Raw genomic sequence first — 128962 nt, 5'->3', positions numbered from 1 at the left:
CTGTATTTTAACAATTTAGGGTTAGAAAACAAAGTTAGAAAATGATACTTTAATAAAATCTCTTAGCTTTCAATCTTATTCCCTTAAATTGCTTTGGGAGCTACTTTACTGTTGATTTATAATAATGCTGACTATAAAGCCACTTCAACTGTAGACAAAATGAGAAACTAGTGTAATGCTGTATGACAATGAATTGTAACTTTTGCTACATAACTCTGTGAAGTAATTTTGATATGGCTAGTCTGAACTCTTCCCTTTGCAAGCCAATGTGCAGTTGGAGGATGCTTCTGCAAGTTTAAAATAAGTTTGTAGTTGCGATTAATTACACTCTAAATACCCAGAATGGATGTTTACCAAGTGATTGACACAAATGTACAGTATTACCAAAGATGACTCATGTAATTTGAATTACTTACTGAATGCTTGTTTGAGAGACATGAAACAAAGGCTGTTCAGATTACTCTGCCACACTATCATACTCCACAAATCACAAGCAGTTTTGTTTTACTTATATTAAAAGTGACTTCCAGTAAGTTCTTTTTACGTGCATCTATCCTGACCAGTGGTTATTTCGTTCTTGCGTAAACCCCAGGTGACAGTGTGCGTGTAGCCTTTGCTTCTCTTGTGTTCTCTCGCTGGTCTGACATCAAACATCTGCTGAAAGTGAGAGTTTGTGCCTTCACCCACATACACCTCTAAGGTTATTTGTTCCAAGCGCCTTGGTCATGTGGGCAGCTTAAAGATTTCTTTTCTCCTAAAAACAACTTTGCAAACAATTTCCCAGTGAGAAATGTTTTATAATGGTGTAACACAGTGTGGTGCAGGGCCTGTTTGAAGTGAAAGGTTTGTCAAGGAAGCTGAGACCATTATTTCCAGTGTCATATATGGACTTTGGTCGATGTCCAAGATACTCCAGGAAACTAGGAATGTGCAGTGGTTTTTGATGAAGAGAGAGGAGGAACATTTGTTTCTATCTCAAAGGAAAACTTGCAGTGTCAAAGAACTTAGTGCTGTGGAACTATCATTTTTTTTTCTTGAAATATGTGTGATTGTTGTTTTGGTTTGTGTTTTGTTCCAGTAAGTTAGCAGGCTGTCTACATGATGTTCACTTGACATTTATATATGAACAGGAGCTCCTAGTGCTTACAACAGCTTTAAAATTTCATCTAGAAAATCCTTAACTATAGGACCTGCTAGCTGGAATGTGCTGTGATACATTAATTCAATAACATAGAGTAGTTAAAGATCAAATTTTCATTCCTGGACAAAGTGGAATGAAACAGAGCTGGTTCCTGTGAAACTGGCTTTGAGTTCTGGATGTTTCATTCAGGCCCTGGGACTTTGGCCTCCATCAAGTCTGAACTCAAAATGAGTTTTATACAAACCGAGTCTGAAACCACTGGAATATGACACCTCACTCAGGACACCTCCAGAGCGGTGAGCATCCAAGTTTTGAGAACAATCCTAGATGTTGAAGTTCCTTTTATTAAAGTTTTACTAGAAGCAAAGAAGTAATGAGTAAGTTAAAAAAGTATCTTCTGCTGTTATTTATTGTTTAGCTAAACAGTTTCTATATGAGTTTGTTTTATGGTCCAGAGTATCCTACGTAGTACCAAACATTGATTTCTTCCTTTCTTCAAATAATGCACTTGGAGAATTTTAAGCACTATAAGAGCCTAAAACCTTGTGTTTGTTAGCTTGTCCTCAGGTGTGCAGAATTAAAGATTTGAACAGTCAAACTAAAGCTTTAAAATAGCAAGTGTACTTTCATCTCATGGCCATAATAATCCATACTTTTAAGCTATTTGACATGTGGAATAATCTTGATTCTCCTTCCCACCCCTGCCATCCCAAGCACTCCTCCAAAATAAAGCCCCCAGCTCTAGGAAGATGATAAAATAGGACCAGTATCAAACTGGTCAGAAAGAGATAGTTTGCAGAAGGGACTGGAACAATATGGAAAAGTCCCTTGAGTGCTTTGGCTATTGTATAGTATAAAAGCTGAAACAACTCTTGGATTTCATACAGCTCTGGTGTGAATTACCTATAGTTTATGCATTGATACAGATTTGTTATTACAGTACTAAACACTGGTTATCATTCCTGGATGAGAAAAATAAATTAAAAACAAGAGGGAAGGACACCAATGTTTTGCGAATCAGGAAAAACAGATGCTCGTTCTGTATTGTGGGTTTTCAGGATACTAACTGGAGTTGATGTTGGTAATAAAAATAGCGTTTGTGTTTGAGGGATTTTATGTGCTTTTGGAAAGGATAAAATACAAGGTATGTTACTGGAGATCTGAGAAAACAAGCAAACGAAAACCAACAGCCAAATACTCATCTAAATATTAGCTAGATGGATAAAATAATTTGTTTCTCTTGTGTGATGGATGCCTCTTAAAAAAGGGAATTTGGATTCACTTTGCATTTGGGTTTGATTTTTTTTTCTTAATATTTAAATGCAGTCGGGTTGTATATTAAGTATTCTTCATATCAGTGCTCTGTTCAAGTGCTATTCTTGTAAATGTGAAAACTCTCTCTGTGTTAATGTTCTCTAACTTGAGAAAATACAAATCCATTACATTCTACTTTTAAATAAAAATAAAGTAGAAGAAAAACTTAAAACGGATTTATAGCTGAGCAGGTCAATGCTGACCACAGATGTTTTTTGAGCTAGGGTGAGGTCAGGGTGTATTATTTTCTTAACTCCATTTGAAAACCAGTTTGTGTTGCATCATGTTGCCTCAATGCTCAAGTGCCATTTACAGCTGATCAAAGTGGAGTTGCCTTTCACCCAAATCCTCGGTGCTGGCAGCACTGACACTCTGCGAGCTTAACCCTTTTGCCTCAGTGCTCCTTCTGTCCCTTAAAATAGGGGAACAGTCACCTAGTAATGCAGTATTTTGTTTAGTTTATATCATCCCTAGACACTAACTGATGTCTCTAGAAGGACCGAACTGTTAATGATACTTGATAGCTACGGGATTGGTGATGGACTGATGTGCTTAGGTCAATGTTCAGCACAGACTGAAAGGAATTGATTCTAATATCAGTATACTGATGAAATAGCTCTGAAAAATTCTTATAATAATTCATTTCACTTGAAATTATTATCTTGCTCTACTGACAAAGGAGATGTATCACCATATTTATCGGTACCATTCCTGGAATAGAGGCCAAAACCTGTCAGATGTTTGACACTGACTGACTTTATTATCGTTGCACAGTTGTAACTTGAGATTATCTCTGACTGCAGGGTTAAATACTGAGATACAGTATATTGTCTTGATGTTTTAAATAAAAACCTTCTGTAGTTAAGTCAATTATTTAAAAACAAAACCAAAAACAAACCAAAAAGTTGCTTAGTCGATGCCATATCAGTTTTTAAATTATTGTATTTATTTGTTTGGTCTTCTCCTGAAAATGTCAATTTGTTCTGAGAAACAGCTTTTTAGAGTTGTGCTCGTGACAGGTCGCTTAAAGTCTGGGATCAGGTGGGAGTGCCACCCAACCGAATTCACTCCGGGCCCCCATAACAAACTTCCCAGTGATTCCTGCTGCCCTCAGGTGATGCGGGGATGGGGAGGTCAGCCCAGGGGCTCCCCGGAGCTGGCAGCCCCGTGACGGGGTGCTGCGGGTTCTCTCTCACCCCCGTTCAGGCTGCAGTGTTTGCAAACTGCTCGAGAGACCTTTGAGTCGCTGCAGCCGGGATCCTGAACTGGTTCTGCTAAGGATGGCCACAGATCTCTCTCATCTACAAGTTCTGCTGTGGGAACCCCTGCCCTACAGTAAGCTTATCTTAGTTCCAGATGTAGCTTAAGAAATTGTGTGTTGTACAGCTGTGCCAGGAGTCCCCATGGAACAATGCTGCTCCGTGCCCGTGGTCCCTTGAGACATGGGTAGGGAGGAAAATGCAACCAGCTGTTCTCTACCCAGCTGTAACCAGGAGTATTTCAGCGAAAAAAAAGCATCTTCACTGTGCAGACAGGGAAATGTATTTCTTCGTGATTACTTCTCTGCTTATAGTCAGTAACAAATAATGTCAAGGTGGACTAATTGCATTATTGGATAGATATTTAGTCTTTTAAATCCAAAGCAGCAATGACCTGTCTGAAGACGTGCTGAGGTAAGAGGCCTTCTGAAGGATGTTATTCCTTTTTAAAGATAGAATAAGAGAAAACATGTAGTTTTGCTTAGGAAAAGCAGCACACGATGAGGCTGGGATGAAGCAGAATTTCAGAGCAGAGGTGAGACCCAGGAACGCCAGCTCCAGACAGGGAGTGGAGGCAGGTGCCCTACAGACACTGCTAGAGCCCCCTCTCGCAGGAGCTTTTCCAACTGTGAAATTGCAACGTTAATGCTTCATTACCATCTGTTCCTTTCAGACATGTTGAGGTGATTAATTTGTCTTCTTAAGCCCCTTGAAAATGAGAGCAGTCTATTAGTGTTAAGTAATACTGTTAATTGGCAAGAGAGAAGGAGGCAGCATGTGGGTTTATGAGTTAGAAATAAATTCTAATCAACTCCTATGGTACCAGTTAAATAACTTGGTGGGACTTGCTGCATCAGTCACTTGTGTCTTCCCCTTTCAGGGGGCTTTAGGATTGTAAGGGTGAAGTGAGTTTTCATTTCTAAGTTTTATTTTTTTCTTCCATTCAGAACCGTGGATCTGAAATGAAGAACACGAAGTCCCTATTGAGCTTCTTTCCAAAGCCTTGTTATTTACACCAGTCACAATATCCAGCTGACGCTCTGCAGACAGGGAGAATCTGATGCAAAGAGCCCTGGGCTGCAGTGTGTCCAGGGCATCCAGGGCATCCTGCTCTCCCGCCCTTCTCTGCAGGGGCAGATCTAGAGAGCCACATGGTTTGTAGAGATGAAGAGACAGGTAAGCCTTGTGGGTCATGTGTTGGTCAGTGAGAATTTTGTTCCTTTTCTTGCTCAAAAAGAAACTTGCAGCCAAAAATTCTGCCCCATATAAAAATGCACGTGCTCCTTCTTCACCTCTGCAAGCTGGAATGAATGCATGTATTTTCTGTGGGGCAGCACCCCTGCCCTGGGCAAAGCCAGGGCTGCGGAGTCTTTTCTTCCTCCCAGAGCTTCGTCACAAGACCAAGTATACAGTCATTTGTGGATCTTACTGCTGGTCTGCATCAGTGAAGGGAATGGCATGTATCCTTTGCCCTGGTCACTCGGGTGTCCAGCTTCCATCTTCCTCAAGCTGCAGAAGTGCTGGGTCTTGAGCTGACAGCCATCACATGCACAAGGACCAATGTGTTCAGATAGCAGAGTACTAAGCTGTAGCTTGTAAGTCTTTAGAAGCATTAATCCTGTCTAATATGCAACCTAAACAGATGTCATCTATCTTATTATCAGCCTTTCAATATACTATAGGCTACACCACTCAGATGACATGTGAAAGAAGCTTAGAAAACAAAGGGGGGAAACACAAGCGAGGAAATGACGCTGCAGATCCCCATCCCGTTCCAGCTGCCTCCTGCTTGCCTATGGGCAGAAAAGACAACTCCGGCAACCATAGGCGACTCAGCAGAGTAATGGAGGAGAGATTTTGTCCCCTGTGGTGTTGAAAGTAGTGTAACACAAGGAATCTGGGTCAAGAGCTTTTGCAAGCTTTTGCTGAGCAGGATTACATCTCCTGGCTCCGCCTGGCACTCAGGCTGGTGTGCAGCCTGACAGTAGAGACCTGCTCTTCCCCCCCTGCATTTTCTGGTTTCTGCTCTGCTCCTATAATTTTATTGCGAAGCAGAGTTGTGGTCACAGCTTCCTACACAGTGAACCTTGCTGAAACATCCTTTGTTTGTGCTTTCCAGAGCACAGCTGCTGACAGGCGGCTCTTTGCAGTGCACAAAGTGCACAGAAGCATCCAGGCCTGGATGCTGCGATCCGATCTGTGCAGCACTGCCCTGACAGCAGCGGCAGGAGCTGGAGCTTCTGCTCCTTCCCCTGCCACAGACACAACACCCTCTGTAATGACACATGATAAGAAGTCAGTCCTTTCATCTCCTCCGGTTGCTTTTTGCGATGCTTGTAGATAATTTTGCTTACCCTGACACTGGCTGTAGTGCAAGCTGCTTCACCCCGGATTGGGACTGAGCAGAAATTCTGGCATGTAGGGAAGTGAAATGCTGTCTTGTGTTCACATTGTCTTGAAAACCCTACAAATGCCGCTGTCTCAGAGAATCCAGTTTTAGGAAAGCCTGTATGTTAATTTGAATGAATGGTGTCATGGGTTATGTTGTAATTTCTTCCTTGTTTTCACAGTCATCTGTGTTTGCTAAATGTTATGCTTTTTACAGCATCAGCCGCGCTCTGACAGTAGAATCAAGGGTTAATTTAACGCCATGCTGCTGTAGCTGCTTTCTTAAAAAGGATCTTGGAAAAAGATGAGACAAGTGTTTCCGAGAAAGCAGAAGAGACCTGTTTTGATTGCGCGATGCCTGTTGTTAAATAACCCAGTTCTCCACTTAAAGGAGAACAATCCCTAAAGCCATAACATAGCATAGGTGTCAGATAAAACAGCCCTTATGCTTTAATGCCTTTATACGAAAAAACTTACCTCTATTTGGGATACTAAATTTGGAGGGTCTTACCCCGTGCTAGACACCTTTTGCACCTTTCTAGCATCACAGAAGCCAAGTCTTTTCTGATGAAGACAATTAATAATAACCTTTCTTAGTCTAAGCTCATCTCCTCAATCCTGCTGCAACAAACAGGAGGTAGTGAACAATCTGGAGAACTACATTATGTAGGATCAAGTGCTGTTTTGTTGTTTGTTTTCTAATTAAAATGCAAAGTGAGTCCCTGGAAATAAATAGTTTCTCAGAGACAACATCTTGAAACCAACTCACACTTAGTTTCATGCCCAGTTATTGAACACTGAGGTTGTCTCCCTTAGCCTGCATCTGAGCTGTCTGCCAAGGCGCCAAATGCAAAGGGGCTGCCCTGTCCCAAAAACCCGTCACTTGCAGGTTGAGAGGTATGGGGGCTTTAATCTCCAAATCCAGCTCTTCTCATGCACGTGTAGAGCTCACCACTAAAATATCAGAGACCTATGGTGAGCTCTACACTTGCACGGGAAACTTTTTCACTGACGTTTTGTTTTCTTAAATTTACAGCATTTTTAACATCCCAAGAGTACCAGGCAGTTATTAAAACATGACTGTGTGGTGTATGCAGAACCTGACTAAGGATTAGTTAAACATTTATCTTCTTCCTCAATATTTCAAGTTGTAGGAGCCATTGAGTCTAGGATCTATGAACCACTGTTGGGATGTGACTTTGCCTATTTAATGTATTTCTCTGTGTGTTGTAGACTGGCCAGAAAACTGTGGCAGAGGATTTTTTCAGCCAAACACCACAGGGAGAATTATATCAGACACTGAAGCTAAGTCACACTCCTGGCCTTGGCGAGTCTCCTCACAGGTATGCACAGCCCTCATGGCAATTTTTCAGTGACATGAGCATCACTGTCTTGGAAGAGGCTGCTGATGAAGTCAGTTAACGCTCTTACTGACAACACTTTGCGTTGGCATGTTTTTGCACAGCTATTGAGTCGTTCCTGCTGCTGTTGACACGTGGTCAAGCCTATTGTAACCCACAAAATATGGATGGACATTCCTCTCATTTGTAAGGCAGGTGTGAGCTGCAGCACCTGTCTGTCATACCTGAACAGAGTGTGCTTTCGCCTTCATAGCTGGGAAGACATTTAATTTCTGGCCATCACAGAATCTGTGTCTGCAAAATGATACATGAAGTGGTTGCTGTTTGAGATGCGTCTACCAGCTGAAGCTTTGGAGAGTTTCAGGAGGGAAAAATGAATAACAACAACAGGAAAAGAAAGGCAGGAAAAAAATAGTAGGGATTGAAATGGCTATATCTGTGGTTTTGTTTTAGAGAATGTTTGGGACCCTTAGGAAAATCTACTTGCCCAGGCATCTGTCACACAAAAGATGCTGTGTTGACAAATGTCTGAATGTTTGGGTATGTGCTTAACAACATGTGTGTGCATGGGGTGTGGAGTCCCACTGCCTTCACTGCATATGTGGTGAAGTAGTGCATTAATAAAGGCATTTCCCTCTACAGTTGTTAATAACCCCTATTGCAGAAGATAAAGCATTTCTGTTATCACAAGTTAGTCTGTTCCTTTTCCTTGTCCCTCTGCTCACGGGTGACACTTCTTTGATTAAATCTTCTGTCATTACTTTTTGCGCTGATAGGTTTGGACCACAGCAAATAAGAGATTTGTTCGTTCTGTGGCAGGACTCTTATTCACAAACACTGGGTTCTCACTGCAGCCCACTGCTTCCAGAAATAAGTTCTGCCTTTGGTTAGACTTCTTGGGGAATCTACAGAAAACCTTTCTGGAGACCTGTTTGAAGGAAAGATGTGTGTAGAGTTAGGTGTATTCTGTACTTCTGTTTCGTGTGAAGTGGGATAGACTGTATGTAGGATAGACAAATAGACAGGAAACAAAAAATTAGCAAAACCAGAAACACTTAAACTAGAGGAAGAAAAATGCTAAGAGTGGGGTGCAGGAAAAGTTTATTAAAACATCTGGGTAAGTCTGTATATGAAACCATTTATGTGAGAGTTCAAAAATCTTTAGTTTATCTCTGGCATTGGAGTACCGCAATACAAAAAGCAAAGATTCAAGGCACCTAAATACAGCACAGACAGCTGTGAAAATGCCCTGCAGGGAACTGAAGCCCGGGACTGAGCTGGGCTCCTTGGGCAGCTGGCGGCTGCGGGGTTGGCTTTGGGCCGCGGGCAGGATGGGCTGGGAGGAAGGGCTGGGGCAGACCTGGGGCGCAGCTGCAGGAGCCAGCGCCAGGCCATGGCCTGCCCGGAAGGGGACCAAGGACAGACGTCAGACAGGACGTCAGGGAGGGAGGGAGCGAGGGCTGCGCGCCCGGGCTGGCAGGGACACAGAGAGAACAGCCTGCTTCCAGTGATGGAGATGGTGGTTCCCCTGGGAGCTGCATGGTTTTTCCTGACACCCACGATGACAACTCTTCTGTAATTTCATACTCTGGGACCATTGCTGTGTCTGAGAGGAGCTGCTGTCAGCTTGTTAGTCTCCCTTGTCATCTGGCTTCACCCCCAGCTGTGCTGTGTTTGCTGTGCTGCTGTCAGTGCGCTGCATGTCTTTGTTTCCCTTCTAAAAGGCAGCAATGTGCTCCTCAACAGTGTGGCAGAGCTGCAGAACAGGGGACATACATTATGGGGTGTTAAACATAGAAGTTAACATGACTGTTTATCTTCAACTGAATTATCGCAGTTATTGAAAGAGGAATGGTCTAAACAGAAACCAGAATCATTCTTTAAGACCATGTGCATAAAGCCATAAAATTTTCTGTAAAATTATTGAAGCAGAGAACATTCCTCAAGGTCTTTGTGTTTTGGGTGGTGCAGAGTAGCACAGTTTGTCAGGCTATCATCTGAGAACTGCAGGAAAAGCTTCCACTTCTGTATCGAGGCTTCTGTTTCAAGGGGCTGTGGAGGGATGAATCCCACCCTGCCCTTTACTCTCACACCACAGCCCAGCAAGGAAGAATCTTTGAGTCTACAAAGAGGGTCATTAAGCGCTTTTGCTGAACCAAGGCAAAGTCAAGTGACGGGCTTTATGGTGCAGGACTACACGCATGACTCCCATTTGGCAAGCAGCAGTAATAAATTTTGGGTCTGGGAGCACATGCAGTGTCATTTACCTACCAAGGGAAAAGTTGCATGCATCAGTCCTCATTTTAACTGTCCCCGATGTGTATGTAGATCCCTTTCACACATCCAAAATGTTTCTCTTCGTACTTTGGTTGGACACTTACTGTCAATACTGATACACAGTTTTAACCATCACTGAATAACAACACATAAGCCTCCATCTTCACTACTGTTTGAACACGAGGAGATCATCTTGTTTGTTTTTCCATAAAATCACATCTCTACCCAACCTTTTGACCTTATTTTAGCAGACTATCAATTTGACCTTTGCTTAGGCTGACGCCTTTTAAAATTTCATTTTTTGATCCATTGTGTTGGTTTGGGTAAAAGGGCACATCTGGTGTGGCTAAGAGTATGTGCACCGCCATCAGTGGCGGGAGTAAAGAGCCCATTAAAAACATGCACATGGTTCCTCTGAAATTCTTTTAGGGGTGAGATACAAGATGCACCCGGTTGGCAAATCCTATTATGAAAGCCCAACCTTACCCACAAGGAATCCGCACAGTGTGTACCGCATGAAGCACATCTACCAGTATGAATGGCTCTGCAAAAGCCTTGGAGCAGTCTGGACTATGACATTGCCTAAGCCGAGCCTGCGGAAGGCACCAGAGCAAACGGCTGTGTGGGCTCTGCCGGCCCCGGGGGCAGCTCCTCACCCGGACAGCCCTGCTGGGAAACCGGGGGGGGGACACACAACTGCGTGGGCGCTGCTGCTTTGCAAGGTCACACGGGTCTGCGTTATTTTCTCTCAAGTCGAAATACACGGAGCAGGACGATGCAGCACCGGCTGTGTCTCCTACATGTTCAGATAAGCCCAGCACCTGCCGTGCAGGCTCCGGGGGTAACACCACACCCGGGATGAGGCGGCTGACTCCTCTTTTCTCTCATGTCAAAGTGAGATTCTCCCGGCTCGTCCCCCCGCCCGTCCCCCCGCCCGTCCCCCGGCTCGTCCCCCCGCTCGTCCCCCCGCCCTGCCGCGGGTCCCCGCACCGCCCGCTCCGCCGCGCCGCCAGGGGGCGGGCGGGCAGCGCGGGCGGCGCTCTCGCGAGAGCGGCCGTTGTTGGCCGGGCGGCTGCGGCGGCGCTGGGTGCGGGGCAGGGCGCGGAGCACAGATCGGTAAGCGCGGCCTGGCTGCGGGCCCGGGGGCGCTGCGGCCGCGGGCCCGGCACCGGGGTGCCCCGGGGGTCGGGGTAAGCTGGGGGCCGGGGACCCCGCGGGCCGGCGGCGGTTGCGCGCAGTGCGTGGGCGGACACGCGTTCCCTTGCGGGGGGCTGGCGGTGCGTTAATCGGTGTGAGGGGTCTCTGGGCAGTGCCGATGTCGCCGCCCGGTTTGGGCTGATTTAGGAGGAATGCGGCTCCTGCGCTTTAGGAGGCGGCGAGGCCACGTTTCCGCGCAGGGCGTGCGGGCGGGCGCGCAAAGCCGGCGGGCGCCGCAGGGCCCGCGCTGCCCGCACCGCCCGCACCGCGGGGTGCAGCCGCCGCCGCGGGGCCCGACCGAGCCGCTCCGCCGTACGTGAGGTGCCCTGGGGGTGGGCAGGCCCGGCGCCCCGCTTTGGATGCGGCCCAGGAGTAATCAGCTGCAGGTCGCTCAGGCGGCGCGGCTTGGGTCGAGCGTGGCCGGGCGGGTCGGTCAGGAAATCCGAGTTCTGTGGTACGGGGCTAACACTGATCCAGCTGGAAGGTATGGGAGTTTTCTGTTGATCTCGGGTTTTATTCTTATGCCCGTGAGAAGCTGAGCTGTTGGTACCCCTAAAGTCTTTCACACCGTAATTGAAGAGTCAAAAAGCAACAGCTGCGCTTTTCGAAGGTTGCACATGCAGTGTCAGCCGGGGTTAGGAGCGATCAGGGGCCGTGCACCGCGATTACTGCACGTTTGGAAACCTCTGTTGATAGGTAATGGGAACGTGGTTTGAGCCAGAGCGTGCAGGGATTTTGTTAGCCATTCTTTCACCTTTAAAACTGGTACTTGTGGCTGGGACTAAAGGGAAAGGCTGACAAAAGAACAGGATTGTCTTCTGCTGGGGTTTTAGGTAAGGTATGCAGATACAGGAAGGGAAAAAAAGCTGGTGATCACTTAAATATCCTTCATAACTCTGCAAGTGCATAATATAGTACTGATGGATATTCAGAGTGTGGCAGCACTATCTCTGCAGCCATGTGCTTCAAGCATAGTGAGGGATTTGCTAGTTGTTTTCCAAAGGGTTTTAAATGCAAAAGTCTGGAAGATGGTGGTGTTGTAGTGTAAAATCTGCGTTAAGACAACAGCGTGTCCTTTCCACTCTGGGGTATCTGCTTTGGTGTTATGTGTAATAATGGCATAATGATTTCAGGTCTTCATATTTAGATATTTTGTGATTTTACTTATATGTCTGCTATGCTCTACTTAAAAATATATTTACAATCGATGGAATGAAATTATGATGAGACATCTTGTCTCAGCTGCACTGGTGACTTGCGACTCTTTGGAGCCCAGGTCTTGTGAAGATGCCTCAGTATGTGCCCTTTGTGTACTGACTGGGCTCTTCCAGGGCTGAAAAGGCAGGTGTGTGTGCTCAGGTCTGTAGTGCAGATCGAATATAGTGCAGGCAGGTAAAAAACTACCTGAATTTTAGAAAATGTATTACCTGAAACTTTATTATTCCTTGAGATGTTAATTTCACTTTCACACTCAGAACTGTGAGAGGTCAATTTTGCTCTGTGTAGCCTGTGACTTGCAAGATGTTGCAGCATATACTTGTTTAGGAATAAAATAGCCCCCCCAGCAGAAGCTCCACACAGGTATTGGCTTGTCATGTTGGTGCTGTACTGTACTGTATGAAATGCTTGTTATGCTTGGCTGTAGATGGAAATTTCTGAGATTCATCGTGTGTACTTACAGTACTTCACTCCCTGACCACAACTCCTACGTACCTAATTTGGGATACTTACTTAAAAGGAACCACTGTTTTTTGGTGGGGTCAGATGGAAATGAAGAGGGATTTCAGTTCAAACAAGCCAGCTGGCTCAAAACCACATGAAGACAGGTCAGAGAGACCTTTGGAACAGCCTTGTCCTGCCAATTGAAAGAAATCCTTCCACATTTATAAATAGAGTCAGTTCGACGTGAGGTTTTGTTCCTTTCAGAAGCTTTTCCCCAGGAAAGGCTCAGCTCAGCCATCTTTTTGAGGTTATTCCACACCCCTTGGAAATGGCAAACAATGATCTTCCCAAGCAGCAGCAGGGGTGGTTGTGCTGAAAGTGAAAAGCTGGTAAAACCAGTTTTTTGCTGGCCTGCTAGCAGATTGCTAGGCTAGGAAGGGTTTTCTCCTTCTCTGCTCCCCACTCATGTGATATTTAATTAAACTCTAAGACCAAAAAGAAGAAGGTTTTTGTTCAGCAGTTTCTGATCTACAAGTAAGAGAAGACTCTGGGAAGTAACACCTTGGGGTAGAGGCAGGCAGCCTGTTTGGAGACCAGGGATTGTATAGAGCCCTGGGAACGGTAATAAGTGCTGTGTCCAGGAGTTCCGGCTGCAGCGTTTTTGCAGCGACAATCCTCCAGTGAGGCTTTTGGGTGTTAACACAAACAGCCAAAAATCTTTCAGTAGAGATGGGTGGTTATTTTGCAGTTGGGAACAAAAAATATTATCTTCCTGCCTCATTTGGGCAGTTCCTTTAGTTTCACAGCTGTAAGTTTTTTACTGAGTATGTACTTTCCTCATCTGCTTGTGAAATTGTAGAAGCAAGAGTGGAGGTGATAAAAATTGTGTGTGTGTCATTTCAGTCCTTCCAGGAGTCAACTGCATCTGAGGGGTTTATTATCAGAAGGATTTCTGGCACTTCATACACACAGTGCTGGGCTGGCGAGCCTCTTGGTGCTGGGGTTTGCCTGTGGCCGGGGATGGAAGGTTTAATTGGGCTGCTGTGTGGGCTCACAACCCCTTTGGCCCTTGTTGCTGTGGAAGACATGCGTGCTGAACACTTAGGGTGTGCTTTCTCGTGTTTATTACATGAAAAAGGCACATTGCCACACTTCTGAAGTTGCTAGAAATAGTGGTTTTGTTGCAGAACTTTCTGGGGTTGTGGTTTAAATTGCCAGCGGGATGCTAGAAGGCATTCGGTATTTTAGCCGGGAGGAGAGCAGGGCTGGGTCTCGGCCGCTTCTCCTCGCCGGGCAGGGGTGCGGTGGTCGGTGCCTTGGCCTGGTCCCCGCCCAGCAGATCGGCTGGTGCCCCGGCGAGCGGGGCGGCGCCTGCGGGGCGGGCCGGGCTGGCCCCCGCGATAAGGCGCGGGCGGAGGGGCCGGCGGGCCGGGCTGCGCCGCGCCGGGGGCTCGGACGCGTCCGCATCCGGCAGCCGAGCCAGCCGGGGTTCGGAGCGGAATTTGCTGCGGCACCGAGAGCGGGTGCGCGTGACTGTGTGAAAGCGTTTTGCAGTCCGTGCTTCTGCGGAATAGAAGGTTGGAAATGGAAACAGCTTTATAAGCGGGACACTGCTGAATTGCTGCCTTCGCCCGGAAAGTAAGTGGTGAGGATGCCGTGGGTGGCGGTGCAGCCCGGGATGCAGGATACCCGTGGTGGGAGAGCGCCCTGTGGCTGCAAACGGTTTGATGACACGGAAATTGCCAAAAATGGTGATTCCGTATTGCAGCCGTGTATCCTGCTGCAGAAGTTAACTGTGTGTTGTTACTGTTGAGCATATGATCTAGGATATTTTAGAGCATGGGACCTGAAAATGTCCTAAGTTCCTAGTGCTATTTGGTGATAACTGGGAGGTGAGACCAGTTATTTTTGGTAGAGGCTTGCAGAAAACTGGAAAGATGGATGAATTGACTCTCGTCCTCAACTGTAATGTCATATTTTTGCAAATTTTTGACAAAGCGTAAGAACAGCCATTTGACAAGAGCTGGCTGGAGGAAAGTAGCATTCATTCTCACCGTATGCATTTTGGAGAGAAGCTCTTGTAATCAAATGAAAAAACAGAAAAGCAACAAATGCAAGTATTTTCAGAGCTCATTAGGGGAGCATGTGTAAGTTTCTTAAATTTTACTGTGCCAATAGGAAGTTGCTAATGCAAAGTGAGAAAAAGTAGCATTTCTTCAAGCATTGAGCCCAATTCCCTAGTGGCATAAATACACATAAATAGTGGCATAAATACACATAAATAGTGGCATAAATACACATAAATAGCAATGCAGCATACTTTAGACTTGGCATTTGTAGGTATATGGCTTAACATAATTTTCACAAAATTCTTTCGTTATCTACTGTGCAAGCAAACATGGCAATTACATTTAGCCTTTCAGACTTTGACTTGGTTGTTATGTAACAGTATGATGCATGACATCATAAAGAACAAAATTAATTTTTTTGTTTACTTTTGAGTATGCAACAGCTTTTAATATATTTAATATTTTCTGGGCTGGGTATATCTCTGCCTTTGCATTAATACTTTTAGATTACATCTGAGAGCTAGTTCTCTCACTTATGTTTTCCTGTAGGTTGTATATGAGAGAGTTGACAAACAAGATAAAATCTAAGGGGTGTTGCGAAGAGAAAGTTTAGCTTTTGTTAAACATCACTAGCAAGGTGAAAATCACAACACCTTATAGGACTGAACCTTTGCATCAATTAGAGTATGCAAATACAAGGACAAAATGGCATTTATAGCACTGAATGGAGAATGATGTATTTTGGAGCTGTGCACCGTAATTTGGTGCAGGATAAACATAAGCTTAAAAAATAAATTCAAGTTCTCTTTTCTAGTAGTTGTGCTCTGCACTTCTTAGGAGATGAGACGTTGTGACACGGATGCGATTGAGCTGCATGGAGGGGTTTGGTGTGGCTTCTACGCCACGTGTCGTGGCTGGGGCACCTGAGCACGGGGAGTCTGTGGTGTGGGGGAACCCAGGGGCATGCAGCCTCTTGTGCTGCCTCACAGCAAACCTTGCGTTTTCTGTCAGCTTCCGCTTGCGAAACGCTTGTAGTCCTCTGCTCTCTGAAATACACAACTCATATATCTGGTGGGACTTGGCTGTAGAAGGATTTTTGGGTTGCAGTTTACATGGTCATGGGGCTTGGAAATTGCAGACTAAATAGCTGCTCAATAACACAAGCTCTGTGGTTGTCCTGTCATATTCAAAATACTATTTTCAGTTCTCTCTAAAGGAGTGGTAAAATCTGTGAAATATTTAGCTTGGTACATGTGTATGGTTTAACTAATTCTGCTGGGAATTTCCATAGCTGTCATTGCTGAAGACTTGTTTTAAATAGAATGTTTACTATGAATCTTTCGTTAGCTTTCAGGAATCGCACCAAACAGAAGAATCCAAACTCTTCAGTAACAAAATACCTACTGTTTAGAAAAAATGCTTATATTGATACTTACCATTTTTACTAAAAATCCATAGTTAGCTTTTTTCCCTTACTTGCCAGAATCCTTACCGGCTTAACTTCTGTAGACATTTTGTATCTGAGCACCTTTTACTTGACGATATGCTGAAACTGAGTAAGTAAGCATGGCTTTGACCACAACAAAAATAATGGGCAGCTGCTATAAGTTTGGGCCTTTGCAGTTTACTAAAGAGTGATCTGTGTATCAACTTTTTCAGTTAAGCAAACTGTATTAGAATTTTCTCATTTTTGGGAGCCAGCTCATTTACCTGCAGCTGAAAAAAGGGTGACTGAACCATTTCTAGCCCCTTGCCAGGCCATTCTCCCCCAGCTCTGGCAGAGCTGCCAAACCTTGCCCAAATCAGCCCTCAGCTGCTGGAGCTTGCTGGCCAGACATGAAAGTCAGAGGAAGGTGAATGGCAGGGCGGATTGCCTAAGCTGCTGCGGTTCAAGCTGTTGTCACATATCTGTTGGTTTTCCTGTGATTGTGCAAACTGCAGGGGCTGAGGCACTTGAGACACCAGTGTTGCTCCAGGAGAAAACTTTGCATTTAGAAAACTTGCATCCGTGTAGGGTCTTAGGGTTTTTTCTCTTTTGTTCACCTTTATTATTGAGTAAAGCAGATGGTTCTTCATGTGATGCACTTCCTCTTCCATTAAAGAGGAATAGAAACTATTAAGAATTTTTTTTTCCTTGTGTTTAGGAACACTTCAAGAATGAGTCCACCACAAGATAGAAATAGAAATTCCTGCAGCAGTGAGTCTCTGGCAAAGTGCCTTCAAGCAAAGAAGGACTTGGAAGCAGCTCTGTCTGGGATTGTCAAAGCTGAACAACAGATTAAAGAGAACTGGCGGGAGGTAATTTTTAATTATTTTTTTAAAAATTAATAACTAACATCACTTTAATGACAGTTTTCATTATTCAGAGTACTTTCTATTATGATGGTGGTCTGAAATTTTCCTAGAGACTTGCAAGCATCTTGCTGTGTAATTTGGTCATGCTCTTCATAAAGGTATTCCTGTATTACTAGCTTAGGCATGCAGAATTTACTGAAGCTGTTGGTTGAAACTTCAGAATAGAGAGAGATTGCAAATAATGTCTTTTGATACTTCTTTAAAGGTAGCCTTGGAACTTTTACTAACTGGAGTCATGTAGCACTGCGGGTGACTGTGGTTAGTTTTTGAGAAATAAATTGCTCCAAAAAGACCACTTTGACAAATATGTTGTCATCAGTGTGGCATATACTTGTTCATACTGTTTGGCAGATGTTCTAGGAATGGTACATGTTACCTTACAGGTGAAAGCGAAGATTCACAGCCACATCAGCCGGCACCTGGAGTGCCTGCGCAGCCGCGAGGTCTGGCTGTTTGAGCAGGTTGATCTCATCCAGCAGCTGAAGGAGGAGGCCTTGCAGCAGCAGGCGCAGCAGCTCTACTGGGTAAGATCTCCTTGTAAATTGTTGCACTGGCATTTTTAAGTAAACTTTGTCCTTGCAAGGATGTTCTCAGTTGTAATCTTAGAAGCCAAAACAATAACATGTGTTTTGTCTTCCATGCAGTATTTGGGACAGTTCAGTTGCCTTATTCATCAGCTGGAACGATCCTATAGTAACGAACTAGCAAACCAGATTTCTGTTTGCCTGGAGAGGTAAGTGTATTTTATGATGCAAGTTGAGACAGTTGGGATTTATTTTTACTTAGGAATTCATTCTGATATTTGATTCTAATAGAACTTAGAGTAGATGTAACTCACTGTTTCTACATTTTTAATGGTTCCTAGAAATAAGATCTTGATAGCAGTCTGAGATATAATTCCTCTCATCTTTTTTACCATAGATTGAAAAAACCAGGACTATAATGAGAAGGAGAGGTACTTATTTGTGCAGATTAATTCAAATATTAGTTGTTGATGGCAATTTATGTAAGAAGGAGAAACTTGCGTTTTACTGGCTATTTATTCTATTGGTTTGTGGATAGGCATCTCTTTATGCAAGCATTAAATGTTTGTTACCTAATTAGTGCCAAGTTGGCTTGGAAGCCTTTTATGAAACAATGAACTGATTGCCAAAACATGACAGATGAAGAAGATAGTAATTTTTTAATTTTTCTTTTTCTTTTTTTTCTTTACTCTTTCAGACTGGGAAATCTTACTCTTAAACCAGAGGAGTCTTCCATCCTGAATTTTGAGGCTGACACATCTTATCTTCGCCAGGCTATTACCTCATTTGGTTCAATTAAAACGATGGTAAGCAGAGACAGAGGGAATGATGATTGTATTCTTACTGTATTCCAGAAACTGAAAATTAATGTTATGGTTTTCTTTAGATGTCATTCATAGATGACATTCTGTGATAGAAATATCTTGGAATTCTTTTGTAAGCAGCATATCTTTTGCATTATTGGAGAAAATTCTCTTGAAGAGGACTGGAGGTGGCATTTTTATAGTGAATCTTTCTGTGTTCTGTTTTTACGTGTCAAGAAAATTGTTTGCCACAAAGAACTGAGCAGTTGTAACTGTGCTCTCCTTCAGCTTAATTCATTGTAGAAACTGGACAAAACTGAGATTTAAATGAACTTTGCTTTCCTTACAGCAAACCTCAGAGAGAGAGAATACTTCTCCCTGGTTCCCAGGGCAGAACTGTGCCCTAATAAACTGTGAACAGGTAGGATTAGGACTTGCATTGGTAAATATTTAATTGTATGAAAGGGAAAAGGAGAACTCACACAAAATGTTAGCTTGCTTGAGTAATGGCTTCTCTTGGTTTGTTAAGATGTTGGAGGAGTCAGTAACAGTTGCTGTGACGAGGGTTAGTGATCTTATGTTCTAGCTGCTCCAGGGACAGACATGCAATATCAGAGTGTGAAAGTGAATTTGGAGTGTGACTGTTGGTCAGAATTTTCTAACTGAATATTCCTTCTTGTCAAGTCAGGGCTTAGAACTGTGTTCAGCTCTGCACAGAAACAGCATCAGTGAGTGAGGGTAGCAGATCAGTAACAAGAGTTCTGGTGAGAAGGAGGGTTGTGGCTGGGCTACATGTATCAAAACTGTGTGTTGTAGAACTTGTCGCTTCCCTTTCTTGTCATTTGCTCTATGAAGAGTCTGAGATCAAAGAATAATCTATCAGTGCAGAGGCTTAAAGTCATATAGGTGATTGGGGAGTTACTTGTTCCTTAATTATAAGGGAATGTTTTTTCTTTTAGTTCAGAAATACTGATGCATGTTGAATGCCTGTTTTGATGTTCACCATAGATCACCCAGCAATTAGACTTTCTCATGACCAAGAACATTCTTTCTCAGCAGAAAACCTTGTGTGGGACAGTGGAGGCCTCACTTGCTGACTGGTTGCTTGGAAGCAAACCTGTGGGTGTTTGCCAAGCTCCGTATGTTCCCAGCACCAACCTTGAAGAATGGGTTACACAAAAGTGTGTGTCAGAGCCCAGCCAGGTAAGCCTTTTATGCACTAAGCTGGTTTTTAGTAAAGGGGAAAACACAGTATCTGATTGCAGGCGGAATATGGTGGGAATTCTCTTAATTCTGCCTCAGTGTTCAACTACTGCTTTTGCACTGTCAGAATGCTTCAAATTGTAACTGTGCAAAGTTACTGAACATTGTCTTTTAGTGTTAATAGATGCATTCCAATGTGTCTTTACTAGGATTTAAATTCTTCCAAAGTCTGTTATTTTGAGCAAGCCTGGGGAAATCTGAAAAATCTGGAAAACTGGCTCCTGCAGAATCAACAGCGTGATGTTGCTGGGAAGACAGAGTCCCCTGGTCGCAGGGACTCTGCCGCTACTTTCAACTCATCGTTTTCCACTATGGAAAGGGTAGAGGAATTGGAATCCCTTGGACAAGAAGAGATGGATCTTTCTGACTGGCTGCTTACTCCTGACACAGAAAATGGAAGTAGTGCTTCAGATGAGAAATGGAAGTATGAATTTAAGCCTTTTAGGGAAGAATTTAATATGAATGATTGGCTCCTCAAATCTGAAACATGCACCAGTTGTTGTGGCAGCCAGATCAAAAGTGTGGAAATTGAGAACCTGGGAAATCTGAAGTGCCTGAATGAGCATCTTGATGGAAAGAAGTCACCCACTACACCTGCTGTAAATGCTTGGCTTCTTCAGCATCCGCAAGCCCCGCTGAAAGTGGAGGATGTGTGCAAAGCTAACGAGCTGTGTGCCAGCTTTTCAGAATGCGTGTGTGATGAAAACTGTGGAAAAGAGGCTCTGTGTAAATGGCTTCTGAAGAAAGATGGGAAGGATAAAAATGGAGTTCCAGTCAGCCAGAAAGATGTACCAAACCCTGAGCATGAGAAGGCCAACTCTGCTGCCAATACCTGGCTTAAGCCCGCACAGCAGCTCACAGGGGAACCCATTAGTGCAGAGAAAGCAGATTATTCAGCAGAGATCGCAGAACCCTTGAAAGTGTTGCTGGAAAGGCCTCTGACAAGCTGGCTAGCCAAAGCAGAGAGTGCAGAAGAAAAGGCGAGTAGGGAAAAAGCAGATAATAATTTCAAGACTCCTTTCCTAGACCTCTTGGCTCCATTCCACCTCCCCTTGAACGTAAACAGTTGGGTGTTGGCTTCAAACAACGTAGAAAATGCTCACCCACCTCCAGTGGAAGATAAATGGCTTCTACGCAAGAAAGCACAAGTGAGCATAAGTTTTTGTTACTGCTGTGTCTTAAGCCAATGTGCCATGTTTGTTGTTTTATTGAATTTAATGCCCGCTTTCTCTTCCAAATTCATAGCTCTTTTGGATAATACTGACTGACAAATTTTAGGCTTCCTAGCTCTTTTAGTGTTTTTGGTAATTAGTTACTTAAGTAGATGAGGACAGTGTTTAACACAAAACAACTTACTGTGTGTTACTAAATGAAGAAAGTGTTAATCTCGGAGAGTCAGAAGTCAGTTTTGTTTTCTTTTGCAACACTTGACAGCATTTGAATGTATTTATATTTGGAGATCAGTAATTAAGGTGACTTGTCTTTCAGGACTTCGGCCTTCCTACAGTTTGCGACCTTTTTGCCTGTATGAAACTCAATGGAGATAAAGAAAAATGGCTGTATCAGACTCCTCTACAGGTAGGATGCACAGAATGTATTGGAACAGCTGAACCTAAACATAACTCGGGGGTACAGAATACAGACACTGTCAGCTGTTGTCTACAGAGTTCTCCAAACATAATGCACAGCATTGTGATTTCCTCCCCATATACATTTCTAACAGCGTAGACCATTCCACTTCTTCATCTTCCTCCTCTTTTGATCACAAGCCGGGGAGGAATTACTAATGTTCTTGATCAAATCACTCTTCAACTGATTGACACTTGGTAACATCTTGGTAACTTCTGTTGTAACCAGAATGTGCAGTTAATGTTTAAATTTCCAGGCAGCTTCTTTCTTATCTCGGTAATGTAGTTACAGCTGACCTCATGTTTTTCCTTTCTGCCAAGATAACTCTTTATCATTGTTTTTGAAATTCATGAAAAAAATCCTTAGCGGGTGTACTTCAAACCCTGAAAGGCAAGATACTCAGTTCTAGGAAGTATTTTAGTATGATTTTTTTTTTCCCCCAGGGTGTCTTATACATGTTTATTTCCAGAAGTGTTGCTGTTTATCAGAGACTAACCCCATTTTAAATTTGTTTAGATGTGAAGAACTGGAAGCAGCGAAATCATCCCTTTCCTGCTGATCAATCACACATCACGCTGAGTGACCGCAGCCAGCTGAATTCTTGTGTTTTGTGTTTGGCCATCTGCTTTTTCTTCTAAAAATATAACAAAAAAGATTACTCATATAACAGAGTTATGGTGCAGAAGATGCCTTTTTGTTATGATTAATTCTGAAACGTAAACCCACTGAGCATAAGCAATCTGATACTATAGAGGTGTTAGTAAATTCGTATGTTATGGGAGTACATAAATCTTCTTTAATGGGCTGTCACTTGAAGTATGTTGAAGCCAGTGCAAGTATAAAGCAAAATCTCTCTGGTGCTATGAAGTGTCCACCTTTGGCAGTGACTTCAGAAGTGTTGCCATTCCTTTCAGCTGCTACACCTTTGTCATGAGTTGGGTTCCAGCTTCCTGGGATTGCAAGATAACTTAGGCTGTAGTTGGAAGCAATTTCTTTTAATGAGCAGTTGCTTACGTTAAACGTTTCATCTGCATCTTGTATTGGTGTGTTTCCCAGCCGAGTATGTATACTCCAGATTTTGAAAGAGATGTGAATTTATGGGACCCGACACGTGACAGGAGAATTGGTAACTTGGTGTTGAAAGAAAACTTTTCTTGCAAATTTCTGAGGCGGTCAGAGAACAGGGTAGAATGTTAATTTTTATGCATCAGTAGATCAGATCCTACTATGTCCCCAGCATTTAGTAACAATTTGAATTTCACTGAAAAAGCTGTAAGATTAAATGTGTACATTTCTGCTAGTTTTAGATAACTCATAACGAACTTTTATTGACAAAACCACTGCAAAGCAGGCATCTTAGCCACATAATACTTAAAGGTAATATTGGGGAGTTCGATGCCTTCTCATCAGATTGACGTCATGCTGTTTAGTTGGGAAACACTAACTTGGCAAACTGCGTGGCTCTCATTGATCCATTTTAAAGATATTTAAGCTGTGGATTTTCATGTTGTTATGCATATGAAAGTGGGGTCGAGTAACTCTGATCTGTGTAGCTGTGCGCATAATAAGAGCAATTGCTCTTCAGCTATTTAGCATTTTGAGCCCATAGGAAGGACTGCGGAGATGTTAGATGGAAATGCGGATCACACCTGTCAGCTTGCATGAAAAACTGTGAAGTTATGTAGCTTCTGGTGCAGCTTCTAGTCACTTAACAAATTGTTCTTCATGACAATTAAAAACAGCCTCCCTTCTCCCCATCCCTGCAGCCTGCCTGGGAATAAAGGTGACTTCAGTTCTTCACAACCCTGTAGAAATGATTAACAAGAACCACCTTGGTATCTCTTTGCAGTGGGAACACATTCCTGTCTGATAGAACATTTGTTTGAAAGTAAGTTTTTAGTCAGAGAGGGACATTGCCGATCTGAAACCAGTCCCTGGAACGGCTTAACATCAGTGGACCCCTTGAGGCTTTTGTACTTCCAGAGTTGAGGCTTTTTGCTGGAAGCAAAGAGATGTGTTTGAAGTTCACTTTCCCCTTCAAACGTGTCCTTGTTGCTGCATGGGAAGGCTGCACTGTGACTAACTCCAATAATAGTCTAATTTGATTAGCAGTTAAACTTCAAGAAGGTGAGTGACGAGCAGCCCACCTCTTACAATTAATTCCTTGTAGTCATTGTGTGCTACTTTGTCAGTTCATTATGAGCCTCTTAAAACTGGGGGGGTCTGTATTCCTTTACTTACTCAACCAACTTGTTATCACTAATTGATATTTATGTAAAACATTGATTAGTCTTTTCCATTAAAAAATAATTGCAACCAAAGGGTGTGGTACGTCTCCTTTGTAAGACGGTGAAGGAAAAATGCTGAGGCAGGCATTGCTTCTGTGCAAATTAACTGAAATGCTTTGTGGTCACGTAATGTATGTATTGGTGAAAGTCTGGAGCTTTATGGCCTGTTTCAGCAGGAGACTCTCCCCAGGCCGTGTACCTGCCTGCCGAAGGCCTGTTCCAGCCCTGCCCTGAGCGCCGCAGCCTGTGGAGGAGCAGGGAAAGGCCTGGTGGCCGTCAGTCACTGGTGACAGCAGCGGTGCAGACGAGGCTGGTCGGTCAAGATGGCCAACTGCCATTTCCCCTCCTAGACACACATGGAGGCTGGGGACATCCCCTACACAGATGAGTCACTGCTGGAGGGCGCAGTGGCAGCAGAGGTGTCCCTTCCCTGCAAGTACAACACCTACCCAGGGCAGGGCAGCTCGTGGGGTACCAGACCACCCCAGCTCCCCATCACACCTACGGTGCTGCAGGGGTGGTGACAGCACGCACAGGACAGGGACAGAGGGCTGACAGAGCGGGGAGAGACAGCCGAGGGGAACACAAGACCAGTATTACTGATGCTGTAAAAGGACCAAAAAGGCTGTAGTACACCCTTCGGCGTTACTGCGGTGCCTGGCATTCAACAGTACAGACCAAAACACAGAGATTATACAAAGCTCCATTTAAAACACAGATTTCCTACCTAGGATTTATTAAAGCACAGGGGTAACCTGTTAAAGCATAAAAATGGATGTCCCCTCCTTCTTTTCCTGTCCCAGGTTAGGTCAGAGGAAACAAGCTATGAACAAGCTGGACCATTTTTTCTGCCCTAGTATCTATTTCCCTCCTGTTTTCAGAATCAGCTTCTGCTGCACTGAGGAAGCTGGAGATTCCTACCACATGACTAGTAATTTTGTCAAGAATTTCCCCCAACTGTTAAGAAAAGTCACCTGCTGACAGGGAATGGTGAAATTGCCTTTCTCCGTTCCAAAGACTACACAAAAGCAGCTTTACAAGATTCAAAAAAGCTTTTATGACACTGGTTACCTCAGCGTCCCTCACCTGCTGCCACAGCATGGAAAGCTGTCTCAGCACTATCAGCAAAACTAGATGCCATGACTGGCACTGCAAAACAAAACTGCTCTGCAAGATGGCCAAGGTCTCTGTGCTCACATTTATGTAACACTGCATGGCAGGACCAGAACTTGCTTACCAAATCCTGTTTGCAATGTGATTTTACTTCCTTTTATTCCTACTGAACTTGAATATACTTTTGGTCACAGCTTTAAGTAGTAACTTTATAATGATTGTTCACCATTTAATTGTGAATCCTAAGTCTTGATACAAAACATTATGAAGATGTTCTCTATGTTCCATACTTAAATTCACCTCCCTTACTGCTGCCTCTGTGCTGGTTATTTCACAGCTCAAGCTATGGATCACTCCATATACAGAGGTTATGAACCAAAGCTTTTAATAACCCTAGAAACACAGCTATTTCAGAACACTGCACTCAGCTCTGTCCCCAAGACACGTGATTCAAGAAACCCGAGGTTACTGCAGACCAGATAACATGCTAAGTTGCCTCAAGAGATGGCCTAGCCTTAAAGTTGGGCCAACTTTGAACTTACAAAAGCTTGTTCCTACATTACCTCCAGTGCACCTAAAGGAGGAAAGACATTTGTTAAGCTCCACAGCTTTCCCGCTTCACTTAGGGGCAGATTGCTCCTGGTTCACATTTCAGTCCTGAAAAAGTCTCTAGCAAAACTAAAGACACATTGCTAAGTTTCTGACACTTAAAAAGCAACCCTGCCCCACCATCAGCCCCCAAACTGACCGTCAGTCCTTTGTCCAACACTGTCAAGTGTGTAGGAGTGTAAATCCTACTAACAGTGACCAAGAAACATGGGTGGGGAGGAGCTCACCAACACAAATGGGAGAGGAGAAGCAGCTCAGGAAGAAAGTGCACACGTTTTCCTGATGTCCCACCCAACAGCACTGAACAGCTGGTGCCTGTGTCACCTGCAGCCAGAGAGCAGGACAGTTTCTTTGGTGGCATGGTGCTCAAATGCTAGAAGGTCCCGCTCTGACATCACAACAGTAACACACAGCCCACTGAAAGGCAGTGGAGCGGAAAGCTTAACCAGAAACTTCATTTACAAAGCAGGTGAGAAAAGACCGGTTTTCTTTATGCTACATCTTGTTGAGTGCTGGCATAAAGCACCTACTTTGACTGGGTATCCAAGCAAAGCTAATTGAGTTCAACTGTGAAGGCTCGTTAACTAGCACATTTGCTCTATAAAAAGCTTGTCTTAGAGGTCACCTCTTCGTGAAGAGGCTTCTCAACAGCTGAACTGCTTCTTGGGGGAAGGTAAGAACAACTTTGTACTACTTTTTTGTTGTTTCTGTTTTTTTGAGTGCAACACAGTTATCAGGAGTGGTTTCAGTAGGGAGAGCTCAAGTAAACTCTTATTTTGCATTAAGTTGTCTGCTGAGAAGTAAGTTTCTTGTCTTTCCCTTGCTCTGCCTTCACACTGTCTCAGACCTGTTTAATTGTTTATAGATACTATTTAAAAACTGAAGGAATAAGCTGTTATACAATAACTCTAGTTACTAAAATAATTCACAACTTACTGATAATTTATCTGTAAACAATGCGTTGTACATGGTTTAACACTGGAGAAGGTGTAGGCTCATCACACCTCTTCAGTCTGCCAAGAACCTACAAATATTACTTGAGGGAAAAAGCTTGTCACTGATTAAAAATCTGGTAGTAAGCAATGAGAGGAGTTTTTATACTCCTTCGTTTCTAACTGTTGGCTAAACAAGTTCTGAGATCCTGGAGCACCCAAGTGTTTTGATAATCTAATTGCAGCTGTTCTCCAACAGCAACTGTACCTCATCAAGAAACATCCAGTTCCTTATTAGAGTAAATAAGGGAGCAGAGTCAAGCCCTGGTCTGCCTCACCATCACCTCGCATCAGGAGACAATCAGCCTGTTAGTTCACTTCCCCCCACCCACTATCTCCCCCGTGATTTTATCACATCGGTCCTTCAAAACAAAACTGTAAATAAGAGGCACTGGATGTGGCACTTCTTTGTCTTAACAGGAGCAGCAAAGCACAGAAACAGCACCGCATAAGTACCACCCTTTTTATTAATGATGATGTCCCTTTTTACAGCTTACCCTGTGCTGCCAGAATGCCCAGCCTTGCCCTGTGCCAGCTGCTGCGTGAGGCTCCCGCTGGCTCCAGCTGCCCAGGTGCCGCACGCAGACAGCCTGCGGTGACTTGCTCTACGGACACGGGTTCATTGCATGGCGCTACCGTTGCAGTACCCGCAACCCAAGGAACCTGGCAGCGCAGCACGTTCCGCTGCGGGAGTGGGGTGTGCCTCGCAGCTCTGGCCCAGGGCTAGCTGGTGAGCGTGTCAGGGAAACTATCTCGGTGGCCACTCAGCTTGCTTGCAGGTCCAACAAATACTGCTGCCTCTCCAGTGACTGTCTGGCGGGAAGGAAAGGGCCAGTCCAGCTACACGATGTCATGAGGTTCCTTTTAGTACAGTTTCCTTCGGTTTCACACTAATTGTAAATAAAATAGGAAGGGGCACCAGATAGATCTTGCAACTGGTTTGATGGTGACTATGCAAGCATGTCCTCCATCCAGCGCTGGCTGCCCTGCTCAGAGGGACTGCCGGGCTATGGAGCCCTTCATGTGCTCCCAGTTGTTATAGAGAGCGTAGATCCCGGTCAGTGTCAGACCTGCAATACCACCTCGTGCTACCCCACGCAGTCCACCTGAAAAAGAGAAACATTAAAACCCATTAAAATTACATCCGAGGACATGGTCAGCTACAGTAACTTCCAAGAACCTGTTCAAATGCAGAGGAATCCCAATGAAACACAGTTTTTATTTTCTGAATGAATTTTCAGAAAGGGAATGTGCACTAATTGTGTACATCCCTCAAAGCTACTGCCAGGCTCAAGAAAGGTCATTCCTGATCCTGACACTAATTCTGCTGGTTTGACTTCTTAAACCTTACCATTACTGCCTGCATGAACCACTACCGAACACTCAAAGCAAAGACAGCTTTTCCCAAGTCCTACTTTACCTATTGCACCTGTCCTCAACACAGGTCTTTACAGACAGATGCGACCTCTTCCTGCTTCAAGGGCTCTTCCATTTAGGATTTCAGAAGAGGAATAATAATCACATTTGTCAGTTATGGTAACGAGGTTTGGGGGAGAAAGAGCAGGAGGGAAATAAATGAACACAACATAAACTGATGTGGACATAGCCTTGGGTACCAGAGATTCAAGAGGGCTGTCATGTAGAACATATCACTGCCTTTGTGCCTTCGGAATTTAAAAAGTAGATGAAAGGGATCAACCGGAAAGGATTTACTAGGGCATACACTAAACAACTTCCTTTATTCTTACTACTATTAATCTTCAAAACTATTATCCTGCAATGGTAAAAAATTAGTCACATAGGTGATTTTAAAAAATATATATTTTTTAAAATTTTAACTGCTCAAGACTTGAAGCTTCTGCAAGTTGTGAAGGTAAAAATATAGGGCAAGTTTGGCTAATACCAGGAGCCAGCACACCTGGCTGGAGCCAGGAGTCAGCATCACAACAGTAAACATACTGTGAACTCCATTCCACCCACACGAGGGTTGTGGTGTACAGGGGCAGCAGTGACTTCTTGTTGCTTTTACTGAACAGCAGAAGGTTTCTGTTCCTCAGCAGTAGCAAGTGCCTTAGTAAAGCTCCCAGAGCACACTATAAATGCACAGGCACATCTGAGAGCATGACTCTCAACACTAGGAAAACTGCTCTGAATTAGATTCTGCAAAGTTTATCAATCCTAGCCAAAGCAAGTTAGATAATGTGTACAGTGTAGAGAACAAGGCCAGTTTTCACTTACAGCTAGATAAAACCTGCCTGCTTTATTAGTAAAACCGACAGTGGAATTCAGATTCCTCAAACTTGAAAAGAAAAGCATCTCAGTAATCAGTGATTTTTTTTTTTCCCTTCCCATTATGGGCCATAAAGCTTTCCCTCAGAATCACATCTGGCCTTGTAGTGGGGCAAGAGGCTGTTGGCGTCAGCTAGACTGAGACTGCATCACCAGTGCTGCAAGATCAAATGGGTTTTACTGGAGTTGTTAAAGCTCCTCACATAGCCCAGGCACGTACTGAAACCAAGAAGCTGCAGAAGTGATAGCAGAAGTTGGACTTGGTACTGCAGTCCATACCTAGCCATAGTTTCTAGAAATTTCATTGCCAGACCAGCTGTGACAATCCAAGGGTTTTGTCGGAGCTAAGCCTGAGTTCACTGCTGAGAACTCCACAGCTCGAAGGAAAGCCATACTGATTATGCACCTACATGCCTAAATCAGGATTTAGCAATGCAAATATAAACTTCAGGATGAATTATCAAAGATAGGACTTGTTGCACAAACAGCTTTTCAAATGAAGGGGTTGCAGCTGGGTACACAGAACTAACCATATGCAAGCAGCTTCTGGCAAAAAGCCACAGGTGAAATTTAAAGGACACTTTGTGCAAAACAAGTATTTGAGATAATCTGTAAAAATATTAACTCCTTGTTACTTCTGGGAAAATGAATAAAACATTAGAGAGGTCGATGCTGTTTATATTAGGAAGCATTTTTTAACAGAAGAAACCCCCAAAGAGTTCTCCTAATTGTTCTGGTGTACAGAGAAATGCACAAAATGTGGAACATCCTCATAGAATGGAACACAGTACAGAGCTAGGGCTGTTCCTGCAGACTCTTCCTTCAGCCCCTAGCTTCAATTCCCCTCCTTTCCCCTTAAACTCTTATTCTTCCTATGGAAGAAAGGTGGGCTGAAGGCTGACGAAGCCTGGCTCCAGACTGTGGGCAGTCAGGACTGTAAAAGAAAGGTATCTTATCTTAAGCTGGGTAGCTGAGCTACTTTCTAGCATCCTGCCAATGTGGACAAGATGCTGCTAAGATGTACTGCTCAGAATGCAAATGTTGTTACTGTTTTCCTGTGCTGAGGTCAGTCAGGTGAGGACGGCAGGTCTGAGTCAATCACCGGGCCTACAGCACTCTGTAGGTCTTGCAGACAACCTGGGGACTTTGCTGAAGAAGATATTTCAATGGAAGTCGGTTTCACAAACCAGAATTAAACTTACAGAGTCGGTATACGTGCACAACTGAGTGAGTTTGGAAAAAATCCAGCAAGAAAACATGTAAGAAATGTTTCTTACAAAGTTTCCTATGACTCTGCTGCAAAATTTTATCAGTAATTTGTTTTGTAGCAGTTGCACTTGATTTCTGAAACTATCTGCAGTAATTACAAAAAAAGGGAGAGAAAAAAACCTTCCCTAAGTGGTTAGATTTGCATTTGGGTAAATCCCTCCAGGTCTGTGGCAGACATCAAACAGTGAGGCACTGCAGAGTGCAGCCTGGTTGCTGGGCAGGAGATGTTAAGCCCTCTGAGAAGATTACCTTGCTAGGAAGAAAAATTCTCCACTCCCATCCCAGCTGTGTTGGCAAGATAGAACACATTCCCACCCCTCCTCTGCAATCGCTCTCTGCAAGCCTCTGATACAAAGTCTGACTTGACAAACTCTGTTAGAAACGTGGTTATAAGCCCCTAATCTTGCATGTCTGAGCAAGATAAAGTTCCAGCTGACAGACATTTCTGAAAGCAGGTATTTTGAGACCAGGCAACTTGCACAATAGTTGAGAAGCTGCCGTGGGTTTCCAAAGATATATCTGATGCTCTTTAAGGGAGAATTTAGTTCTCTGTTTGGCTTTAGCCGCTGCATCCTTTCACCATACAGCACTGTCTCTCTTCTGTGCATTTACAATAGGTTTCAGAGTACTTAATGACATCCAGCATCCTAATAGCACAGCTTGGCATTTCTTCATGGCATGATCCACTCACACTGAATTTTACTCATATAGCGGGTCAAATAATTATCTATATAGCATAACATGAGGGCAAAATCTTCCATTTGGAACCTTACTGTCTCTGTTTTCAGAATGTGCTACTCCACTACCCTGGAATAGTTCCTGAGATGTTTAAAGTATGAACTATCCAACAGCAAATATTAGAAATACATTAACTGAAAACCCAGACCCACATATTTATGTCAAATGAAGTATAATAGTTAAGTTGTAATTAGCTTTCTGTCTTTCAGTCTCCCTCAGATCTTCAGAATGCAGTTTCTCTTCACTTAGGGCTTTTAGGAACAAAAATATTTTAAAACGGTATAAAGGGTCTGACTTTTCAAATGTACAAGACAACCTCGGTTTTGCTCCAAATTCAGCACAGCAGTAGCTGACTAGACCCTCTGAACCATTAGGCAGACATTTGTTTGAACATCTGTGGGTGGTCCTATGTCCACAGAAAATTCAAACAGCTTCCTCCTGCTGCTCCATGGGGGTCATTGTATGAAATCTTGCAAGTGTGGGCAAAGTACATGGGTACAGAAATTACAGAGGAAACTGCTAAACTTTGCTTTAGAAACAAGATACATTCCAGAAAAGCATGTTCCACTTTCATACTGCTGCAGCTAAGATAGGATTGCGGTTAAAATATAGAAACAGCAAAGCAGCAAAGCCTGAAACAGGGAAAATTTCCTGTAGTTACTGTGGTGTGAACGCTAAATTAAAAAAAAAAAAAAAGGAATTTACAATTTAATTTACAAGTTCAGAAGCTTCAAAGCTGTTGAAATTACTTTGCAAACGTTATTAAAATACCCTGTTTTCTCACTGGATGAAAGCACAGAGCCTGACTGACAGGAAACTAGTTCAGCTACTGTAAATGGCAGCAAGAACCCTGCAAATCCCACAGCACTGAGAACTTGGTTCACTGTTTCTGCTTGGCAGAGCTGGGCAGAAGGCTGCACTGCTTTCAGTGGCCATGCGTATTCTTAGACATTAGGCCTCAGTAACAAAGAAACACCCAATAAGCTATTACCTGCAGCACCTGCCTGTAGTTTGCCTTCTTATTTCAGACCTGAAACAAAATTCCTTCACTAAATACCATTTGTTTAATAGTCTTATAGACCTGTCACATTAAAAGCAGGTTTTAACAGAGGTTCTTAATTTCTAAAACGCCTGACGGCTCTGAACTTCAAAGTTCAGAAGCAAACCCTTTACTTGCTTTTCTCCAAATAAAGCAGAATATCAGGATATCCCAGGGCCATACCTGCAGCACTCTGTAAGCTCCTCTTTCTCCCTCCCCACCAAACACAAACAAGCAAAAAACCCTGTCTGGCCCAAAGGAAAACACAGATGGAGCCCAAAGGGAGGAGGCTTTTGTAGCTCCAGTAGTTAGTTAACACAACTGCCCTGAACTCCTACCCACTGAATCTCACTAAACTGATCTTTAGCTCTGGCCAGAGTTTACTGCTAGCAATAAAACATTTAGCCCTTCTTAGTTAATTCATAATGTATTGACTTTTCAGGGCTGTTTTGTGAGGTTTTAAAATGACAACTACTCCCTTCTCTTCAGATGCAGAGTTTTACACCAAATTATGTAACATCTCTTGTGCAAAAGGCATGAGACGCTCTATCTAGTATCAGGTTCCCACTGCACAGAAGTACAGTAAACAGATAATTTGTCCACAGCATTAGTTTGTTTTCCCTAACCTCAAGGGAGGAAAAAAAATTATCTAAGAAAAAGAACATCTACAACCTGTGTAACCCTCAGATAAGAGGTAAAGGTTATTTAACTTTTTTTGCTTACTGAAGTCTCCGACAGGAATTTCAATGAGAAATTAATGGCTGTTACAGAGTCAGAACAAAGTCCCACCTAGCTCAGTATATTTTTCCCGAGTGATCAATCCTGTGTGTTTGAGGAGTGTGAGATCCTCAGCCAGCTGTACCTTTGTGACATGGTGACTGGAACCATGTGTGTTCTCATGGTGGGAGGGAATGATGGTGACATAGTGCACAGTGACAATCATCTCTTTGATTTCTGCTACTTTCAGAGACCAATACAACGATGAGAAAACAAATTAAAGATGTTTGATTTAGAAAAGAGGTTGAAAATGCACGCAAGAGGGCTAAATATTTGTTTACGGTATGTTAGTACTTCTGCTTAGTAACATCTATCAGAAGAAAAAAACCCCAGACCCTGGCATAACAAACCTCAATTTCTGCCTTTGCTTGAAGAATAAAGAATAGGATCTTACTTAACGGAAAAAGCCATCCTCATGGACTTAGGGTACCAGATGCCCTTAAAGCAAAACTCTAACAGGATTGACTAAGTTGCAACAACATTTCTACTACAAAAAACACTGCTAAAGGAACACAATGGGTTTTCTGTCATCCATCACTTAATTTCTACCCAGAACATCCAGTTTAAGTTGTGAGCTCAAAATGCAGCTTCCATGAAATTGCACGTCTAGTGTAACAAGTTAGTACTGTACTCTCACTGCTACATTTGGGCTAAAATCCAGTAAGTAAACAAATGTGAAAAGTAGAGATCACTTTGGTCAAAGGGATCAACTAGTGTCCTGGTTCCAAGTCCCTCAAATTAGCTTTACTTTCCAAATCAATTCAACATCTGTTAATCTAAGCCACCCAGTATGCCGACACGGGTTACAGCTAACATTCGGTTTATAATGTCAAATTAACAGATTCTGACTCACTCCCTGCAAGACCTTCAGAAGTTTTGGGGACTTAACCACTTTAGTCACTTGCAATGGGGAACTTCCAGTGGCCAACGCCACTTCCAGTGAACACAGGAGGGCTGAACTTACACACTGCTCACTTGCAGAACTTTTAACCTTCTGACACGTGAGCTGTGCTAAGCAGCCTTGCACAAAACTGTCCACAATCTAACGGCTCTAAACCATGGGTATTCTGGAAAGCCTTTTGTTGTTTAACTGACAGCATTTTGGTAATGATTAACACCTCTGCAAGGACAAATTGTGAAAACTGGGACCAGTTTGGGACAACAAATCTTGCCTTCAAAAAGTCTTCACGCTATTTTTTTTCCCTATCCACTTGTTCCCCTCAGCAAAGGCTTAATTTGTTTCAGAAATTCAGTCTAGGCTTTGTAGTGTACCCAAGAGTATTTTTCAGTGCAGTGGAGTTGCTGATGAATCCTCCATCAGTGCTGTGTTTGAAAATAAATCAGAAAATAGTAATAAAAAGCCTGCCATACTTTATGCAGTTCCTTTTAAAATATGTTCCATATCTCTTTACAGAACAGGAATGATGGAAGTGGGAAATCAGAGTGTTTGAACACCAATGCCTCCAACTCTGGATCCACCCTTTGTGGATTACGGAAAAGCCTTGATTTAAGACTACCGTTCATATGCACAACACACTTGAAATAGGATACTGTAATGAACACAGACTTACTACGTTCACCTCAACCAGAGCTACTATTAGTTCAGTAGATCTTATGTTACAAAAGTCCCACTGTGCTCTGGTAAGAAAATTCTTTGGAGTGTCAGACGACTGCACATGTGACTGAGCAGTTATCCGTGCTTGCACTGTGCCAAAAGAGAGATTACATGTAATGCAAGCTCTCTATTTCTGAAAGGTAAAGGGGAAGCTTCTGCTCTAGTGTAAGATGTCAGTTTTCATTCTTAGTGATAACTTCCTACAGAAAGCATTAGATTTCTGTATTGCTACCCTATCTAGCTGTTGTTGGCAATCTGGCATATCACTCATGAAATCCCAAATAGTTGATTACAAGAGAGCTATGTGTGCTTGTGCAAGTGCACAAGCTAGTATGTATGAAGGCTGCTCAAGCCAATTATGTCTAGTTTCAATTAATCTAGGCCAACAAGAAGATAAGGTCTCTCAAGCTGTTTTGCCCCATATCTAAAGCTGGCCTTCAGGAACGCTTCTAAGATGCTGAGGCTCCGTTAAGTATGCAAAAGTACGTAGGTTAATTCTAGAATTATCTCCTCACTAAAGTACAGGTAAATCATATAGCCAAACCTTTATCAAGGTACTTAAATTTTATACTTTTTTCCTATGGTAATGTCAATCTGTGGTACCCAGTAGTCCTCTAAAAATTATAATCCCTCCAATTGCTGAGCTTGGAATATGTGTTATCAGGCGTTTTGCTGATAAAGGTCAGACCCTCTCTTCTGCGAACAATTCAGTATGCGTCAGCAAACGAACCTGAAACGCACGCCGTTCACCAGTAACATTGTTTGTTGGTTTTGACCACTATGCAAAGACTAGAGTCCTACCACAAGACAACAGTTTCACAAACAGCTAATAGCCCTAACAGTAATAACCCTATATATTAGTTTCTTTCTGCATACTTGAATGACATGAATTTGTAAAACTGGTTTACCAAAATCTTTCATCTTAAGGAAAAAAAAAAGGATCCACGTTAAATTTTCATTCCTGATTTTCACTGTCTTGAGAGTGTATTTTTTTAATTAACCTTCATTTGGAAATTTATTTTGCCTTACACTCTATTTAGGATTGTACTGGATAAATACCACTGTTTCATTTATACTTAAGAGAGAGTAGTCTCATTTTAATATTTCTAGTTATTGTTGTTAACCACGGAAGTAGACAGCATAATTCAGGTTTTTTCCCTTTTTGGCATTAAGAAAATAATTTCATTTTTACACTGCCAGATTTTGGAGTAGGATAGTGTTTAGTAAAAGTAATGAGAATCTTAATAAATAGGATAAAACACAAGAAAAGGAAAAGTAGAAACACTTTGCTACTCTACCAGTGCTTTTGTACAGCATTCCTGTCAAGGTTCCAGCAGCTATGGTATTCAGGTCATCTTCTGCACCTCGTGTTTTTTCAATGATGACTCCGAATGCACTGTAAAGTAGAGCTGGGAAAGAAAAACATATTAAATTCAAGTTAAAGCTCCCATTCTCTGAGACACAAGGCTTAGAATCCAGACTCTGTGTAACTGTTTAGACCATGCTTCTGAAATACATATTTCCTGTTTATTTAAAGGGAGAGAATTCTCTGCCAAATCCTGTCTTTGGTATTTTTTTCCAGACCTACTTCTACTTTAGAGGTAACTTTTCTTTCTCTAGTTATAGTTTGGTTATAAAGTAGTACTAGTAGTAGTACTGCCTCAAGACACTATAAATACGTGATATAAAGGACTGATTGAAGTCTAAGCCAATTTTGCTAATTCAAATTTGTTTGAAAAACCTTGGAGGATTCAACTTCATACTAGCAGGCTTTATACTGCCTTCTGTGGATGGCATGAAACTAAACTCAACACCACGTTCTAGGTAGCAGAGAAAAGTGTTGCCCATGTGTGACTGAGATGAAATGCAAATTAAGTGCAGCATTCAGATCATGTTAGCAAGAGAGAGATGGAATACAATGGGCTATATTCCCATTACAAATTACTATTAGATTGCTTGGGATTTGACACTTACAGCTGCTTCAACTCTGCCCAAAAACTTTGTCCCCAAAGGGCTTTTTGCTCTGGGAGAACTTTGGGGACTGTCCTGGAAAGGACTGGAAAGAAAAATGCACAGGCTTTTAGTATGGATGCATACATAATCCATGCATTTTGATGAAGGGAAAAGGCACCCCCATCCTCATTCCTCATGATATAACCATATTTCATGCTGCCATAAGAGTAGAGAATGTCATCATTTTAAAGTGATAAAAACAGCATGACACTTTAATTCACCCATGTCCTCCAAGAATCTGAAATCTTTACTTCTGCTAAAAAGCCTGTAAATCCTTCAAAAGCAACTAGAGGAATGTTGATGAGTTGAACAGTAGCCTCTTTCTCCATTCAGCAGAGGCAATGGTATTTTACCTTGTCTTAGTAGCATGTGGTATTAACAATGTGGGGAAGGAAAAGCTGAATTCAACATTTCTAAAAGTTGTTTAACACAGATGTTGCTACCTCTGTTCAGGAACAGAATGGCAAAAATTGTCAGTAGTGGCAAAAGGAATCTTTGAGGTACAGAAATGCTGCGCAAGTGAAGGAAGATGCAGAAATACTTCAGCTCCTTGAAATAAGCTTCTCTGGTAGCTAGGGCACGGCAGAGCTAAACCAAATCCCCCAAATACCAAATTCTGTTTAACCCTGACTTGGGAGGCCATATTTCATTAGAAAAAAAACAATTTGCTACTGGAATGCACAAACACTTTCTTGAGTAATCTTTCTTCAAACACAGCTGAAAAAACATGTTAATGTATCACTTAACCTGGAACGTTGAACTGCAGGACGCCAGCATCTCGGTTTTCAGACACGTTTTGATTATATTTCCAATAGAAAAGAAAAAACATCCCCCCCCAAGTCTCACTAGGCAATATGCATCTCTTAGGAAAAGTGCCATTCTCACTGTAGTTCAGAATCCCCTCTCTGACTATAGCCTCTGTATGATGCCTCAAAAGCTGATGGCAGCATTAAATAGCAAGTGTATCTACTCTTTAGGAATAATACTGAAACAAAATGTAATAAATGCAACTTGGCCTATGCTTTGATGCACTTTTCAAAATTCAAATATATGTAGACTGGGTTATAACATGATGTAATCTCTGTTTTAAACATTGCTAATTTCTCCTCTATGACCACTTTGTGAGGCAAGGAGTTCCATCATTAATCTTCTTCAAAATAATAAGTTTTGGATTTCTCCTTTCAAAGTAACTGAGCACCCTTTGCTCTTTTAACATTGGGGAGGAAGAAGCTAAGGAGCTTGTATTCCACGGGGCATTAGTTTTCCCAAGGCAACCAATGTGATTTTATTTCCTGCCCCACTTCCCCTCCAAACCTCAGTTCACAGAACTTTCTCACACATTAGGCTTTAGGTCATTTTATCTTCTCTTATTTCTAACCTGTATTACTTACAAGCAATGTTCAGATTTAAAGCGAATTATATCATATGTGATTTTCCTAGCTAAGCTAACATTATAAAAAGCTAAGCCTTCAAGTCACTATCACATTTCTTCTACAAATGAACATTTTGTCCACTCTTAACTGGAAACAGACATCAGGAAGCTGCTCACATGACTAGAGTCTCTTCTTAGGTTATAAAGTTATTCCAGAGGTATCGAATTATAAATTGTGAATTAACTGGAAATTATTGACAAGTAAGAGTTACCTATAATTTTCGGTTATTCCATAGCTAGAGTTCTTGTTTGTAGTATACTAAAAATTTGGGAGGTAAATTACAGGCTTTTGGCTACTTAAGCTTCAAATCCTGATTCAGTCTTCAATTTCCTTTTCAATGCCTACTGAAATGCCCTCATGTCCCAAAGGAAAAAAACAAAACAACAACAACTGCAGTTTTTCCTTATGGATTTCATAATGAAAATTTAGAGAATACACTTTCACATCAAACAGTTACATCTTTAAACTGTTTTTCTTACAAGATAATGAGCTTACTTACCCAGGGATCCCAGAGTGTTAGCCCATAACGCTCCTTGCCTTGTCACCATATTTAGAATTCTATAAAGGAGTTAAAAAGGTTTAAAAACATTTAGCTCTCTGTATTGACACTGAGGCAGTGTTTATGATGGTTCATAAATGTTCCTGACATGGTAATTACACATAACTACTGAGAATGACTGATACACTCACACTGACTTAACTGGGTGAAAGAGCTCCAAGAAAGCTATTGCTCTTTGAGAAGCTGCAAGCAACACAGGGACCACGTGTCAGGGAGCGTGGTGATGCTTGAATAAATGGGGTGAGTATTAAAAGCAAGGCTGAACCAAAGCAAGTCAGGAAGAAAAGAAACAGTCTTTTGCGCTACCATTTGTCAAACTAAGAAAAGGTAAAGTACCCGGAGTATTTCTGTATGTACGCTTCCAGACTAGCACTAAAGAGGGAGAGCAAATCTTTAGTGCACTCTCAGGGAAGCACAGTGCCACTCTGCTCTGGCATCAGCTGTCTCCAGAACGGTGACAACAACAGCCAGAAGAAATGACTGATCTTTATCTCCCAGCAGTGTAACACTATCACAGGCACAGTCCTGCTCTGGACAGCTGACTACCACTGGAACTTAGTTTATCATTTGAAGCAACGAAAGTGTCACACATTATGTTCCTTCTGACTTGAGTTCATTTTCCACTACCTCTTCATTTTTTACAATTTTCATTACTAGGCACAGGCTATTACTGAATACGGTTAGGTAATGAACTAAACAATAATGAAAAACTTCATTTTGAAATAAGAAAAAAAATCCAAGAGGCTAGGTTATTGACAATCTCCCCCTAATTACGAGCCCCACTCTCATTTTGTTAACATTACATTAACTCTGAATTGATAAGAAAATTCATAATTTTACTAACCATGATATACTATGAGATATTTGATGACAGGGGATTACCAGCAAAATTCAAATTCACCAAAAAAAGTACCTGTGTACGTTAAGGATAAATTTGAAGGAAATCTAGCTAGGCAAGTCTCTTCCTTGCATTTGATTAGGAAAACAGGGAAGGAACTTGGTACACAGTTCAAGGTGATGACTTTCAACAGGCCTTCTGTGAAGGGTGAGCCCCAACAGCAGTGTGTGCAGTGTCTGCCACCTGCTGGGCTCGACTCTCCAACCTTCCCACTCAACATGTTCTGTCTGACTTGGTTCATTCCAAATACGTAAAATAAAATTCTGTTCATCTAGAACATTATGGAAGAGTCATCATTATAGTGGGGAATGTAGTTCTATCTCTAATGCTAGAGATGGTAAAGAAGAAGATGAAGAATACAGAAACAGAATTTCAAGAGTAGCAGAGCCAGTAAAAATTGTACTAGGAGATATTAAATCCTCCTCTAAATTTCCCTTTTTCCTCAAAGTACTGTGGGATTGAAAATGGTTTCCCCCAGTTATTTCACTCCTCTAGTTTCCTACATCTCCTTCACAGGCACTTAAGTTTTGTTATATCTAAACTACTAATAATTCTAGAAGGAAGAGCACACTGCAGGAAAAAATGTGTTCCTATCTTTAGTGTCTCCTTTCAAATGATCAAGTAAGGTGAAAACATGGGAATGCCATGGCTGTTTGTGGATGCCATAACCAGAACAACTTCCACAACTTCCACTTGCCCAGTAGCATGTGCCTCTGTCATCCCTAATGCAAATCCAGGCAGGCCCAGGTTCTGCATTTTAATCTCTTCCTGGGTTTGGTTGGAAAATTTGGAAGAGAGAACTTGCTGTCACATAAGTGACAGCAAGAAACAAACTGTGCTGCTTCTGGGAATATTTTGACATAGAAAAACACTGTTTTGCCTTTGAACTAGATTTCTAGTAAATACGAAACTAGTAAATCTCAAATATTTAAAGAAAGTCAGGAGACATACCAATTGTCACTAAACGAAAAGCAAAATGCTTGAACTGAACGCTGTAACTAAAATCACTTTATAACTTGATGAAGACAAACACTGACTCTTATTTGTCCCCACTAATGACATAAAAATACATTTATTTTTGCAGTATATTCAGAGCTAACATTATACAAGCCGGAAGAAACAACTCTGTCACTAAGGTGTACTTTTTTTTAAAGATTAAATACTTACTGTACATTTCTAGGTTTTGACCACGTCATATTCTGTGTCTCCTTCAAGCCAAGTCGTAAACCATTCAGTGCACCAAATGCTGCCCCTAGTTAGCATAATGAGTTATTACTTTTTAAGAAGGTAAAAAACAAAGCAACACAGGAACAATACCAGAAGCAAATACCAAGAATACACCTCAGTGTACAGACTGAAGTCAAATAGCTGTTTATGTAAGACTAGAGTGCAGAACAAGGCATTTACAGTCTTATCAGTTACTGTAGTACAAATGTTACCTGGACAGCTGGGAAAAGTGAAAAACACAACCACTCACCTGTCATACAGCATCCTCCAATGGTGAAAAAGGCCAACTCAAATCTGCCTCGAGTTTTGTTGGCTCCTGTGGGCAAGATAAACTCATCTGTATCCTGGGGGAAAACAAAACAAACACACACTTTTGTATTTTTCAAGTGTACCTGATTCAGAATGTAGGTCATGTCAAAGTTACAATGACCTAAATTAAAACCAGATACAACCAGAATTTCTGGAAAACTGTTGTGTACAGCAGCACAGAGGTGGAATACATTATGTGTATGCTTTAATAGCTATTAAAAAAAGGACTTTAAAAAGATAAACTGGCAGCTTTTTTTTCACTAGCTGTCCTTTTTATAAACTACATCAGGCAGCCAAACAATTCATATTGTGTGTATTGTGCGGTCTGTTGGTTTGTTTCTTTTTTCTTCTTTCCTTTTTTAAAAAATGACTATTTGCTTTATTATTTATCATACCTTGCTGCAGGCAATACAAGACTCATAGCCCTCTAAAAAATTTCCTGTTGTCTGATAATGCAGCCCTGTTTCCTCATGGAGCAAACTAGACTGATGCAGTAATGCTTTAAGGTTTTCCACTACTCTGACACTGAAGAAAAACTGCCTTTGTACTGAAAAGTATTTCCTGCCACTGAAATAAGTGACCTATTTTGAAGACAAGAAAAAAGGAAAACATTCAAAACTAGTGATGATCAGTCATGAAATATGCGAGGCTGGTGGTTTTGGTGTTGTTTTTGTTGTTGTTGTTTTACTCCTGCATTTTTCTCCCACAGGGACAGGCTTGTGTTCTCATAAATCAGATCTGTATAAAAAGCTAGAGAAATGGGTTGATAACTAGCATATGTGTAGAGATAAGGTGGGCCAAAGCACTTTTTCAATATGAGACCTTGAGAAGATGCACACATGTCAATAAGGTGCTAAAGCAGTAAGATCTCTTGTTATGCTTATGTGTCTTCCAGTTGTATTATTCAGGCCCCATTTAACTGACATACGACAGCAACAACTGCAGGCTCAAGTAATTGCATTTTAAGGGGTTTTCTTAGCCTACACTTAGCACTAAATGTGGATGGCAATACAGGAAAAAAAACACAGCTTCTGAAACTGTGAATACCGTATGAATAAACTGAACCTATAATATGGTTTCTATGTTCCCTGTAACTGGATATTTGGAGAAATTCAGTGCGTACACTAGTTAGCAGTTTCTTAGAGTTTTCCTTGCTGTCCAAAAAGTCAAGATGAAGCAATCGCTGTCTGTATATAACTTCTCTGTTTCTACAGAAACAGCAACCTAGGAAGCCCATCCTCTAGGCCTGTTTTATAATGGATACCTGCTGAAGGTAACAAAAGCACTGCAGAAAACACATCCGTTTGTGCCTGTACTGATGAACTACCAAAGAATGTGGGTTTTAAAGTGAAGAGAACCACTGTAGCATTTGTTATTGTGGGAATGCCATGATTAAAATGTTAAGATTCTCACCAAAAAGGCTGACTTTCTGCATTCTGAAAGCAAATGGATGGTCTTTAAATACAGGACATGTTCACCCCTCCACATGCACCTTCACAGACAAACCAACTTAAAAGCTAGGACTTTAAGTTCTTATATTTTAAAATATTGGCTACATCATTTTCCTTGAATTTTTGGAATCACTGAATGGTTAAGGTTGTAAGGGACCCACGGAGACTGTTTGGTGCAACGCACTTGCTCAGAGCACGGGCGGCTAGTGCTGGTTGCTTGGGACCGTACCCACGTCTTGTGCATCTCCAAGGATGGAGACCCCACAGCTTATCTGGGCAACTTGTTCAAGCAAAAAAAAAAAATCCCAGATTTAAATGGCATTCCCTTTTATTTCAATGTACTTACTAGTGTTAAACACAAAGAGCAGTGAAGTGTTACAACATGAACTGTAGCCTCTAAAGTTACGTCAATAGGTATTTTTAAACTGTTTTGTAAATTACTCATGACACTAACACAAATATCTTCTTTTCTTTCAAAACAAGCTTTAAAACAAAAACAAATAAACAAGCCCCACAAAAACCAAGACAACTATTAGCATACATGCACGCTTTGTTACAAAAAACTCTGTTATACCATTTGTAACACTAACATGATCCTAGATATACTGTATTAACTATATAACTGTATAGGGTATTTTTGGAAGAAGTCTAAATAACAGCAGCAGGCAAGATAATCATGCTAGTGAATCTGCTTCAAACAGAGGCATATCCTGTTTTCTACCATTACAGGAGTGTTACATTGTAATATTGACTACAACAGCTTCTAATGAAAGAGAAATATAAACAGCAGCCACTAGAACTGCATTCAGAGCTTTCCCCTTCCAAAGCAGCAGTGGTGCGGTGCACCATGAAACAAAAGGCAAACAGATTAGCAGATACTAAACAACTGTTGACCCTCAGTGCTACTTCTGCAAAATTTCAGGTTCTCAGATAAGCCATATGTATATAAATATAGAGAAAATATTAACAAAATAAACTCATTAAAACATGCACCCTTATTGGATTAACTTAAACCTTTTCAGCTACAGTTATTACTTCTGAGAAAGAAAAATATTGTAAGATTTTAAATTACTTTAAATTATTTTCTTTTCTTTATGGAAAATAAATGGCCTATGGGCCATCATGTAATGTTAACCAATATTAAGTTGTGTAAGTACAATAGCAACATTATTCTGTAGAATAAAACAGAAAGCTCTGCTTCATGATTGTCTCCCTTCAGCTGCGAAACGGCATAAGGAAAGTGCTGTGAATGACAGCACATATGATGGCAAACCCAGTATCAGGTCTGGGGTTTGGCTGAATACTGAAAACTGATTGAACTCATCACAGTACAGAAAGCTCATCTATCAAAAGAGGGGAGAGTTTCTGGCTGCTCTTACTGACTGAGGGGGCTTAGAAGAGGGTGTGACAAATGCCAAACCTGTGTAAGGGTGCGTTGGGGCTGTGTGCCTCAGAGCAGGGAGAGACCTCTTATTTTCAATAGTGGCAGGCTTATAGTGACACAGCTGTTTTATCCTCTCTATTAACACTGTTTCTCCTAGATGCTGCAGCACTGGAAGCTTTTATTAGGAATAATACTGAAAAAAATTGTTTCTTTCAACTACTCTAGACTTCGGTACACACTGCACAGCACTGCAGGATTCTTGAGATCTTCACATGTGACCGTACGAACAATGGAATCGAGTTCAACGCAATAAAAACCAACCGTTTTCTCACCTGTACTAGATATTTGGGGTCCAAGTTTAAATATGGTGACAAAGGACTCATTCCAGTTACTGAAAGGAAAGAAAACAAACAGAATGACACCGATTTCCCCGGTAACCGTTTCACATCCGGTCAGCTAAAGGCGCAGACCGCGTGCGGGGACGCGGCGACAATCCCGCCGTTCAGCCGCACAACTGACGAAAAGGTGTCAGGGGACACGCGCGTTTCCGGCAGCGCTCCGGAGCAGCGCGGGCGGGCCGGACGCGCCGCCTGTCACCGGTGTCGGTGTGACGGCGCTGCCGCCGCGCCGCGGGCTGGGGCGGAACCTGCGGCCGCTCCGGTCGGGGCAGCCGCGTGGGGCCCAGCGGCCGCTCAGCCGCCGCGCTGGGCTGGCCCTGTCCCAGCCCGCTCCCCGCCGGCTGCCGAGAGCGGCGCGGCCGCCCCCGGGCCCGCAGGGACCGGCCGCTCGGCCCTGCCCCGCTGCCAGGAAGCGGGTACCGCCCGCGGGCCCGCCACCCGGCCCCGCCGATCGCCCCTGCGCGCCGGTACTCACGCGGCACCCCGGCCAGGTCGGCGTGTGAGTACCCGGCCCCGCCGGCGCCGAAGAGGCCGCCGAGGCCCGTGCCCTTGGTGGTGTTGCCGCCGCCCTCCATGGCGCCGCCGGGCCTCGCGCCCGCCGCCCGCTGCAGCAACGACCTCCGCCGCCGCAACGACCTCCGCGCGCCGCCGTAAAGTGCGCCGCGCTGCTTTCCGGCCCGCGCGCCCTTTGCCGGCGGGGGCGGAGCGCGGTCGCCATGGTGAGCGGGGAGGCGGGGAGGCGGGGAGGCGGGCAGGGGGGGTGGGGGAGCCATTTTGCTGCGAGCTGCCCCAGCTCCCTCGCTGGACACGGGTCAGCCCCGGCCCCGCCGCTCCTTCCGCGCATCCTGCTGAGGGCGCGGTCGGCGGGACGAGCCCGGTGCCGCGGGCCGGAGGATGCGGAGGGGCAGAGCCGCCGCACCGTCGCGCCGTCCCCGGGGGGCGGCTGCCGCCTTGGCTCGGCGGCTGCTGGCGGGCCCGCGCGGCTGAGGCGGGCCGGGCGGGCGGAGGCGGGCCCGCCGAGGATGAGTGCGGGCTGCGGGCCGGACCCCCCTCGGAAGAGAGCCCGGCCGAGCTCCGCCAGCCCCGGCGGCGGCTTCCACGGAGAGCGGCCGCCGCCGCTCGGTCCCCGCCAGGAGGGGCCCGGAGGCAGCAGCTCCGGCGGCGGCAGCCCCGCCAGCACCGTGGGGAACAAAGGTTCGTACTGGCCGGGGCTGCGCCCCCCGGGGACAGAGGGGCGACCAGGCGAGGGTTGGGCGTGGAAGGGGCCTCCGAAAGGGGCCGTTTCGGGGTGCGGGGGCCGGGTCGGCTTTGGCAGCGCAGCCTGGGCAACGCTGAACTTGCTCCAGCCGGGCCGGAGCGCTGCTCGGCGGCCCCGCCGCCCCGTCCCGCCCCCGCTGGCGCCGCGGGAGCCGCGGCCGCGTCTGGGGCTTGGCGGGGGGTGGCGGCCGGGGGATCCGCCGGGCTGCGGTGCCCCTGCCTGCTGCTTATTGCATCCCTGCTGCGCTTCTGATGCGCCGAAGGGAGGGCAGCATTCAACGGAGAGAGGCGGTTGTGCCGCGCACGTCGCCTCCCGGGAGCTGTCGTGCCTCATCGGGCCCGGATAGGCTCGATCTTGGCATCCCGGAGCCAGCCCGTCCCGGGGATCCCAGCCCGGTGGTGTACAGGATCGTTGTCCTGGCTTCGTGCCCGATTCTTTACAAACTTTACAGTGCAACCATCCAAGTTGCTGCTAAAGGTGGCGTGTTTTGTATGTGCGAGTACAAATACTTGTTGCAAGAGAAATGAATGACGTTCAGCGGTGTGTCCTACTGCACTATCACGGCGAGGAGGGCTGAGGGTGGTGACAGGAACCCACATGGGCACGTGGCTGCGGGCCCAGGGCGCTGCTGACCGTGTGGGGTGCTCCCACAGTGTGACAAAGCTGTGTGGGAAAAGCTCCCACGTGGCTTCCTTAGACTGTTTTTATTTGGAGACAGCACTGTCAAAATAAAATTGTAATGCATGATAAAGTACCTATTTGAGGAATAGGAAGGCATGCAGGGACGGAAAAGAAAAACAGATTTGCTGCGGTCTTCAGTTGATGAGTAAACCCTCAGTAACCAGTAACTGAGAGGCACCTTTGAATTTGACCTTATATGTATGCACTCCTACAAAGTGATAAATACGAATCTTCTAAAAATTCAGTATTTTTCCTCTGTAGTACATTCTGATGAACAGTTTGTTTTATGAGAATGATCTGGGGAATCTTGAATAGAAATTTAGGGACCACTTTAAAAAAAAACCCAACAAAGTCTGTTTTTATTTTATACACTGAATGCAAGCATATGTTGACTTTTTGTGCCTCTTATGTTTTTATCACCTTATCTGTAGCAAAAAGAGATTTTAATATTATTAAAGAAAAATACTATGTGTTGTATTGGTTATAGGGTCTAAGTGGCTAGTGAGATGGGAAAATACAGACCAAAGCCATTTTGTTCTGTGCTGCTACTATAATTTATATTTATTATGTTAATGAATAAGTATTCCTTCATAAATGCAAGTTTATACCTCAAGAGGTAGTCAGCTGCCTTTGGAGAGGTTTATTCATCCCATGTTTTAACATGTCTCTTCAGGTTTTTTTTTCTGTCTGCTTCTTTCCCTTTTCCTGTAGGCAATTTGGGTTAACATTTCAAATATAAGAAAGTGGAATTTGGTAAACAGAATGACTAATGTACTTTTTAGGTAATCTTTAGAAATATTTTTGTTCATGAAATCCATCAAGCTGTTATTTTTGTCTGAATGGGGTGAAGCTGAGCACTTCATGCAGAATTGAATGGCTGAGTATGGCACAGGTATCTTTGTGTGCTTGATCTACATACAACTTGGCATTACTCCCTGATGACCTGGTCACATGATGGCAATTTTGCACTATTGTTTGTGCTGTTTCAGAGGAACTTAAAATGACTTAAATATTTTCTGGAGATTCTTTTTTTCATTCTAGAAATTCTGTACTTTTGATGAGGATATTTGATAACCAGCTGTGGAAAATTGTTCAAGGCCTTGAATGTTGGGGAAAGCTTTTATGAAACCATGTTCTATGGCTTATGGTACAAGTTACACAACCCCCATTTGCAATAAAATGCTGAGTCTTTCAGTAGTGACTGTTAATCAGAATAGCCAGATCTGCTGTACTGGTTTTTAAGTTCTGCAAAACTACTGTAGCAATGGAGAAACTACAGATTTTACTTACCCAGTGAAAGCAGTGAGTAAACACCTTGCAGTCAGCAGTGGCAGGTAGGTAACTTCTTTTGGCAAATGGAAATAAAGGAAACTGAAGACAATTGCCAATTTTTCAGAATTACCTTTAAGTAACATCAAAGCAAAACCAAAAAAACCCTTTCTTATACTAATTGAGATTACTTTCCAGTTGTGAAATAGCCGCTTTGAGTTTTTTCTTCCTATTCTGCCTTTTAAGTCTCTGCATAATTATTTCATGTGCTGCTGTTCTATTGAAACGTTGTCTGAACTGCAGCATCACCAAGATAAGGCTGATGACATTCACTGGAGCTGTATCCTTGGTAGTAAATCTGAAAAAATGTGTCCTTCACATTTGGTTGCTGTTTAGGGAAGTAGAACTGATAGGCTTTAGAAATTGCTAATGGCTAGAGAGGAAAAGAAAAACACCTTTTCTCATCACTTGTCACTTCAAATGTGTACAGTCTTTATATTAAGCCTCATGTTTCACAGTATGCTACATACAGATAAGGTTCTCAGCTTGGTCTTCTAAGATGCCTTGTTGCTAGTTTTTTTGTTTGGTTGGTTTTTTTTTTTCCCAAGGTGTTGTGGTTTTGTTGTTGTTTTTTGTTAGGTTTTGTTTGCTTGTTTTGAGTTATGTCACGTTGCGTGTTCATTCCAAAATTCAGCAGAGGTCTTTCAGGGCAATTAAAGGTGATAGTAGGAGCTGGGAAGTTCCAGTTCCTTGAAAATCTTGGATGGAAAAAAAAAAAAGCACCACACACCAATGCTACCATTTATAAAGGTTATTACAGAAGCTACAGCTGCTGACTGATACGAATTAAATACTGCGTCACATGTACTTATAAGAGTATTAGTGTCTGAATGCTCCCTATGCTCCCTGTAGTAAAGATGAGGTGTTTTTATCTTCATCTAGTACAAGTTGTCTTACTCATATGCAATCATGTTGCAGTTTTGTCATGTTTCATTTAATAATGTAGTGAACTTTGTTTTTCCAGTTTGCAAGCAACGGACAATTACCACTTGGTTGGAGAATAAAGGACCCAAGACAACTGATTCCAAAAGGTAAAATACCCAGCATTTCTACTCAAAAGTTGTGTTCTTTGGGTGGGCCTGTGGGGAACTAGAAGTGCAGGTTCCCAGTGCCAGCTGCTGTCAAAAAGGCAACTGCATTTCTGCGGCTTCCCTTACCTTGACACTTCCTCTTGAGTGTCACTAACTGACAGACTTGTACTACAAAAAGCTGACTAGTCCCCCATCCCTCCCCTCTAATCCCTCAAAACCAAACTTTTTTGCTGCCTTAACTTCCTGAAGCACCTTGCTTCATAGGTGAATAAATTCTTCTGCTCCTGTGAAGGAAAAGGTGGGAACTTGCAAGGAGGGAAGGCAAAGTGCGACTGCTGCTCCCAGTGGCAGCCAACCACTAGAGCGGCTTGGCTGTAATATCATACTATGTCCTTAGTCAACAGCTCTGATTTTATTTTTGTTTAATGTAGGGCAATAACCGTTACAGATTTTGGCTGTTGGTCCTGTGTTCAGCTCACAGTTCTGTTGTTAATTTATAGACAAAAGTCTGTTTTGGTTCATCTCGTCGTGATCACAGAATAAGCACGTGCAACTTGATTTAATTTATACCAGAATTTACAGGTGCTCAAATGTACATCCAGGTTATTTTGTGAAAGATGTTATAAAAGTTCTGCTGCTGAATGGCACCAGGTACAGTTTGATATTTTCTGCTGATGTAGTCTGTCTGGAGCAATGTTTGCAAGGCAGCCTTGAAATTTAACTCCTAAGAGCTTAACTAGCTGATGTAGAGGAGTATCAGATATTATTTTTTTTGTAACTGCAATTGTAAGTGTGCTGGTTTATTTTTCATTGATGTTTGTTAATAAATGGAAATTGGGATCCATAGCAGTGTTAAAATAACCAGGAAAACCTGTGATAGTGATTAACACAGAAGTACACAGGGCTCAGTTACAGGCTCACAGGTTTCAGTAAAGCAAAGATGTTAAGAGGAAGCTTAAGGAGGGAGTGGATATATGTATATGTGTATATATATATTTATATTTATTTATATTTATAAGGTTTTCTTTATAATATTACTATTATATGCCCTCCTCCAGCCTTGCTGGCGGATTATAGCCTAGTCAGTTTTAAGAAGCAGGTTAGTAATGTAAGCACTTAATGTGCCTTTCTGTTGCAGTTAACACGATAATTTTAATTTGTTTGTACTTGAACACTGTGTTAGATTAGATTTATTATCTTGACAACAGATATTGTCAATATCTTTAAACAGTCGTTTATCGAGATGGCAGCAGTAACATAACTTTTGTTTTTGTTCATCAAAATTTTCAGTGCAGGATCAAATGCATAGATGTGGAGTTAAATTATCATAACATAAAACCTCTAAAATCCTTTTGTTTTCAAATAATCTTCCAATGGGTGAAATTCCAAGCTGTTATCTGTTGCAACAACACCCTGTAATGTTGAAAGTATGAACTCTTATCTCTTTATCCAGAGTACTATTTTAGAAGAGGATCTCTTATAATTCATGGAGACAATTAATGCTTTCAGGAATCTATTAAGATGTTCAGTTGTCAAATTTAGGATTGTGTATTAAATGTGTATTTTCCTGTTTCGTGTAGGTGGGAAACTGGGTGATGACCAGATATACAGAGTTTAGCGTGCTTAGTTTGCATTGGTTATATATGATGTTATAACAATACATTCAGGAGAAGGTGTTGCTCAGAGTGATATATTCACCAAGACTAACCAGGTTTTCTTAATATTCATATGGCATCTAAGTATTTTTCTTTATCAGTACACTGACACAAAAATCAGTATGTGTGAAATGACTTTCCAATGTCTTCTTGAAAAGTCTTAGCTGTTCATACAAACTTGTTTAATTTCCCTCTGTAACTGTTAGAACATGTTTCTTTCTGTTCTTTGTGTAGGACAGCACAGGGCAAATTAGGTTATTTTTTTCTTTAAAAATAATAATTGATTTAATGTGTCTTTTTATTGCCAGTTCTAAAAATATGTTACTCTTGTGCTTTTGTGCTGTGTTTTTTTGGAAGTCATGGCCTGCTTATGAAAGGAAGTAATATGGTGTTTTTGAGACTATGGAATACTGTGTCCTGCTTTTCTAAAAGATGAATTTTTAGCTCTGAGGGAATGGTTACATTCATTATATTTTTCTTGCTTACTGTATCTAACTGATTAAAATGAAAGTTAAGGAAGACTTTTTCATGACTTCCAACTTCTTTCATCTGAAAAACGTAACTACATAATAGCTTAATATTCTTTAGATTTGAAAATAAGAATAATGAATCACTGGAATAGATTTCTAAGGTAAGCATTTCTAGGGTCATCATCCTTTGAAGCCCTTAAATGGAAATATAATAGGTTGTTACTGAGCTACATTCCTTTGTTGATCCTGATAGTGCTTGCTTACAGAGTGTTATGGGTAAAATTGCATGTTTATAATAATTCATTTTTTTAAAAAGTGTATATATAGACAGAAATTCATTTGGAAATAAGACATTAAATTCCCTTGCTTCTCCTCCACAGCTTACACAGCAAAATTAATAACAATACTGAAGCGAATCCCAAGATGACTTCTATTAAAAAAGAGAACTTTTGTGAGCATGATGTGAAAAAGCTAGAGAATGTTTGCCAGCAAAATTATTCAAAAATATCTGTGGAAGTTAGTGCAAAGCATGTAAGTTTACCTCAGACAGGCAGCATGTATAACTGGGAGGCTGGGGACAAAGATCCAGTCTCAGGCACAGAGCCTTTGGAGGTGATGCAGTCTGGAGACCTCTTTAAAAATGCCAACATTGATCAGATGCACAAGACTGGCAAGCAGGCTCAGAGGGACTGTGAAGAAAGCAGTGATAATTGGACTGAGAGGAAATTATCATCGGGCAAGTCTTTGAAAATGGGAAATACAAAACTTTCTTCAAAAGACACCGAGACAGATGGACAAGTGGCTTCAAGCAATTCACAGAAGCCGAAGAGTTACAATTCTGTCTGTTTAGCGGGTGAACAAGAAGGAGGAGATGTAGTTCCAGAAAGTCCACTGTCAGATACTGGTTGTGATGCTTGTGTATCTGATCTTGGAGGTCCTGGGAAACTGAGCAAATGTCAGAGCAGTTCAGGGGATTCACCTGCTTTTGAGAAAGAAAGTGAACCAGAGTCACCAATGGATGTAGATAATTCTAAAAACAGCTGTCATGGGTCAGAGGCTGATGAAGAAACTAGTCCTTTTTTTGATGAGCGAGAGGAGGTTAATGTGTCAAAATCCATGAACAAATGTTTCAGAATTCAATATGGGAATGCTGAACTGGAGTCAAGAAAATCACGTTTTTCTGCCAAGAGCTGTGAAAGCTTTGAGGAAACAGATAATTCTGTTAAAGAGGATGGTCTGCATACAAAGTCATCTGGGATCTCTCCTGCTCCGTCATCAGAATGCAAAGGTGCAAAACAGGGTGTGAAGAGAGACTCCAAAATCACCTCTCACTTCATGAGGATACCTAAAATTGAGGAGAAAAGGTAGCATTCTGTCTGCCTCTTCATCTGTTTTTCATGCTCGAAAATTTCCACTTTGGTGATAGCACTTTGGAGGCTGACTTGTAGGAAGAGTTTTACGAAGTGTGTGTTAAGACACAGACAACTTTGATATAAGCTTGAAGTAACTTATTTTTAATGAGACTGCTTGTGGGGTTTTCTAAAGGATATGTTTGTTTAGTGCAATTTTTAAATCATTGGAGTTCTGTTGAAATTGGGAATTAAAGACACTGTAGGAAGTAGATTTTCATTAGATAATAAGTTATTTAAGAGCATGAGGTTTTTAATGCTTGAAAATGTGTGGTGGTACAGGAGTGCTTTATGGAGTGTAGCTCTAGCATTAGTTATTTCATTCAGAATACATGAGGAAACTTACGTTTTTTTGTGGTGTGTGTGGTGTTTTTCTTTTCCAGTTTAATCTGTCAAAATACCGAGCCTATTTTGTTAAAGCATCAGTGCTACTAATGCTTTGATTGAAATAGGCATGAAAAATGTAACTTTTGAAAGCATTTGTAGAGATGTGAGTGTAGGGGATTGTTACTGTTTTTGGCTGTATTAATAACCTGGGAGAGAGAAGGACTGGTGATGGCACACTACAGCAATGGGAATAGAGGCCCAGAGCATGACCCAGGACTCTGTATGTCAGCTGTTGTGTAAGGACAAAAGGATAATCTCTGCTCTGAAGAGCTTAGATTTCAGTGGGAGCCGAGGAAGTGAATAAACAGCAAAGGAGTAAGCAGAAACAGGAGGCCTATGTGTGCTGGTGTAATAAGTAATTATCTCTGTAGACTCAAGTGTTACAGTAGGGCAAGAAAGTAGTTTTGCACATCTTTCCTGGGAGGTCTGTTCTGGATGCGAGGAGCAGCACAAACCCTTCAGCCTTTCAAGGAAGAGAAGGGTGACAGAGGGTAGCTGATGAGTGGCAGGAGCTTGCATTTGGGAAAGTTTGAGAGATGAGTAGGCTGAGGGTAGATTTGGAAAACAAAAGAAGGTAGTTCTTAGGAAGAATAGATAGATGAAGAATTTGCTAAAAATAGTCTGTGCTTTACAATAAATCTGTGTTTGAGAAGGGAAACATGCAAAAGTTTTGCTGTGTGGCTGGATGGGAATTCTAGTAGTGCTTTACAGAATTATTAGTAAGGTAGAGTATGAGGCTGTGAAATTTTTAAAAATAATTATTATTTATTTTTTGGAGCCTAAACAAGATGTGAGGACTGTAAACCTCAGTGCCAGGCAAAATAATAGTATTGTCTGTAGTGCTTAAGAGGGGAATTAGAAAATCTTAAACCTTTCCTCCTGGTTTTTGTCAGACCAGGTTTACAGCAGATAACAGGGTGGCTCAGATCTTAACTTGCAAGGAAAGAAGCAGAAGCAGTGGCATATCAAGCAGGTTTTGGTCGTCAGTACTGCCGTGCCAGTGCTGTCCTTTGGCGCTCCGCTCAATACAGTGTGCCTGCGCCCAGCGCCTGCCTGCGCGGCTGCCGCGTGTGTGTGATCAGCCAGGCTGCAGGCACTGGCTGCACCTGGAAGGTACTGGCACATGCACAGACGCAGCGAATGGGTTGGACAGCATTGTTATCCAAGGGTGGAATAAGTTCACCAAGGGGAATTCGGAGGTCTAAGCAATACCTCAAATTGCAGGCTTTTAACTTGTTTTGCATTTTACTTTGAGAACTTACTCTTGCATGAGAAACATCTGGTATGTTACATCAAACATACAGCAGGTTCAGTTTTTTCTTTCCCAAAATATCTCAGATCCATGCAAATACCTTTGATCATTAAAGAGGATTAGTTTATCTGCTCTTGCATATATTTGAATTTTGCAGGTCTTTTTTGGGTTACCTTTAAATTTCTATTTCCATGGAAAGGATTGTATGCCTAGCATGAAAAATACAACCCTAGTGAGAAAGGATGATTAAGAAGTTGGTGGGATTTTTTTGGTTTGTTTTGTTGGTGGTGGTATTTTGGTTGTTGGTTTTTGTGTGTGTGTGTATGTTGGGTTTTTTTGTTGCGTTGTGTGTGTGTGTTGTTTTTGTTTTGTTTTTAGTTTGGAGAAAGAGTATGTGCATGTGAGCATACATATGTATTTGCTTTCTAGCAGTTGAGAAGGGGCTGTAGAGGGTATCCTGACAAATGCAGACCAATGAGTCTGTCTGCTGTCCCTGGATAAACAGGTCCTGTTGGGAAAGAGCATGTCTGCGGAGGAAAACCCAGCCTTGCTAATCCACTGTAGTTCTGTGAAGGTGTTTGTCAGCCTGCAGAGTGTTTTGGTAGACATCATGTGTGCTGGGGAGGAGGAAGGGTTTGGTGGAGGTTTTCCCCAAATTAAGCTTTGGCCTGGGGCCACAGCAAAGACTAGCAAATAAACTGACTCTGTTATAAATGTAACCCTGGAGTGGAAGTTCATGTATTTACTTACCAGGTTTTTCAGTGAAAGTAAAATGTTTAAATGTATTTTATTTTAACAGCAGGAAAGAAAAGTGTGAATTCAAAACCCAGAGGCCAGGAAGGAAGATTGCTAAATATGTGCCACCTTCTCTTCCAACTAATAAGAAATGGTTTGGGACACCAATTGAAGAGATGAGGAGAATGCCAACATGTGGGGCCCGTCTTCCTCATCTGCGACCCTCAGCCAATCATACAGTGACCGTCAGAGTACGATAATTCAGTGTATTACCTGAAATGAAATGTGTTACTGAATTATTCAATAGTATGAAATGCCAGATGTTAGTTTTATACTATTAGGCTGTGGAAATCTTTTTGCCGTTCCTTGTGAGCAGACTGGGGCAACTGGTTTTCCTGAAAATTTACTTCTCTTATACACAGAATTAGGATATTAAGACACAGACAAGCCTCTGGCTTGTTAGAAACAAGTTGGTTGGTTGGGTTTTTTTTGGTTTGTTTGTTTTGCATAGATGTGTGTGAACTGACTTATCAGAGTTGTAAACTGAGGGAATTTAAATACATCTGCAAGTGAAATTTGTACTTCAACATTTTCATGTTATTTTATTAATATTTTGGTTTGGGTTCAAGATACACAGCAGGGTCAAAATATTAAAGATATAAAGACAATGAAGAGGAGTTTCTCGTAATTTTACCACTGCATTTTGGATCAAATCTGATATATCTGCCTTTAATCTTTTGGAGTACTCTTCAGTCAAACTGTTGTTGAAATAAAACATGTGACCAGAAACTTGTAGGGTCACATGTAAATCTCAAACAAAAGAAAACCCAATTAAGTTTAAATACAAGTTCTGAGAGAATCAATGCTGCCAGAAAAGCATTAAGCCATAAAAGATTAAGTTTTTAAGAACATTGTTATTTGTTTCTACATTTCTGATATTCTGTGGAATAAACTTGAAATATTGCTTTATCTATAATGATTTCTCATCTTCACTGTTAGGTTAAAAGATGTTATTTCTGCACATGACTATGGCTACATCTGAAACTGTATTTTGAAAATATCTGGACGAAACTATGTAGATACCTAAATTCATAAATGGGGAAGTCTTGGGAAGTCTTTAGTTGATAATTGGAGATTAAATAATTACATGTATTACTTTTATTTCAGTGTATTTCAAGAGGTCAAATGCTAAGGTGGTGTTCTTTTCACCAAGTATAACCTGAGAGTAAAAGTAACAGGTGGATTTTTTTATCCATCATGTGGTCAGTTTGTAGCTGTGTTCTTTCCAAGAAGAGAGGCTGTAAATTAGAGCTTTTCTTAACTATCTTTTTGTTTACTTTTTATTTCTTCCACTTAAACCTTGAAAGTAGTCTGAGCTTTTTTTCTCTCTCCTGTGTTGCAGGTAGATCTTCTGAGAGAAGGAGAGGTGCCTAAACCTTTTCCAAGTCAATACAAAGATTTGTGGGACAACAAACATGTTAAAATGCCCTGCTCAGAACAAAATTTGTACCCTGTAGAGGATGAGGTAAGATAAAGTATTTACAGTCGTGTAATCAAATAAGTTTGTTTACAGGTAGATGAGTTTTCAGTTTGCTGTATGTACTCAGTTGGCAAACTGTATATATGGAATTGGAAAATCAAACAGGTGAACATACTTGCTCTGAAAAGCTGGATTCTGGGTCATGACGCTTCAGGCAGAGGAGAAGATTATTTTTTGTTTCCTAGTAATTATTTTACCTAGCCCTTGATTTGATGGTGTATGTATTTCTATACTTATGTATTTCTATGTTATGTATTTTTTCTTTTGAAGCAATTTTGGATGCCAACAGATGTAAATGAATGCATAGCCACATTCTGATTATAAAATCCTGTCAGATATTACTGACAGATTGACTTGTAACTGACTGCTGTTTTGCTGAAACAATGGCGGAGAGGTTAGAATAGGCCTTGCATGGTTTGTTGAGCTGGTATTTCTTGTCGCTGCTCGAGACTTACTTAAACATACTTACTGAAATACTTCAGACTGTGGTGAATAGAATGAGCAAGCGTGTCCCGTAGCGAAAACTGTAGAAAGATTATTGATACATAAATCTGGAACTGAGAATTTTTAGTAGCCTTTAGGAAATACTCTGTCTTTTCATTTATCAGTTTTATAGATAATATGTAAAATGGATTCCATTGATGTTTCAAAGACAAAGTGTTGATAAGATTTTTGTTGCCAGTTAAGCAAGTTGACTTGTCTCTGCCCTTGTGATAGTCTCATAAGAAATATCATTATTGCTTGCAACGAGTAATAAGACTTTTTTGTTGAGGAAAAATATTACAGGATGTCTTACGTTTGGGTTGATGCAAGAGTCAGTGACAGCAATGTGCTTTTACGATCTGTGCCCTTAATGTTCTTAATATCATATTTTTATGAAGTTAGTTCAGTTTATATTTTGAGTTGCAGATTTTATGAACTGTGGTCATGTTTTATCTGTGAAATCCACTTTCTTCATGAGGAATGTACTGAACATTGTTCTTGAGGTGGCATGGGGAAGAGTGTTGCATATATGAAAAAGAGCTCTTTATGAATTTTGTAGCTGCTTCCATTAAGAAGGAACTCTTAAGGGAGTAAAATGCATTGGACTAGAAATTGCAGAAGTACTTTACAGTTTCTCAAAAAATGTAGTTTATTTTTGAAAAACTTCACAAATAAAGCAAACTTTATTTTAAAAAAGACAATTATTAGTAAACATGTCTTTCTGTTTTGAATAACTTAATCTGACTTTATTTGGGATTTTTGTTCCAAAGAATGGAGATAGAACTGCTGGAAGTCGATGGGAACTAATCCAAACTGCCTTACTTAACAAATTTACTTGCGCACATGATTTGAAGGTAAGCTTGTCAATTTGAAATCAAATCTATATACACGTAAGTAGATTCAGGCTCTCCATGTACTGTTAATGATTCTGACTGGGTCCTATTTGTTTAAATTTAAAAAAAAATCTGTGCTGTTCAAGGGATCCTGTAATGGATTAGGGGTCCTAGTTAATGGGTCTTAAGTGTTACTGTTGAATTTATTAGGCATTATTAAAATGAATTGTCTTTTATTAGTCTGCACAAAACTGTGTTCATCCAGCCGTGTGTACTGGTTTGTGGTAGATGGAGCATCTAAGGTGATGGATGGGTGAGAGACTTTGAAACAGTAACTATTCGCACCAGTGTACTCTACTAAAATTGCAACAATTCAAACTGCTGAAAAAATACCTGTACATTTTGGAGACTAATGCCCTGCTGATAACTCTTGTAGTTCTCTGGCTTTAAATGAATTGTGATTTGGAGCAACTTAGAATTGCTATTATGTTTCTATGAAGAATAATATAATTTAGGTTATACCTGAAAGGCAGGGAAATGAGAGGATGCGAAAGCTACAACTAAACCTTAAACAAATAAATAGTGCTCTCCCAGCAACTAATGAAAATTCTCTTGATAATAGTATTATATTTGGTATTTTTTCTTGAGTATTTTTAAAGGTACTGGTTCTTGTAACAGACTTATTTAATTTTATTGTCGTTCTCATTCTTTAAATTCCTAAACTGATAAAACTGCTATATTGCTGAGGGACACTTTTTTGGTGTTTTTAAAGAGAGCAAGCAGTGGGTGGGGAATGTTTGTTGTGTGTTGTTGGTAGATCCAAACATACTTTGTTTTATTTTGTGCGAGGAGGAAAAACCTGTGGACTAAAGCTTATTCAATGCTAAACCTAAACCAGAAGATTCAGTGTCATGGAGTTGCACCATGTTAATAGTTTTATGGATTTTGGTAGACTCTGTGACAGGTTTTAGCCACTAGATGGTACTGTTCCTTCAAAAAGGAAATTTCAGAAAATCGTTTTTCTTTTGTTAATAGCTATCTCTAAGTTTTATTTTGTTGTGTTCTTTCCATAGGAGGCTATACTGAGATACAATGTTGCTTATTCCAAGAAATGGGATTTCACAGCTCTTACGGACTTCTGTGAGAAGGTAAACCAAGTTGATTTAAAATAGGAAGAACAGTAGAACATAGGTGACAGCTTTGACTGTATGTCTCAGTGCTTTTGGCTTTATTTCCGTTTTCAAGAGTAAAGGTTTTATAGTCATAATATCTATGTGGACAGTTATTTGGCTGGTAACTTCAGCTGAAATGGCAATTATACTTTAATAAGCTGTATGCATTTTAAATCTTAAGCAGGTAGTTTGTGTGCTGCAGTAATAACTAAGGTTACTGAAGGTAAGATGAGAAATTACTTTTCTGTGTTATGAAAGTCAGATGTATTAGTAAATTGTGTTAGTATTTCCAGTGTGATGATTTTAAGAAGTGTTGGTCTTTCTTCCTTTTTCAAACAACTTTAATGTTATCTTAGAGTGGTGTTTGTATAGACTGTGCTTTGCTGGTCTAGTAGTACAATTTTGTGGCATGCTGAGATGATTAATTTAAACTGTAGATACTTTGAAAGACTGGTGTGTTTTGTATGACTTTGTTACCTTCCTGGAAGAGGATGGAAAAGAAAAATGAATAGCAGGTGACCAATGCAGGTTGGACTATTATTAACGTACATCTTGACTGATGATGGGAAACTATGCTAATTAAAGCGGTATGGGAGATTAAATTAGATGCAATAGAAATTGTTGTATTTTTCTTCCACTAGCTCAGAAGTGCTTTTAAAACACATGTGCCTATTTTCTTGGGAGGGGCTTGCTAAGCTATATTAAGGTTCAGTGGGAAACTACATTTGATTTGAAGTTATTTTTGTTAGTTACGTATGTTTAAAATAGATGTCTGCTTGATCACACCAACTGTTCTTTCTATTGCCTATTTCCATTGCTTATAGGGACTTTTTTACATACGGAGTTTTGTTTTGCATGCGGCACGGTGTTGTTGTTATTTGACAGAAGGTACCTGTAAAAATACAGGTGGTATCATATTTGCCAGCCATGAGAGCTACTGTGTTCGCCCATCTTGCCAATGTAGTGCTCCCTCCTTTCAGGAGGTGCGATCTCTGTTTCTGTGGGGTGTCTCTGTTTTTGGGGCTGTCATGGCCACATAGTAGAGCCTGTGAACATCTGGCCTCTTTGTGCATGTTGAATCTTGTACTAACTGAAATTAACTTGGCCTCTTCAACTGTTCACTCTTCTGTTATTAAAGAATATATATTTTAGTTAATAGAACGCAAACTGTTTACTTAAAAATCTGACGCAGAAACGTACCAGATCTGCATCATATTGCTACAAATGCAATTGAGCTTGTCCTGATGTGTTCATCTTGTGCATCTGGGAGTTCAGAAACTGTGGGTGATAGGCTCATCAGCCAGGGAGAGTAAGTAATACCAGTTCTCTCCAGAGAAAAGAGGAACAATAGGGAAATAAAGTATGAATTGGGCATCAATCTTTCACTGAGGGTGAAAAGGCAGTTTCTATCACCTCGAAATTATGATCTATTGTGAGGTTCCCAGATGAAGGTAGGGGAACTGTTTCAAAACACACATTGTAGACAGAGGTGAAGAGAGTGCATCAGTAAATTAAATAAGGAACAGAGAAGCACTCTAGGCCAGTGGTTCCTTGTAGACCATAGAAGAAAAATTTTACCTTGTCTTTGTTTATTGAACATACTGAGTTTAGTAAGCAGAACATGTGCAGAGGGATACATCTTTAGAGAGATATTTGAATTGTTTTCTGTTATTAAGGGATGTGTGAGTTTTTCAAGTTTTGTAAATTAACAAGACATCTGCTTTCGAAGACTGTTTGTACTCTGCTTAAGTGAGCAGCTGTTGAGTGAAAAGTTGGGATCCTCTGTGGAAATAACCTAAATATACTAGCTGTAGTGGAGCATAGCTTTTGAAGTTACTGTATTGAGGAGTTAATGATTAAGGGCTTACCACTGGCTTTTGTATCCTCTTGTTTATCTTACGATTTTGAGGGTACAAGGGAACTGTTTCAGGTGACGTTTGCTCAGTAGAAGTTGAGAGAATTGGTTGAAAGGAAAGCTGGCTTGAGTCATCAGCCCAAAAGGAGAGGCAGCAGCTCAACAGAAGGAAAAATAGTCACAAATATATATTAAAAGAAAAAGATTAGAAGAGAATCTATGATCCTCAAATATCCATTTACGTTCATAGACGCTAGTGATTTCCAATACATTCTTAACCAGGAATTCTGTGGTCTGATTTAGAAGGGAGCTGGGTTCACCAATGTCTGTTTTAGTTGTTCAAGGCCACTGTCTTCAGATATTACTTCAATAGGTCTATGCTTGGTAAATCAAAGTACAATTTGTTATTTTATCTTGTGATTCTGGACACAGCTCACCTTATCTATTAATCTGTGTAAATGCTTTCATATCAGTCTTGCACGGTTTTTCCTATTTCAGGTAGTTTCCTTCCAAGTAACACAGTCAAAATATGCATTATTTTAAAATCCTGCTTATAAGACTCAGATCAGTTTGCTTCTAATAACAATAATTACCAGCTTCTTGGACTTAAGTTTATTTTCCTTTAAGACTAAAATACTTTCAGGTTTCTTAACTAATGCGAAATAAATATCATGTATGCAAGCCTGCATTTTCTTCCAAAACAATGTACCCTGACATGTACAGGCTGACCAGTTTTACAGTTGTCCAAAGTGTTGCCAGAAGAGGGAGCCCTTGCACTATTTTGAAAAGATTCTTTTGGATGCCAGTTAATGTGTGGATGTTAAATTCCTGTTTGTATAGTGAAGTAAATTTGAAAGCTCGGATTTTTTTTTCTTTATTTTTTAAAAGCTCATAGCACCCATCAGTAATGTACGTAAAGCTCTTGGTAGCTTATTTACTTCAGACATATGCCGATTTTGTTTCCCCCGTAGAATTTCCATGTTGTATTGATTTGTTTTGCCATCTGTTTGTTAATATTGGCAAACAGGCTTATTCAAGTTATTACTTAGTGGATGAAAATTATTAGTGCTAACATTTTTCTTCTTACTTAAAAAATTTCTGTTACTTGAAAGTCATTCTTGCGTATGTTTTCCCAGAACTTATCTAGAAGCCAGACAAGAAAGAGCAAACAACAAGCGGGAGAGGAAAACACTGTGGACAGAGCTGTCTCAGGATCCACAGTGTGTTGTAGATGAACTTTATTTACGTGAATGATGATAGGTTGGAAATTTCTTACATGCTTTTGATCGACAGTGCTACGTACTGTAGTAGTTTTTATTTTTCTTTCTTTTAGATTTGTCCTTCTGCTTCCAGGGAAGACTAAATTATTTTCCTTTTTCTCAAATGTATGAAATAAAAAGTCTAGTGAGGTCATTCAAGGCTTATGTCTTAGACTAATGTCCAACAAGAGTGATTTAATTTAAAGAGAAAAGTAGGGCTTTATCATTTAAGACAGTCACATGATCTGCTGCTTTAGATTGGGCCTGCTTGTTCTGGACATGTTTTCTTTTTATTGTATTGCTTTCAATTCTCAGAGCTTACGCATAATTCTTGTTGATGTTGTTCCATGAAGTATTCCTCTTATTGCTTGTGTCTGTCCTGCTCTTTCAGGAACAGAGATGTGTTTAAATCTGAAAAAGACATGACATTGTATAATCAGTGCATAACTTTAAAGGTGATCCTTCTTTTAGATTCAGTTTTAGTTGCATAGTATACAAGAACTGAAGCCAGCAGGAAGCTGAAGCTTATCTGTTGTGAAGCTTCAGGAACCTTCCTGATGTAGAACCTCTGTTGTCATTAAAATCTGAGCTCTTCTGAGATGAAACGGGTGATGAGCAGCCTCACAACTTGTTTTTGTCCTTTACAGTAGAGCTGTATCAAGCTGAGTTATTTGGTCCCATCTAAAACTTAAGAGGTTTAGCAGCAGTACTTCAGTTAATAACATATCTACTGAAAAGTATGTAAGACAAAGCGACAAAAAGCAACTCTGCAGGTAATGAAGCAACAATGGGCACTTTTATTGCTCATGTGGAAAGACAAGTACTCATGTATACAAGACTGTTAGCATTCAGATTCCCAAAATATTTGTGTTTAAAAAGATACTTTGTGAAATAATGTCTGTATACTATTCAGTGCTGACAAGGATTAAATCCAGTATTTAGGTACGTTATTAAAAGACAAACTGTAACCTGTAGTGATTACTCATGTATTGGAAAATGCAAGTAGTTTAGACATAAGTTTGATCTCCTAATAAGCATAGACTGAAGACTGGAGTTCAGGTAAATTTGTGTGGCATGGACAGTGATTGTCTCTGAGCTGCTGTGAGACATCTGAAAAGTGGATCACAATACATCTTGCACATGTTCACATTGTATCCAGAACTACTTTGATGTTTGTCTGGACTCTCTGAGCTTGATTGTGTCAGTGGTAGGTTTGTGCCTGTGAAATGGAGAACATACAGTGAGAGGAGTTAGGAAGAGTATGAAGGTACATAACAGTTTCCATATGAGGAACGTGTAAATAACCAGGGTCTGTTTCATCTTTTCATCTTATTTACAATGGAAGTGAGGAATGATGTCCAAAATGAATGTAAGAGAGGGTGAAGAGGAAACTGTTAGATTTGGCATTTAGTGTAGGAAAAAGCGTGTGTGTGTGTGCAGTGCCTATTTATGGATGTCTTGTGGTCTTTGTCTTTTGGGAAAGCTATTTTAAGCCAATCAATCTATTTAATGACCAGGACCTCCTTATTTGTTGTTGATTCTCAGCATTCAGGAAATCCTTTTCTGTTATAAAAGAAGCTGTATAACTTCTTCATTTGGATTGCTTCTATTAGGTTGAAAGAAGCATGATAATGCTCTTTAAAAAGGTCAGTCTCCTGTCTATACTTAATTGCAGAGAGAAACCTTCAGCATGAAGGAAAAGGAAGAATGTACCAGACTACTTTGTCTGTGCTCCTTTTTCTCCTTGTCCAGTCAAGCATGAATTCACTGATTTTAGCATCAAAACTGGCTGTTAAGCAGGTTTCTTTATGGCACAAATCTCAGCTTATCCTAAAACCTGATAAAAAGTTGTGTAGCAAGAAAACAAGGTCAATTGTCAAGCTGAAGGAATAGATTGTTATTTTTCTTCACCCTTTAGTTATGCTCTTACATGATATAGAGTATGGACTATTAAAAATGTTTGTCTTACAATTACAGCTGTAATTAGTTTTGAAACAGGATTAGATAAGGAGTCCCATTTCTCCCTTCTTTCAATTAAAACTTGCATGACTACTATACTTCTGGATGCTAGATCCTTTTAGAAGACTGGATAAATCAAAATGTGAGGCTTCTTTATTGTATGCTTTTACATGCAAATGTCTACCTGTAAATTTCTTAGTGTGTCTTTTTGCCAAACTATATTTTCTCATTTGAATGTATGTTGCTGTGCAGCATACTAGCACATTTGGCATTAACTTGGTACTTTCAGAAAATGTCAGATGCAAGTAATAGAGCGGAAAAATCATATCTGCAAATACTGGCAGTATGTCTGCTTCCTCTCCAAGAAGAATCGGTTGCGTTTTGAGATCACTGAGCTGATTTGAATGAAATTAAGAAGTGTCTTGTCAATGATGTATGCTATTCCAGTTGCAAAATTTCAGACAGCTGCAGAACCGTACAGTCTTTAGGTGTGTGTGTAGTCCTAACCTTAATAACCTTAAAGTTAATAACCTTAAAAAATTTTGGAAATTACCTGTACAATTTTGGGAATTATACTTCTATTCTTTCTGGTTTTCATCTAAAAAAAAAAAAAAGATGCAAGTGTAATGTAGTCTAGTTGAATTATGGTTGAGCTCTGGATTTTCACTCGTTTGAAGAAGACCATACTGTTTAAGAACACCCACTACTGTTACGTATGTGTGTATATTGGGAGACTTTTATGTTCTAATAGGGCTTTACCCCACTCTTGTTTCCCAGCAGGTCTTGTGAATCATGTCAGTCTTTCCTGTATGTTCTGTTGTTTGAATGACCTTCTAAAAGAAATGATTGTTGTAATCAGTGATAGTGGAATAGACGGAATTTTAACGTATCAAGTTGTTCCGGTGACTAGGTTTTTGATAAATCACTTTTATAATTGTCTGGACAGTACTAACAGAAGTGAGCATTGTACAGAGATGTCAGACCTACAAATGCAGGCTTTTAAGCAAGAGACAAAATGTCCCAAGGCAGAAAATAGCCTATCCACTGCTCCTTGCTGGATTTCATTTTAGTCCAGATGTTTTCAAACAATTTTCATTACATCAGATTACCTTTTTAAAATCTAAACTGAAAAGGTCTTTTGAATGTGCCATGAAGGGTTTTCTTTTCACAGTAGCAGAAAGGAATTTGCCCCCTTATTGAACAAAATGTGTGTTTTTCTGGGATGGGAGCAGCATGCATCTTATGCACATTCTAAACATTAGAAGCTAAGCATTGTAGAGGAGAAACAGCATTGAGTACTGAATTACAGACTTATTCTTGGTTTTCTGTACTTTCTCAGCAAAACAGCTGTGTATCTTTTAAGTGGTATTTTGTAAGCACCATCGCAATGACGGTTGCATCAGACTGTTGACTCTGAGTTACCAGGGAAGGGATATCTACGCATACCAGGTGTAGATTTTTAGTTATATTGTGTCTTAAGTGTTTGTGGAAACTTAATGCTTGGGGACAACATAAAGATACATCCTGAGGATCTCTTCCGTAGTTTTTCACTGTATTGAGAATGTTACTGTTTAAAAAAGAAACAAATCTAGTAAATGTAAGTGTTCTGGTTTTAAAAGCTATCTTCTGAGAGTTGCTTGCTTTTTTTGTTTGTGAGACAGGGGCAGATGAGCAGATTTCTTTGCTTCCATTGGATTATGTGTAAATCATCATTTGTCTGTGCAGACAAATGACTAAGAGAAGCTCCTTTTGGTTGTGATGGCATTCTTTAGCTGCTTTGTACCTTTAGAATTTTCTTGTTTTTCTAGTGTCTGGAGCAGTTAAAATGAAAAAAAACTTGACGGTCAAAGCTTTCAAGAGCAGCACTCTGAAAAAGTGAACATGGAAATAGGGAAGCGACAAAGAGGCACTGCCATTGGTAGGGTGACTATGAAGGCATAAATGAAATGTATTGTAACTATATTCCCAAATTTTCCTCCTGATTTTTCATCTGAAAATCTGCATTTGTTTATATTGCTTTCTTGCGAAGTTTGTTATTAGTTGCCATGCATTCTTTAAAGAGCAGGTTTGCAAAGGCAGCAGAGTGTGTACCCTGGAGATGGTCAGGGGTTGCTATTTGGCCAATATAATCTTAATTACTGCATATTTTTCTCAATATATTGGTTATTTTGAGTTTACAATACTGAAAACCAAGGAAAAATAGTCATATCGATTTGTTGAAATCTACAGTGCTGTTGCACTGATTAATTGCTATCTTTAGTTGATCCTTCCTTTTCCCCTTCTGTCTGCACTTGACTTTTTTGGTAATGTTAGAGAAAATACAGCTTTCGTAAGGGAAATAGCTATGTTGTCTCATGTCTCTTTTCAAGAGTACCTCAAAATAATTTAGAAAGCAGTATTTGACTTTTCTTCCCAGGACTCTGCGACGGCTTTGGAAATGGTTGTGATGCTTCTACTCACGATAGAGTCACTTTGCCAGAGCGTATGGGTAGAGTCTGTTGGTGGCCTGTGAAAAATTGGGACTGAGATTTAACCCATTGGTAATGAAAATGATTGAGGTTAGATTTCCAGTACCTTGGAAGCATAAACTGGGCTTCTAAAACCAGTAAGAGGAGATGGAAAAAAATAAATATACATTTTTCTCTCAGATTTTATTTAGGATGTTGAAAAGCTTTGAGAACAAAGCTGCTGTTAGGGATGATACACCTGAGAGATCACTCCAAAGCTGGATTGGCAGAACACATGAAGGAGCCTTCAGGGGAAAAAAATTAAACAAAAATGAATTAACCTCTGCCTTGTGAGCTGTCTTCTTTTTTCCTTTTGAAGTGTCAGTTTGTGGTTTTGATAAATGTCAGAAGCATTCGTCTTCTCAAATAAGATTCTTCACATAATCCAATGTTATGGTTTTTTCCCCTCTTTCCTCCAAAGATTACTTTGTCCTTCCTCTGGTTTCTAATCAGCCAAGTACTCAAGAAATGGGGTGGATTTGATAGCTAAGTGTATTTACTAGTGAATTAGTTTTGCATGGGAACTAAAGGAGGCAGATGAGGGTTTAATTTTTCCTGCAGTTTTGGAAGTTCATTAACTTAATAAAATGAAAACTAAAAGCTTCCCCCCTGCCCTGTGCTTTGTGTCTGGGTTTCAATCTTGTTTATATGTGTAACATTTTACATTATGATGAAGAGTCTGTTTTCCATAGGCATACGCATTAGTGGGCTGCAGCCTAGCATCTCCGTCTAGCTGTTCAATAGACAGATAGTTGTGGCACAGTGTGTTTGAGCAGAATTCATCTGGTCCCTCTCCAGAAGAGAAGTCTTTGTAGAGTTTGGCTTAATGAAGCTTGTTTTAGTTTATTAGGGGTGTATAAAATTACTATATCTGTTTTCAAAGTCACACGATAAGAACTTGTTTAGACTTCAGTGTAGTTTGTGTGTCTGTTTGTGGTTTGGTTTGTGGTATGTTGTTTGTTTGTTTGTTTGTTTTCTCATTTGTTTTGTGGTTTTTTTGTGTTGGTTTTTTTGTTTGTTTTGTTTTGTTTTAGGGTTATTGTTGTTTTCAGTTGTTCCAAATAACAGATTGAGAGAGTCTTCGTTTAGTATTCTATAATGTTTAAAAACACTTAGGGCAAGGACGAGGGGGAAGAAAATGGAGTATAGATTGGCAGTCTAAGGTTAGTTTACTTTCAGGGAGAAGATTTAAATGGCATAGACATAGACAGTGATTTAGTTGTTTTATGGGCAGGTGGATCTTGATGCCCTGTAAAAATACACAGAGATTTATTTTATTTCTTTTTGTTTGAGACAAACTGAAGATAGTAAAGAAAAAAAAAAATTCCTGAAACTAGGAGGATGAGCTTACTGTGAATAGAGTACGTAGAAGTTAACACAGTTTGCCTGGTTAGTTAGGAGGCTATTACCAACTCTAACCATATGATTTCTTACATTAAAGTAATTAGGAAAGCTGCTACTGGATGGACAGTTTGGTATAATAACTGATGCTGCAAAGCATTTGCAAATACAAACTGAAACAAAGTAATTCTAAGAAAGTGCCCAAGGTGTTCTGGCAGGTGGGGAGGAAAAAGTCAGAAGGTCAGAATCCAGTAGCATTAGGAAACAAAAGATACAAAGTCTGAAGGAAGCTCTCTGGTTTTCGCCTTCATCCTTCAGAATGGGGTTCAGTTGGCCTTTGTCCTGCCACAGAAGTTAATATGGGGAAATAAAACCAAACAAATTGAAATCATTAAGCCATTGCTGTCTTAGCATGCTGGTTGCCTGTTGGTGTGAGGACTCCACTCTCCCATGTGATAGATAGTACTGTCCAAATTTGTGTTCTGTATGTGCAGTTTGTGTGGTTTGATGAGCTGTCAGACTTAGATTTAAACTCTCTACCATCACTATCACCCTGTGCTACCTCAGATCCTTCTTATTAGGACTGTCAGGCATACTCCTTCATTACGTTTGGAGGACTGGTTTATAGTGACAAGAGGCCATTACTTATGGCAGCATTTAGTCAGGCCTCTTTGCTGCAGTATAAATGTTCATTTTGCAAAATTGCAATGCAAGTTTGGGCAAGAGCTCTTTCCTCTGTCATGGCTCGCTGAACCATTTGCATTTATGAATTGGAGCCCTAAGTCCTGTTGATTTAATCAGTCACTCCAGTGCAAATACTGCTGAAATCACAGAGTCATTTTTTTGTTGTTGGTTTTTTTTTTGGCAAAAGGTAAGTCATGCTTTGGCACTCTGGTTCCATATACTTTTCCCTTGGGGTAGAACCTCTGCTTTTATTTCACTCCTACATAATTTTTTGCATGATTGGAGAACTATGAATAAGGTCACAAATATATTTTTTAGTTTCAAATCCTGAAGGAAGCTGCAAAGGACATGCATGCATAACAAGGAAAAGAGAAACCGATCAATTGTTTAAAAACAAAATTGCTATGATATTTAATGTGTTTTCCTTTGTCAAAAATATTGACAATTATTTCATATTTTAGAATTCCGTAAGTTAGAAACCAAATATTTTTTTAAATGGAAATTCAGTACCTTCTCTTAATGTTTGCATAGTTGTAGCCTTGAAAAAGATTGTACACAGTTAAAAGCACATTACTGGATCAAGACAGACATTCCTGTACTAGGATATTTACTTGAAAGTGAGGTGCTTGATGTAACAGCTTCATACTAACTAGACTATTACTGCTTTTTCAGTGAGAAGGGTTACAGCTGGCATCTGCCTCTGTAGCCCATTGACAAGGAGTGTGACTGGTTCTGTTTCAGCCACCACACACCTGCGCAACATCTAAATATGACCATGAGAACTGGTAAAATGTGGGGTATGTGTGTTTGGGGGGACAAAACGACACATCCCTCTTTCAGCAGCAACAGATAACTAGAACATGTACTGTGATTCTAAATGCGCTGGATTTTACAGCAGTATGAGTCACTGCTTCTGAAGAGAGTTTCCTTCTAAATAAAGCTTCATTCAGTTCTGTGACCAGGTATTGTGTGCTGTTGCTGGCTTCTCTCAGGTTGACATTTGCACCGTGGGATGTCTGTCAGATATAGCTGTGGTGTCAGCACTTCATGTCCTGGAATCCTTTTACTTTCCATGATTGAGTGTCTTTGCTGCTTTCAAAGTCTGAAAACACTGTCACAGATAAAACCAGGCTCTGTGTTGCTTTGAGCATATCTGAGAACATGTGGTGACAGTGGTTTGTCTGCAAAGCTGCAGCGGTGGTGGTGTGCTGGGTTAGTGGTCAAAAGAGGACAAGGGCCGAGCAGCCAGGGGTTTGCAGGTGTTCTTTTTCATATCATAGAAACCTCATAGGAATGTTGCTAGTACAAGAAGAATCTATGGGCAGAAAGGGTAACCTCTGATTGCATGGATGTGGCCATGACTTGAGTTACTTAGCTTTTTTAGAAACTTAAAGCAAGGAAGCTGTTTAAAAAAACAGCACCTGCAGTTGAATAACGCAGGTCTTGGATTATGCACTGCAGTAGCTATTTTGTGAAGTTATAACATTTATGGGAAGAAACGAATTATGTTTGTCCTTTAAAGCAATAAATGTACTCCCCTGCAATATTTAGGAGACCTTTGCCTGAATAGGGGAGTATTCAAAATAGGGATGCTTAGGCTGCTTGGTGGTTTGGTTAGAGAACAATGCAGAGTTAGGAGTTTTTTGGCAAGGTCTGTGAACTCATGGTGATCATATTTTTAAAGTTTTGGGGTCCTTTCAGTGACTTATCTTGTGAAAATGTAGTAAGGTTTTCATTTTATTTGTCACTTATGTGTTAAGAGTAATCTGTCTGAAGTCCAGTAAGTACAGCTCCAGCTTTGGAGGTTTTAATTAGTGGAAGTCTGGTAAAAGTCATACATAGAAATAATGTAGAGAGGAAAGCATGTTCTGGTACGACATGAGGAAGGTAAGGAGAACTGAAAGTAGAATTTAAGAGTTTAAGAAGTAGAGTTTGTAGTTACGCATTCTGCATCAGAGCTGAGCTGTACAATTGCTCCCCCTGCTTCTGTTTTGGGAAGAAATTGTTTCATAGTATTGTTATATTGTTTTCAAAGAAGCATAAACAAAAGGTTGAAGTCTTGACAGCTATGACAAAGTCTGGTGCCATTATGTGTCACCAGATAAGTGATGCTGTATAGTCTGTGGCAGTCAGCAAAGCATGGCAGCCACTATTTATATGTCAAATTTAAAAGAGAGGAAGTGTTACCCAAAGGGGAGAGAATATCAGAATTTGACAGCATGGTAGACATCTGAGGTTAAATGTCATCTTTTGAATAGATTTAACTTACATATTCATTTTATGTATTGAGATCTGAAATTCCAGCCTTTAAATACTCATTTTGTTACTTTATGGCACTTAAAAACAGAGAAAAGTTTCCTGCTAGAGTAGATGATGTTAAAGGTTAGGTCATAATTTTCAATATCTGACTTATACCATGTAAATATGCAAGTTGCATATGCAGCCAACAACAGGAGAGGGAGAGATACATCTTTTTGATTTCTTAACCTTAAAAAAAAAAAGTTGCCTTTCAGTAATAAGCTGTATATTATTGGATTCCTCCTCTATTATATCAAATGATTTTCACATTACCTAAGCTTGCTGTTCTTTATAAGTTCTTGCTGCAGTTCACAACTTTAAATTAAGCCTTGTTTGTATATCTCCATGAGCAGTATACACAATGTGTGGAAAGCAACTGTGTAGGTATTGGCGTTTTTTTTATTTCCTTCCCTTCCCTACCATAAGTTGTTTGTCCTTTGAGCATTTGTGTTTTGTTTTTTAACTTCCTGAACATTCTTATCCCTTTATATCACTTGAAACAGGAGGGAATGGAGCAGAGATACTTCTATAGTTATTTTAATGATCTTGGAAGAACAGAAGTTGTTAGCCTTCAAACAATATTTTCAGCTTGGCATTTATGGGGAACAGGATGCTTTGAAGCACAGGCACTATATCTTCCTCTTCTCAAGAAAACTGCCAGTGTCTTTTTTACATTGTAAAGTCTGTGTGAAACTTTCAATTGAATTAAAAAGTGTGAATTATGAAGCTTTGATTATATGGCTAAAAAGGTTACTTTCTGCAATTTAACAATTAGTCATAAGTGTTGCAGAGGCTGAAGTTGATAATACCTTGATGCTGTTTCATCTGTTCTGTGTGCTATTGTTTTTTGTAAATCCAATTCCTTTTCCAACAGTTTTACTTGAAAAATATAATTCTTTAATATTAAAGCCACAGTTTCAGTATTTTAATGTTTTTCATCCAAAAACTGGTAGAAGGTAGTTCTCCCAAATACAGACTCTGTGGATGTGGGGCAAAGAGGGAGGCAGAAGCCTCTGCCCTCTCCCCTCTCCAATCTGCTACCTGGATCTTTGTAGCAAATCTGCTACCTGGATCCCTAGATCGGGGGAAAAACTAGTACTTGGGGAACATGGTGGGGTGGGGTGGACAGCAGAAAGTGGCCAGGCTTGCCAGGCATTTCCTGTAACTGCTGCTGAGGAGCACTGCTCTCATCCAGCAGTGCCTTTCAAGTGTCCTCAACAGGAGAATGTCACAGCTACTGGTCTTGGACTATGACCTGAATGTCAAAGTTAAATAAGTTGTTCTAGTGCTTTTGTGGTTAGATGGTGATTGTTATCAGTTGAGAATTTGGTTCATTGTTTTAGAAAGTGTTGAATGATGTCCTATAAAAGAACCTTGAATAAGTTATTTGGTGACATTTTCTCAAATGCAAATTTTGAGAGTTGCTTCTGTATTTCAATTAGTGGATTACTGCAAGGATAATATGCAGTTAGGTACTACCACGAAAAAGCTAATAGGACCTTCGCCCCCAGCTCCCGCCTCATTTCTTTTGGATGGGTCCTGTTTTCACAACCTGTTTGTACAATCATTATTTCTGAGGTAAAACGCCTTTTTTTCCTTTTTTTCCCCCCTTTTCTCGTTAACAGGTTCTTGAAGATGCAGAGGCTCAACATTTGTTCCAGTCCATTCTTCCTGATATGGTCAAGCTGGCGCTCTGTCTCCCTAATATCTGCACCCAGGTAAGCAAAGACAGCTAGCTAAGTGCTCTGTGGGACACCGCTTTTCTGGAAACTGTAACTAATGGCTAAGGTCAAAACATCAGGATCATGTTATATTCTTAATATAAGCTATAGTTTTTCTGCTGAATGTAGCTGAGGCCTAGGGAGCAGAACAGACAATGCACATCTATAATGATATAATAGAATGTAAAAAATATATGTATCTCGCTGTCATATTTTTAGCCTGAGCTTCAGTAATGCTTTCTATATGCTGGAGTTGCTTCTTGCTTTTCTTAAATGAAGTGACCATGAAAACTTTTAGGTTTGAAAATCACACTCATAAACTGAAATACTGAAATAATCTTAAAACATCTAATTTTTTATTTTAGAAATTTTTTTAATCCTAGAAATAGTATTTTCATAAAGCCTTCATTTACTTAGAAGCATATCTTAGTCTAGTTTGAGCATCACGATACTTGTGCACATACCTTAATTAATTCTTTGTTATTGTTATAGGAAGCTGTTTTGTAGGTAGTAAAGCTGATAAAAGTGATCAAGTGAGGATGTATGATAGGTAACACATTAGCAGGTTCATGACTAATTTGTAAGCATCTTTGTAACAATTTTCTAAATTGATTTTGTTGGACAGAACCAGGGAGAATCTCTCCCTACTTTGTAATGCTGCAGGAGTCCTTACAGTAGATTCATAATTTCAAACAGTATGAATACTTCTTTTAGAAATTGTACTAGTTGCTTGATGGAGGAAGTGTTTGAGAATGCTGTCAAGTTCCTGAACACAAAGTCAAGCATAAGACTTGCAAGTTCGTGCAGTTATGCCTTTTATAAAGATGATATACTGTTAGGCAGTGTAAATTGTGAAGAACTTTGGCAGACTCATTTTTTGGTTAGACACAAAGCCAAATTTGTTCCAATATAACACACTGTTCAAAATATCCTATTTTTATAGACTTGCAGGTCTTATTAGTGATTGCTTCTCAGGCTTTTTCCCCCTCCAGCTGTGTGACCTCAGACATAATACACTTTGTTAATTAAATAGCCAAAAGACTGAATGAGATTCAGTGAATGTAGTAGTTACAAGAATGAAAGAAAACTTGTTTCTTTTGGGGAGTAAACAGCACTGTGTATTCAACAGTCTAAATTAGTAGCAATTTCTGTATTCAGAGTTAAAAGGATTAATATATAGCTGCTCAGCTCTCCTGCAGTTAGGCTAATGATGATGGCTGAGAATACTGGAAGAAGTGAAAACTCTGTTCTCTTTGTCCTGTCAAATGGGTTTATTGTAATCTTTACTGGATCCTTAGTCAGAATTTCTCCCCTCTTCGTTCCCCCCAGTACTACCACATAATTTAAAAAAAAGTACAGTACATGTGATGAGTAAAATTCCAAATTAGGAGGCTAAAGCCTTATAAAATAGAAGATGTGTAACACTTCAGGGTGGTTTTTGTCCCCCTCTACTTTTTGTTTCTTTTCATATTAAAAAAAACCCCAAACTGACTAGAGTCAAATAAAACTCCAAACCAAAGAACTAAGTGAACTTGAGCTATTCGTTCATTCTGATTATAAAAGAGTAGATAATTGTGCACTATGCAAATATTACCAGTGTTCTTTCTTAAGTACGAAGGAAAAAAATTCAAAGCAGTTCATGGAGTGATGATCTGTGGCATGACTTCCACCTTACTTTGTTAAGTATAAAGCATGGTTATTATAGCTGAAAGCATTCCTTAGGGTTTTTAACTATACAGCTATTGAGATTTTGGAGAACTGAAGTTCAGTTTTTAAGATTGCCCAGGATTTGCAACATCACATCAATTTGTTTGTTTGTTTGTTTTTTCCTCTTCTCCATTCCCCATGGTTTTGTTTGATAAGTTATGTTTTCTTGGTGTTTCTTTTTATTATTGATTATAAATCTGCAGTTTGTCAAGCAAGCTTTTTTCTGAATTTTCTTGAATAAACTGTTCTTGACTTTAATGGTGCTGCTGATTAAAGGGTTCACCAATGGCCTAAATTGCTCTTGGTGTAATTTAACAAATGTAATTTTGTGCTCCTGTTTTTTCTCTTCAAAGTGGTAAGCTAATTATTTTTCTCTCTCCCTCTTTTCCTTCTCTTCTGTCCTTCCCTCCCTCACTTCTTTGTTGGTAGCCAATACCTCTACTGAAACAAAAGGTGAATCACTCCATCACAATGTCACAGGAACAGATTGCTAGTTTTTTGGCCAATGCTTTCTTCTGTACTTTTCCACGTCGCAATGCGAAGATGAAGTCTGAGTATTCTAGTTATCCAGACATTAACTTCAACAGGTATGGCACTCTGGAGTAAATGAAGCTGATAACCTGTCAATGAAAATATTATTGTTGTCATTTAGGGGAGAAAGTCATTGTTTCTTTCATGTTTGTTGCTAATTTCAGTAGTTTGCTTTCTGTCTTTTCTACTTAATTCTAAGGAACAAGAAAACTATGCAGCTGTGTAAGAAAGGATCTTGTGCACAGGACGATAGGCTTAATATTCCCAACTTGTTTTTTTTTTTCACGCATGCAGACATGCTTTTGCTCTGGCATCATTAAGCTGATACAATTCCCTACCTCCTTATAAGCCATTCATCTGTGAATGGTGTATTTCAGTTGTGCCTGAAGTGTTCTCTATGTATTTAAATTAAAAGTCAGTGTTTCCCCAGCCATGGTTCTGTTGTCTCCTTTGTTTCAGCAGTGGTAATCTGCACATTAAGTCAAATCAATAGAACTTGATTCTTCAGCAGCCATAAAATGTCTTATCATTTTAAGGCAGTTGTAGAGCTGCGTGTTAAAATAAACCTGTCCTTTTTACTACAAGTTAGCCTAAAAACATTTCAAGACCACAAAAACAATTTAAAGATACTCTGCTTTCCAAACAAACACTTTTTTTTTTTTTTTTATCTCAATGCTAGCTTACAGACTTATTTGATTAGAATTTTTTCTTCATATATTTTATTTTTTAAATATGCTTATTTCAGTTTTAAATGGGGGAAGAGGATGGAGACATTTCCTGCTGCAGAATATAATGTTTCACATGGGCTTATAGATTAAAAATGGGTTTATCTTCTTCTGCACACTTCCATACAAGTCTCTGTAGATCAACCTTAAGTTTATTAGGCTCGAGCGTGGATAGTTCATTGATCTAAAGTTGTTCTTATTTCTCACAGTTAATGTATGTTGCATACCTGCTCTAAACACTGAGATTAAATATAAAAATACTGTTACCTGTGATCCAGCACAGTTGGATGTGTGTGTCACAAGGGCTATATTAGACTAGAGCTACTCGGAATAAATAATGGTTTTGGTGCTTGCTGTCTTTAAGGGATAGCACAGTTTTCTCTACACTGCGTCTTTCAGAAGAGAGACCAGAAAACTACACCGGTAAAGGGCTTTGCTGTCTTGGTGTTTATCCCTACAGTCCAGTGAGTTAAGGAAGAGAAGTGTGCATGGGCATTAACGCACCATACAGTTCATCTTGTTTTCCCACCATTAGTTCATAAGAATAAATGAAAAGTACTATCCATGCATTAAAAAATATTTATGTTCAGAGCAGTGAAGGAGGACAGTAAAGTTCTGGAAAGAGTTCTTGTTTGACTGTACTGGCTACACACTTCTAGCTGACTTTCTTTTTCAAAGGCCTTTTAAGGTACCAGTTTTTGCTGTAACTTAAGCATGTTATAAATCAAGCAGTTAAATTCTAAACAACGGCAGAATAAAATGACGTTAAATCACTGGTGTAAAATTAATATTCTATTCTATGAGCATTGCACAGGAATGTAAAGTCACAGTATTAAGTGGTTAACTCCAGGCATAATATTTTGAACTAATTTTAAATAAAAAAGCCTTGGCAAATTATTAGGTACATAGTTTCCAGCTACAGACTTAAAGAATGACCAGTATAACTATTCCGGATTTTCTGCACTGTTCCAGTCAGTCTTCCTTTGTTTTCTGACTTGGCTTTCTTGTGCTGTCACTCATAGTAAGTTCCAAAAGTGTTATTTGAGAGGGATAATATAGCAGACAATCTTCACACCTTTCTCTTGCATTATGGATGATTTAATACTCAGCTTTTAGTCATATAGGGCAGAAAGCCATTTTTATTTGTGCAAGTGCAAGAATATCATTGCCAAACTGGAGGAAAGAAGGGAAGCCGATGTCGTTTTGTTCCTGAGGATTAAAAGTGGCTGTTCCTCAGTGTTTGCCAATTTATGTCGTTTTTGTGTAATTAGTTTCCTTTTTCAGTCATTTTTTTACTTAACCATTTGTTGGACCAAAATTTCTCCCCACTGTGTATTTTGCATTTGATAATGAGCATGTTAGTGAAGGAGAATAGAGGTGTGACAGGCAGTGGATAAAATAAGAAGTAATGTCAGTGAGAGGGGACTGTCAGGTTAGAAGCAAAAGGAGATTGAAGCAAGTGATGGAGAGACTGATACAAGAATTTACCGTTTTCTATCGTGCTACTGTGTGTAACCTGATTTAATTGAAATCTAAAATGAGAGGGGAGAAGGAGGATGGATAGTATTCTGTTTGTCTTCCCATCAACCCTGTTTTTTCTCACCCTGAAAAGCTAGTTCTTTAGTAGCAAGGACAGAGAATAAAATGTCATGTTTCCAGCTAGTGTTTCAGACTTGTGAAGACTACAAGGTTTGGTCCATTGCAGTGTGTATTTCCAGCTTTTACAAAAAAGCCTTTGGTGAAGCTGGATATACTCAAAGGGCAGTAGGCAATGACTGAAGTCAAAATGCTTGTGACTTTTTTTTTCCTCTTTATAAAAATGTTTTCATGTAAAAGCTTTGGAGGCTGCTGCTCTGCTCTGTCTGCTTAGGGATGGGCATAACAGGTTGTTCCATGCAGAAACCCTTTCTCCCCACACTGTTACGGTCTGCAGCTTTTTCCAGACTTATTTCTTTCCTTGGCATAATTTGTCTGCTGCATAACTATGAATGAATTACTTTGTTCTTTGGGTGCAAAAATATAATCTGCCATGGTTCTTTGACAAAGCAAAATTACTTGGTGGATGCTGGTGTTTGAGGAAATTTTCCTATAGCAAATGTGATGTTCCTTGATTCCACTATGCTTGGCCTTTCTGTGTTCGTACAAAAGGCTTTCACCCTGCAGAATTTCAAGGAGAAAAAAAAAAAATTGTACCTTAAGTTAGAAACAGAACTGTATAACCTGTTTCTTGCCTGTGTCTTCAGTTTTATGCAGCAGGTATTTATCAAACCACTTTATGCAGACCTAAATATTAGAATGTTTTAATACACTATGAAATAGTTACGGTTCCTACTTGTAAGGGCTCTCATGTTCCCTCTTCCCTCACAGACTTCTCCCTGCTTTAGGTTTTTATGTGGTATTAGCTAGCGTACTGTGACTTCTGCTCCCACTGCCCCCCAGATACAAATCTAGCTGACAAAAAATAGACACTCAGTTTAAGATATGGAGAATTTATTCTTTCTCTTTGCCACCGCTGTTAAGCATTTTCCAGTGCACCAGTGCTTGACACTGTCACTACAGTGATAATGGCAACTTGCTTGAATACTTGTGCGTGTACTAATAATTGCAGTTGATTGTGAGGAAGGTCGTTTTGTGTGTTACTTTTAAGATAAATCATCTATACTTCACCTCTCATCTCCTGTCTGTTGGTCTTGCCAGATGAGCAGAGGAAAAAAAAACCCAGCATTCTTTTTTTCACACTGAAACCCTTAGTTTAAAAGTATGTTGTGACACCGGCTATTTTTATTGTTCGTCATGCTACAGACTGAAAGGCACTTGTGGATAATTAAATACTTGGTAATTTAATTAAATTTGTCCCTTTTGTACTTGGCAAGGACGGGCCTATTATGATTCTTAAGTCATTAATAACATAATTCATTAAAAATGTAGTTAATAAAATGGAATCCATAGTTTAACTTTGAGAGCTTGAGTATTTATGTATTCTAGTAGATAGAATTACATCTGTTCAGTGGCCAAATGGTAGATCATTCTAAATAGCATGAACTACTGCTTCTGTTCAAAACATCAAGCTAAAGTTTAAAAGCTTGATTTTTCTTTTTTTAAAATACTTTTATAGTATCTAACATGGAAATTGAGAAGATTAACACAAAAATATCCCACTACAAAAGAATGAAATAATTAAATTTGCCATTTTATTCCTTTTACTGACAAATTTCCCATAGAAGTTGGTTAAATGTGGAGCATGAATTGCATTAACTCCTCTGAGATAATCTCCATAATTATGACCTTGGTTACACAGTTTAGTTTCTTATGATGATGCTCACCATTAATCTTTAATAGTTTGTGGTTTAATGTAGCATTTTCCTAAAAAGGGAGAAGAGTTTGTTGTTCCTCTCTCAAAATATATAGAAGATAAGGTTGAACTGTGCTTTCTTGCATTTATTTTTGAGAAGACACAGAAACAGGTACAGTCCACTGTCACACAAGACTTGGCTCTTTGGGCATTTTTCTTCCCACTGTTGACTAAATTATCACACCTGTGTCTCATCACTATAGAATACAGTAATTTAGGAAAATATCTAGTCTGTCTATATGTAAAAGCAATGTATAAGGAAAAAATATTTCCACAATCTTGAGTCAGTGTTCTGGATGACTGAAAAGGAGATGGGCCTGTCAAGGACCCACTTGGCTTTTGCTGTGTCTTTGATCCTTTCTTAGCTGTTGTGTCAAGTTGCAGTAACTCCTGTTTTGCTTTTGCAAAAACCTACTGTGGTTAAACTGGAGATATATATGTAGTAGCAATTGAAGTTATATTCATAATGGAAGGTACTATGTCTAATGACATAAGCCTGGTGGATCTTTTGGCCCCTGTATTAGTGGGTGCTCTGTTCTGAGACTGCCAGTATTCTATTAGGACTGAATTTCTTAATCTTTGTCAAAGAAACCTTTAAAGTGATTTCAAGTGATTGGAAATGAGGGGGAAAACCTACTAGTTAAGATTTATATGTATTTTATGGAATATATAATACAGTTTGTCCATTTCCTTTCATATATAGTACGTTTATGCAGGATAATTGAAATCTAATTTACCAGTAATGCAATTGCCTCTTTATAAACAACATCAGTTTTGCAACGCTAATGAGTGTTCTTTGGGGAATAAATTGTCTAGTGACTTTGAGAGAACTCGGTTTGGGCTGAGAGATGCATTGCTTCTCTGAAAAGTGGTTCTGGGTGTTCTGAGTTTATAGACACTGGTCCTACAAAATGGACTCTGTTGCACCTACCTTAGCTCTGTGTTCTAATTGTCCTTGGATGGGATACTTTAAGTCGAGTGTGAGTTCTGAGAAATTTTAAATCAACATTTTTGTGTGGTAGATGATGAAATACTCTTTAAATAGGCAACTTTAAGAGGACACTATTCTTAAAGTCTGACATAATTACTGTGCTATAGTGATTAAAACAGTACGCAGTCTGAATACTTTTTGGTTAGCTTAGTAAATATAGTAATTTAGTCCAGAACTTAGTTGTACCGTGCTGTGGGATGTTTTCTGGTACAACATTTTACCCTGCTGTTTCTTGGTGTTGAGTACTTGGAGTTAGCGTCTTTTCATCAGTCAAGTATCAATCTGATGTATCTTTAAGACTCCTAAATCATGAACAATTTCTTAAAACAGGTTTATAATGCTCCAAGTTACTTGCCACAATAAACAAAAGTACAAAATGAAAAGCACAGACAAAAAAGATGTGCATATATGTGAGTGTATAAGATGGAAAGACAATTTTTGCACTTAGATCACCAACAAAATGGAATTGCTCAATGTTTTGTATAGACAAATCTCAAAAGTCACTATTTAATCAAAAGATGTTCTAATTAAACATAAGGGTGTTGAATAGTACGATGTTCTTAACTTTGAAGTGCAGAGAGCTCATACCTATGACACATGACAGTAAGAAAGAAGTTGCCTATGAGATTGAATTATTGGATGTGTTGTTTTTCTCCTACTTGATGCCAAGGGAATTCAGAAACTCTAAATTACTTCCTATATAAACAGAAAAGGAAGGCAGTTTTCATACAGAAAGATGAAATTCATGTTATTAGGTGGGAGAGACATACCACTCGGCACCAGGAAAGCAGAGCGGAGGTTGCTGTATCTGACTTGTGTGAGACTGTGCTGCGCTTTGTTGTCGGGAAGTGCAAGGTCTGGACAGGGTCACAGGGCGGGTTAATTTGTTTGCCTTTCATCTCTCTGGAAGGAGGTTTCTCGTCTGGATTATTCTACTTCTCACTTACATAAAGTCCAGATTTCGTGAATTGAAGTTTTGATATTCTCAACAGCCTTACTTTTAGTTTTCACTTAAACTGTTTTCAATGGCTGCAGGACTTTCTAGTAAGGGTTTATATTTTATATCAGATATAAGAATTTCCCAGTTAAAATTTGCTAAGGTTTCCTCATCTTATGTAAGCCATGTTTAAGTATTTAAAGCTGTGATCTCCAAACTTTTTTAATCACACCTATCAGTTAAAAAATTTTTGAGTATGTAACATGATATATGTGTATTTATTTACTCATAAATTACATATATGTGCCACTGTACTAACATATAACATTCAAAAACATGCACAAAAAATAAATTTAAAAAGCACGAGATAAAGATGAAATAAAAAATATTTAGAAATAGTGTTTATGTTATGAATGATACAAAAATATTTTTTCCTGCATCCTAGTTGATTGTCTTGTGCACCCTCTGGGGGGCTTTGGAGATCAGAATGGTTCTTGAGTATTGTTAATCACAAAAGACAGGTATGTAAGCAGGAATGAAATATTGTGTAATTCATTTATCTTGGTAAGGGAGTGTAAATGGTAGCAGTGAAACACTTGGTGCAGCTCTATTCTTCATGAAAAGTCCTTGACCAGTAACTGACTGGAACTATATTCCATCCTTTTCATTGAAGTGAATCTCTCATGATGTAGCACTGTGGTTTAAAAGACAGATAATTATTTCTGTACAGGGCAGGAAACCCCGCCCAATACATAATCAATTGAAACAGCTTTCTCAGAAAATAGTTCAAGCAAAGTAATTAATATAGTTCCAGTTATTTCTATATGGTAGGGTGAATTGCTTTCATATATTTAGAGAGAGAGAAAGAGATTGTTCTTTATCCTGTTCAATCTTATGTCAAGCACAAATCATTATATACACATTCCAGTGATTACATGATGGGATTGTCGCTCTGCATGTGAATGCATACAGCTTTCCTAGACATTATATACACTAATAGCTCTAGGCAGTCCTTAATATGCATGACTAAAGTGATGTTGAGTACAATTAAATAATAACGTTGATACTGTGACAGAGTCCTTACCAAAATAAGGTGTTATGATCAACTACACTTAGCATTCAAATCAAAGCTTAAAACCCCACTTCATTAGAAGTGATATTGGTTTTGAAAAACAGAGAGTTTAATTTTTCTCTTCTGTTTTTGGAACTCCCGTTGTTGTTGTTGTTGTTGTTTTTTCTTTTCCCAGAGAAGGCAAAAATTGCAGAAGATGGAAGAGATGCTTCTGTGTGCTCCCAAGTGCAGCTGACGTCATCCTAAATGATGAGTTTATTGTGTTATTCAACACTATATTAGTTTTTCCTTCAGGGTTCCATGTATCACTATGAAATTTTAGTGATTCCTGTTGAGACTCCTAGCAACTGAGAATGCTCAGCCTTTTAATGAAAGCAGCCCTCAATCATACACAGAGTGATACAGGTTTGACAGTAACGTCCATACACATAGTATTTCCACCCCTACATGTGTACATCAAATAAGCTTAGGCTTGAAGTGCAACAAGATACAAAAAGTAAAATGAGTAAAATGCTTGGTTTATTTTTTTTAAGTGTTTTGTCATTCTCTAAATTAGACTAAAGCTCTGCTTAGGAATTAGTTCTGTTCTTGAGATTGAAGGTAATGTCTAGTTAGTATTTTCATTTCTAGTTTATTTGTAGTAGAAAACTTAGGTTTTAGTAAAATGTCTTGCACTTGGATCCAGTATTATCTTCAGTGAGATCACACTAAAATATAAGAAACAACATGCAAGTGTCTTCAGCTGTAGCAGGAAAGAAAAAGGCACTTTTGGCTGTGATAGTTAAGAAAAAGCACAGGTGGTTCATTGTGGGGACCACAACTACAAATTTTGTGTGTCCACACTTTTACAAATAGCACACGTGAAATGCCGTGGATTTATGGGAAGTATTCTTTGAAGTATAATCCATACTGAAAATTGTTGCATATTGTTACAGTGTGGGAAGCTTTCTGAGTTTTATGATAGGTTCCAATTTCGATGTAAAGACATAATTATACTCTTTGAAAAGGAAACACTCAAAGGAAGCTCATCCTGAGATGGAAACATAAAGGCTGAGGATGGAAATAGAGATATTGAAATTATTTACCTGTGAGGTTAGACCATGTGATTGTAATGGTTCCATCTGCATGTAAAATTACTGGAGCCAGTTCTTTGAGTAACATCAAGGGATCCGTTTAGCTCTCTGGAAATTAAATTTTGCAAGTAAATGGCTATTTTAATTATACCTTAATCGGAAACAGCATATTTTGGAACTGTTTACTTAAGCTGGTGCAACGTTTCCCCAGTAAATTATATGCATGCCAAGGTCACTTTTATGTAGCTCTTAATGTTATTAAGGCATGTTGACGTTGCATCATTGCAAACACACTCTTCGTAGTACCTTGCAGGTTTGACACTTGCCAAGATACTTCTAAAAATCTGTAAAACACTGAGTGAGCATGGATTGCTCCCACATATCTGTATTTGATGCACATTCTTTGCTTCTGTTGTTCCCGAAAAGATGACACAGTTGTGCAGTAGTGCTGAAATTACCGCGTTACTGTTTGGTTACAGAACTGTTTGCAAATAGAAGGTGCAGCCCGACCAGCTGAGGTGCTTGTCAAAGAACTTAGGAGCAGGTTAATTAGAGCTTTTCAGCTCCAGCTTTCTAAGCGGGAAAGGTTGGTTAAAAATAACACAATTTTGAGTTTACAGTCAATGAGACTGCAAAAATCAGAATATTGATTACAATTTAAAATGTGTTTTTCTGTCCTAAAATTTATGAAAATGCCAATGTGAAATAAATGCGTGTTTCTGTAATAATAATTGAAATAGTATAAACAATTGCCTTGTAACTTTACTGTGTATTTACTGACAGTTGTTGAGTAATGGATTATTTGTTTTTTTTCTAATATTGGTTCTTATTTTTAATATTTTACTTATATATAGGACTTCTCTCTAGAACAATTGAATGAAGTGTCTAAATGTTTGTTAGGAAAGGGTTTTCATTTAGCCGCAATGACTTTAACAATCTACTTTGTTTTCATGACTTTGTTCACACGTTTACTTCCTTATGTTTTTACGTCTCTGACCTTGATTCCTCAGAATACTGAAGTGTATGTCTGTAGAGGTCCTTTATCCGGTTAACATAGCCAGAGATAAATGTGCAGCTGTGTGCGGTGCTGAGCCCTGCCAGCTTTCTCAGCTCCCGTATCTGCTGAAATGAAGTTAGCTGCATGGCGGTGGGAACATCTTGTACAAAGCAAAACAGCTTACATATGCAGTTGCCAGCAATATTAATATTTCAATGACACTGAAAGTGGGCTTGCAGTGTGTTGCATTTGATTTACAGTGCACTTCATTTGGATGAGTTGTTTAATTGGAATTAGTGGGCTTTGGCCTTGGGTTCTTCTGTCAGGAAATTGATTATGTGGTTTCTACTTACGTTTTGGGATTTTTTTTTTTCAATAGGATCTGTGTCTTGGAGCTTGAAGAAGAATTTTATGTAATATCTTATTGATGCACTTGTCTAGCTTGCCCTTCAAAATAGACATTTGTTTCAGAAATAAAATTTCTCATAATGTTGCCTAATTGAGCATTTCGGAAGTGAGGTTTAAGGTTAAAACATTCATAACTTTGCCATGTTATATCCTTACTTAAATTATTTGGGCAGGACTGGGGCATTTTTGTTTGTTATAAATAACACTTGCTTTTACTGTTGTATTCACAAAGATGACGGGTTACTTTGTGATGCGCTTAGGCAAAGTTGGTTGCCTGTGTGTGTTGTGGGGGGATGGCTTTGTGCTTTTCTTCTGACTTCTATATAGCCTGGTGGAAATCTGAATCATTGATGTGATTGCGATATGATTTCTGTGGAAATTTAAAAGAACATATGAAGCAATCAAATTCTACTAAATAAATATAAAAAACTTCAACCCTCATAGTATCTACTTATTTAAAGGCTAATTTCTAGCCTGTTAAAATCTTGGGATTTTATCACTGATCTGGCTTTTAAAACAGATTCCTAATATTTTGAAGCACTAATATTTGAAATAGCTGAAGGCAAGAGTTCCTTAGTCTGGTTATATAAAAATATGCAGGTTTGGTGCAAAAGGAGTTGCGGTTTTTGCGATGTTGAAATTTGCCGTTTAATATTGGAATACATTCTTAAATCAATGTGGTTATGTTACACATCATTTGAATGCGCTTTCCTCACTTTGTTTTTTTGCTACTGACTTATTACTTGCTGTTCATTTTGTATTTATTTTAGACTATGGAAATTATGTTAGACAAAAAGCAAATTTGAGCGCTTGTCTTATTCGAGTTCAAAATGGGTCGTAAAACAGCAGAGACAACTCACAACATCAACAGCGCATTTGACCCAGGAACTGCTGACAAACATACAGTGCAGTGGTGGTTCCAGAAGATTTGCAAAGGATACGAGAGCCTTGAAGACGAGGAGCATATTGGTGGCCATCAGAAGTTGACAAAGACCAATTGAGAGCAATCACTGAAGCTGATCCTCTCACAACTCCAAGAGAAGTTGCCGAAGAACTCACTGTCAGCCATTCTACAGTTGTTCAGCATTTGAAGCAAATTGGAAAGGTGCAAAAACTCGGTAAGTGGGTGCCTCATGAGCTGACTGAAAATCAACAAACTTGTTGTTTTGAAGCGTCCTCTTCTTCTACACAACAACAAACCATTCTTGATCTGATTGTGAGGTGCGATGAAACGTGCGTAGTATATGAGAACCAGTGATGACCAGCTCTGTGACCGGACCGAGAAGAACCTCCAAAGCACTTCCCAATGTCAAACTTGCACCAGAAAAGGTGATGGTCACTGTTTGGTGTTCTGCTCCCTGTCTGAAACGCTCCAGTTTTCTGAATCCCGTGAAACCATTCCATCTGAGAAGTCTGCTCAGCAAATCAATGAGATGCACTGAAAGCTGCAATGCCTGCAGCCAGTAGCGGTCTCCAGAAAGGGCCCTGTTCTTCATGACAGCACCTGACCGCGTGTCATACAACCAGTGCTTCAAAAGTTGAATGAATTGGGCTACGAAGTTTTGCCTCACCCGCCATGTTCCCCTGACTTCTTGCCAAGTGACGACTACTTCAAGCATCTTGACAACTTTTTGCAGGGAAGACGCTTCCACAACCAACAGGATGCAGAAAATGCTTTGCAAGAGTTTGTCAAATCCCAAAGCTCAGATTTTCACGCTACAGGAATAAACAAACATTTCTCATTGACAAAAATGTGTTGATTGTAATGGTTCCTATTTTGATTAATAAAGATGTGTTTGAGCCCAATTATAATGATTTAAAATTCAGGGTCCAAAACTGCAGTTACTTTTGCACCAACCTAATACTAGTGCTTCATATTTTGCGAACTTCTATATATGTTTGCAGACAGCCATCTTCAGTTTACCATTAGCTCACTTTTAAAGGTAAATTCTAGAGACAGAAAATATGAAGTAAATCCAAGCATATTAAGCTCAGGCATGGTGTTTTCAACTTGCCATGAAGGGCTATCCTTTTATGACTGCTTTCTGTTTTGGACAAACATAATTTGTAGTGGATTCAGTCCTAAAATTTGCGTGCAGGACTGGTGTCACCTGCTTTTGGTTTTAATAAATATATTTTTTTTTTAATTATTTTTCTGTATTTATCAGTGGATTTTCAAACAGAAAGTACAATTCATGTTATGTCATAGCGAAGAAAAGTAAATAATGTGAGGTGGAGAAGGGGTGATGATAGCTCTCGTACTAACAGCTATATAAGATCTGATGCATATAGTTGCTGGAACCATATATCTACTAGGTCAAAATACAGGTAACTTTGCACACCATGGTATTTTTCTGTCCCCACTGTAGTGAGTATCCCTCTAAAGCAAGGGATGCCTTTATCAGAACCCAGAGCTTTTCAAATTGTTTAGTGCTGATCTGTGTTTTTTATCCAGCTATATAGGGCTAGAAGAGAAATACAGATATCCCTTCTTGTCATAATTGTAGATGGTGTTTTGAGAGTATTTATCTGCTGGAAACGAGATTTTTTGAAGCAAATTAGCATTCCTCTAGCTTTGATCCCAGAGGAGAAAGAAGAGAGGTAGTTATCACAGCTTTTAACAAGAGAAAAGACAGGCCAATTCTGAACACTACAGTTTTAAAAAATATTTTGTTTAATTTCCTTATTTGACAGAGTAACTGCATTTTGGTGAGTAATTGCTATGGGGGGAACTAAGTTTGTCTGCCTTGCCATTGCCTTTTAGCTTGATCTGACTTATTTTGGGCATAGTTTTTCCAGTTCCGGACTTCTGCCCGTCTGCTAGTTACGCCGAATCATGTACCTCATGTACCTGAGAGCTTGCAACGTAAGCAAGATTTCCATTTGATGTAAAGAGGCAAAAAAATAGTAAAGGTGTGATTAGGTTAATAGATAAATTAACCAGTTTAAAGGATTCATACCAAATGAGACTTCCAGATAAAAGGTCAAGAGATCATTTATGCGAGACCTGCACACACAAATACATAAACTTTCTTTTATGAACCCCTTATTAGTTGTACATACACAACCCCTTGATAGAACTTCCCTATTTGCCTATTTTAAAATAGACTGTGTAAGTCTGGAGTTTGCCTTCTTAAACTCCTGATTGGTTATTCAAAGAATAAAGAAGTTTTCAGAAACAACTTTCTAGCCTTTTTAAAATTAGCTTCTGTTGACTTAATATAGATTTTGGATGAAAGTGGTCTCTTCAGCCTGTGTACTTCGTAAGAATTTTTAAATACTGAAAAAAAAATCTAGTTCACTTCACTACTAAAAGCTAAATTCACCTGACAGCATTCTGGTTTCAAAGGCAGGTTGTCATTCCAGTACGTGGAAACAAATGAATAATGTTGTGTCATTCCTTTACTTAGACTGCTTATTGCGCGGGGAATCTTACAGCCTCGGGGCTTCACTGTAGCAGACGTCTTTTAGTGGACTTTCTACTCAAAGGATATTATTTCTGAAGTCGCCGCTATTCTTCCTTCCAGATAAATTCCATTATGTGTTGCCAATAGCAATGCCTTGTCACTGTGTTGGAAGTGAAATTAAGTAATGCGTGTTCAAGTTGCTGGAAGATAGATGAGGCTGTAGAAGTATTTCAGCTGACCTTAAAAGAATACATTCACTTAATGGCTGAAACCAGGATGCTTCTTTTTAATGCTTAGGTTCTTACAAATGACTATTAGAATGCCAGTAATAACCACGTGGATGAAGCTGTTTCTGATGGGGGTAGGGTCTTGTCTTTAGAAACACCGCTGGTGCAGTGCGACTCTTGAAAGCAGTGTGGTTGTGTTAATTCTTCTCTGCAGCTCACTGAGCTGAAAGTAGGGCAGGACGTTTGAATTGTGGAGCACTCAACATACATGTTTTCACCCCCTGGTCACTCATTTTAGTTCAAGCCAGTCTATTGCAAATTAAACTAGTAGCTTTCCTAGGTGTTCTTATTGAAATTATATTTTTTTTTATATTACAAAATCAGGATGAGTGAGATGGGCATTCATTTAGCATCTGCAGCAGAAGCTTAGAACTCTTTACTCTTAAAGACTGGTGGTAGAGAAAGGCTGTCTAGAGTTCTTTACACAGTAGAGAATTTAAAAGCAAGGCTAATTGAAGTCTGTGCATAATAGCTAGAAAATCAAATCACAATTAGTAAGTATCCTTATTACTGTGCACTATACCCCTGAGATCTACTTAATTGCTTTTATTTCTTGTTTTTCAGATTGTTTGAAGGACGGTCACCAAGGAAGCCCGAGAAACTTAAGACCCTTTTCTGCTATTTTAGGAGAGTCACAGAAAAAAGTATATCCTTTACTTTTTTTGAGCTACAAAGCAGATACATGAAAAATTTAATACCATTAAATTTAGGAATGGCCACGCGGCATTATGATGGAAGTGTATAACAAAAGCCAACTTGCTGAGTACACTGATATTTATATTAATGTTACTTCTTCTCATATAGATGATGGATACAATTAAATTTTTTGTGTTGAGCTTACTCTGTTTTTTCTGAGATATATATATATATATATATGGGGGCATGTGTAAAATATAGAGATATAATCACCCCCCTTATATATGTATATAAAGTGTGTGTTTATATAAATGTGTATATACACATATGTATAATGTTTGTATTATATGCAACTACTTGCTGCACTATGTCAGACTGAGAATGTAGAGGGAACCTAGCACCATATGCAGTTGTTAAAATCACAGGCTTAAAGCCACTGAATCAAGCTTCTGATTTCATGCAGCATGTACATTTAGTCCTTTGTCTATGATGTTTGTGGTTCTGAGGGTTTTTCTCTTCTGCTCACAACAGCTTTACTTTGGGAGAAGTTTGTCCAATTCAAATTAAACAAGTGATAGCAAGATATGAGATATCCTGAAGTATTTTAGAAGTTAGTGCAATATTTTCATTAGTGTGCATAGTTACCATGAATTTCAACATCAGCATAAGCTTTCAAAAATAGATTTATTTTTGTGAGAACTGTATCGGAGCTTATATATTGAATTTTGGGGGAGAAAGAGATTTTCCCACAGCAGCATACATCACATCTGCAGCAATATCCTTATTATAGTATTTTTTTAAAGAACTTTTTGTTTACATGTCTATTTCACGATCAGCTTCATATTCTCTAAGAAGGATTTCTGTTAAAGGAAAGATAGCTTAAAGCTATGAAATATAAAAATACCTTTACTTGGTTCAGTCCATCTTCAGTTCATAATTTTAATTTACCACAAATTAAATGCAGCTACATCCTGTTTCAGCTATCAAACTTTCTGGAATGTCAGTAGTAAATCTCAGAGGTAAAAAGTAAATTGTGGTTTATGTGCGGGACTGAGAGGTAGTGTAGTAGCCTTTTAGCCTTTTTTTAATACTTGAGTAATAGTGTCTATAAGTGAACCAAATCCTAAATTTATGCAGTGTGCATATGAGATTTATTCCCCTGTGCATATGAGATCTTTTAGGAACGTGCTTTATGAAACTACTGTATTAGATTTCTTAATGTTATAACTTTAAATAGTATTTAATGAGATTCTTGAGTGCTCTTTTCTTGAATTAAAAATTCATATCATACCTTTAAAAGATTCCCATTTCTTGTTCTTTTTTGCCCAAGGAATTAGTAAGACTGAAGTAGCTTAGCTCTACAAATTACTGTTGTATTTTTTCAGCCCTTTTTATTGTAAATGGTAATTGAATTCCTTGTAAAAGAACACAGGGGAGACTATATCAGCTGAAGACTTTGTGTTCAAAAAGTGGATGCTTAATTTGTAAAATATCACCACTGATAAGGATTCCCTTGTGGATAAGCACTTGACTACTCAAAGCTGTGCATTTATTTTTTTAAGAGCAAGCAACTCTTTTTATTCCTGAACCTCTATAATTTTGAAGGAAAGCATAGGATTATTTAAGGCTTTTGGAAGCATGTTTTTGTGCTTTACATACTGTTTTGCATATTTTTTTTGCAAGCCGGTGCAGTAGACTTACTGAAGCAAAGAAATTAGTCTCAAATGAAGTTTTTTGTTAGAATTACATCACCTAATAAAAGGTTGATATTTTCTTTCTGTATCAAAACTGAAGTTTTTGAAGATAAAATGAGAGAAGATGATATATGCATCCTTCCTTTAATGAGCAATGGTTCCTGTTTTCTCTTGAGGGCAGGAGTCTTTTTCTCAGTAGAAATACAGGGAATTTCACTGGCATCCTAACAGGGCTGAAAACAGCTTGATTTGGAATCCACTAAAGCTGCGTCTTTATTCACCTGGTAGAACTTCCTTGGAAGTATGAGCTGCTGCTTCATCCATCCACAGACTGAGTGCTCTGTGTGTTGCCTGTTGACACTGAACAGTTGTCACCTCTAAATATTCACAATTTCTTTTTTTCTAAGTGGCTGCACATTGTGCTTCAACTATTGAGTCTTTCTAGCAGTGTTTACAGTTTAAGTGAAAATCACTTAAGCAATAGTTTTTCCATGATCTGAGGAAAGAAAAAGATTCAAACTCCAAAGGGAAAAGAGAAGGGAATATTTTGGTCATCATGTTACTTATTTTCAATTTGAGCGTGGGCTGTCAGGGGGAGGTTCAAAGCTGATCTTGAGGAAAGTTAAGCTATTGTGTTTCTGCCAAAAACGATGTTGTTTGTAATTTTAAAAGCTTACCACTTAAAGTAATGTAAGGACTAAAACTCCAGCAGTTAATACATTTTCTTCTGGGGTTGGTTTGCCTGTAGAACCTACGGGATTGGTGACGTTCACAAGACAATGTCTCCAGGAGTTTCCAGACTGGGAAAGGTAAGTCAAACATCCTGTTAATGTAAGAAATTCCTTAAATCAATGATAACTGAATCCCGTTAAATGGAATTGATTGAGGCCCAGAAGTACTACAGAAAACAATATTTGGTATGGATTGTTGGGGAGAGAAGAGGGAGGTGGGTGAACTGCCACAAGTAGTTTGTGGCCTGAGTTTTCTAGTCTGTTTGTTTGCTGGTGAAGCCAACAAGTCTTAAGTGAGTTTTAAAAACAGTAGCAGTAGCGCACCTTTGCTGTTACATGAGTGGAGAAAAAAGGGGGAGATGACTTGATTTGGGAAGTGACATGAGATATAATGAAGGATGGGTGATAACCAGCATGAAAACACAAGTGTTGCAGCTTTCTTGCTGGTTAGCTGGTTGATGTGGGGCAAACTTGTGCGAAAAATTTAGAACTTCAATTTCAAATGTGGAGTTTTATGGTGAGGAGAAACTGAACAATGGACTATGTTCCACCTTTACAAATTGTTTCTGAATCCAAACGCATTTTCTGTAATCCATCAGGGTTTGTTTTTTTTAAACCACCTTATGTTAAGGTGCGTAAGAAGTTTGGGGTTGGATGGGTTTTCTTTTAAAATGTCTGTCTCTGTATGGAGATTCTGTAATCATCCTTTCTGTATAATATTTTTCCTCAACGATAGATCTCAGAAAAAGCTGTCTAGATTGCATGTCACCTATGAAGGCACCATTGAAAGCAATGGACAAGGTATGCTACAGGTAAGCATATATAGGTAAATGTGGTTTTATGTCATATTTTTGTCAAACTTTTTATGGTCTGCCAGCTTAATTGAAGTTCTTTGTTTATCCTCAATTGACTTAAATGACAAGATGTTATGCAGTGTAAAAGAAACATCAAAATTAATTCCATAGACAGTCTTAGTGCTGTCAGTGCACCCCAGCTCATCTGGGTTTGCACATGTACCTGGTACAGAGAAAGCTGACAGAAAATCACAAGCCCTGGACAGCTTCAGGTCTTTTGGTTCAAATCAGGATCAAAGATTGACAAGATAAAAGTTTCAGGCTGTGATCTTGATGAGTTGTCAAGAGTTTCAGTTTATTTTTTAAAAATTATTCCTATGCCCCAGACAGTGACCAGGTCAGTGGTTCAGGAGAATTTCTTGCTGCTGCCAGCACTACTGTTTCAGTGTGGGACCCAGTCAGCAAAAGAAATTCATAAGAAGGATGTCCTGTCCATATCTATACCAAGGAACACATCTGAGTTTTCAAATCAGTTGTTTGGGTTTTGGTTTTCTATTTATTTTAGAGTCTGCCTTCTAGAGTTCATTTATAAAACAAAAAAAACCCCAACCAAACAAAAAATTACAACTTCTTTAGCCAGGAACAAGTGCTTCAAAGGAAGAGGAGGAGGGAGAATAGGACTTCTTTTCTGCAATGCTTTTTGCTCAAACTTTAAAATGTCTTATGACTTTATGCAACTTGAACACTCAGGTGTGTATTGAAATTATTAAGAACCCAGCAACTGCTCAGTAATAACCATTTTTCTGCTATCTCTTTATCCAACTATACTAAAACCTCTGAGGGAAAGAAGGTTCAATTATGCCTTTCCATGTACTGTTTCTGTTGCACTCTCTAAAGTGAGCGTTGCCTTTGATGTGATATTTTTCCTCCTGGCTATTTAAAGTCTTAGCAAACAAAATATCTCGCCTCAGATGAAGAATGCTCACTCTGAGAGGGAGCAGGATGACCAAGGCAAGACAGTGCGGGGGTCCACAGTGACCTCAGCAGGCAGGGTCGCTGCCTGGGACAAGCAGAGGGGGAACAATGACAATAACAGTTTCTGCCGGTCATCAGAGAAAGGCAAGGTCATGAGTCAGGTCACCAAGGCCAGTCCTAGACCTCTGACTGGCAAATGGGCGTCACCAGAGGACAGGGCTGGGCCCATACCTGCTGTGTCTCAGGCCAGGTCTGGGGCCAGGGGATGTGTTTGCACACAGGATGGGGCCTGAGGAGGCTGCCCAGCACGGTTAAAGTGCATTTGGGGCCCTGATGCACTGAACATTTGGAAAGTTTTCATGTTATTTTTTTATATCATAGTCAAGTTCAGCAAATCTTAACCATCTCCAGGAAAGACTCCAGGATCACTCGCTGTTGTCGTGGCTGGCTCTCTGTGTGCTTTACACTTGACTGTGACTCCTGAGTCAGTTTGTAATCTACACAGATGTTCATGTCACTCCAGTAATTTTGTTTCCATCCTGTAAATATGTTGTCAAAATCAGTAAGAAGCTAATAGCATTTGAAAGATGAAGTGACTTTTTAAAAGTATAAATTTGTATGGGCAGATAATTTGCATAAATAGTCATCACTTTATTGAATAAACCAAATCTTTTAAAAACTTTTGTCTATATAAAAATGTAATTTTCAATAGATGTATTATTGCAGAAAAAAATAGAGTCCAGAGCTTCCCTATTTCAAGCAGAAACCTTAATGATCAAAGTGACTTGCCTTGTTCAAGTGCATTTCAAGGAGAATTCATAAGAGATTCTTTTAGGTACAGAACAACTGGTACAGGGGCAATGTTAATCTGAAAATGCTTCATTCAGTGTGGACAGCTGGTGCAGAATGCTTATTAAAGGGTAACAATAATTCTTCAGTATCCATAAAATGCAAAAAGAATACTGTAATTTGCTATTTTCATCTTTCACATTTACTGAAATCTGTTTTATTTTTAAATACATGGTCTTGAAAGAAAACCTACATAACTGGATTCAGAGCATTTGGGATGCAAAATTTATGTTGCTGTGTAATATCTTACTTGGTTTAAGTTTTTGGAGAAATGAAAAAAAGAGACAGGCGTGCTGTTAATCGGGCTCTGTCCTGCTGCTTAGATTTGTAAGTGATAGCAGCAGATTTAAACAGAATTATTATTGAAATTTTCACAGGACTTTGACATTGGTGAATGAAATTATTTTATGCTGTTTGCTTATCTCATAATCCTCCTGAATGTGTTTTTGTTAGGTTGATTTTGCCAACCGTTTTGTTGGAGGTGGTGTGACAGGGGCTGGACTAGTACAAGAAGAAATTCGGTTTTTAATCAACCCAGAACTGATTGTATCGAGGCTCATCACTGAAGTCTTGGATCACAATGAATGTCTTATCATCACAGGTTAGTCTTTGCAGAAAATGTTTCACATCACATTCTGATTTTATATATAGAAAATATTTCAAGGTGAAGCTTAGTATGTTTAAATGTTGTAGGGATTAATAAAAAAGTCAATACTCATTTGGTAAAGAGCTTCCTTCTTCACTCCACCTTTTAAGATCACAGGGCTGCTGTTCCAATAGATGATTGTGAAACAAACAAACAAATAAAAGTGAAGCAAGCAGACAGAACTTTTTTTTATGCTATATAAATGTGTTTGAGGACTCAGTGTCTCTAGGTCTAGATGAAGAATACTGTTGGACAATATAAAAAAAAGCCCAAATTACCAGCTATTATCTGGTTCCATCTATTAGCAGGTCATGCTCCTGTTATGTTAAAAAATGGGGTTGTTGAGTTTTTTTTCCTATTTGGAATTTATAACATTTGATGTGATCAGTAGGATTGAAAACTCTGAGAAGAGGAACTGCCTTCTGGTTACCAAAACGGGTTGGGAGTGAAAGAGGAGGAAATCAGCATCCTTTAGAACAGGTAGAAAGTCAGGAAATGTCTTTTAAGGGTTTCGATCCTGTAAGTTACAAACACATGTTTGTGGTACTTGTAGGTTAGTTACAGGTTTGTAATTACAACATCAAAAACTAAATGCTTCTCCAGTATGTTGTTGAGGGGCTGTATAGGGAGATGTGCTGTCTGTCCAGTGCTTTGCTGAAAGTGTTATTCATTTTCTTTCCACCTCTGTCATAGAACTTGGAATGTTTTATTATCCATTGGATCAAAACAGTTAGCATTGAAACAGCAACTGTCACTGTTAAGAACTGGAGAGGCCCAGGTCATGCTGTGAGGTCTGAATTCTATATGTGGGAACATAGTGAGGCTCTTTTATGACTGAAAAATAAAAGGATGCTATGATTTCATTTTTAATTTACTCTAAAGAATGGCTATATGGAAAAAACTTGATCGGAGAAATCCTCTGGGCAAATATTGTAATAGATTATGCATATTTTATGTTTTTCTGTCTGCTATAGTAAAAATGTCGATTTTAGTTACCTGAGCTGCATCAACAGTCAGGAATTGGTGCAGGTATTAGAACACATTTCTTGGAAAAGTCTTTCCAAGGCACTTCTTTCTCTCACCTGCATGCACAGTACAAACTTGAGCTTAGATCTTGCAAATCTTAACTCTGTCCTGAGCTATTGATTGTACTGGGCAGGACATCTTTCGTTTTCAGTCATACATGGTAATCTTTTTAAGATGTTTTATTTTGTTTTTCCACTCTGTCAAAATAAATGCTTTCTCTGTGAAAGCTTTTTGATAGATTGGGTTTTAAAAAACATGAGTCAGAAAATTCTTGGCTCTCCCTGGTTTCTGCGGTGTATTCGGGATGTGATGCTGTAACAAGATGAACACACTGAAGTGCTGTCCTCTGGGTGAGGCTCTTCTGGGCAGGGGGAAACCAGAGCGCAGCCGTCAGCGTGTGTAACAACTGACTGGGGGAATACACTGACGGAATGGTTTGCAATACCTTCTTCTACTCCCCTGTAAAAAGTAGTGATTTGGCATGAACAAATAAAGGTGAGGATGTTGTTTGCTGCGGCAATATTCTTTTAGTTTTCTTGAGTACTTTATAGTGTTTTGCAATTAGTATTTGTGATATAGTGTTCTTCTCTAATGGACATGGCCATTCCATCATTTTCATTTCATCCCTGGAGCTCTTCCACCTTGGTTCTTAGCCAAGTCTCCACTGTGTGTCATAATCTTCTTGATAAATTACATTCTTTGTGATACATCTTGACTCAGCGGCCTAATGGGTATAACTGTGTAGCTTAAATTTGCAGAAGAGTCTGAGAAATTGGAGATAAATTAAATTTGTTGTGATTGCACAGTATCTGGTTAAGATCACTGCTGTAATGAATATGGAGCTGGTCGTGCAAACAGTCAAGTTCTTCAACACAAAAATCTACCTACAGAAATGTCAGCAGCAATGCCAGAGATTCCCACAGTTGCATTTCTGGTAGAGCTGTGAAAAAGTGTCAGTGGTTTTAATTCTTTTCTTTTCTTCTTTTTTTTCCACTTTCTTTGAGGACCCACATAGTTGGGCAGTGTTAAGAGTGGATGAAGCTGTGTTCCATGTTTGCCTTAAATCTGTGGATGTGGTCCTGACTGTATCTTACTAATGCATTTTCAGAGACTTCTAAGCCCATTCCCCATGCAGTAAATGAGATCAGATAATTGGTTCAGCCGAAAATTTACTCAGAGGAAAAAGATGATATTTCAGCTGGATTTTGCAAGCTGATTGTGCCACTGTCTGGAGAACCAGAAGCCTAATGGTGGCACAAGATAAGGATCAGAAGAACTGATTGAAAGAGAGAGAAGGACCTTGCCCTCAGTTTTGGCAGTAAACGTATGTTTATATTGGTGACTACAAAACTCTATTCTTGTGCTTTTCACATGTACTCCTTTTTATTCAGTGCTATATTCAGAGATGTAATTTTTAGCTCATAAGAAATAGTAGAGGAACCGTATAGTGGGGTTTTTCCCAGTCCCTGGGAACTTTCTTTAATGCCATAGAGATATTATGCAACTGAAAAGCTGGACTATGGAGTCTGAGAAAGATATATTTATTTTAGTAATAATTGCAACTCTTTTTAGATGGATGAGGTCCCGTAAGCAATAGCACTTGGCAGTTTCACTGTCTGATGCTGTAGCTGTTAGAAGTTTCACAAATAATGTATTTTTGAATGATACTTTATAGACCTCCTTTTGATTTTATGTAGGCTTTTTTGGGATTTTGTAGCTTGTTTTGAAAATTCTGATGTAATTGTGCTATTATGCTCTATTTGTGGCTTCATTTTTTTTTTTTTACCCCTTTATTCTTTTTTTATTGGAAGAAAATATTTACTGGAAACATTAGCATATCCAGTTTATCCTGTCCGGCTTCTGTTCTCCCAGCAACAGCAGTTTGTACCCCAGTAGTTCAGAGGCAAAAGTGCTGCCAGTCGAATAACCATTTTTGTACAACAAATTTTCCAGAGCTTTACTTATGAAAAGCCATTGATTTTCATTAACTTTGGGTTTCTGGGATGTGAGTGTAGAGGTCGTGTGATTTCTTTGAATTTCTCTGTTATTGATTTTGTTTGTTTATATATGGGTATTTGCTTGGTTGTTTCCTGGTGCTTTCGTCATCAGACACTGCACTTCCATTAAAATAATGGAAACGGTGAACCTTGACAAAGTCAGCTTAATACTTTGACTGTCATTAAATCTATCCTGTTACAATATCTCGATAACCTAGGCTTTTCTTTCCACATGCTAGATACCAAAGGAAATGCTTCCTTTCCAGGTTGGAAGTTTTGCTAGGTTGAGTCCTAAAGAGACCTCAGAAAGTCACATACTTCCTTTGTCTGTCTCTCTTGCGATTTGCTCAAATGCCTTTTCCTTATGTATCAGTAAAACTGAATTTTATCTATGTCAGGAAAAGTCTTACTGAAGCTGACAATTTGATTAGAAGGCCGACTTCTGAATATTTAAGCTTCTCACAGTTGTCCTTTGTATGAGGTCACAGATGTGTGTGAATATATAGGCGTATTCTGCTGTCACAATTTTGGGGACTTTGATTTTGTGACAGGAAGTGAATTCTTGGTGAGGAATCTTTACTATCCCACTCATTTTGCATAGCACCTTCTCAAAATAGCCTTGAGTGGAATTTGCGTTCACTCAGTATGGTTAATCATCTAGATAAATCTAAATAAACACTGAGTGGATAATAGGGCAGATGAGTTAAAGAAGCACTGACAAGTCTTTTCAGTTAAAATTAGTTTGGGTAAATGTTGAAAATGCCTTGAAGTGTATGAATAATTTTAAACAGTTTTTAACAGCTTGTGTTTCCTCGGCTGGAGACTACTGAAAGCAAGCATTTAAATTCCCTTGTCAGATGAGGTTAAGGGCGAATAGTTTTATGTTTCTGATTGTTCAACTTTTATTTTTATTTAGAAATTGAAAAGCTTTGAGATTCAATTTGAACATCGGTATTTTCAAAGTGTCACTGATCTGTGCAGTAGTTAGGCATTGCTCATCATAGTAATCAGATGTTTTGTGCTGTCAGCTTACCTGTCTTTTTAAAACCTACTTTTCTGTTATATTTATAGGTATAGTTGCTGTCACTGTAATTAAGGGGTTAACAATTCTCTTACTCTTATTGTTTATAACTTGTACCACACTGTACCTGTATGAGCTGAAATTTTCCAAACAAAGTATTCTTTTCAGTCCCTTACTCTTGAAATTCAGCTGTTGTGAGCTCGAAACAGGGGGAAAAGTGATTTTGCTGTGGTGTTACTTAAGGAGTATTTCTTTGAAGCATTTGTGCATCCGCAGGTTCTGAAGCAAGGTCCTGAAGTTCAGTAAACTGAAGTGAAAGGCAGAGTTTTAGAAAGGTTATGATCCTTACCATCAGTTCAAATGCTCTCCTTCTTGGTATTGGGATGAACCTTTGAAAAGGAGTTGGCATAGCAGAGCATAATAGCTAAAACCACTGGAGGTCTCAATGAGCTACTTTTTTAGAGCCCTTAGTGCTTGCCAGGATACACCCTGCTGGACTTGTTCACAGAACAGCCAAGTATGTTCCGCACTGTGGTTTTGTGGGTCCTGAAGCTTTTACGAAGTGGCTTCTTGGTACTGACTCTACAGCTGAAAGCAGTGGCCTTTTGGTCCATACCGTGCCGTTAATTGCTGTGATGTCTGAGAATTCAGGTTGGGAACCATAGTGCAGGAATCCTGCTGAACAAATGCAAACCAAAATGATAACAAGTGAAATATGTGATTTCTTGGGCAATGAGACCTACTTGTCCTTGTGTCAGGTTGCCCTCAGGAGACTATAAAGCCAACAAACTGGGTAACATTGGCATGTTGGAAATCAGGATTTTCTTTGGCTTCATGGATTTTAATTTTGTTAGAGAAAGAAAACTTATTAGATGAAATAAAATGTAAAAACATATAGCTCACTACATACACTTTGAAATCTCTATATTTTTCTTTTTGTGTTTCTGTCAGTCCAGACGTTTGCTAAACTGTGATGAAGTAGTGTTGCCACATTTTCAATAATGGAGTGATTATTTTATCATCGTCTTTACAGGTGGTAGCCTCAGAAAAAATAAAAGCGAAATACTGGTGGCATGAAGGCTCACAGTCTTTGTTAACCGGATGCTAGCCAGTAAAACTTGAAAGATGACAGGCAGTTTATTGAGAAGCTATCGAACTTGAGAGTGGCAAAGGTGAAAACTCTCTTCTTGCTCTGTACTGGACAGCACATGCGAATCTTCATTTGTATTGTTCTATGGTGGAAGCTACACATCATCTGTGGAAAAAAAAGCTTCTGCTGGTTACCAAAACATCTTGTATTCTTGGTGCAGATATGAATCTCTATTTTACCATTGCTTCTTTGAGCTGCATGGTCATTTAGATAAGCAGTGATTCCTATGAAAGGTTTGCCAAGTGAAAAAATGTATATGTATTTTATATGTAATACAGAAAATCATTTGTTTCAGGTACTGAGCAGTACAGTGAGTATACAGGCTATGCAGAAACTTACCGATGGGCAAGAAGCCATGAAGATAAGACCCCAAGGTAAAGTTCTACATAAATATTTCAAGTGAATAAATAAATAAATATTATAAATTTGCAAACTTGGTGCTTTAAGTATTTCGTAGCATTTGCCTTAGTGGAGAATCTCACTGATCTTGCTTTCTTCAGTAGAACCAACAAGCTAAGAAAGTTATCTCGTTTTAGTAACAAGATTAATGCTAATAGATGCTACCTGCCAATATGGCAGTTCTTAGACCAACATCCTTTAAAGTTATATGTATTTTATTATTTTGGTAATTTACTGACTGAACTGTGAATAGTAATGTCACAAGAAGTTTGACAGTACCTCAGGTGCCACAGTATAACTGATGTGTGGCAAAATGACGTTTAATATTATAAGTCTGAGTAGAAAGCTCTGAGCACTTGAATTTATTTCTCCAGTTATGTTATCATTGTGTATACACAATTATCCATTTGGTATAGAAACATACACAATGTACTGTCATTGAAATGATGGAGGAAGGCAGAGAGCCTCAATGCTTTTCTTTGACCTTGCCGTGTTCTTACTTGCTTAATAAATAGTGGTGTCTAATTAATTTCTTTCATGTTTATGCCCAAAGTCTAGCTGGAGTATTTCTACATTTAGAGGGAGACACGTCTCATTTCTGGTGCTGCTTTCATTCTTGACCCACAAACGTGCTCTGTTGTCTGTTATGAGCTCACATTTCTAGTTCCTTCTAACAGAGAAGCTCTGCCAGGGAATTGCTCATTTTGGATCATCATTGTATGGCCAATATTAAAAAACTAATGTAATCTCCTTTTCTCCTCCGTCTGATTTTAGGGATGAATGGCAGCGACGCTACACTGAAATTGTTGCTATAGATGCATTTCACTTCAGACGTTTCCTTGATCAGTTTGGTCCGGAGAAAATTAGAAGAGAGCTCAACAAGGCTAGTAACTACTTACAACAGCCTGCAGTCTAAGACTGTTTCATTAATGTTTATAGTACCTTTTCAAATATGTTTTTTTTTATTATTATCTTCAGCTAAGGAAGTTCTTGCTTAGGTCTGTCTCTTATAAAAGGTGCATATTTCAGGGTTTTGCTGTTCAGTGTTAAAGCAGAAGCTTGTAAAATAGAATTATTCTTTGCTTTGCTATTCAAAGGTATATTTTATTTAACTTTCAGAAATATAAATGAGATTTGGATGTACATTTTGTTAATTGTCCCTTGTCCTGCTTCAAAATTATGATTAAGTTCTTGTCCCATGATTGGCCCTGATGAGTCCTACTGAGCCCTCCAGTCAAGATGAAGAAAGGGGGTACCTCATGTTTGACTTTGTGACAGTTCATACAGTGCCACTTGCTTTTCTTCCACCTTTCTTGTTTGCTCTTGGACTATTGCCTGAGAGTTTATCCTTTCATATATTGTCTTCTTGAGATCAGGTCCAGCTGTTCATCAGTCTCCTGTCTTTATTTGCACAATAGCTGTAAGGGCTGTTGCAACTGTGTCTGTATATATACAGGCCATTTAGAGCTTGTCGGGATGGGGACGTTCACAAGACTGATAAATCAGGGCAGTTTTAATCCTTTAAACAAAACTTTTAGACTGACATTCAGGAACAGCACACTTCCTACTAATAATTTGTACACATTATTAATCATTATCACTATGTATTTAGAGCAGTCAATCCTTGACCAGTGTTAGCTGTGTGTATACACAACTGCACAGTTTGCTCCAGCAGCTGTGGTCCTTCATACCTTCATACTAAGGTAATGAAGGTTGCCAGGCTGAAGAGCTCTTTTACAGGGGAACTGTGGTTTGGCATCTTTTTTTCTCTCCCCTGCCCTCCCTAATTTGGGATCTTGTCCTTAAATGAGATACTTGAGTTTCTAGGTGGTTCCCAGCCCATGATCTCTGCCCTGGAGTATTTGCTGTATAACGTTTGGGAACTCGGGGTTACTTTCGCAAGCCACGGCAGGTGCTTTATCATGGTGCATGGCTGAGATTTTCATGTTGTTTTCCTTCTGGCTTTGCTGCTGATGCTTTTATTGAAGCTAAAGCAGTCTTTTTCCAGCTCTGAAGCCTGTACTTTTTCAGTGACTAGTAATTGCCATCAGTGAGCCATTTATAGTTCTGAGGCCTTCGATTTCAGCCTGTGCCGATGTTTCCAAGGCCTTTGCTGTTATTTTATCTCCTAACAAGAGATGCCTGGTATCCGTCTCCAGTTCACATAGCAAATTATCATAAGCTAATAAGAAGGCTAATGGGCCAGAATGAGGGCCTTGTACGGGTCGTGTAAGATGTAGGTAGTGAAAGGTCTGTGGCCTGTTACAGCAATGGCAATGATATTGTTTTACTGGGCAGCTGAGTATAGGAATGCTCATACAGTTGTACGGTATTGGTGTGCTTATATTTGGGTTCAAAACACACTAATGATAAAGTCTGCTTAGTGTGCTTCTACGTGTACAGATGCAGCAGGCCTCTGCTTTAGCTAAGATGTTAAATATAAGGGCACAACACTACTGTTGTTAAAGTCTCCTGTTTTGTGTAGTATAGGAGGATATAGAATAAATCAATAAATTCAAACGTAGGGCAATGTGTTCCTAATTCTTAGCTGGAAAGGGAAATATACCTGAAAGTTAATTTTTTAGTTTTTCCCCCTTCCAGAAATTATGTACAGTGCTGAAGGACTAATTTAATTTAGTCATAAAATGTTAACATTTTGACTAAAGTAACATTCATCGGCTTGTTTCTTCATGGTTGCTAATGAAATTAGCCCTGAAAATGATAGTAAATAAATTTTGTGAATTTCAGTGGTATCTTAGTACAAAATTCAAATTATCCACTCTAGTGAATTTATGATCTGCCTACAATTTTCAATATTATTGATTTGGTTTGGATTTTTAAATAAATTATGGTAGATCCATGTGACTTTTGTACAGTATATTGGTTTGGCTGATGTTATTTGATGAGGACTGATTGGTATTTAAAGAAAACTTTAAACCTGAGTTAATTCTCTGTTTACTTCAGTAAAAATTTCATTAAATTTATTGGAAGGTCTATAGTATTTTAACAAATCAATCTTTTTAATGTACTATTATAGGTTTTTTCAGTTTGATTTAAAATTAATATTAACCTTAAGACTTTTCTGTGGGTGAAAACAAGTTGATGGAATAAGCTGCAACTCTTTCTATTATGATTTCATAAATCAGGGTGCGGTAAGCACAGTACCTGCACACAGGCTTTGAAATACAAGAGTATTACATATTAGTAGACAGAGCTCAGTGTCCATTTGTTTCCAGAGGTCCTTTTGCTTGTCTATTATTTTGTTAGACATTAGGAATGATTGAAACAACTTTCAGTGATGCTTCTTACAACTTGTATTTTCTTATAAGCCTATATGATTTTTTTCTTTTATAAGATCCATTTGTCTTAAAGAACCAGATGTTCACTATTGATTAGTTTTCTCAAAAGGTAGCTGTCTGAGGCTGACCCTTGTTGCTGGTTTAAAGTGTCGTCAGAAAACAAGATTAATAGTGTCTGAAGTCAGCTGTTCAGAATAAGAAAAAAAATCATTTCCCATTTTGAGCATTAAGATTTGCAGATACCTGTGTAAGAGGTGTCACTGTTTCATCCTTGCTGCCCCCTTGAGATTATTGCCTTAGAAAGACTCTCACTAGCAATAATTTTCCAGTTGCAAGTTCCACTTTGCAGTTCCTAAGGAACAACTGACTTATGACTGGGCTTGTGATCCCACTCAAAATGTCATTACACCTGTTTTGATAATCACTGATTAAAACCAGATACAGCTTCCTCCTTGGCCAGAAATGCTTCCCTGAAAATTACAGTGTGCAGAACAGTTACATTTCAAACAGTGTTAACTGTGAGAACTATATGTAACAGTTCTATATGAGAACAAACTAATTGTAAACATCACACAACTTATAGATAATGAGATACCATATATTTGAAGTTGTGTACAACTTAAAACCAGATTCATTTATGTCATTAAAAATGAGCAGCTCTTCTGCTTCCCATATGGAAGCAACTGCTTTAAAGCTGCACAGAAAGCTTTCATGTTTCTGTGTTCCTAGGTGAAACCTATTTAAAATATTGGTGCACTGTCTTTTTCTTTTCTAACATGAATAGTTTTATCTTTATCCTCGATTTGCTATGAAAAATCATAGAGGAGCACTTAGATATTTTTCTTTATGGCTGCTGAAGTTCTTCCAGGTATTTTCTGACTTTCTTATTATGTCTGACTAGACATTTTAGGTTTTTTATTCTCCATGTCCTGGTGAGTTAAGAAATACGTGCCTGTTAGGTAAAATCTGAAGAGAAAATGGCATGCTGATGCAACAGCAATGCACTTCCCTCACTGGGAGGGTGGAATTTGAAGAATTATTGCCCATGTAGCCTCTGTACTGGCTTGCTTGGCCCACTAGTTTCATACAAAGGTGCTTTGAACATCAAGCCCACTAGTACCTTTGGCTTGAGAGAGCTCAAGAAGCTACAGGCACCTGAAGATGTGTAAGTGTTCCTTAGGCCAGCTCTGTATCATGGTACCCTGCTTAATTATAACAGGAGTCCGAATTTGCAGCATAGATCAGATTGGAGTGAAAGTGTGAGTTGTTCCTGCTCCAGCAGGGGGATTGGACTAGATAATCTTTTGGGGTCCCTTCCAGTCCCTAACATTCTGTGATTCTGTGATACTTCAGTCTGTACTACACAATTGTACCAATTCAATAAATTTGTACTGTTGAAAAACTTCCCAAAGATATATATCCTTTTTTTCCATACATGGAAGCACCTGCCTTAACTCAAAATTTCTTACTGAATATCACACTTTTTCCTCCTACCCTCATTTAGACCTGTTTTCTAAGATGCCATTTTAAATTTTATTTTCAGTTTGGAGGAGTTTTGGTAATACTGGACAGTTCAGCTGTGATCTATGCTGAACAGATTAAAAAGCAACAAATGCGGTACAATCTACTGTTGAAGTTATTCTCAGCTCTATCCTGAACAGTTTCCTATAGCTGTGATAAAATCCCTACAAGTCAGCACCTGTATCTAACTTTACCTTGGCTCCAAATAAGGCAAAATTCTTCTTGCCTTAAATTCTTTCATGTTTGACCTCAAACTTATAGGAAGACTAATGGTGTATTGAAGTAGTTTGAACTTGGTATTGCTAGAAGACAATACTGATTATTGTTATCATCTGATTGTTTGAAAAACTCACTCCAGGTTGCCTGTCAGCTTCACCTTGTGCCTCTGTTTGCCTGCAGGCCTACTGCGGCTTCTCTCGACCCAGTGTTCCACCACAGCATCTCTCTGCAATAGCCACAGGAAACTGGGGATGTGGTGCCTTTGGAGGGGACTCCCGATTAAAAGGTAAATTGTAGCAATTCAGTAATGTTCAAGTGAATCAAATCACTTAGATTTCGATTCTTGGCCTTTTTCTGTTTTGTTTTGTTCAAATACAGTTTTCAGTTCTGTTTGAATTAATACATTTTAGCTGACAGTTGGAATGGTAGTTAAACTGTCCATAGAACTGGTTCATTAGCTTTGATCTTTATGAGTACTGTGGCCTTAAATAACAAAATGCATGCTGCTTGTGTATGCTATTTTCAGTTTAAAGTTTGAGTTAAGTATATGATGGTGAAATGCCAGGTTTACAAGGACCTGCAGCGCTGAAACCTTCAAAAGCACAGACACACAATATTAGCTCACAAAAGAACATATTAATTGCAGTTCTCAGTCATATCAGTCAGTTGACCTTTCTGGAGCGTTTTTTTTTAGATTATGCCTAAAATTCATATCTCTGCAAAGCTGTTTAAAGTATCTGGTAATTTGCAAGGCTTCCCAGGTTTGTTGACAATGCCTAATGTTTATTTTTGCTCCTTAATATATTGCTGTATTTCAGAGAGTTTTCCAGTCACTCAGACATGCTTCTTTCTTTCCTGACTTGCCTGCTATATCACTCACTTTCTCATGTTTTTATTTTTAATTAAGGTATTTATAATGCAGCAGATATCACATGCCTACATTAATTTAAGACTTGTCCCCATCAAGTCAAGAACTGATGGATCCTGACATTTAAATTGATGTCCTGATTCATATAGTTCTAAGTAGAAATTTACATTTTTGTTGTTTTCAAGCATTTGCAGAGTATTTAAAATTCGCTTTTCTGAACAGCTTTAGGTAGTTACATTGAGACAAGCAATCATCAGGCTACCAGCCTCATTAGTTTTCCAAAGTGTTTTATTCATTGAGCATGGTTGTTTTTTTTCCCTCAGTGCTCACTGATTTTCTGACAGTTGTTTTTTTATTTCCGTTAGATAAAACGGGCTGCCAAATGCAGATCATCAATATTAGGAGTAGTATTTACTGCAGGATCTGATCATACTTGATTACTATGTTAGCAAGGTCTGTGTCGAGGGTTAGATTGCGGGGTGACAATAAAACCCTGGCAGATGTATTGTTAACCTCCTCTCCACCCCAGTTCCCCCTTTTTGCCCCTCCCTCTCCCCCCTTCCCACTCAGGACAGGCGGTCGGGAGGAAAAGAAGGACAGAGAGAAGAGAGTTGGAAAAATTAACAATGTTTTACTAATGCTACTAATAAGAATAGAGAAAATAATACAAAATATACAAAACCAATCTTGAAAGTCTCAGCAACTGCAGAGCCGGCAACCAAAGTCCTGGACTGGACTCTGCAGCCAACCGGAGCTGGATTCAGTCTCTCACTAGGCCTCAGTTTGCAGGGACAACTAGCAAGGTCCTCTCCTAATGTCGGCCATAGGGAAAAAGGGAAAAAGCAAAGGGAAAAGGGACGAGATCCTCGTGATCTCCCACTTTTATATGAAGTATTAATGTGAATGGAATGTTATACACAGTTGGTCAGTTTCTTGGTCACTGGTTTCTCGTCGCCCCTCTGGCGAGATGTCCATCCATGCTTATCAGTAAGTTTGCATTCCATTGCTAGGTTTTACCAAAACATGTGTCTGGTTCTCCAGGAAAATGCAGTTAATATGAAGGCTTTAGCTGACAGGCAAAATTCACTGAAAGAGAAACTTGTTTTTAACAAAACCAGGACAGTCTGATAAATGCTTTGGTTTGGTTTGCATAAGGCCTCCTCTCGGATCTGAACTGTAATATCCCATGTGTGTGTTTTTAATGTATGGGTTTCTCATAAAAATGTGGCTCATCTGATCTAAGCCATTATTTGTTCAGCACTGTATGTGACTTCTAGAATCGAGATTGCTCAGTGCAATGCTTTACTTCCTGTCCCCATCAGTCAGAGCTCGAAACTGAAGCACACTGACAAAGACCCTCAGAGCTGAGTCCCTTTGGTGAGGTAGCCCATAAGACAAGTCTTTAATCTAGACAAAGAAATGAGCCATGAGATGTGGTGCTTCGTAACTTAGGTAGGAACTCTGGACAGAACAAGAGCATGTAAAGACCTGAACGTTCTCTCAGTTTTATTTTAACTTAATATTTTAGTTTGAGCTTTCATTTATGTAACTTTTCCTCTGGTTCTGGAACAATTTTATTTTTTTCCAAAGTCTGTGAGAATTAACACTTAACAGCAAGTTACAGCACTGCTGCTGTTATGAAAAATTCAGCTATATATATGTGTGTACTCTCAAGGCTTCTGTTCTTTTGGCAGACCTTACAAAGACAGACATTGGTTTAATTTGCACTTCAGTTACTCTTTTTGTAAACTCAGCTTAATTTCTTAGTTGACTCTGAAAAATCAATACTTAATAGAGTAAAATGACAATGATGTGCTATGGGATGTGAATCTAGTCATGTAGTATGTGACGTTTCTCTGAGCTCGTGCTGACTAGAAACAGGGTGGCTTCATTATTTTTTGTAAACTAAGAGCTACAAAAAGAGTACAATAATTTGTCATGTGGTTTTCTCAGAAGAGAGTTGCATTTGATGTGTGATAACCAAATGAAGTCTTGTCTAGTTCATAGATAGTCCCTGCACAGTCACCAAGTGCTAAAGGTGCTTCTCCCTTTTATTCCAAAATGCTGTATGGGATTATTCTGAATTGCAGGTTATCTCAATGGTTTCACTTTATTATAAGCAAATTTCTTGCACTGGAGAATAATCTTTTACACTTCTTAAGGGGTCATAAATTCTTCATTTCAGAGTATGTTTTAGAAAACTCTGAGATTATCAGTATCACAATTTCACTGAACCCAAATAAATAGCTTTTGGTGACTACACAGGCTTGACAGTGTATTGCAATGACAAAATAGATTTCATAGTTTAAAATCTTGAGTTTTCAATTAGCATTCTTAAATATATGCCCTTGTCCTTTCAAAAGTAGCATCTGGATCTGTAACAGAGACTTCAGAACCACCAAAGTGTTTGATGTAATTGGATATAACTGGATAAGTGCCATAAAGCGTTATATTTTATCATTATTTTTTTTTCAGTTGGGAATTAAAGGAACATCATTGTCTATAAACTACAGTTTCACTCAAGGTCACAGATGATGCAAAAGCTAAAGTCATCCTAAGGGAGGAAAAAATAATATGGCCTTACAAATGAAGAGTTGGTCTGTAAACAAGGCAAATTCCAGCTCATTTAGTGATATTTCAACAAAATTTTAATATAAACTTAAGGCTTTCAGTACTGAGAAAATTATGCTTATATAATTGGGAGAAGTTGGAAGGTCTTGCCTTGCTTTTCAAATCAGAGAATAACTTAAAAATTACTAGCTGCAGGGCCTCTGTGCAACCGTCTAAAGATTGAAAAGTGCTGCTTTATTGAAAATACAAAGGAGATGATCTGATGACACTTCTCATAAATACATGAATTTAACTTCCAACAGTTGTGAGAAGGTACTTTTCAGCTGAATTGGTGGTGGTATTTACCTGAGAAAATAAAGCCAGTAGGAAGACTGCCATCAGCTTTCAAAAGAGCCCTGTAGGATCAGTGGAAGGAGAGAAAATCACGAGTCTCATGTCGTGTAAATGCGTGCAACACTGAGGTGCTGCCGTGGTTCTGAACCCACGTAGCAGGGGAGGCCACGGGCGCATTGGGAGTTTAACCACAGGGCAGGAGTGGTGCTCTGCTCCCCAGCACCAGCTCTGCAGTCCGGCTGTGCTGCTGCAGCGGGGACGTCCCTGGGGCTGCATCCCCTGCAGGGGCTGGGGGGACAGGGGGCCCCAGAGGGGTTTGTGTGGTGCCTCTGCACCCGCGCTGGATGGCAGAAAAAGGTTTATCAGCACGGCCATTCCTTTGGGTACAAGTCCGAAAGAGTTAAATAGGATCACATCAGCTGGGTGCGAGGGGTGGGGGAGCCCAAATCCCCAAAGTCCCTGGTACCACAGGCTCTATTGCTCTTCCTGTGATGCTCCTTTCTGTGTCAGTACTGTGGGTGCTTCTCATGGCATTGTATATCATTAATGCCCAGCAGATTGCAAAGCCTGATTCTTGACAGAAATTCTGACCCTCGTTTCATAAAACATATGGCAATTCAGAATAAACAGTAGGATATTTTTAACATCTTCTGTAAAGTGAAACTGTGTTGTTTGTTTGGAATGAGTAATGAGATTCATTAGGTTCTGTTCCCCTATGCAGGCTAGTTAATTAGACCCTTTAAAAGCCGAACTACTGAGGCTTTACCAAATCCACAGCTGGTTCAGTAGTTTAATTAAAATATCATTCCCAGATTGAGATTAATTTCACATGTGAATAATGTAATTTATAATTTTAGCTATGGGTTTACAAGAGGTTTTTTGATTAAAGAATGCGGTATTTTATTAGGTCTCTGTTTAAAAATGTGAAAGATTCTTGAGCTGAGCTATGAACAGCTTTCTGGTTAGTTTCCGCTAGCAGGTGGTAATGTGGTACGTACACTATTTTATTTAAAATTAATGTTTACAAAGACAATATTAATCACACTTTAATTAACTCTACTTACTGGGTAGGAAAGGAAAGAATTAATATCAGAACTGCACCCATAGGCTCTGAAATAAGACAAGCTGCAATAGATTAAATGGTTGCTGGGGTTCATTATTTGGACTGTTGTAACATTACGTGAAATGAATGTGTGATTGATTGCCTGCGTCTGTAGCACTCTAGCCTCACGGTACTGGCTGGTGACAAAGCCGTGCTCTTGTCAGAGTTTGGTGCTGCCTAAAAGGGTCCTGGTTGTTCTTCTCCCCTTCCCTGTTCTTGACTGTATGGCCAGTGCCCTCCTCATCCGCTCTGGCCCTTGGCAAACCCTTCACTCAGCCAACTCTACTGCTAATCTAGCAGAAAACAATTAGCTTCTATTCTTTTGTTATATAACTTTTCTGCCAGGTTGGCGGATGGAATTGGCTCAGTGCGATGTCTGATGAGTACCTGAGAGCAGCAGAAAAGTCAGGACGTGGCTGAGAAGGGAGAAAATGTAGGTGGACCAGAGCCACTTTCTCCAGTTGCAGTGGGTCATTAGCTTGGCTCAGCTGGACCATTGATCAAAACCCTAGAGGATTTCCCAATATGAGTCTCCAATAATCTGTTTCCAAGATAGGAAGCATTCTTCTTTCTTTTCCATATAGAAAAACAAAGTCTGTCTGTTTTTTAATGTTAGCCATTGACAGAACTTGGGATGCAGCATGATCCAGGGAGTTTGACATCAAAGCTGGAAATTAAATAGCCTGAATTGCATTCCTGGCATCGCCACTCACTTTTTATAGGTCAGAATGACCCATTGTATTTCATGCTGCTTGGTTCTATTGTAAGTAAAATGGACACCTTAAATTGCGCAGTAAGAGGCTGCAGAACCATAGATACCCTCTTGGGGAATAAAAGTCGGGTCAGCTCCTGCTTTGTGTAGCTTACCTAGTGAAAGGGCTAGCTCCATCCTTCTGAAGGGTGGCAGGAGTGGAAATCGTGATGAGCTAATAGATGCCTTTTACTCCGCTATTTGTCACTTGATGCAAGCTGGGATGTAAGGTGGTGCTCTGTGTTCTTAGGCTGCTGCGTGTGTTTGTTGGGTAGTTACCTTCTGCATGCTGCTTGACCGAGGACATGGACCAAAAAAACCACTTTTGATTTTTAAGCAAATTGTTTATGTGAAAGTAAGGATTGTTGTCACTCGTGACTCCAGCAGAATACTTCAGTGCTCTGAGCTGCAGTGCCCCCTGAGCTGTCCTTTGTTTCAGAAGTGAAAGTAACACTTATCCACCCATGGGTCAAATTGCTTTGCAGAGTTCATTTGGAGATGGATGGTATGATTATTTGCTGTAAACTTAGGCTATGTTTTTCCCTTCAGCAAACTATTTTACCTGTATTTATGTGTATAATTTCTTTTGTTGTTTCAGCCTTAATACAGATATTGGCAGCTTCTGAGGCTGGACGTGATGTTGTTTATTTTACCTTTGGAGATGTGGAGCTGATGCGGGATATTTACAGCATGCACACTTTTCTCTGTGAGAAGGGCCAAACTATTGGTGAGCATAAAGAAATCTTTTTGTGCAGCAAAGAGACTTCACCGTCTCTGTAAGTGGAAATTGTTCAATAAGAATTATTGTCATCAAGTCCTGAAGGCAAGCAAATGCATCTCAGTTTATTTGCACCTGTTTCGAGGGGGGGAGCTCTTCTGATTCAGGGTCAGCTGTGCAGTGTCAATTTTTTAGAAGCCTTCTAGAATCATTTTGTAACCTACTTGGGAGTTATGCTCCAGAATTTGGAAAACATAGATATATGTGGTAGACAGAAGGTTTGCAAAAGTTTTAATATAACTCAAAATGCTTTAAAAAGGAAATATCTGCTTACACGTTCTTGATATAGATTTGTCTCTCTGTTTGGGAACAGTTGCGTTCCCCTTACACAGTTTTTTACCTCCTCTTTCACTGTTCAGGTGAAGAGGTGTTCCTAGCCACTGTTGCAGTGAGTGGGCATTTCTCATCTTCAGTTGCAATCATATGTTCTTCATATGGCATGATCTTATGTGTTTTTTAATTATTTCTTTTTGTTTTTAAGGGGATATTTATAGGCTGTTACTGAGATATTACAATGAAGAATGCAGAAGCTGTTCTACTTCAGGACCAGATGTCAAGCTGTACTCTTTCATATACAACACCCTGGAGTCCTATGCAGATTCTAATGATGATGATGAAGAAAAAGGGTTGTGCTTTGAGGATTAAAATAAATGTATTTGATCAGAGAATATTGTTCATCTCCTCCAAATGGTATATTGTGTGAATTGATGGGTATAATATATGAATTGGCTTAACTTAGTATATATTGACTGCATTGGTAGATATGTATAACACCCAAACATAAAAAACCCACCTTTGAGACATGAGATTTTTTTGTTTGTTTGTTTAATGGTTTCGTACATTACAACCTTGTTCATGTGTGTACAGAAAAGATTTCTCTGGTAAATCTGGTTTGCATTGTACCTTGTTAAGCAGGATATTTTGGTACACATTTGTATTTCAGTTAAGAAATTGCTGACAGACTTTGGAAGATTTCTTCATACTCATTTGCCTTTATTTTACAGAGATGTGATCGAGATTTCTCATGTGAGCTTAGTGCTGGAGTACAGGCAGTCACTGCCGAGGTGATTTTAGAGAGAGGCATTGTCATAATTGGTCTTATTGAAAATTATAATATGATTACTTCCTTATGACTACCACACCTTCATTGTCCTTATCAACATTTTCATTCATTTAACTTCAAATGTACTGGGTTTAATCTGTTTTTTAGATATATGGTTAAAAATTGAAAGATTCCAGAGGAGGTATAATGCATTCCACAACTGGATTGTCTTTATCAAATCAAGCATTTAAAATAGCATGAAAAAGTAGAGGAAAAAATGAAGTATGGGAAGGTGGGAAAATGAGAAATGTGACCAAAGTTAGAGGCAGAGGGAAACATTTTCACATAAAACTCCAATACTGTTTTGTTGGTGCTGTTTGTTACAACATTGAACAAGGTCTTAGACATGTTATTATATTTGGAGTTTCTCAAGGTTCACTGTTGTTGGTGATATCAGTCTGCTGGCTGTGTTTATATTGTCATAGCAGTTCTTTATCACAATATGCTTATATGTGAGTATGAGATCCCTGTGGGATAATGTGAGTGAGGAAGTGGAAATCACTTGCCTATCAGTGGGAGGAAAGTCTGCAGGCTACGGAGAAGGACATGAGGTCTTGTTAGGAGCTTGTGCCTGTGTCTTTTTAGGCATGGGACCGATAATGATGAAGAGAGCGCAAAAGATGTATAAAACCTGTGCTGTTCCCTTCTCTGTGAATACCAAATTAGTGTTGCTGTAGTATATAAATAGTTTACAGAAAACTGCAGATACATCTGTGATAAAACTTCTCCAAGTCTATGTACAGGGCAAATCCAGTGAAACCTTTGTCTATTAGTAAATTAAAGTTTAAGCCCAAATTGCTAAGTTTAGCCTCTTCTGTGTTAAATTTTCTGGCCCATCATGGTTCCTATTACCAGTTTAGCAATACAAGTGAAAACAGCAGCAGGAAATGTAGGGAACCAAGGCTCTAGTATCAACAAATTCTTTCGGCTGATGTCAGATAAAACCTCTCCAAGCCTGAAACACAACATAGTAATTAACTGCTGGAAGGTGTTGGCAGCCTGGCTTATAATAAAGCACTGGCTACTTGAGCTGCTGTGGTGGAAGCAATAGCAAAGCATTTGGGTCATTTATAAACACCTTCGGAGCGCTGCACATTTGCATTAATGCTACAGCGGGCAGTGTGTGGCTCGGAAGGTGACTGACACAGCAGCCTAAGGGTTTCTTCCTATTCTTCCCTCCAGCTGTAGTTTTCTATACCACATCCATTATCAGGAAAAGATTTGGGATAGAATTTCAGGCCTTTTTCTGTGTTTCAACTTGTGTTCTTAGAGCTAGCGGAAATCTTTCCTCCTGCTCCTGGTATTTCGGTGTTGGCTCAGACTCTGGCAATAGGAATAACAGTGTTTTATAATAGGCTCTTACTTAGTTTCAACTGCAATAGTGTTTCTAGATGGATTGCTCGTGAAAAATGTACCCTGTTAATTAAGACAAGTGATGGAAAATCGGTGCTATCTGCCAAACCTCCTTCACCTTGCTACTCAGGATTTCCTATAGAAAAGGTGAACAGAATTTGCTCCTAAACAACTGGAAGAAAATATAGCAAAAAGCTTTAGGTGACTAGATATGACCTCCCCTTTACTGTAAATAGATACATCTTTATTAGTGCAATAGTAATTTTCATTGTGAGGGGAAGTGATTTGTCAGGTATGAAAAACGTACCAAAATAAGATGGCATAAAATTCTACTTCAACCCCAGAAACAGAAGAATATATTTACATTTGGAAAGATTCTTTAAGATCATATTATAGTGTTAAGAGACTTTTTGAAATGTCAAGTGATTCCAGGATAATCCTAGTCATTTTATGCAGTCTGTATTTTCACTGATACCTGAGAATTTTCTAATATGGGGAAGAATATCTTCTATTTGAGATCATTCTTTAGGATATGTTTACCACACATTCCCCCCGATACACACAATCCCCTGTGAAATACAGTTGTATGGGCAGGAGAAAAGGAAAATAATATCTTATTTTCTGTTTAATGTGTCATCGGAATAAGAGCAATAGATCCTGCATTCTTCTGCCTGTCCCTGGTCTCATAAAGGGCAGTGTTGTGAGAACACTTTGAATATTACTTTGGTTGCAGAAAGGTGGAGGATTATATTTTTCTTGGTTGTGTGCTTTGTTTTGTTTTAAGCAAAACAGCCCAGAGATAACAAATCAACAACAAAGTTACATTCCCATGACTTTCTAGTTCTATAAAGAGCTAAACTTCCTGGAATGCTGCATGTGGAAGCAGGAATTTTGCATCAGCCCAATAAGTGCTCTGCATCTTTCTTTCTTTTTCCCTCCACCCACCAGTCTCCTTTTATAAACTACCCGAGACATTTTCTTTAGCTGGAGATGCCTTTTGGTGCTCTGTTGGAAGCAGCGTGGAATAGAGATGTGGATGATCTCTTTGTGCAGCCCGTTAGCTTCAGTTTCACTCTTGTTTTATAGAAACCTCTTTATGGAGTATTCTGCTTTTTGGGTTTTTATTACTTTAGGGAGTTTGCTATATGATTTCAAATAAAAATAAAGTTCCTACCAAAACTTTTGTTTTATACTTTTTAGCAGCTAAACGGAATGCTTAATATGAAACAACAACAGGCAGTCATGTAGATTGCGGTGTTGCTGCATAGTCAAGTTTGGTGTTGGAGCACATCTTTCATTTTACAGCTCTTGCACCTAAATTCCTCAGTTTTGAGGTGTTCTTGTCAAATGATGAGTACCCATTACTGTATATATTAATTTATAAACTGTTGAAGTGCTCCTGACATTCTTCCAAACTTACGGTTTATGCACCATTATATGATGTTGATTTTTCTGGATCTGTATGCTAACGTTTACATGATTTTGTAGGAATACAATTAAAAAATTCTGACTGAATGAATATTGTGTGCTTTGTCTTGTAATACACTTTCCAGGACAGAGAAATTCTAGCACAGGTGAATGTACGTGGGACAATACTACAGGAAGTTCTAGCAGTATTTTAATAAAATACACATAAAATATAGCTAAGTAATTGATTCTTACTGTACAATATTGTAGCAGTTGCTCCCATCTGCAGAGCAATGTGAAAAGGCAGTAACTACTGTACATGGGAAGGGTGCTGGCATGAGTGTGAGATTTCATGTGTATGTGTGGCCATATGCAGGCATTCTGATGTTAATTCCCAACTTGGTTTTGGTAAGCAAGTAAGTGGCTATTCTTTGAACTTAATGAAGGAACTATAACTAAATAAAAGTGAATAAACCCCTAAAAATATAGAAATAATTAACATGCGTAAATGTTTGCATGGTTTGTAAAAGCGGGACTCGCATCCTCCTGAATGAAAAGATTTGAAATGTTTTTCAAAAATCTTACTCTAAGCCAGTAAGGAACTCATTTTTAGCATGACAGAAAATTAGGATAAAATATAATTGCTGATTGCACCTGAGGTTTTAGATGCAGCAGGGCTGCTTCCCCATGGACTTTTCCCATCCTTCTCCATGGCAAACCATTGGCTTCCCACCCGTGTTACTACGTGGATAGAGGAGCCCCAGACAACTGCATTAGTCACGGCTTCTGGCATTTATGTTCCGAACAGCCCGCGTCGTCTCAGCCTACGCAGCTTTCTGTGGCAGGACAGACGGATGGATGTCAGACCTTGGGAGACCAAAACCTGTTATAAATTCTGTAACGTTCACTGATGTATTTGTGTATTAGCCAGTGTAGGATGATGCAATATTTGCTCTGGATGGATGACGTGCGGGGTTTTTTTCCTTTTTTAAAAAATGTATTTATTTAAATCCACAAAAACTCTTTCACTATTTCATGGTGCAGTTTTGACAAGAGTGAGAACATCCATAAAATCATAGAGACTGCAAGATGCTGCAGCTCTCCGAACTTGTCGGGTGTTTTTAACTAAGAATTGAGTATTTATGGTCTTGTTTTGTGCTAACAGTGTTTTATGCTCATTTATCATTGCTTAAGTGAGTGTGACCTGGAAGCTGGATAGGAGGTATCTGTCACTGATAACTCCATTACAGCAATACCATCAATTTCTGCTTAACTGAGCTGTCAGCCAGGGTTACATTACGCGAGTCTGGGCAGTGGCACTTGGTACACAGCTGAAGGGAGCACTGGTTTGTTCCAGGCCCTCCTGATAACACTGGGGTACGTGGTCATGGTGTTTGCAGGTCCATAGGATGTGTATATGCTGTGCTATGTGTACTGGCTTGTGGATACGTACATTGCAGAAGCTTAAAGGAAGGTATCGCAAACTATGGGGAGTGCAAATCACTAATATGTAATCAGCTGTCAGTCTGGCAGGCAGAGGGCAGTGGAACCTGTGCACTGTCTTGCAATATCTTTACACTCTGGTTGTGCTTGCTGGCTGCCTGGTGTGTACACACGCCTCAGCCTGTACAGTCAGGTGGATCGCACTGAAAATCCGTATCTTATTCACCTAACAAACAAATGGACTACTGTTTTTTTTTTTTTTTAATGGTAAATGGAACAGGTGATATTAAAAATGGGAGATTTGTTACCCTTTTTTCCTTTTTCAAGTGTCTTCAGAGGACCACTTTAACGTTCAAGTTTTCAGAGTGACGGAATACAACGAGGGGATTTCTTCACTGGGTATAAAATGGTAAAAGCCTGTCTGATTAGGTAAAGATGACTGAAAAGCCCCAACTGCTCTTTCTGTTAGTTTGTGTAAATCTCTTGGAGAATTCACGTAACATGCAGGTAACTACCCACCTACCCCATACAGACCTTCCAACAGACACTTTTTCTACCCTGTTCCCAGTTACATTCACTCAGAAGGCCAGTTAAGTGACAGCTTTTTTTTTCTTTAAAGAGATGCCTTCTACAGCTGCTTGGAATTTTCTATCTATTATAGCTATTTCCTTTTGCAATTAATATTGTCAAGTGAGATTCTGCAGAGATAAAAACTGCATTCACTAAATGGAAAGGGGGGAAAAACCAGTGGAGCAGGCATGTTCTTAAAGTCTGTGTTTAAAGTTACCAAGAAGCAGAACATAGTGCCACGCAAGGTGCTACCAGTTTGGATGCAAGACATACCTACATGTATTAGCATTTAATCACTGTCCCTGCACAAATGTTTAACTTCAATTCCAAAGGCTATTTTGGTAGGAAAGCAGTTATGACAAATTACGAACAGTTTAATGCCTCCTTGTGTCATCACTTTTTAAAAATATATCTGACCTTAGCTAAGGGTTAAAGGCATTAACAGTATCTTTGTGTGGAAGTAGAATGTTTGCTAGTTTGTGTGTGAACTGTCATTTACATGAGGAACAATGCCCGGAGTGAGTGAGAAGCAAATACCTGGATCGGCTGGATGTCTCTGTAATGGCTTCTGAGCACCCTACATCTCCTTTGCTGGGTGGAGCGGTGTGTGAAAGCTCCAATCTCCTCACTCAAAGCCAGGGTTTTCGCCTTTCTTTTACACTCACTTTATGGAGGTAGAGAGGAAATTGTTTGATTGCGAGGGGCAGTTATGTTTATTATCAGATAATACTAACAATATGTGTTAAAACACAACAGGAAAACAAAGGCAGAAATGGGAGGAAAATTCAACATTTCCAAATTTATTACAGGAATCTGCTATAGTCATGCTTTTCAAACATAATGCTTAGACTCTCTCAGCAATCATTATCAAGACCAGCTATGGGGTACGTGGTTCTGTTCCAATTGGCCTTTAATTTCCAAGTTTGCAGGTCTTTGCAAAAAGGGCAGAAAACACTTCAGGGAGACAACTGATTTTTGTTTCTGTGTTCCCATTTTCTGGGTTGCCATGTCCTGCATGTTAGAGCTCAGGAAGAAGTACCTGTATGGGTTTCCTTAGGTGCCTGTTTGATTAATGTTTTTCATTTGTGAAAGTCTGTTCTGCCTGGAAGCTGATAGTGGTCTTGCTTTGCTTATGGGAGAGGGAGCGGGTGGGAAAAGACGCTTTTTCTGAAAACAGGAATGTGAGCTCTGACTGTGTGCAGGTGAGTCATGTTCATTTTGGAGCTCAGGAAGGAAATGACAACTGTAAGCACCTTACATGGCCATAATGTGTAGCTGGAACGGCAGAGAGTAGGTTTTCAGTTGAATCATTTCTATGGGCTGTGCATCTTCATCAGTAGCAATATTTCCATGTTAATGGTGCTGAGCAGCTGCTGTCCCCCTCCATAACCTTCAGCAGTGGGCGAGTGAGCAGCTGTGCCCACATGTGGAGAACAGGGAGCGTCCCCCGGCGTGTGTTGGCTTTGCAGGGCTGACAAAGATGAAGCACAGTACTAAGGCCTTTAACCATTGCAGGAGTCTGACCTGGTCCACTGGTAAGGGAAATGTAATAGTTTTAAGCTAAAAGAGAGGAGATTCCAGCGAGATTCAGGAAGAAATTCTTTACAACGAGGATGGTAAAATACAGGAACAGGTTGCCCAGAGAGATGGTAGATGCTCCATCCCTGGAAGCTTTCAAGGCCAGGCTGGACGGGGCTCTGAGCAACCTGATCTAGTTGAAGATGTCCCTGCTCAGTGCAGAAGGGTTGGACTGGGTGAGCTTTGAAGGTGCCTTCCGACCCAAACTATTCTATGATTCTAGGCTATTTCCATATCAGATGTTATCTACAAAGGGACGGACACTCGAGAATGTTAATTATCTTGAATTATGCTGTTAATGTGGATCATCACTAAGCAGAGACAAACTTTGTTTACTTCTGATTGGAAGTGGAGGAAGGTAAATCACTCCATTTTGAAGAGTGTACATTTAAGATTTAGAAGTAATTTATCTCATCTGCTTTAGAGATGTTTCAGAAGAACCTTCCTGCTTGGCCTGATGTCAGTGAGGACATCACTCTGCGCATGTACACCGGGCTTTCAGCTGCAAGTCAAAGGTAAGTGCTGAATTTGCTCATTTCTTTCATTCATCAAAGCATCTTGGCACACCAGATGCAATAAAGATATTGTATAGATCAAAGTGTTTCACCAAGGCACAAAGTTAATTTTGCTAAGATTTGAAGACTTACCTTTTCTAAATCAAAGGTTAAGAAAATTGCTATGAATAGCTAAATCCTGTTATTGAATAATGACAAGATTTTCCTTAATGTACTGGGAACTGATTGGATCTAAACCAAAATGTCATGGAAATAAATTAAGGTAATTGTAAGTGGTTTACACCCTTTTATATAAAGGATAAGGTCCTAAAAAATTGTATTTTCAAATCCAGAGCTAATTCTATTTTCAAAATGCCTGCATTGTAAGGTAATTATCCTGTTGGAGTTTTAAGTCATTATTTTGCCTATTGCCTGAGGAATTTTAGAGCAGAGCAGTATTAATAAGGTGCCAGGAGTACAAATTTCATAACTTCATCTCTGTCATAAGCAGAACTCATATAAACAAAGTGGCATTTTCATTCATAATTACTTGACCTACTGCAAATGTGGGTCAGGAATGAGGGATGGTTGATTCTTCATTTTGTAGAAAATCAAAACTTGTGCATTTTAAGAAGAAATGCAAAAAAATCCACAGTGTCTTCTGGGAAAGGACTGAACATCCCGTAACTTTGAGAAAAGGAGGCTTCCAGTTCTTTCAGGTTGTAAATTTCAGCTAAGTGGCATTTAGACTTTACTGTTGTGATCACAACTGCCTGAGTGTTCATGATGGAAAAAGGACCTATGGACTGATTGGGTCCACCCCTCCCTCGTTCTGCCAACTCCATGCACACAACAAATAACAGCTAAACCCAGCAGATTAAATTTAAAATGCAACAAATCTTTAGCCTTTTTTTTTTTTAATCTGAAACTTGACTGTTTGATTGCAGGCAATCATGAGGACTAGATGTTTTTAATGAAAACTAAGTACCTCCTGAAGTCATCTGACTTGAGCAATCTCGGGCTCTAAATCTTTTGACTGACTGCTTTTTTTAAAAAAAATATATATTTTTAAAAGTTTTTAAAGTCTTAAAACTGTTTATCGGTCGCGGGCATGTGAGATCTGGTAACTGTCAGATGAACCTGCACGTTCTGCATGTCAGTTTGGGAAGGATTTTGTCACCCTGACTGACAACAGGAAGCTCCTTTGCCTGCTAAGAAAGACTTTGACCCCAGTAGTTCAAAGGTTTTCAAGGCTAATCAAATTCTTGTTTGCTTTAAACAAGCATCTCCCTCTTTTTGCTTCAAATCTTGATTGCATGTGACCTTCAGGTAGCCTCAAAATGTTAATAAATTACTTCAAGATTGATTTCTGCTACAGTCCAGTAAAATCTCCTGGCAGATCTGTCTAAAACTGTAGCCATGAAAAACGTTTAGTCTATGACAAAAATAATGCATTTATATACTTAAATGAGCAGGGGAAGGCTTTGCTGTTCTGAAAATGACCTCACAGAGCTATGACTTCAGCGAGTTAGATCCAACTTCAGATTCTGATCTCTGGTAATACTTAACCAATGTTTTACTGAAGGGCATGCACAGGAATGTTGAGGTCACAGCGACCAGCATCTTGAAAGAACTATTAACACCAGCCATTCTCTGCCTTCCTAGTATGTCTCTAGGGCAGTAAGTAGCGCCAAAGCATGTTAATGTTCTATTTAGTAGTTTGTACCTTAAAGCGTTTCCAAAAATCAGTACTTGGAATGTCCCCAGGTGGGGGAGATTCTTTGTAGTGGGCTGAGGGAGGGAATGAGCCAGGAGGAGACGAGGGACGCGAGCAGGTCCCCTGCTCAGCCCAGCAGACACTTGTCCTTACTCAGGTAAAACACACACGTGCCACAGAACCAGACTTAGTGGGTGTTTTGTCCCGCGCTTGAGGAGTTGTTAATTCCTCACCAAAGTCTCTTTGTTTACCCAAGTGCCTGCGTTTTTTCCTGTGTTCTGGTGTGATGGCCTCGCTGACGCCCAGCTCCCCAGTGGTGTCTAGCCAGTGATCTCAGCCTGGGCCCGAAAGGTTCACCCTGTCTGCAAGGGGAATCGTAATTCAGCTCCTGGCTCGTTCCTGCAAAGCCTCTGTCACACACAGAGAGCCCGTGGTGACAGTATGTGCCAGCTGTGCTTAGTGGCTCTGGAGTATTGAGTGACCTGTCAGCTTCAAACTCATTTACTTAAGACTTGGACTAATCACAGTCCCCAAAGTGACGTGTGATTCCGGTTCTTCAGAGTGAGATCCTTCCCTTGCTGCAATGTGTGAGGGTGGTAATGAGAGAGGATCATGATTTGCTAGCCGGATTGAGTAAGAAATGACAGGTAGGATTTATTTCTCACTTTCCAAACACCTTAGAGAGTTTTCAATTTTTTCATTAATTAGCTTCCGTGACAGCCTACCATAGGAGCTGTGCACGTCCAGGGAAATGGGTCTGTGCAGGAAAGGTCTGTTCGTTAAGGCAATGTCTCTAAGTGCCATGGGCTGCCACAGCAATAGCTCTCAAAACCCAACCCTGGCATCGTTACAATCCCAAACTCATCTCACTTGTGCTCTGCCTTTCACTTAATGATGTCCTTTGTCATGTGGTGTACTCTGCATTGAAGGTGATATTGTGACTGATCAGACTAGGATTTCATGCAGCTCGAAATGTCTTAAAATGGAGCTGTACCAATATTACTTTCACGTTAGCAAACCAAACACTATCTGGGCATCCACTGGTCACTGCCCTGCAGAGAAGACTAGAGCTGGACACTGTTACAGTGCTGCATCCAGAGCACCACAGCTGCCTCGTGTTAATAAACATTAATACAATTCAACAAGCTCAGCATCAATGGGCGAAGATTGTTAAACAAGAGGACCTGTGTGATGGGACAGCCTGAACTGCACAGCAACACAGTCTGAAAGGAATTTAGAGCAAAGTTAGAATGATTTATTCTAAGCTGATAAAATAAGTGCAAAACAACATCCTGGGGGTAAGTCTGGGATGATTTGTTGCATTTTTCTTGTAGCACCCACATTTTTTTCCTGAAAATCTCTTCAGTGATATGGTGGCTGCTAACAGGTCGACAGCGCATGTGAAGCATGAACAGTAAGCTCACCTTGCTAACTGAGCTGCTCGGATTATTTCCTACTTTACTGGAGAACAATTGTACAGTAAAATACACGCAACAAAAATTAAGGGAAGTGTAGAGCTGTTTCAGCTGTGAACAAGAGTCACTCTGCAGTATTGTCCAGCTGTGTGCAGCACTGTGAATGCAATGTTTCCAAATAGCCACTGCCAGGAAAACAAGAAATTATAGTTACTCTGTGTGTAATAGATTTGATATTTACAGCCCACCCTTGAGCCCTCGGATATTTTACATTAACGCTTTTGCCGAAGGTCTCTATGGCTCAGGCAGCAGAGGAGAAGGGGTCGGGAGCTGCAAGAGGAAAGTGTTAGAAAGAAATTATGAAGTTTTAACTGTACAACAGGTTTGGGGAGCAGCTTCAAAGGATCCTATTAAAAAATACAATAAAATAAAATAGTGCCAGAACAGAAGTAAACAGAAAAACCTGTTTAGTTATTGCAAAGTAACTCAGTAGGGACAGTGCATCTAAGGCAATTCTAGCTTTGAGGCACAACATGGTGTTGATTAGTGCAAATAAACCTCTTCAAGAGTCACCTTTCAGCAATTACAATCAGACACGGCCACTGTGGCTTCAAAAGCTTCATTAGCAAATGCTACTCTCAGTGAGAGCCACAAATCTCAGATACCCCAGAAGTTTTAACTGATGGAGAACTGTCTCGTCTTCTTTCTTTTGGAAGAAAATAAATAAGTGGGAAGATAATTACACATTCCCTCATCAGGATAAATAGCATTAAAAATCAAAATAGATCCTCCTGAAGAAAACACAGCCAGTGGTATAGAATAAGAGGTGAGGATAATTTTCCAATTGAGTCTGATGATGTCAAGGTACCTTCATGTTTTATTTTCATCTAAAGGAACAATCAAAAAAAAACCACAGTGCATTTTAGAAGTAGCTAAAAGAAAGCTATCAAAAATAAAGACTGTACCTATTTTTGTTAGGATTCTCTTATGAAACACCTGCAAATATTGAAAACGATTTTCTAGTACCTTTCTCTTAATTCACTGGTAAAACACAAAAAATAGTGTTTTCAATTCTTTCTTGGTTAAAGACGGGGCAGTCGACAGCGCTTCGTCCATCACCACATGTCAAATGCTGGCAGGCTTGTTTTGCAGTGCCAGTGGTGATTCGCTTCCACAGTTAATGGGAAAACTTCTTGTTTCTCCTGTCGCTGTGCTGACTTCCCATTAAAATGCTAGGACAAAAGAAGCTTCATGCTTTTGCTAATTTCAACATTACATAATGTAACAAATGTAACCTGCCTCTCTTATTGACTCACTTGCTGCTTTGTATATGCTGTAGTTCTTTGTTTACTCTGAGATTTTAGTTATAGTACAGTGAGATATCAGGGAAATAATTACAACAGTTGCTTTTATTCTCATAGTCGTAGTGGGCTAATTTATTACGAAAGACTTGTGAAACAGCCAGGTAGAAGTTGTGTTTTCCTGATTTTCATTCAGCTCTATTGTCTAGCTTGTCTCTCTCTTAACATCTTTGGCCAGACAAATGTGATCCTGCAGTTCAATTCCACACAGGAATACGTTCGAAGAATAAAGTCACTTAAAATAACCTGTTGTCCAGAATCAGTTCAGCAACAGTCTTCAGTGATCTTGGTCTTCTAATAAAACAATCTGTACTTCTAAGCTACTGTTTTCTCCAGAGCAATAAAGCCTGAAATTTTATGGTAGAGAATAATTAAACCCAAGATAGAAACTATCCATATAAAACTATCAATATGAGCTTGTCTGTTAACCAGATAATGGTTGCATGATTAACCTGAGATTCAATGTGACTTCTGCTGTGAAACTGGTACAAACAATAGACACCTCAGTCAAGTTTGGAGGAATCTTGGAGGTCATCCAGGGCAACTCCTGCTCAAAGCAGGATCAACACTGGTGTCAGACCAGGCTGCTCAGGGCTTCATTCAGGTGGGTCTTGAAGCCTCCAGGGATGGAGGATACACCATGTTTTTGGGTCCCTGTTGCAGTGTTTGTTTATCCTTTGGGTGAAAAACACTTTCCTTGTATCTAGATCGAACCAGTCCCATATTACCGCCTCCCATCCTCCTGCCGTACAGCCCTGTGAGCAGCCTGGCTCCGCGGGCTCTGCCTTCCTGCTGCCCTCTCCCCGCTTGTACCCACGGCTGAGGAAAGGGCAGAATTACTTCCCTCCAGCTACCAGCTGTGCTGCTGTCGGCGCAGCCCAGCGTGCTGCTGGCTCTCCTCGCTGCCTCGCCTTCACCCTGCCCGAGACAGGCAGCCCTGTAAAACTGGGACTTGTTTTTCTGTCCCTCAGGCATCCAGCAGCCGGTGTCTCCCTTACCATGGGAGGTTTATTCTGGGAAGTCAGGGATATTAGTGACACTTGTGCCACACAAAGCCTAGGTTTTGGCAAGCAAAGGGAAAGGAAATAACCCATGTGAAATTCCTCGTGTTAACTTTGGTGCAAGAAGTGTCAGAGGTAATCAATACGCTTCTCCCATGTAGGACTGGGGAGGTAGAAAAGCCTGATAAACAATACCAGTTGACAAAAAAAGGGAGATCAAAGAGACTGGGGGAAAGCACTGAAGTGGGCTGAAATTTGCTGCTGATTCATTAGGGTGATTGTTTCATCTATTGACTTTGCAGTAGTAAAATGTGCTGAATGTGTCAGTGTAGCTGCTACAGGGAAGTATCCAGGAAGGGTTTTCCCGGATACTGCAACGCACTTGAGCCCAATATTGAGAATATCATCATGAAGCCACCGTGTTGTGCTGTTTCAAACACGACTTCTGCCAAGGCCTAGGCATGTGTCATTTTAGGCAGTGTTGTAAGCTCAGCACAAAATGCAGCACTGTTACCCTGGCTACATAGCAGCTCAAAGCAGAGCTGTACTAGTGCTACCACAAAATATTTTCCCATTCAATGCAGATAGGTCTCCTAGAATAAAACCAAAAGCTGTGGAGCAAACCCAAGGAAGTGTGAATTAGAAATCTGCCAGGGGAACTGTCTGGCAGCACTCGGCAGTTGCCACTGCCTGCTAAAAGTAATTTGCTTCCTCCTGAAAACATGGTATGAACGCCAGGCTGAAAAGTATGTTTACAATTAATATAGTTTCACACTCAGGGACATAAGTGCGGGGTGCTTAACAGCGGGCAGAAGGCGGGATGCTGCAGGGGGAGGCCGTGGTGTGTGATGACAGCAGAGAGTGCTGGGATGGGGCTGGTGGGGAAAGGCTTCCTTGTGCTGCATGTGGCTCAAAGTAAGAGTTTGTGGTTACCCCCCTGTTGTGTGAGCTGCTCTGGATGTGGAGCATTTCTGGAGGAAAGGGCCCAAGCAGCTGTGACCAGCCGAGGTGATGTGCCCTGCCCAGGAAAGGCTCTCGTGTCTGGCAGAGCACATGTCTGCCAAATAATTTAAAGATCATTCCAACTGAGATGGTTGTGGAAAAGGAGGAAAAATGTGCATGCACAAGAAACTGGTGCAAATCCCAGCTGGAATAGTGAATGCCATTATTCTACTACTGTTTATAGAGATTTTTAGCGCTATCTTGGTTAAGCAGTAAAAAACCTAAAGCTTTCCCTTTGAAAACTGACTGAATAATTTGTTGGAGCTGTTTGGCCTAGGATGCCCTAAGGATTTTGAGTATCAAGTTTAAACATTAAACAAATGTCATGACCAGAGCCCCATAGGACATTCATTGCATTTATCTTTAGCCTCAAATTGAGAGGATACTTTACCATTTCCAAATTGCGTTGCTTTAAGAAGAGATAATACTTCAGATTGGAACCTATGTTAGTTTGTGGTCTTCATGTATAATAAACGCATCCTCGTGTATGATAAACACATTGGGAAACACAGTAAAGTGGAGTTCCTGTGCTTGGCTTAAGAGAACTTCTGGTAAACATTGTCTCTAGTGGAATTACATTACCAATGACAATGAAGAGTTGCCAAAAATACATAAATGTATCTATCTCAGGAGGGGAAGCTATTAATGAGATTGTCCTTCTATGAGTAATCCTGTACCCAGACCACCTCCTATGAGATTACCCTTTGAAGAATCAAGCCTACTGAGAAGTCACGCTGTCATCAGAGAGGGCTGTGTGAGGCAATTAACCACAGGAACTGCAATGATGATTGCAAGGAGCTGCTGATCCGGCAGGGAAAACCGATGTACCAAAACCAAGCGAAGACAGAGGCAAAGCATCAGAGAGTTGTGCAGCACCATACCCCAGAACAAATGATGGGGCACGTCGTGCCCCCAGTGGGCAACACGGTATGTTTCCAAAACCAGCCTGGTTCTAGTTTGCTAAGGTGTCATTTGGTTTGTTCAAATAGGTTAGTTCTAGTTTTGTCAACTCATGCCTGAGTTAAGACATAAAGGAGGCAAAAATAAAGCAAGCATGTCAGATTCACTCTGACATGCTACAGAAAATGCAGATAAATGTAAAAATAAATTGTGGTGAGGCAGTTTTTCTTTCAGCACAACAGAAGATTTCACATCTGACTTCCATGTCAGCGGTACTGTCATGACTACCCTGAGTTATACATTTTATGAGGTGCAAAACTTCTTTGACGCATAATACTTATTCAGTGCAGAGCTGGCATGAGAACGATGCTAAGCAAGCTGCCAAATTTGGCTCTGTGTCTGCTACGAATTGCATTTTTTTCTTTCATTTCACTGATGGACTTTCATTCCAGCCAATTTTGAAATGTGATAGTTTAGCAGTAAGCAAAGCTCATGTATATATCTCCCTATGGGTGCTGGGAGGGAGAGGTAAGTATACAAGTGGACACAATTGGGCAGGTAAATGTGAATTGTAATTGGAAAATTGAAGAATTAAAACTAGTATAAAGAGAATATAGCTGATTGTCCATCACAGGGGCAGATGGATGGCAAGGAGGTATGGCTCAGGAGGTGCAGACAGGTGACAAAGTGACACCGACCGAAGGAAAGGCAACAGCAGGACGGCATCACCTGAGTATGGCAAGAGCTGATGGGGCACACAACAAAAGCTGAGTGAGAGATAGGGGAGGGAAACCCAGTTACAAAAAATATTGAAGAAATTTGGAGTTGCTCTAAAGCACAATAAACCAGAATTTTGCTGTTTCAAGCACCCAAATTCTCATTGTGCAAAGAATCAAAAAAAAAAAAGAAGAACATAAATGTGAAATTGGGCAAAGGCTTCAGGGAACAACAGAAGCACTTAAAACATACTGTAATGTCTTATTGTCTATCCAAGCATATTTACCCCGCTCTCTGCAATGGTATTCAAAGCCAGATTTGACGCGTGGGTTTCCCTCTGAAATAGAGGGGACGTCTGCTTGTCCTCACTCTCAATCTTAATTGAATTTATGTTCAGTCAGCATAACGTGATTGCTCTAAAGATGGCTTCTGTCTGCTCATAATAAGGTTAAAACTCAATTAGTAGCTGCAGCATCTAACAATATTTCACCTCTTGCCACAAGGCTCAACCAGCATCTGGCTGGCTGGAGGTAACTGGTTCAGCCCACGTTTTGTCTTGCAGGGGCGTTGGCCTGCTCCCCGGGCAGTGTGGCGGTCACGGTCCCCAGCAGCACCATCCCCAGGACGGGCTGTCACCAGAGCCTCCTGTGCCCTGTGTCTGCGCAGCCTCTTCCCTGCACTGAACACTGTACCACAAAAATGTTTATGCAAAACCATTCAGTCCTTCACTTTGCAGTATTTACCAATTTCTTGAAGGTGCACACCTGCTAGGAAAGCTGCTGAGATAATAACAAGGCTTTTTATTTATTTATATGAAGATTGGCATTTTTTTTTAATCTAGAAGAAATTAATTTTACTCTAATCAACAACAACCAATAAGCCTCATGAAAATCTACGTGACCATTGGGTGACAAAGCCCCAGATGAAGCCTGTTGTGTTTCTTCCTAAGGTTTTTACTTTCCATTTCTGCTCACCTGACCGTGATAAACTCATTTTTGCAGTATACCCTTAGCACAAAAATTATAGCTCTCTTTCTCTCCTCCTTCCTTTTAAGGCATGCCCAGGTTTCCCATTATTTGTATCTTATTACTTAACTAGAAAATTATCAAACATCGGTATTTATGTGATTGCATCAATATTTATCTGAAATACCAATTTTAGTGTCCGTATAGATGATTGACCTTGGTTGTATTTACTGTGTAACTTGATTAAGAGCAGGTAAATAACAAGTATGTCATGTTGTGAATTATTACAGAAAATGGACAGACAGTTGTAATTTGAAGACATCTTGGACAGAAGAAGACTTGGAAGATATAAATAAGATTTCTGCCAGTAAAGGAACACTTAAAACAGTGTTGTCTTGCATTTTATATTTGGCCACATAACCTGTGACAATAACTCAAATGCCTCAAATGTAGTTCCAGTGCTTTTGTCAAGGTTTGCTACTCTCAGTCTGCTTTTTGTATGAATTTTGGAGAGGAAGTGTAAGTGTCCTTGGAACACTTTACATCTCCTTTACGGAGCTTCCTGTCGTTCCTGTGCAGGAGCTGTGTGAACAACTTGTCCTTCAGGTGAGCTTTCCTCCCGTGATCGGTGCCTTTGTTTGTACTGCGTTTCTAATGAAGTGTTGGGCAGGGATGACCCAGGGACATGGCATGCACACATGAGGCTGTCCCCCGCCACTGACACCAAGGGTGATCCCTTGCGTTGTGCCGGTGTCTCGGTGGGCCTGGAGCGGCGCAGGAGGCGCAGCACAGGCCCCTCAGTCCCCGCGGTGCCGCACCCTGTGCGGCTGCAACGGTGTCCGCTGCGCGCACCAGTTTTCTTGGCAACGCCCGGATAGACGGATGCTCATCTCGCTCTTTCCCCTCCAGCGGGCAGCTCTGCCGGTGCCCAGCACAGCGGGAGGGGTGACCGAGGCGCCCGGGGCTCCGGGCACGCCCAGGTCCCACCGCGATGTCCGGCGGCCCCGGGCAGGTGCCGGCCCCGCGATGGCGCGGCGGGCGGCCGGCGGGGCGTGGGCGTGGCCTGGGCGTGCCCCGGGGCGTGGGCGTGGCCTGGGCATGGGGCGTGGGCGTGGCCTGGGAGTGCCCCGGGGCGTGGGCGTGGCCTGGGCGTGGGGCGTGGGCGTGGCCTGGGAGTGCCCCGGGGCGTGGGCGTGGCCTGGGCGTGGGGCGTGGGCGTGGCCTGGGCGTGGGGCGTGGGCGTGGCCTGGGCGTGCCCCGGGGCGCGGGCGCGGCGGCCGCTCCTGTGTGCAGCGGTGCGCAGGACAGCGGCCCCGCCCCGCCGTGACCTCAGCGCGCGGCTCACGTGACGCAGGTAGCGGTCCCGCCCGGCGCTCCCCGCGCGGCCTGTGCCCCGGGCGGAGGCGGCGCTGCCGCTGCCCACGGACGGGCCGGAGCCTCCCGCCCCCGCAGGTCTGTCGGCGCCGGCGAAGGGCGGGGGGCAGCGGGCCTGGCGGCCAGGCCGGAGCCGGCTCGGGGGCTGTGGGCGGCGTGGCGGAGCCAGGCCCGGCCCGCGTGAGCAGCCGGGCGGTCGGGGTCACTTGCCGTG

At 40.2% G+C, this 128962-nt stretch overlaps 3 protein-coding genes across 7 annotated transcripts; 2 read left to right on the top strand and 1 right to left on the bottom strand.

Annotated features, from left to right (window-relative positions):
- Nucleotides 1-10775: 10775 nt before the first annotated feature.
- NCOA4 (nuclear receptor coactivator 4) lies at nucleotides 10776-23563 on the top strand. Of its 5 annotated transcripts, none has more exons than XM_080347563.1 (10): nucleotides 10776-10856; nucleotides 16813-16966; nucleotides 17407-17547; nucleotides 17668-17756; nucleotides 18245-18353; nucleotides 18700-18771; nucleotides 19407-19553; nucleotides 19763-20761; nucleotides 21102-21191; nucleotides 21759-23563. In XM_080347563.1, exons 2-10 carry the CDS (start codon nucleotides 16826-16828, stop codon nucleotides 21762-21764), a joined length of 1794 nt encoding a protein of 597 aa, XP_080203689.1. In that variant the 5' UTR covers nucleotides 10776-10856; nucleotides 16813-16825; the 3' UTR covers nucleotides 21765-23563. The 5 variants fall into 5 exon arrangements, with proteins under 5 accessions (XP_080203689.1, XP_080203688.1, XP_080203687.1 ...); XM_080347562.1 differs by lacking the exon at nucleotides 10776-10856 and adding an exon at nucleotides 10866-10930; XM_080347561.1 differs by lacking the exon at nucleotides 10776-10856 and adding an exon at nucleotides 11180-11421.
- A 3142-nt stretch (nucleotides 23564-26705) lies between these two features.
- Nucleotides 26706-44320, bottom strand: TIMM23B (translocase of inner mitochondrial membrane 23 homolog B). Its single transcript, XM_080348334.1, has 7 exons — nucleotides 44119-44320; nucleotides 43578-43636; nucleotides 40352-40445; nucleotides 40042-40126; nucleotides 37917-37975; nucleotides 35270-35380; nucleotides 26706-27350 (listed from the first exon to the last, which is right to left on the bottom strand). Exons 1-7 carry the CDS (start codon nucleotides 44216-44218, stop codon nucleotides 27235-27237), a joined length of 624 nt encoding a protein of 207 aa, XP_080204460.1. The 5' UTR covers nucleotides 44219-44320; the 3' UTR covers nucleotides 26706-27234.
- A 31-nt stretch (nucleotides 44321-44351) lies between these two features.
- PARG (poly(ADP-ribose) glycohydrolase) lies at nucleotides 44352-111090 on the top strand. The gene is made up of 18 exons (XM_080348333.1): nucleotides 44352-44837; nucleotides 47876-47942; nucleotides 50448-51431; nucleotides 53915-54101; nucleotides 55253-55375; nucleotides 56644-56727; nucleotides 57780-57854; nucleotides 71407-71499; nucleotides 73639-73796; nucleotides 87554-87633; nucleotides 90068-90128; nucleotides 90787-90862; nucleotides 93122-93269; nucleotides 98804-98882; nucleotides 99682-99790; nucleotides 104127-104232; nucleotides 110170-110298; nucleotides 110831-111090. Exons 1-18 carry the CDS (start codon nucleotides 44360-44362, stop codon nucleotides 110992-110994), a joined length of 3201 nt encoding a protein of 1066 aa, XP_080204459.1. The 5' UTR covers nucleotides 44352-44359; the 3' UTR covers nucleotides 110995-111090.
- The last annotated feature ends 17872 nt before the right edge of the window (nucleotides 111091-128962 follow it).

The sequence above is a fragment of the Nesoenas mayeri genome, assembly GCF_963082525.1.
Source record: "Nesoenas mayeri genome assembly, chromosome: 7".
In the NCBI taxonomy this organism is placed as follows: domain Eukaryota; kingdom Metazoa; phylum Chordata; class Aves; order Columbiformes; family Columbidae; genus Nesoenas; species Nesoenas mayeri.
Note: the sequence above shows the minus strand (reverse complement) of the source record. Positions and strands in the feature narration are given on the sequence as shown.

Coding starts and splice junctions, on each gene's coding strand:
- NCOA4 (XM_080347559.1), top strand. CDS start 13,822: ATGCTAGAAGGCATTCGGTATTTTAGCCGGGAGGAGAGCAGGGCTGGG. Junction 19,554..19,762: donor GTGTGTCAGAGCCCAGCCAG/GTAAGCCTTTTA, acceptor TGTCTTTACTAG/GATTTAAATTCTTCCAAAGT. Junction 20,762..21,101: donor TTCTACGCAAGAAAGCACAA/GTGAGCATAAGT, acceptor CTTGTCTTTCAG/GACTTCGGCCTTCCTACAGT.
- TIMM23B (XM_080348334.1), bottom strand. CDS start 44,218: ATGGAGGGCGGCGGCAACACCACCAAGGGCACGGGCCTCGGCGGCCTC. Junction 43,637..44,118: donor CGACCTGGCCGGGGTGCCGC/GTGAGTACCGGC, acceptor CTTTCCTTTCAG/TAACTGGAATGAGTCCTTTG. Junction 35,381..37,916: donor TAACACTCTGGGATCCCTGG/GTAAGTAAGCTC, acceptor TTTCTTTCCCAG/CTCTACTTTACAGTGCATTC.
- PARG (XM_080348333.1), top strand. CDS start 44,360: ATGGTGAGCGGGGAGGCGGGGAGGCGGGGAGGCGGGCAGGGGGGGTGG. Junction 47,943..50,447: donor AAGACAACTGATTCCAAAAG/GTAAAATACCCA, acceptor TCTCCTCCACAG/CTTACACAGCAAAATTAATA. Junction 99,791..104,126: donor TTAGAAGAGAGCTCAACAAG/GCTAGTAACTAC, acceptor GTTTGCCTGCAG/GCCTACTGCGGCTTCTCTCG.